The sequence below is a fragment of the Mustelus asterias genome, chromosome 5 (genome assembly GCF_964213995.1).
Source record: "Mustelus asterias chromosome 5, sMusAst1.hap1.1, whole genome shotgun sequence".
Classification (NCBI taxonomy): domain Eukaryota; kingdom Metazoa; phylum Chordata; class Chondrichthyes; order Carcharhiniformes; family Triakidae; genus Mustelus; species Mustelus asterias.
Genome location: NC_135805.1, coordinates 11,443,903 through 11,588,081, shown reverse-complemented (window position 1 = coordinate 11,588,081; position 144,179 = coordinate 11,443,903). Strand labels below are relative to the sequence as shown.

The window sequence follows — 144,179 nt, the reverse complement described above, 5'->3', positions numbered from 1 at the left end:
CTGGATATCTCTTGATGTCCAGGGTTCTCTGGACTTGTGGCTCCCACCATTCACTTTCACAGGAACATGTTGGCTCTGTATTCTCTCTCTATTTCCATTTTGAATTAATCCCACTGCTCTGATGAAGATTTTCCTACAAGTAGGTGTGGGGTTGAATGGTTGATTCTTGTTCCCAGAGATAGAGTCAAGATTATCGCTGTTTGAAAAAGTTATTCACTTATTCATAACTTGGTGGAATAATATTTTGGAATGGTATTTACTGTGTTTTGTTTCTCTTATAGAAAGTTGCAGGAGAGCTGTATGGCCCCTTGATGCTAGTTTTCACACTGGTGGCCATTCTTTTGCATGGGATGAAAACATCTGGAACAGTAATTGTAAGTATTATATTTGATGACATGACCGAGAAATGAATAGTGGGCAGTGGTACTGTTAAATGACTGTTGGTGGTTCCAATATACTTATTGCTATGTAACAGTTACTGCACTACTTATATTCAAAAATTGAAATAAATTTTCTTTAAGATTATGTATAAATTCAATCACATTCATGGCACACAAATGCCAGGCAATGACATCTCCAATGAGAGAGAATCTAACCATCGCTCCTTGACATTACCATCATTGAATCCCTCATTACCAACATTCTGGGGTTACCATTGACCAGAAACTGAACTGGACTAGCCATATAAATACTGTGGCTACAAGAGAAGGTAGAGACTAGGATTTCTGCGGAGAATAACTCACCTCCTGACTTCCCAAAGCCTGTCCATCATCCGCAAGTCAGGAGTGTGCTGGAATACTCTCCATTTGCCTGGATGAGTGCAGCTGCAACAACACTCAAGAAGCTTGACACCATCCAGAAAAAAACAGCCCGCTTGATTGGCACCACATCCATCGATTTCAGCATTCACTCCCTCAACCACTGACACACGATGATGGCAGTGTGTTCCATCTACAAGATGTGCTCCAGTAACTCACCAAAGCGCCTTCCATAGGAGGGAGTGTCAGTATACCTACCCCATACAGACTGCAGCTCACCACCACCTCCTCAAGGGCAACTAGGGATGTGCAATATATGCTGGCCAGCCAGTGACAGCCACAGCCTATGAATTTTTTTTTCTTTTCGTCACAAAAACCTGTAGATGAATGTACTAAACAAATATTATCCAAATGGATGGAAAAAAATTCAAAGTGAAAAGAAGGGGTTAAAAATCTATAATCCCATAGGGAGAATGGTAATGCGAAGTATAATTGTAGGAACTTTTTCATTACTGTAACAAGAGCAACTTGCATTTATCTAGCATCTTTAGCATAGAAAATGTCCCAAATAAGACAAGATTTTAGGGTCATGAGTTCTGAGGCAGTGTTAACAACTTTAAGAGCCCCTCCCAACCACACACATTCACATCAACAACTCTTGCACCCCTGAAAATTTTCTCTAGCTAGGTGCCAGGCTGCTGGGATCAGTTCTCCCAAACTTGCTGGAGATGCAGAGGTAGAGCCAGGGATTGAAGGAGAGGCTGTCATCAGCATTGCAGCAACTGCAAGGCTGTTTGGAGGAGTCCCACAGGAGGATGGGAGGACTGCCTGCAGCAGCACAAGGTATCCGGCAGCTCATTATATGACATGCGGGTCCTGTACACCCGGATCTCCGTCTCCGCCTTCAACTGCAACCCCCCTCAGGTAGATGAGCAGTCGCATAGTGGCCCTGACCAGTGGCCCTCTCTCCTCCTCCTGCGGCTTCTGGCCTGGGCTGGCCTTGCTGTGGGTGGCCATCTCCCTCCTCCGCAACAACAGCCATGAAAATAACCGCCAGCTCTACTGGCTCCAAAGCAAAATCCATCTTTGCTCTGCGGTGGGAGAGGGAAGGAGCTAAAGAGACACCACAGTCAGTAAGGTTATCCATTCCAGGCACCTCCCTCCCAGCAACCTGTGTTCCCATGAGTCTGGATGCTGGCAACCCAACACCATCCCGTGCCATCAATTGGCTGCCAGCCATTGGAACATCCTTGCCACGGGCATAAAGGTCCATTGGGAACCCTTTAAGCATAGATATGAGTGCACCCACCTGGACATCTGGTGCACTGGCATCCAGGAATGGCTAGCAGTTCAGACAGACAGTGGAGATGCACCCTCGTGCCTTTCAGGCGATGGCTGGCCATTGTAGGGAGCACTGCAGAGTTCATGCAGTATGAGGATCATGGTTAAGACCTGCAGAGTTCCTTGACTTTGGCAGGCCTGTTCTTATTAGTGGGACCTGGGATGGAATGTCAGCAATAAACCATGTCGGGGCAACCAGAGCGACATTGGTGGGGCTGGGACTCAACCTCATATCTAACCTGTTGGCGGTCGTTCACAGGGCAGGGGAAATATGTGCAATATGAGCCTCAAGCCAGCAGCGACCCCCTGACCTGAGGACCACCAGACCAACACGAGCAGCCCCAAACCCCTGCAAGCCCAGGTCACATGCTATTTTCCCAGCTCGCCACACTGATCACCGAGCGCAGAGAGATGGTAAGATTGTGCCCCAAGTATCATAACGGCGAGAATACTGGGGTGATCTGTGCCAGTCTCTCAGGCACAGTCTGGACTGCAATTTTCCCACACAGTCATTTTCTGGTGAGTTGCGTGCTGGTTCTGTGGGGGAAGGAGGGTCTATATCCCTTTGGAGGCTCTTTATGTCCTCCTCATAGCAAACCTGGATATGTTACATTGGTCCCCTTACCTAAGCCATTGATATTGATTACAGAAAGCTGATGCGTGAGCACTGATCCTTTCGGTACTCCACTGGTTGCACCCTGCCATTCCTATATTGTTTATTCCCATTGTTTCCTGTCTGTCTGTTAATCAACCCACTATTCATGCTAATACAATCCCATGAGCCCAAGAAAAAAATGGGTAAAATATATCAAAAGTGGGAAGAAGCAAGAATATGAGGAGACCTTTCAGCGGATTAATTTTAAACAAGTGGAGTTGTTGCATTCTTAGAACTTGCTAACTGGTACACTACTGTATGTTCCTGCAGAGAGAGGGCACACTGATGGGCACTGCGATTGGAACCTGCTTTGGTTATTGGCTGGGCGTCTCCTCCTTCATCTACTTCCTGGGCTATTTGTGCAATGCCCAGATTACAATGCTGCAGATGTTGTCACTGCTGGTGAGTGTTGTGGGAGCTGGAATAGGCAGGGACAGGCTACAGTATATAACATTGTGTATTTATCAGTAAAGAATTATGAGTTGTTTTGCCAATAATTTAATCTCTTCTGAAGGAGGTGAAATTTTCTGAAATCTGATTCACTGGGTAGGGTCTTCACTCTGGTATCACATTCAGGTGATTGTTTCTCCATGTCTGAGAATTGACAATAAACATTGCCAGGTTTTTTTGATCATCATGGCAGGTTGGCAAGGCCAGTAATTATTGCCCCCGAAGATGCCCTTGAACCACTTTCTGTTGTAGGTATAGCCACAGTACTGTTCGGAAGGGAGTTCCAGGTTTTTGATCCAGCAACAATGAAGGAATGGTGATCTAGTTCCAAGACAGGATGGTGAGTGACTAGGAGGGGAACTTGCAGGTGGTGACGTTCCTGTCCATTTGTTGTCCTTGTCTTTCTAGGTGGTTGAGGTCACCCGCAGGTTTGGAAGATACTGTTACTGCAGTGTATCTTGTAGGTGGCATACAACAGAGCACAATTTTGAAATATATGGACAAAACTTGGAAGCTTTGTGAACTGTGAGGGTGATGATGTAGAATTTCAAAAGAACATCATAGGGTGGTGGAATGGCAGACGAGTGGCAGATGAAGCTTAATGCAGAGAAGTGTCAAGTGATTCACTTTGGTAGGTAGAACATGAAGAGATAATATAAAATAAAGGGTACAACAGTAAATATGAGGTGCAGGAGCAGAGAGAGAGACCTGTGTGTACATGTGCATAAACCATTGAAGGTGGCAGGATAGAATGAAAGAGCATGATTAATAAAGCACACAGCATCTCAGGCTTTATTTATAGAGGTTTAGAGTATAACGACAAGGAAGTTATGTTAAACCTGTGTAAAACAGTGGTTTAACCTTGGCTGGAAAATTGCATCCAGTTCTGGACACCACAATTTAGGAAGGATGTGAAGGGAGAGGGGATACAGTAAAGATTCATGGGAATGCATCCAGAAATGAGAAACTTTGATTCTGTGGGAAGGTAGGAAAAGTTGGGGCTGTTTTCTTCGGAGAAGAGAAGATTGAGATGAGCTTTGACAGAGATATTCAAAATTAAGAGGGGACAGAAGAGAAGGGAGAAGCTGTTTGCATTGGTGAAAGAATAGAGAAGGTAATTGGCAGAAGAAGCAATGGTAATATGAGGAAAAACCTTTCCATGTAGCAAGTGGTAAGGATCTGCAGTGCACTGCTTGAGAGTGTGGTGGAGCCAGGATCAATCAAGGCATTCAAGAGGGAATTGGATTATTACCTGAAACGGAGGGTTTTGCAGAATTACAGGGAGACGGCAGAGGACTGGCATTAGTGAATTGCTCCTTCAGGGAGCCAGCACAGATACGATGGGCTGGATGGTCTATGGGGATCTCATAGAAACTTATAAAATTCTAACAGGGTTAAACAGGGTAGATTCAGAAAGAATGTTCCCAATGGTGGGGGAGTCCAGAACTAGGGGTCATAGTTTGAGGATAAGAGGTAAACCTTTTAGAACTGAGGTGAGGAGAAATTTCTTCCCAGAGGGTGGTGAATGTGTGGAATTCACTACCACAGAATGTAGCTGAGGCCAAATCGTTGTCTGATTTCAAGAAGAAATTAGACTTCGCTCTTGGGGCTGAAAGGATCAAGGGATATGGGGGGAAGGGGGGATCAGGATATTGAATTTGATGGTCAGCCATGATCAAAATGAATGGCACAGCAGGCTCAAAGGACTGAATGCCCTATTCCTGCTTCTAGTTTCTATGTTTCTGTGCTGTAACCATTCTGTGATTCTATCCCTTGTCGGGAACACAACTCAGTAACTAAATGCCCCACAGCAAAAGTCTGTTTCTAGATACCAGGTGTCAGAAAACAATACAATCAGAATAATGTAACACTTCAAATGATGAATTACATACCCAATGATTCATTACTTTATGTGGAATGACATAGCTTTGGCCTGAATTGATTCAACTGTCTTGTTCACAGGGTTATGGTCTGTTTGGACCCTGCATTGTGTTGCTCGTCACCTACAATGTTCATCTGCATTCTCTTTTCTATCTGTTATGGCTCATCATTGGAGGACTGTCCACGCTCAGGATGGTAGGCCGTCTTTCACTCTGTTTGATAACTGTGCACATGAAAGCACTGAGTTGTAGTCCTGATATTACAAGCGATATTGGAGAAGGTGGAAAAAAAAGGATTGATACCAGAATTAGGAGATTATGCCTGTCAGAAAAGATTGAACAGTCTGGGGCTTTTCTCTGTCACGAAGACTGAAGGGTGACCAAAAAGAATTCTATAAACTTATGAAGGAGTTCAGCAATGTATACGTAGCAAAGATGTTTCCATTTGTAGGGGAATCCAAAACTAGTGGTCATAAATACAAGATAGTAACTAATATATTCAATAAAGATTTTAGAAGAAACTTCTTCAGAGAGTGGTTAGAATGTGGTAAAATGCTAGATCTTTGGTAAAATGAAGTAAGTAAATGTGATAGAAAGGAATAAAAGAACAGGGGTATGAGGTGAGTCATGGGAAGTATGAGTGCCAACAAGGTCCTTTTGCGCTTGGTTAGAGTCACAAAGAGAGGCTGGATAGACTAGGACGTTTTTTTTTCCTTGGAGCGTAGGAGACTTCGGGGTGATCTTACAGAGGTCTATAAAATAATGAGGGGCATAGATAAGGTAGATAGGCAACATCTTTTCCCAAAGGTAGGGGAGTCTAAAACTAGAGGGCATAGGTTTAAGGTGAGAGGGGAGAGATAGAAAAGGATCTAGAGGGGGTGGAGAGTCGAACAAGCTGCCAGAGATAATAATGTACCTCATTTTTCAAAAGAAATCTCTTAATATATTAAACTACACTAGAGTAACAGTGAGGTGAAAAGAGTCATCTTATTTGCTGGAACCTATTGAGTGGGGCGAGGAATCTTTGTTTTGATCAGCAAACGAGTCTGAAGCATTTTTTGTTGCTCATATTGCACCATTTGTTGTACATTTACTGACTGAGTAAATGGGAGCCAGAACCTCATCTTTCTGTGTCAGAATGGATAGGCGCAGAAGGAATGTAATTTTATCTATTTTTATTTTGAATTACCATTTGGAATGAATACTTGCAGTGGATTCTCAATCTCTCTTTCACAGGTCGCAGTGATGCTCTCCCGTACGATTGGACAAACTCAACGGCTCGCTGTCTGTGGGGTTCTTGCTGCCCTGCACATGGTCTTCCTGCTGTACCTGCACTTTGCTTACCACAGGATTGTAGAAGGTACAGGAAAATTCCTCCAACTGCGCAGACAAATAGCTGAACTCTGCTGTGTTATTGCACTTGGTGATCCAGTCTCAGTGAGGCAGAGGTGCAGTGGATATTCATTTAGAGTTCATTTATAATTTCCTCATTTATACCAAATTGGCTGCAGACCAGTTGGGAAGCAGGGAAATAATTAGGCAGGAGAAAACAGAGTGCTCCAGGCCACCGATTTACGCTGAATGAGTAGCAGACTGTGGTTAAGACATGGAGATTCCAGATGTTTTCTCGGGACTGTAGTCTGCTTCTGTCCCCTTGCATGAACAGAACAAACCATTTGTTTTCATTGAGATCATTATTGCCTTACCCCATAGCCTTAAGTGGAAAACGAGAGGATGAATTAACATAGTTTCCAAATTTCTTGGCATCTGCTACTATACTCAACGTCAGAATTGGTTGCCAGTTGACATTCCAGCTGTAATTATGCAGTGGCTTCACAATTAAAAGAAAAAATGTAAACTAAAACAGCGAGAAAGTGTTCATATGCAATTTTCACTCTCACCACTGCTTCCTCATGCCAAACCTTCTGCTTTTCCTCCTTTGCTGTTCTGCCTTGAAGACAGGTTTGTGCTGGGATTTGGTTCCACAGGGCTAGCGATCTCTGTTGGGATTTGGCCCCATGGGTAGCATTGTTATCCATGGGTAGCAGTGTGTTGTAATGGTTGCTGTGCGTGCATGAGTGTGAGCAGGTGCGCGCGGGTGTGAGCGAGTGCGCACGGGTGTGAGCAAGCGAGCGCGGGTGTGAGCGAGCGTGAGCGGGCACGCGCGGGTGTGAGCGGGCGCGAGTGTGAGCGAGTGCGCGCGGGTGTGAGAGTGTGGGCGCGAGTGTGAGCGCGTGCGTGCGTGCTGAACTGAGTGCACAAACTTTACAATTGCAGCACCCAAACTGCTGATTTTCTGAGATGAGCTCATTCAGCACAGTCCAGGGATCAAACTTGGGACTTCAGACTCTGTGGCTTATTTGTGCAAGATACATTTACTGACTAATTCACTGGATAATCTTTAGAAGTAATTTTCCTGCTTTTCTTTCCAATCTGAATGCTGTGCAAGTCGTAATTAAGTTATATATCTTAACTCAAATCCAGATTTAAGATGAATTGTCATTGTGTTTATATTAGATTTGATGACCTTGAAGTGATGTCCAGGTGTAAAGCATTTCAAAATTCTGTGCCTCTTTTTCAACAGGTATCCTAGATACCTTGGAGGGGCCCAATGCTGGGCCAGTGAGATTTCCTCGGGATGTACCGGAACTTTCCGTCACTTTGTTGAACAGCACGGTGAAGTCGATTGGAGCCAGCCTGCAGATGCGTTGACTGAATGATTTTTGATTCTTTCTTCCTTGCCTCAATTCTCCATGGAGATATTGTGCGTGGACCAGGCTGGGTGTAACGTATCGCAAGGAAAGGCTCGTACTCTCTTGTACACTGCTTTAATAGCAGTTTGTAGTCTTTAGATAAACTATTTCATTGTGGTGGTGTGGGCAATGGGGTGGCTTCTGTTCTACCCCAACATCTTAACTGATCAACACAATCTGTACATAATTGAACTGTACTTTTTAAAGTTATATATTATATATATATATATATATCTGTGTGTGTCTATGTTTTAAGACCTGATTGTATTTATTTATGTTTTCTTATTGCTTGCATGGGTTGCTGTACAGTTTATAACTGACTGTAAATCACATTCTGCACCTTTTTATTCAGGCATTCCGTTTTAAAAAACCAAATTCCTCCACCCAAAAAATATAATAAAATGCCCCCATATCCCTGAAACATAATCCTCAGCATTAACTGGTGAAGACTACGTCTCCAAGCTCCATTATTAGTTGATCTCAGCAGCAGTACTATAATTGTGCTCAGCACCCCTGAGACGTGTGTTCAGTTCTCATGCCTGTCTGCTGCCTAGGCACCTGCATTGGACACAAATAAGGCAGAAGCTATGTTGGCATCAGAGTCTGTTAGCTTGCTGACACTCTGTCAAAATTCATGCATGCTGGATAACTGCTTGGTGAAGGAACCATCCCTCGGGAACCTCTTCATTAGGGAGTTAATACCCTGAGGGGAGGTGAGAAAATTGGGAATTAAGTGAATTGGTGCAAATTATCAGTAATTTGCTTAAAGCTAGTTACTGGATATAACAGCACTGTCCTAGGTTGTTGCATGTTTACTAGTTTTTAGTCTGTTCATCTCTTAACTTTGTCTTTAAATGATATAAGAACAAGAAAAGTACAGCACAGGAGCAGGCCCTTTGGCCCTCCAAGCCTGTGCTGATCATGATGCCCAAACTAAACTACAAAAAAGCCTTCTGTCCTTACTCGGTCTGTATCCCTTTATTCCCTCCCTATTCATATGTTAACAGAGGCTCTATTTTCCCTCTTACGGTGGATGTAAAAGGTTCCCGCTGCACTATTTAAAGGCAAGCAAAGGAGTTCACCTGATGTCCTATTTATTCCTCACCCAAAACCACTCATTATATGATCATTTGTTTCTTTACTGTTTTATGAGTCTTTGTGCAAATTGGTCGCTGCATTTCTTACATTACAACAAAAGCACTTCATTCAATGTAAATACTTTTGGGACATGCTGAGATCATGAAAAGTTCTGTATAAATTCAAGTCTTTTTCCTACTTGTGTAACGTTTCTAGTCTAATATACTTATTGTCCCCATTGCTGAGTCCCTCCACCTGTGTGCCCATTGCTGGTTATAGATCACTGTGCCCCTGCTCCTGCATTGCTGCTCTAGTTTTCTACCTGTTTATACTGCTTCCTCGATTGCTGTATAGATCTGATGTAAAAGGGAAGGGAGGAGAGGAGAGATTGGATTATGTTACCTTGAAATAACAATTTAAAATCGTTATAAGAATTGAATTGAAAGGTTGAGAGGTTTGAATTAAGTACCTTGTCCCTTTGAACGAGTGATAAGGGAAAGAGAAGCACTGTTGATTTATTCTTCTTGAGGTGACCATAGAACTAGTCCTCATACAGTAGGTGATTGGATACTGTTGCTTCAGAATTTGTAAAGTTTGTTACAGTTGCAGTAACTAGTGTCATGAATCCCTTTTAACAGATTAACCTGGCAGTAGACGTCCTCCTACAGTAATGGTTTAGTGAATGAAGGTGCTATCTGAACCATCTTTGGGGACCAAATTTAATTCTGTACTGGCCCTCTTAATCTGAATGCTAAAGCCAGTTGTCTTCAGCCTGTCATATGTGAAGGTCGTACAAAATGGGGACAGCAAGCAAAGGAGTTCACAGAAGGTGTAGTTAAAGGCTGATAGCACTATTTACTGGACAGTCAAATTAAATGTAATACTATTGAATATTGAAGTTTTTTTAAAAACAGTTTAAATTTGGCACAAGGTGATTTTGAAAGGGACCTGAATAAACAACAGACTCACCCCTTTCATGATCTCGTGGGTCAGATCTCATAGAAGTCATAGCCTCCCTTCTGCACTGTAGGGATTCTATTTGGACTATCAAGCCTGCACCGACTACAATCCCACCCAGGCCCTATCCCTGTAACCCCAAATAGTTATCTGACTAATCCCCCTGACACCGAGGGTCAATTTAACATGGCCAATCAACCTAACCCGCACATCCTTGGAGTGTCAGAGGAAACTCACGCAGACATGGGGAGAATGTGCAAACTCCACACAAATAGTAACCCGAGGCTGGAATTGAACCCAGGTCCCTGTGAGGCAGCAGTGCTAACCACTGTGCCACCGTGCTGCCCAAACAATGATGAGACAGAGTACAGGAATGAGATAAAGAATCTGGTGAAATAGTGCAATGACAATAATCTCTCTCTCAATGTCAGCAAAATGAAGGAGGGGAGATAGTCATCAACTTCAGGAAGCATAGTGGAGGCCTGCCCCTGTCTATATCAATGGGCATGAAGTGGAAACGGTCAAGAGCTTAAAGTTACTAGGCGTCCAGATCACCAACAACCTGTCCTGGTCCCTCCATACCGACACTATAGTTAAGAAAGCCTACCAATGCCTCTACTTTCTCAGGAGGCTAAGGAAATTTGACATGTCAGCTACGACTCTCACCAATTTTACAGAGGCACCATAGAAAGCATCCTTTCTGGATGTATCACAGCTTGGTATGGCTCCTGCTCCAACCAAGACTGCAAGAAACTACAAAGCGTTGAGAACATAGCTCAATCCATCATGCAAACCAGCCTCCCATCCATTGACTCTGGCTACACTTCCCGCTTCCTCGGAAAAGCAGCCAGCATAATCAAGGACCCCACGCACCCCGGACATTCTCTCTTCCACCTTCTTCCGTCAGGAAAAAGATACAAAAGTCTGAGATCACGTACCAACCTACACAAGAACACCTTCCTTGCTGCCATCAGACTTTTGAACGGACCTACCTTATATTAAGTTGATCGTTCTCTACACCCTAGCTTTGACTGTAACACTATATTCTGCACCTTCTCCCCTATGTACTCTATGAATGGTATACTTTGTATAGTGCGCAAGAAACAATACATTTCACTATTTCCTAATAGATGTAACAATAAATCAAATCTAAACAACACACAAAAAGAATGGCATTCTGGGCTGTGTAAACAGAATTCTAGACGTTGTGCTCAGGTTTGATAATGCACTGGGATTTAGTTTTGGTCACCAATCCTACAAAAAGGATGGACATGCTCTCGGGATGCTGCAGACAATGCTCACAGGTTGCAACATTCCTATATTACAATAATTGCTGCACTTCAAAAGTACTTTTTTATAGTCATTCAAGGACATGGAGATCACTGGTAAGGTCAGCATTTATTGCCCATCCCTATTTGCCCTAGAGAAGGCATGATGTGGAGATGCCGGTGTTTTGTCTGCAGCAAACTACCCAGCCTTCAGGAGAACAGTGACCACGACATCACACAGCCCTGCCACAGCAACCTCTACAAGAGGTGCCGGATCATCGACACGGATGCCATCATCTCATGTGAGAACACCATCCACCAGGTACACGGTACCTACTCTTGCGACTCGGCCAACGTTGTCTACCTGATACACTGCAGGAAAGGATGTCCCGAGGCATGGTACATTGGGGAGACCATGCAGACGCTATGACAACGGATGAATGGACACCGCTCGACAATCACCAGGCAGGAGTGTTCCCTTCCTGTTGGGAAACACTTCAGCAGTCAAGAGCATTCAGCCTCTGATCTTCGGGTAAACATTCTCCAAGGCGGCCTTCAAGACACATGACAACGCAGAATTGCCGAGCAGAAACTGATAGCCAAGTTCCACAGACTTGAGGACGGCCTCAACCGGGATCTTGGGTTCATGCCAACACTATTTAACCCCCACAACTTGCCTGGGCTCACGAACTGTCCTGGCTTGAGACAATTCACACCTCTTTAACCTGTACTTAACCCTCTCTCCACTCGCATTGTCTGTATCTGTAAAGACTTGATTACCTGTTAAGACTCCAATTCCAACCATTATCTTGTAATTGAGTTTGTGTCTATATATGTCCTGTTTGTGAACCAGATCCTGCACTCGCCTGATGAAGGGGCAGCGCCCCAAAAGCTCGTGCTAACAAATAAACCTGTTGGACTTTAATCTGGTGTTGTGAGACTTCTTACTGTGCCTAGAGAAGGTGGTAACCATCTTGGTGATTGAGTGGCAAGATCAGATTGCAGTAGAATTTCATTGGACAGCCTGAAGTTGTGAAAGGCAATTTATAAATGGAAGTTATTTTAAAAAAATTATGAGGAAAGAGCATTTCAATTGCACCAAGACTTTCAGACAAGGAAACATGGATAGAAAAACAGAAAATGCTGTAAATATTGGAGAGAAAAAAAGAGTGAATGGGTGGGATTTTTCAGTTCCACTGAAGGCAACCCCCCGCAACGCATTCCTTGGTGACGCGACTTCGAAGCAACGCGGGTGGCCATTGACTTTGGTGGGACCAATGCCCAAGCCAGTGTAAAACCCCATGTAGGTGGTCCTGCTGAATGTTTCATCAGAACTTCGAAAAGTTAGAAATGTGATACCTTTTACGTGAGTGAAAGGGGTGTCAAGAAGAACAAAAGGAAAGATCTGTGATCAGATGGAAGAAGGTAGAAGGGACAAGTAAAAGTCATGTCAGAAGGAGAGAACTACATTCTTGAAAGAGAAGTGACAGTGAATTAAACACTGATATGAAAACAAAATACTGAGAGTTGCTGGAAATCGGTGACATGGGTATTTTTTGTATTAATTCATGGGAAACTAGTAACAGCAAATTCAGGCCTGATAGTTGGAAGCACTTCTATATAATACTGGGAAAATCTGTCTGATTCGGTTAGATGAAAAACATTGGAAGAGTTAGCTGAACATTGTGTGGAGAATTGTAGATTCTATGTAAGCATGAGTTGCATAGCCTTTCTCGTTTGGTATTGTCCACAGAGTGCCATATCTGCTGATATTACCAAATACGTGTCAGTTTCACTTTCCATGCTATAATGGACTTTGTTTCGCCGTTCCACCACTTGTCCCTCCACTGTGAGGTAAAGATTAACAGGATAATGGCCTATCCAGGGACAACTTTGAGGTTACTAGTACCAGGCTGTAACCAACCAAGCTAACCAGCACAAGGCTACCTATAAAAGAGCCTTATAAACTTCTGCATGGCAGACCACCACATTCCATGTGGCAGCAAGCACTGAATTTTGGTTCAGCATGTTTTGAGGATCATCTATGCTGAATTCACAACTTCTGACATGCCCAGAGGTGGTGCAACTGCAGAAGTTTCCCTAAGCACCAACAATGCCATTTGAACTGCCAGTGCTGCAGTGTTCTATGCTGATCGCTCATCAGACTCTTCAGTTATGAGAGGACCCACAGAAGGCAATGAAATTATTAACAGCTTGGACATTTTTGAACAAGCAACAGCAACTAATATTTATATAACATCTTTCACATGTTAAAATATCCCAAAAGACTGCACAAGAACAATAATTAAAATTCTGACACCAAGCTACAGAAGGAGACCTTGCTGAAAGAGGTAGGTAAACAGGAAAGGTGCAAATACTGTTATAGCATAATAGAAACAGCAGCCAATTTACATAGTACAAGGTTCATCAAACAGCAATGAAGTGAATGATCAGAAAATCATTTTCTCTATGGTAGTTGAATGCTAATATTGTCCAAGACACCAGTAGAATGGTTGAGCGCGTGAATGTTGAAGGTGGTGGATGGGATGCCAATCATAGAATAGAATCAGAATCCCTACAGTGCAAAGGAAGCCATTTGGCCCATCGAGTCTGCACCAACCACATCCTACCCAGGCCCTATGAAGTGGGCTCTTTTACATTTACTTGAGAAGGCAAATGGGGCCTTGATTTAACATCTAAACTGAAAAAGAATGAGGCTTCAAGCAGTATTTACCCTGTTGTGAGCTGGAGAATCAACCTGAATTATTTGCTCTCGTCTATGGAATGTAATATGAACCAATGACGTTCGAAGACAGCCGAGAATGCTTCCATTGAGATATACCTTGGTGGTGATTCTTGTGCCATTAATTCAACAACAGAAAATTGAATTTTCCAGCATGTTTATTGTAGAAAGACATCCCAAGGTGGAATTATAGTCAGTCAAAAATTGACACATTCAAAGAAAGAGACATCAGATAGTATGAAAGAAAGCTGGACAAAGATGGTTTTTAAGGCCAGCAAGGCAATGAGGTTTGCAAATCGAATTCCAGAGTTTAGGGTCCTGATGACTGACGGCATGATGGCAAATGGTGCAGTAAAGAAAAGGTGGATGGATTCACAAGGGACCAGAATCAGAGGAGTACAGAGATCATAGAAATCATAGAAACCCTACAGTGCAGAAGGAGGCCATTCGGCCCATCGAGTCTGCACCGACCACAATCCCACCCAGGCCCTACCCCATCTCAAGAGTCTTGTGGGAAGAGGTTACGGAGATAGAGAGGGGAGGGAACACTTTTTAATTCTCTCACTGAATGTGGACTTGACCAGCATTTGTTGCCCATCCCTAATTGCACTTGAGAAAGTGGTGGTGAGTCTCCTTCCTGAACCTCTGCAATCAGTGTGGTGTAGGTATGTCCATTGTGCTGTTGAGAAGGGAGTTTGAGGATTTTGACTCCGAGATAATACCAAATCTAGGATAGCATGTTCGCTAGTTGGTTCCTCAATATATTGGTCTAAAAAAAAATCTTTTACACACTCCAGGAATTCATTTGCTACAGTATTGTTGCTAATTTGGTTTGCCCAAGCTATATAGATTAAAGTCAACCATGATTACTACATCACCTTTGTTATATGCATCTTTAATTTGCTGTTTAATTCCATCCCCTACCTGACCATCGCAGTTTGGAGGCCTGTAGGCAATTCCCACTAATGTTTTCTGCCCCTTGTTACTTCTTAGCTCCACCCAGTCTGATTCTACGTCTGGATATTCTGAGCCAATATCCTCTCTCACTATTGCTCTGATTTCATCCTCAACTAATAACGCCACCCCATCTTCTTTTCCTTTTTGCCTGTCCTACCTAAATATTGAATCCTTGGATATTCAGTTCCCAGCCTTGGTTACCCTGCAGCCATAGCTCCGTAATCACAATCATATCCTACCTGTGTATACCAATTTGCGCTGTCAATTTATCTACCTTATTGCAAATGCTCCATGCAATCAGATACAGTGCCATTAGACATATTTTTAAAAATATTTTTACACGTTTTTATTGCAGCTAGCCATTGTTTCCTCTGCCTTCCACTTTAGCTTTCTAGTTTTCTATCTTTCATTTCTATCATTGTTTCCCTCTATTGAGTCTCTCTGCTCAGGTTCCCATCCCCTGCCACTAGTTTAAACCCTCCCCAAAAGCACGAGCAAATACCCTGGTGAGGATATTGGTCCCATCCTGCTGGGGTGCAACAGCACATGGCATTGGAAGTAATCCTGACATGACTACCTTTCAGGTCTTGTTTTTAAATCTATTTCCTAGCTCCCTATATTCTGCTTTTAGGACCTCATCCTTCATCTTACTTATGTTGTTGGCACTGATATGGACCACAACCTTCAGTCGTTCACCCTCCTTTTTGATTTGATCTGATTTGATTTATTATTGTCACATGTATTAACATAGTGAAAAGTATTGTTTCTTGTGCACTATACAGACAAACAATACCATTCATAGAGAAGGAAACGAGAGAGTGCAGAATGTAGTGTTACAGTCATAGCTAGGCTGTAGAGAAAGATCAACTAATGCAAGATAAGTCCATTCAAAAGTCTGACTGTAGCAGGGAAGAAGCTGTTCTTGAGTCGGTTGGTACGTGACCTCAAACTTTTGTATCTTTTTCTTGAAGGGAGAAGATGGAAGAGAGAATGTCCAGGGTGCGTGGGGTCCTTAATTATGCTGGCTGCTTTTCCGAGGCAGTGGGAAGTGTAGACAGAGTCAATGGATGGAAGGCTGGTTTGCGTGATGGATTGAGCTACATTCATGACCTTTTGTAGTTCCTAGTTTTGGGCAGAGCAGGAGCCATACCAAGCCGTGATACAACCAGAAAGAATGCTTTCTATGGTGCATCTGTAAAAGATGGTGAGAGTCATAGCTGACATGCCAAATTTCCTAAGTCTTCTGAGAAAGTAGAGGCGTTGGTGGGCTTTTTCTTTCGGGCTTTTCTTGCCAATTTGTATGCTTCTTCTTTGAATCTAATACCATCTCTAGTTTCCCTTGTAAGCCATGGTTTGGCCACAATTCCCTTACCACTCTTGCGCCAAACAGGAACAAACAAATTTCTGGGGTTCACTTTTTTGTTCCTTAAATGCCTGCCATTGCCTGTCCACTTCTTTTCTTTCAGTAATGTTTCCCAGTCCATCATGGCCAATTTATGTCTCATACCATCATAGTTACCTTAATTGAGATTTAGGATCCTGGTCTCAGAATCAACTACATTACTGTCCACCCTATATGGGGATGAGTGACCATATATTCTCTCAACTAGATTGCCAACTAATCCTTTCTCATTGCTCTATACCCAAACCAGGATGACCTGTTCCCTTGTTGGTTCATCAATGTATTGGTCCAGAAAACCATCCCGTATGCACTCCAAAAATTCCTCCTCTATTGTACTGTAACTGATTTGACTCTCCCAATCTATATGTAGATTAAAGTCACCCATAATCACAGATGTTCCTTTAACGCATTCATTTATGATTTCCTGTCTAATGCTTTTCTCAACATTACCACTACAGTTTGGTGGTCTCCACCAATGGTTTTTTGCCCTTTGTTGTTTCTTAATTCCCCCTGGGGAGAGGAGGAGGGGCTCATTGACCTCCTGTGGCACCAGCGAGACCATCACATCTGGTCCCCATTGGTGGGGATCATCTATAATCCTCGTTGGCCAAGGCCTCCACCTGCAAGGTCGGGAAGCTAAGTATGTCCAGACTATTACGTCTCAGGCTCACTAATAATATTTAACCTAAGCCTATAAATATTTAGATCAGCTTCGCGCCTGGGAAGATTGCGAACGGACCAATGCTGGGTGCACTTCACGTATTTATCCTCCCGTTCAAATTTCCCACCCTGCTACACTCATTGATCAGCACAGCGGGGCAGAAAGATTGCACCCATCTTCAATTCTGATGAAAAGTCATCTACACACAGACAGTGACCAGAACCGGGAATTGAACCCGGGTCCCCGGCTCTGTGAGGCAGCACTGCTAACCACTGTGCTGCCCATGGGACCTGGGACTCGCTGCCTTTGAGCGTGGTGCAGTGGAGACAACCAATGATTTCACAAAAACATCGGATGGTCACTTGAAGAAAATAAAAAACTTCCAGGACAATGGAGATAGAGTGGGGGAAATTAGACTGTATGGATTGTTCTACAGAGAGCCAGTATGGACTTGATGAGCTGAATGGCCTCCTACTGTGCCATGTGGGTAAAGGCAACAAGTGATATAACGTGAAGCTGCATAAATGGAGGTGTGGTCAGCTATGTACAATTGAATAAAAACAAAATACTGCGGATGCTGGAATTTGAAACAAAAACGGAAAATGCTGGAAAATCTCAGGAGGTCCGACAGCACCTGTGGGGAGAGAATGGAACCAACCTTTCGAGTCCAGATGACCTTCGTCAGGCTTAAAACATTGGCTTTATTCCCTCCCCACAGATGCTGTCAGACTTATAGAGTCTTAGAGGTTTACAGCAAGGAAACAGGCCCTTCGGCCCAACTTGTCCATGCCGCCCTTTTTTTTAAAAAACCCCTAAGCGAATCCTAATTGCCCACATTTGGCTCATATCCCTCTATACCCATTGTACCCATGTAACTAGCTAAATGCTTTTTTAAAGACAAAATTGTACCCACCTCTACTACTACCTCTGGCAGCTTGTTCCAGACACTCACCACCCTCTGTGTGAAAAAATTGCCCCTCTGGACACTTTTGTATCTCTCCCCTCTCACCTTAAACCTATGCCCTCGAGCTTTAGACTCCCCTACCTTTGGGAAAAGATAATGACTAGCTATCTGACTTATGCCCCTCATTATTTTATAGACCTCTATAAGATCACCCCTCAGCCTCCTACACTCCAGATCTCTCTTTATAACTCAATCCATCAAGTCCTGGTAGCATCCTAGTAAATCTTTTCTGCACTCTTTCTAGTTTAATAATATCTTTTCTGTAATAGGATGACCAGAATTGCACACAGTATTCCAAGTGTAGCCTTACCAATGTCTTGTACAACTTCAACAAGACATTCCAGCTCCTGTATTCAATGTTCTGACCGATGAAACCAAGCATGCCGAATGCCTTCTTCACCACTCTGTCCACCTGTGACTCCACTTTCAAGGAGCTATGAACCTATACCCCTAGATCTCTGTTCTGTAACTCTCCCCAATGCCCTACCATTAACTGAGTAAGTCCTGTCCTGGTTCAATCTACCAAAATGCATCACCTCGCATTTGTCTAACTTAAACTCCATCTGCCATTCGTCAGCCCACTGGCCCAATTGATCAAGATCCCATTGCAATTGGAGATAACTTTCTTCACTGTCCACAATGGCACCAATCTTAGTGTCATCTGCAAACTTACTAACCATGCCTCCTATATTCTCATCCAACTCATTAATATAAATGACAAATAACAGTGGACCCAGCACTGATCCCTGGGGCACACCGCTGGTCACAGGCCTCCAGTTTGAAAAACAATTCTCTACAGCCACCCTCTGGCTTCTGTCAAGAATGATGCTCCACTTCTCCAGCTTCCACCCTAAACACGTTAAAGATGCCATCCCCTATGGACAAGCCCTCCGAATACACAGGATCTGTTCGGATGAGGAGGATCGCAACAGACACCTCCAGACGCTGAAAGATGCCCTCATAAGAACAGGATATGGCGCTCGACTCATCGATCAACAGTTCCGACGCGCCACAGCGAAAAACCGCACCGACCTCCTCAGAAGACAAACACGGGACACGGTGGACAGAGTACCCTTCGTCGTCCAGTACTTCCCCAGAGCGGAGAAGCTACGGCATCTCCTCCGGAGCCTTCAACATGTCATTGATGAAGACGAACATCCCGCCAAGGCCATCCCCACACCCCCACTTCTTGCCTTCAAACAACCACGCAACCACAAACAGACCATTGTCCGCAGCAAACTACCCATCCTTCAGGAGAACAGTGACCATGACACCACACAACCCTGCCACAGCAACCTCTGCAAGACGTGCCAGATCATCGACACGGATGCCATCATCTCACGTGAGAACACCATCTACCAGGTACACGGTACCTACTCTTGCAACTCGGCCAACGTTGTCTACCTGATATGCTGCAGGAAAGGATGTCCCGAGGCATGGTACATTGGGGAAACCATGCAGACGCTACGACAATGGATGAATGAACACTGCTCGACAATTGCCAGGCAAGACTGTTCTCTTCCTGTGGGGGAGCACTTCAGCAGTCACGGGCATTCAGCCTTGGATCTTCAGGTAAGCGTTCTCCAAGGCGGCCTTCACGACACACGACAGCGCAGAGTCGCTGAGCAGAAACTGATAGCCAAGTTCCCCACACATGAGGACGGCAGAATCTCACTAGCTGTTCTGTCTGGAGACAATACACATCTCTTTAACCTGTGTTCAATGCTCCCTCCACCCACATTGTCTGTACCTTTAAGACCTGGCTGGTTGTAGGGATTTGCATTCTAATTAGTATTCTGTAACTTGATTTCTGTGTCTCTGTGCCCTGTTTGAGAGCACATTTCCACTCCATCTAACGAAGGAGCAGCGCTCCGAAAGCTTATGGTATTTGCTACCAAATAAACCTGTTGAACTTTAACCTGGTGTTGTGAGACTTCTTATTCTGTCAAGAAGCCAATTTTGTATCCATTTAGCTACCTCACCCTGGATCCCGTGAGATTTAACTTTATGCAACAACCTACCATGCGGTACCTTGTCAAAGGCCTTGCTAAAGTCCATGTAGACAACATCAACTGCACTGCCCTCATCTACCTTCTTGGTTACCCCTTCAGAAAACTCAATTAAATTTGTGAGACATGATTTTCCACTCACAAAGCCATGCTGACTGTCCTTAATCAGTACTTGCGTCTCTCAATGCCTGTCGATCCTGTCTCAAAATACCTTCCAACAATTTACCCACCACAGATGTGAGGCTCACTGGCCTGTAGTTCCCAGGCTTTTCCCTGCAGCCTTTTTTAAACAAAGGCACAATATTTGCCACTCTCCAATCTTCAGGCACCTCACCCGTGGCTATCGATGATTCAAATATCTCGCTAGAGGACTTGCAATTTCCTCCCTAGCCTCCCACCATGTCCTGGAATACACTTCATCAGGTCCCGGGAATTTATCTACTTTGATGCACTTTAAGACTTCCAGCAGCTCCTTCTCTGTGATATGTACACTCCTCAAGACATCACTATTTATTTCCCCAAGTTCCCTAACATCCATGCTTTTCTCAACAGTAAATACTGATGAGAAATATTCATTTAGGGTCTCACCCATCTCTTGTGGATCCGCATATAGATGACCTTTTTGATCCTCAAGAGGCCCTACTCTCTCCCTTGTTTCTCTTTTGCCCTTTATCTATTTGTAGAAGCTCTTTGGATTCTCCTTTGCCTTATCTGCCAAAACAATCTCGTGTCCCCTTTTTGCCCTCCTGATTTCTCTCTTAACTCGACTCCTATACCCCCTATACTCTTCAAGGGATTCACTTGGTCCCAGCTGCCTATGCATGTCATGTGCCTCTTTCTTCTTCTTGACCAGGGCCTCTATATCCCGAGTCATCCAGGGTTCCCTACTTCTGCCAGCCTTGCCCTTCACTCTAAGAGGAATGTGTTTACCCTGAACCCTGGATAACACACTTTTGAAAGCACGCCACTTACCAGACATCCCTTTGCCTTCCCACAGACTCCCCCAATTAACTTTTGAAAGTTCCTGCCTGATACCATCAAAATTGGCCTTGCCCCAATTTAGAATTTTAACTTTTGGGCCAGACCTATCATTCTCCTTCGCTCTCTTAAAACCAATAGAATTATGGTCACTGGTCCCAAAGTGATCCATCACTAACACTTCTATCACCTGCCCTTCCTTATTTCCCAAGAGGAGGTCAAGTTTTGCCCCCTCTCTAGTCGGGCCATCCACATACTGAATGAGAAATTCCTCCTGAATACACTCAACAAATTTCTCTCCATCCAACCCTCTAATACTATGGCTGAGATTGTCCAGCATTTTCTGTTTATGTACAAGTGAATGACTGGGTCAGGTCAAGGAGGTGGAGAGCTTACTGGATAGTTTCTATTCACAGAGTTTGTTGTGAGGGTTGAAAGTAATGAACCAAACTGCAAGATTTCAGAGCAGAAAATATCTCTGGGAATAATGTGAAAAAAACCTACAATGATGGAAATCTGAAATAAATGCTGGAAATACACAATAGATTTGTGAGTCTTTGAAAATAGAAAGGGTAGGATAATGACTGAGGCATGCACTCTTCATCATTCAGCACTGAAAAGCAAGCCCCAAAATGAGCTGACTGGAATCAATGAGGGGAAAACCTGTGGAGCAGAGAACTAGTTACCAAGGCAGGAATGCTGAAATCCTGTCATTTATTTGGTATTTCCCCTCCCCCACCCTCTTTTGTTCAGTCCCATTGAAGGCTTACTGGTTTTCAAGGAGGATCCATATGTTAACTTGTCTTTTTCAGAAATGCTGACAGACCTTGCTGTGGTGGGGGAGGGTAAGGGTAGACAGAATATGTTCAATTGTTTGGGAGACCTCCCATTGAGATACAGATGCATATTCATGACTATTTAGTGGAGAATGTTGAAACACTGGTCTGTTTACCTCGGACCTGTGTTCAAGTTACAAGAACTGCCACAAAGATCGCACGGAGGAATTTTCTCTGGTGTGAGGACTGAGGGAGTGGAGGGATTCACTCCACTAAATAGTGCCGTTAAATAGCAGTAGATTAGTACTGGTCTTTGTCTTGTATTCCAGTCTAATTAAATGAAGATGAAGGTGACCTATTTTAGTGCTGTAAATGGAAAGAGGTTAAACCTGTCTCAATCCAGCCCAGCACTACACTTGAGTTACGCAATTAAAACCTCTATGGTCCGAGTACCCAGGGGCCCACCCCACTGAGAGCTAAAAACAGAGAGGCACTCATCAAAAACAGAGAGACAGTCAAAGTCCGCTGGAGAGAGCACTTTGAGGACCTCCTCAACCAAGATGCAGCCTTCGACACAAGTGTCCTCAACACCATCCTGCAACACACTAAGAATGTCCAGGTCTGGGCGGCACGGTGGCACAATGGTTAGCACTGCTACCTCACAGCGCCAGGGATTCAGTTTGAATCCCGGCTTGGGTCACTGTCTGTGCAGAGTCTGCACATTCTTCCCGTGTCTACATGGGTTTCCTCCAAATGCTCTGGTTTCCTCCCACAGTCCACATATTTTCCACATATAGATTGGGACTCGCACACTGTTAAAGGTATAGACGGGGTAGAGTTTGTAAAATGTGTTCAGGAGAATTTTCGACATCAGTATATAGAGGTGCCAACTAGAGAGGATGCGATATTGGATCTCCTATTGGGAAATGAGTTAGGGCAGGTGATGGATGTGAGTGTGAGGGAACACTTTGGATCCAGTGATCATAATGCCATTAGTTTCAACCTGATCGTGGATAAGGATAGATCTGGTCCTCGGGTTGAAGTTCTGAACTGGAAAAAGGCCAAATTTGATGAAATGAGAAGGGATCTGGGAAGTGTGGATTGGCACAGGCTGTTCTCTGGTAAGGATGTAAATGGAAAGTGGGAGGCCTTCAAAGGAGAAATTTTGAGAGTGCAGAGTTTGTATGTTCCTGTCAGGATTTAAGGCAAAGTAAATAGGAATAAGGAACCTTGGTTCTCGAGGGAGATTGTAACACTGATTAAGAGGAAGAGAGAGTTGTATGAAATGTACAGGCAGCAAGGAACAGATCAGATGCTCGAGGAGTATAAAAAGTGCAAGAAGCTACTTAAGAGGGAAATCAGGAGGGCTAAAAGAAGACATGAGGTTGCTTTGGCAGACAGAGTGAAGGAAAATCCAAAGAGCTTCTATAGGTATGTTAGGAGCAAAAGGATAGTGAGGGATAAAATTGGTCCTCTTGAAGACCAGAGTGGTAGACTGTGGATGGGACCAAAAGAGATGGGGGAGATACTAAATGGTTTTTTTGCATCCGTATTTACTGAGGAAACGGGCATGGAGTCTACGGAAATAGGGCAAACTGGTAGGGAGGCCATGGAACCTTTACAGATTAAAGGGGAGGAGGTGCTCGCTGTCTTGAGGCAAATCAGAGTGGATAAATCCCCAGGGCCGGACAGGGTATTCCCACGGACCTTGAGGGAAGCTAGTGTTGAACTTGCAGGGGCCCTGGCAGACATATTTAAAATGTCAGTATTCACGGGGGAGGTGCCGGATGATTGGAGGGTGGCTCATGTTGTTCCGTTGTTTAAAAAAGGTTCCAAAAGAAATCCGGGAAATTATAGGCCAGTAAGTTTGACGTCGGTGGTGGGCGAGTTATTGGAAGGTGTGATAAGGGATAGGATCTACAAATATTTGGATAGACAGGGACTTATTAGGGAGAGTCAACATGGCTTTGTGCGTGGTAGGTCATGTTTGACCAATCTATTAGAGTTTTTCGAGGAGGTTACCAGGAAAGTGGATGAAGGGAAGGCGGTGGTAGTTGTCTACCTGGATTTCAGCAAGGCCTTTGACAAGGTCCCTCATGGGAGGTTAGTTAGGAAGGTTCAGTCGCTGGGTATACATGGGGAGGTAGTAAATTGGATAAGACACTGGCTCAATGGAAGAAGCCAGAGAGTGGTTGTGGAGGATTGCTTCTCTGAGTGGAGGCCTGTGACTAGTGGTGTGCCGCAGGGATTGGTGTTGGGTCCATTGTTGTTTGTCATCTATATCAATGATCTGGATGATAATGTGGTAAATTGGATCAGCAAGTTTGCTGATGATACAAAGATTGGAGGTGTAGTGGACAGTGAGGAAGGTTTTCAAAGCTTGCAGAGGGATTTGGACCAACTAGAAAAATGGGCTGAAAAATGGCAAATGGAATTTAACGCAGACAAGTGTGAGATATTGCACTTTGGAAGGACAAACCAAAGAAGAACGTACAGGGTAAATGGTAGGACTCTGAAGAGTGCAGTTGAACAGAGGGATCTGGGAATACAGGTACAGAATTCCCTAAAAGTGACGTCACAGGTGGATAGGGTCGTAAAGAGTGCCTTTGGTACATTGGCCTTTATAAATCGGAGTATCGAGTATAAAAGTTGGAGTGTTATGGTAAGGTTATATAAGGCATTGGTGAGGCCGAGTTTGGAGTATTGTGTACAGTTTTGGTCACCTAGTTACAGGAAGGATGTAAATAAGATTGAAAGAGTGCAGAGAAGGTTCACAAGGATGTTGCCGGGACTTGAGAAGCTGAGTTACAGAGAGAGATTGAATAGGTTGGGACTTTATTCCCTGGAGCGTAGAAGATTGAGGGGAGATTTGATAGAGGTGTATAAGATTTTGATGGGTATAGATAGAGTGAATGCAAGCAGGCTTTTTCCGCTGAGGCTAGGGGAGAAAAAAACCAGAGGGCATGGGTTAAGGGTCACTTTTAACATTTAAGAAAAACTTGGACGTGTTCATGGATGAGAGGGGTGTGGAGGGATATGGTCCAAGTGCAGGTCAGTGGGACTAGGCATAAAATGGTTCGGCACAGACAAGAAGGGCCAAAAGGCCTGTTTCTGAGCTGTAATTTTCTATGGTTCTATGGTTCTAGTCCGAAAGACAAAGAATAAAAGAACAAAGAACAAAGAAAATTACAGCACAGGAACTTCGGCCCTCCAAGCCTGCACCGACCATGCTGCCCGTCTGAGGTAAAACCCCATACCCTTCCGGGGACCGTATCCCTCTATTCCCATCCTATTCATGTATTTGTCCAGAAGCCCCTTAAAACTCACTATCGTATCTGCTTCCACTACCTCCCCCAGCAACGAGTTCCACGCACCCACCACTCTCTGTGTACAAAATCTGCCTCGTAGATCTCCTTTAAACCTGGCCCCTCGCACCTTAAACCTATGCCCCCTAGTAATTGACTCTTCCACCCTGGGAAAAAGCTTCTGACTATCCACTCTGTCCAGGCCCCTCATTATCTGGTAGACCTCTATCAGGTTACCCCTCAACCTCCGTTGTTCCAGTGAGAACAAACCAGGTTTCTCCAACCTCTTCTCATAGCTAATGCCCTCCATACCAGGCAACATCCTGGTAAATCTTTTCTGTACCCTCTCCAAAGCCTCCACATCCTTCTGGTAGTGTGGCGACCAGAATTGATCAATATATTCCAAGTGCGGCCTAACTAAGGTTCTATAAAGCTGCAACATGACTTGCCAATTTTTAAACTCAATGCCCCGGCCGATGAAGGCAAGCATGCCGTATGCCTTCTTGACTACCTTCTCCACCTGCATTGTCACTTTCAGTGACCTGTATACCTGTATATTCAGATCCCCTTGCCTATCAATACTCTTAAGGGTTCTGCCATTTACTGTATATTTCCTATCTGTATTAGACCTTCCAAAATGCATTACCTCACATTTGTCTGGATTAAACTCCATCTGTCATCTGTCCGTCCAAGTCTCCAACTCATCTATATCCTCATTCCATAACTTCATTGCAGTGTTAATGTAAGCTTATTGTGACACTAATAAACTCTAAAAAAACTACCTGCCACTTCTCAGCACAACCCCAGCTTGCTGTGAGGTTGAAAAAGCCATCTCACAGCTGAAAAACAACAAGGCCTCTGATGCTGATGGAATCCTCGCTGAAGTCTTAAAATGCAGCAGAGAGGCAAGAATCCATAACCTCATCACCCTTGCCTGAAAGGAAGAGAGCATGCTGGGAGATCTCAGAGAAGCCTTAATTGTGACCATCTTCAAGAAAGGAGACAGGTCTGACTCTGGAAATTACAGAGGAATCTCCCTACTCTCCGCTACGGGAAAGGTGATTGTGAGAATCGTCTTCAACTGCCTCCTCTGGCTGAAGAGCTCCCTGAGTTTCAGTGCAACTTCCACTCATCAAGAGGCACAATGGGCATGAGCTTCAGTGCACAACAAATCCAGCAAAGCAGCATCAACCTCTTTACATGGCCTTATTCAATCTCGCAAAGGTCTTCAACTCTGTCAACCGTGAGGGCTTATGGAACATCCTCCTCTAATTCAGCTGCCTGCAGAAATCCGTCACCATTCTCCACCTGCTCCACAATGACATGCAAGTCATATTCCTCACCAAGTGAACCACCCTAGCACGAGTGCAATCTGCGGTCTAACAGGGCTACGTCATTGCACCAATGCTCTTCTCCATCATCCTCAAATCAACAATCCACCCCATCACCTTGAAGCTCCCCGCTGGAGTGGAACTAACCTACTGGACAAGTGGGAAACAGTTCAACCTCTGACACCTCCAAGATAGAACCAAGACCACCCCAACTTCTGTCATCAAGCTGCAGTCCGCAGGTGACGCCTGAGTGTGCGCACACTCACAGGCCGAGCTACAAGAGAACAGAGGGACTGCAGTGTGCTCTCTTTCATGGAGACGTGGCTCACTCCTGCTTCATCAGACTGTGCCCTATAACCAGAGGGTTTCTCAATCCATCGAATGGACCGTACAGTGTCCTCAGGCAAGGCTAGGGGAGGTGGGGTCTGCTTCCTAATCCACACTTCGGGTGCCCAGACGTAGCAACACTGGTGAGTTTCTGCTCCCCAGACCTAGAATACCTGACGCTAAAATGCCGCCCCTATTACCTTCCGCGGGAGTTCACTTCAGTTATCCTGATGACAGTTTACATCCACCCCATGCAGACGTGAAGATCGCGCTGAATGAAATACACACCACTACAAATAGCCTTGAGACGAAACATCCCGAGGCCTTGTTCATTGTGGCCGGAGACTTCAATCAGGCCAAGCTCAAGAGCGTACTACCAAGTTACCACCAACACGTCTCCTGTTCCACCTGAGGCCCAAACATCCTAGACACTGCTACACAAATATCAAACATGCCTACCGCTCTATCGTCCGCCCACACTATGGCAAAATGGACCACATGGCTGTGCTCCTACTCCCGGCTTACAAGCAAAAACTGAAGCAGGAGAATCCATCAAAGAGAGTCGTGCAATGTTGGTCTGAGGAATCGGATAATCTCCTATGGGACTGCTTGGAGTCAGTGGACTGGTCAGTATTTAAAAACTCTGTGACCAGCCTGAACGAGTACGCCACCACTGTAACTGACTTCATTAGTAAGTGTGTAGAAGACTGTGCCAAAGAAGCAAATCCACGTGTTCCCCAACCAGAAACCATGGATGAACAGGGATATCCACTGCTTGCTGAAGTCGGGTCTGAGACATTCAAGTCAGGTGACCCTGAGCTATACAAGAAAGCCAGATACGATATAAGGAGATCCACCAAAGATACATTCCACCAAAGATGCCAAAAGACAGTACCGGACCAAGCTGGAGTCCCAGGCTAGCCACACCGACCCCCGCCGACTATGGCAAGGTCTGCAAGACATAAGCTACAAGATGAAGGCATGTAAAATCGCTGGCTCCAACACACCCCTCCCTGATGAGCTCAATGCATTCTACGCCCATTTTAAGCAAGAGGTCAGCGAGAGCATGCCGGCCACCCTGGAAGCCTCAGATGAACCTGTATCTGAGGTCAGCATTACAGATGTCAGAGCAGCTTTCTCAAAGGTCAACCCACAGAAAGCAACTGGCCCGGATGGGGTACCCGGACGAGCACTCAGATCCTGCGCAGATTGGCTGATATTCGCAGATATCTTCAACCTCTCTTTACAACAACCTGAGGTCGCTATCTGCTTCAAGAAGACAACCATCATCCCAGTACCAAAGGAAAGCCAAGCAGCATGGCTTAATGACTATCGTCCGGTGGCTCTGACATCCTTCATTATGAAGTGCTTCGAAAGGTTAGTCATGGTACGCATCAGTTCCAGCCTCCCGGATTGCCTAGATTCACTACAATTCGCCTATCACCACAAAAGGTCCACAGCAGGTGCCATCTCCCTGGCCCTGCACTCAACCCTGGAACACCTAGATAACAAAGACACCTATGCCACACTCCTATTTATTGACTACAGCTCAGCCTTCAACACCATTATTCCTACGAAACTCATCTCCAAACTCCGTGGCCTGGGCCTTGGCTCCTCCCTCTGCGACTGGATCCTGACCTTCCTAACCCACAGACCACAATCAGTAAGGATAGGCAACAACACCTCCTCCACCATAATCCTCAACACCTGTGCCCCACAAGGCTGTGTTTTCAGCCCCCTACTATACTCCTTGTACACCTATGACTGTGTGGCCAAATTCCCTTCCTACTTAACTTTCGAGTTTGCTGACAACACCACCGTAGGGGGTCGGGTCTCAAACAATGACGAGACAGAGTATAGGAATGAGATAGAGAAGCTGGTGAACTGGTACTGATAATAATCTTTCACAGTATGTCAAGAAAACAAAGGAGATTGTCATCGACTTCAGGAACTCCTGTTCTTCAGGAGTGGAGAACATGCCCCCGTCTACATCAACGAGTACAAAGTGGAAAGGTAGTCATGGGGGTTACAGATGGGTTCATGTCACACTATCTGTGACCCCCACGACTTGCCTGAGCTTACAAAATCTCATTAACTGTCCTGGCTGGAGACAATACACATCTCTTTAACCTGTGCTTAACCCTCTCTCTACTCACATTGTCTGTACCTTTAAGACTTGATTACCTGTAAAGACTCGCATTCCAACCATTATTTTGTAAATTGAGTTTGTGTCTTTATATGCCCTGTTTGTGAACAGAACTCCCACTCACCTGGTGAAGGAGCAGCGCTCCGAAAGCTAGTGGCTTGTGCTACCAAATAAACCTGTTGGACTTTAACCTGGTGTTGTGAGACTTCTTACTCAGAATCAACTACATCACTATCCACCTTGACACAGAATTCTACCATATTATGGTCCCCAAGGGTTCATAGAGTCTTAGAGGTTTATAGTATGGAAACAGGCCCTTCGGTCCAACTTGTCCATGCCGCCCTTTTTTTCTAAAAACCCCTAAACTAGTCCCAATTGCCCACGTTTGGCCCATATCCCTCTATACCCATCTTACCCATGTAACTCTCTAAATGCTTTTTAAAAGACAAAATTGTAGCCACCTCTACTACCACCTCTGGCAGCTTGTTCCAGACACTCACCACCTTGTGTGAGAAAATATTGCCCCTCTGGACCCTCTTGTATCTCTCCCTTCTCACCTTAAACCTGCCCCTTATTATTTTATAGACCTCTATAAGATCACCACTCAGCCTCCTTTGCTCCAGAGAAAAAAGTCCCAGTCTAAACAAGCCTCTCCTTATAACTCAAACCATCAAGTCCCGGTAGCATCCTAGTAAATCTTTTCTCCACTCTTTCTAGTTTAATAATATCCTTTCTATAAAAGGGTGACCAGAACTGTACACAGTATTCCAAGTGTGGCCTTACCAATGTCTTGTACAACTTCAACAAGACGTCCCAACTCCTGTATTCAATGTTCTGACCAATGAAACCAAGCATGCTGAATGCCTTCTTCACCACTCTGTCCACCTGTCACTTCACTTTCAAGGACCTATGAACCTGTACCCCTAGATCTCTTTGTTCTGTAACTCTCCCCAATGCCCTACCATTAACTGAGTAAGTCCTGCCCTGGTTCAATCTACCAAAATGCATCACCTCACATTTATCTAAATTAAACTCCATCTGCCATTCGTCAGCCCACTGGCCCAATTGATCAAGATCCCATTGCAATCTGAAATAACCTTCTTCACTGTCCACTGTGCCACCAATCTTGGTGTCATCTGCAAACTTACTAACCATGCCTCCTGTATACTCATCCAAATCATTAATATAAATGACAAATAACAGTGGACCCAGCATCGATCCCTGAGGCACACTGCTGGTCACAGGCCTCCAGTTTGAAAAACAACCCTCTATAACCACCCTCTGTCTTCTGTCATCAAGCCAATTTTGTTTCCATTTAGCTACCTCACCCTGGATCCCATGAGATTTAACCTTATGCAACAACCTACCCTGCGGTACCTTGTCAAAGGTTCTCTCACAACTAGATTGCCAACTAATCCTTTCTCATTGCACAACACCCAGTTCGAGATGGCCTGTTCCCTTGTTGGTTCCTCAATTTATTACTCCAGAAAACCATCCCGCGTGCACTCCAGAAATTCCTTCTCTATTGTACTGTGACTAATTTGACTCTCGCAATCTATATGCAGATTAAAGTCACCCATAATCACAGATGTTCCTTTAACACATGCATCTCTGATTTTGCATCTAATATTTTTCCCAACATTACCACTACAGTTTGGTGGTCTGTACACCACCCCCACCTATGTTTTTCCCCTCGTTGCTTCCTAACTCGACCCATACAGATTCCACATCCTCTATGCTAATATCTCTCCTCAATATCGTATCAATATCATCTTTAAGCAACAAGGCAACTCCACCACCTTTTTCTTTGTCTGTCCTTCCTAAACACTGAATAGCCCTCAATGTTTAGTTCCCATCCTTGGTCACCTTGGCGCCATGTCTCCATAATGCCAACTATATCAAACTCCTTTACATCAATCTGTGCAACTAAATCACCCATTTTGTTTCAAATTCTCCAATACCTGGAAATAGGGCGGCACGGTAGCACAGTGGTTAGCACTGCTGCTTCACAGCTCCAGGGTCCCGGGTTCAATTCCCGGCTCGGGTCACTGTCTGTGTGGAGTTTGCACATTCTCCTCGTGTCTGCGTGGGTTTCCTCCGGGTGCTCCGGTTTCCTCCCACAGTCCAAAGATGTGCGGGTTAGGTTGATTGGCCAGGTTAAAAATTGCCCCTTAGAGTCCTGGGATGTGTAGGTTAGAGGGATTAGCGGGTAAATATGTGGGGGTAGGGCCTGGGTGGGATTGTGGTCAGTGCAGACTCGATGGGCCGAATGGCCTCCTTCTGCACTGTAGGGTTTCTATGATTTCTAGGGTGGCTCCCCACTCCTCCATGGTGACCAACATTCAGTCCATGTTTGTGTGTGTGTGAGGGAACCTAGGGGCAGTTCTTCCTGCAGCTCTGCTGCTGCTGTCTGGAATGCAAGGTGCTGCATGGAGCACTTATATACAATACTTTTCACTGTATGTTAATATATGTAGTAAGAAGTTTAACAACACCAGGTTAAAGTCCAACAGGTTTATTTGGTAGCAAAAGCCACACAACTAGCTGTGGCTTTTGCTACCAAATAAACCTGTTGGACTTTAACCTGGTGTTGTTAAACTTCTTACTGTGTTTACCCCAGTCCAACGCCGGCATCTCCACATCATGTTAATATATGTGACAATAATAAATCAAATGTATGCAGTTCACACTTGTAGAGGGCTAACAGCTGATTCCCGACTCCAGGGAATGAAGCACCGGTGGAGTCAGGAAATCAGTGTGATTCATGGGGGGGGCAGGTGGGAAGGGGAGTGCTGGCTCATTTGAATAGGCTGAATAGGGCCTGTTCAATGTTACTAATGCCAGCAGAAAGCACTCCAGGCTTCCCACTGGTGTCAGCACTTAGAACCGATTAGGGTGAATTGCGCCCTTTTTCTGGTTCTCACTAGAATAGGTCAACTGACATGTGCCATACATCCTCCTTTATTCTTTATCCTCCTCCTCATCATCATCCTAGACCAAACCCTTGGTTATCTTGTTTTTGCCCATGTTGGAATATACCTAACCTGCACCATAACAATCATCCATTGTTCTGTCACAGACTTTTCCTGTCATCTGGACTCGAAATGTCAGCTCTTTTCTCTCCTTACAGATGCTGCCAGACCTGCTGAGATTTTCCAGCATTTTCTCTTTTAGTTTCAGATTCCAGCAGCCGCAGTAATTTGCTTTTATCCCCTTTTCTGATTGGTTATTCTAAAGCAGCCCCTCCTCTCTTTCTGCGCTGACTGAGTTGGATTGGGTGAAAGGTTAAAGGTGGGTGGGATGGTATTGGCAGCAGCGTTGTGACTGAGAGGGTTAGGTTGTGTACGAAGGGCTGCTCGGCATCAGTGCTGTTCTCTGCTCTCTCATACCAGTAGCTGCAATGTCCCAGGAACAGAGTGGACTCACCGACGAACAGGCTTTTAGTGCCTGTTCCGACCCAGTCGCGGAAACCAAGGTTTGGCGGGGTCGGGAGACGAGTTGCGAAGGTTGGGCAGACTCGGGTTAAAGTTCGGTCCGGGCAGGTCCACTGGGAGGCCGAGCCCCCAGAGTGGAGCGGTCCCTGGTAGCTGGAGCGGCTGATAAACACGAATGGCGAGGACTGGGACAATACCGAACGGCTGAGATCAGATTGCTCCGGCCAGGTTTGGTGTCGACTAAATCAATATTGAGCTCTGGTTAACTGTTCAGTTTGGTGGGGTACGGAGCCATTCTGAGCAGGAAGGTCTTGTAACCTAATCCCGTACTCTGCTGTCAACTGGAAACCAATGAGAAGGAAGCTGCTATTGGGCTCAGTGCCACTGGCTTAGGGATGGGAAACACTCCTGAAAGTGCATGTGAGAACAGGATCATGCTCCACTGTGCAATCCTTCCAGTGCAGCGTGAAAATGGCTCTCTCGGATCACCTATGAAGGATAGGGAGTGGAACAGTTATTTAGGTGAAGATGTTGTACACTGAAGTTTGTAAATTACATTATATGATGCACAGTTAATTCTGTAAAATTATCAATTGGGCAGCACTGTGGCACAGTGGTTAGCACTGCTGCCTCACAGTGACAGGGACCCGAGTTCAATTCTGGCCTTGGGTCACTGTGTGGAGTTTGCATGTTCTTCCTACGTCTGTGTGGGTTTGCTCTGGATGCTTTGGTTTCCTCCTGCAGTCCAAAGATGTGTGGGTTAGATGGATTGGTCATGCTAAATTGCTGCTTAGTGTGAGGGGATTAGCAGAGTAAATATGTGGGGTTATGGGGATAGGGCCTGGGTGGGATTGCTGTTGGTGCAGGCTTGATGGGCTGAATGGCCTCCTGTACTGTAAGGATTCTATGACATTTGCCACAATCTGGGATAATCCACTTTGGATCCAGCAAGTAGAAATGAGAATAGGAGCTGTGGAGGAATAAATAGATATGGTTGTCTATGTACATGAATCCATAAAAGTTTGGGTACATGTATAGGTTAGAATGGGTGGCACGGTAGCACAGTGGTTAGCACTGCTGCTTCACTGTTCCAGGGGCTTGGGTTCGATTCCCGGCTTGGGTCACTGTCTGTGGAGTTTGCACATTCTCCTCGTGTCTGCGTGGGTTTCCTCCGGGTGCTCCGGTTTCCTCCCACAGTCCAAAGATGTGCGGATTAGGTTGATTGGCCATGCTAAAATTGCCCCTTAGTGTCCTGGGATGTGTAGATTAGAGGGATTAGTGGGTAAAATATGTAGAGATATGGGGGTTGGGCCTGGGTGGGATTGTGGTCGGTGCAGACTCGATGGGCCGAATGGCCTCTTTCTGTACTGTAGGGTTTCTCTGATTTCTCTGACTTCTCTGAATACAAAAATGAACAAGTTATGCATCAATGTCAGACCCTATGTGAACTCCTGTGTTCTGGGCATGCTTAATAATAGCGTTGGAGGAGAGCGTGCATATTCATCATAATTATACCAGAGTTTAAAAGGTTTAAATATGAGGACAAGTTGCAAAAAGAGGTTGTATTCTTCAAGTTTACAGACTAAATGAAGTTGGGGTTAATACAGGGAAGCTATTTCCTCTGGGAATTCTAGAGCAAATGGGCACAATCAGAGCTAGGACATTTAGGAGGGAAATTTTGACGTACAAAATGTGGTAAGGGTTTCTGGGGAAGAGGAGCAAAAATAAGTTGTGCAGTTGGAGTACAGACCAGCCATGACTGAATAGTGGAAGGTGCTGATTGTACTATGGTTGTTATGTTCTTGAGAGTTTTTTCTACATGGGCTGCTCCCTTCAGATGAAGAGGTGCAATTAATGAATAACTTGCATCTAACTTGTTTTCTTTACTAAATGTTTTATGTTTTATAAATAAATTCTTAAACAAGCACACTTATCTTCCAATGTTCTTAGCCATTTCTCTATTTCAGGATTTTGTGATGCAACAGACAATGTTGAGAGTGAAAGATCCGAAAACATCACTGGATTTTTATACCAGAATCATTGGAATGACGTAAGAAACTTACTTTAAAAAATTATAGGGAGAAAAGCTAGGAATTATTGTTTGTACAAATGAGAAAAGAAGTAAAAAGTAGGGAAAAGCCCACAGACTGAAAAAAGATTACGCAAACCCTCTGATCAGCATATGCAAAACAGGGTTAATCTTGGAATGCAAGTTTTCATTCATCCAATTAAAGATTAGTCATTTAAGGGAGAGCAGGACTGGCAGAGCAATATTGTGTGGTTTTGAATCTTCAGGCAAAAGGGGTGGGGTGTAAAAGGGTGTAAAGTATAGATCAAATAATCAATTATTGAACTGAGGAGGGATGATATTTTAGCAGTCTCCTGACTTGAGGCCATATGGGTGGAAGTTAAAAACAAAAAAGGGGGTAATCACACTGCTGGGAGTACAAACAATTGGGGAGAGCTAGAAGAGCAGATATGTAGACAAATCTCAGGTGTGTGAAAGCAATAATGTAATAATAGTAGGGGATTTCAACTTCCGCAATATTAATTGGGATAGGCAAAGTGTGAAAGGCTTAGGGGGGGCGGAATTATTAAATTACATCCAGGAGAGCTTTTTGAGCCAGCATGTAGAAAGTGCTACAAGATAGGGTGTGGTACTTGACCTAGTTTTAGGTAATGAAGCTGAACAGGTGGTAGAGATGTCAGTGGGGGAGTATTTCAGTGATCGTGACCGTAACTCAGTAAGATTTAAGGTAGTTCTGGAAAACGACGATGATGGACCGGAAATAAGGTTCCTGAATAGGGGAGGCGATGGCCGAGTGGGATTATCGCTAGACTATTAATCCAGAAACTCAGCTGATGTTCTGGGGACCCGGGTTTGAATCCTGATATGGCAGATGGTGGAAATTGAATTCAAAAAAAAAAATTTTGGAATTAGGAATCTACTAATGATCATGAAACGATTGTTGATTGTCGGAAAAACCTATCTGGTTCACTCGTGTCCTTTATGGAAGGAAATCTGCCGTCCTTGCCTGCTGTGGCCTACATGTGACTCCAGAGCCACAAGGGCAACTAGGGATGGGCAATAAATGCTGGCCCAGCCAGCCATGCCCGTGTCCCACGAAAGAATAGAATAGAAACCAAAAGAGAAAATGCTGGAAAATCTCAGCAGGTCTGGCAGCATATGTAAGGAGAGAAAGGAGCTGACGTTTTGAGTCCAGATGACCCTTTGTCAAGGCTAAACGACATGGAAAGTGGGAGATATTTATACGGCAGGGTGAGGGAATGAAAGATGAGTCATAGCCACAGAAACCAGGAGAAAAGACTGCTAATGGCAGTCCACAGAGAGAATAAAAGGTGTGAATGGCCAAACGGCAGAGAAACTAAAATCAGAGGGTAAGCTGTGACAGATGAATGCCGGGGCGGGGGGCGGTGGTTGAGGGGGGGATGGATGGGAGAGAGGTAAAATATAGAAAAGGGGAAGAAAAGGTATGGGAAGAGGGGATAAAGTAGGGGGAAAGAGGGGGGGGGGGAAAGAAAAATGAAGGAAGACAATCAAGAAATAAAGGTAGAGAACAGTAAAATATGAAATGAAAACAAAGGGGTTGAGGTGGGGTAGAGCTAATCATCTGAAGTTGTTGAATTCGATGTTGAGACCCAAAGTGAAAGTGTAAAGTGTCTAGCCAGAAGATGAGATGCTATTCCTCCAGTTTGCATACATTGCAGCAGGCCATGGACAGACATATGGGCATGGGAGCAGGATAGTGAATTAAAATGGCAAGCAACCAGAAGGTCAGGGTCCTGATTGCGCACAGACCGAAGGTGCTCAGCAAAGCGATCACCCAGTCTACGCTTGGTCTCTCTGATATAGAGGAGACCACATTGAGAGCAGCGAATGCAGTACACCAAATTGAAAGAAATGCAAGTGAAACACTGCTTAACCTGGAATGAGTGTTTTGGACCTTGGATGGTGAGCATGAAAGAGCTCTGCGATTGCATGGGAAGGTGCCATGAGTGACGGGAGAGGTATCAGGCATAGTGGAGGAGTGGACTAGGTTATTCCGGAGGGAACGGTCACTGCTGAATGCTGACAGAGTGAAGGGAAGATGTGTTTGGTGTTGGCAAAAATGGCGTAGGATTGTGCTTTGCATGCAAAGGCTGATGGGGTGAAATGTGAGAACAAGGGGAACTTTATCCTTGTTCTGGGAGGGAGGGGTGAGGGTCGTGGCACAGGAGATGAACTGCACGCTGTTGAGGGCCCTGTTGACAACTGTAAATGGGAACCCACCGTTGAAAAAGGAGCACATATTAGAAGCACCACTTTGGAAAGTGGCATCATCGGAACAAATGCAACGGAGGCAAAGGAGCTGAGATTAGAATAGAATTGGGAAGGCTGGTTTTAATTGGTTCAGACAAAATCTGGCTAAAGTGGACTGGGTGCAGCTACTTGTAGGAAGATCCACATCAAAGCAGTGTAAGTCATTCAAAAAGGAAATAAGAGTACAATGCCAACATGTTCCTGTAAAGGTAGAGTGGAACCAGCAAGTCAAGAGAACTCTGGATGTCAAGGGATATACAGCATCGGACAAGGAAAGACTTATGGCAGATTCAGGGGACACAAAACAGTGGATGCCTTAGAGGAGTATAGAAAAGTGCAGTGGGGTACTTAAAAAAGAAATTAGGAGAGCAAAGAGGAGGCATGAAAAAAATACTGGTGGGCAAAATAAAGAAAAATCTCAAGTATATTAAGGGCAAATGGGTAACCACAGAAAGAGTAGGGCCCATTTTAGAAACCAAAGAGGCAACCTGTGTGTGGAGCCAAAGGATGTAGGCGAGGTATTAAATGAATATTTTTCATTTGTTCATTATGCAGAAAGACGATGTAGGTATAGAAAGCAGGGAGGGGGACTGTGATATAAAGTAATAGAGTAGCATTGAGAAAGAAGAGGTGTTAGCAGTTTTAACAGGCTTAAAATTGGATAAATCCCCAAACCCAGATGAGATGTATTCTAGGCTATGTGACACGAGGGAGGAGATTGTGGGGGCTCTAATGCTAATTTTCTAATGCTCTCTGGCCACAGGAGAGGTGATGTGGAGATGCCGGCGTTGGACTGGGATAAACATAGTAAGAAGTCTAACACCAGGTTAAAGTCCAACAGGTTTATTTGGTAGCAAAAGCCACTAGCTTTCGGAACAGGCTGTCCCTTCGTCAGGTGGGTGGGAGTTCTGATCATAAACAGGGCACAAAGACACAAACTCAATTTACATGAATAATGATTGGAATGTGAGTCTTTACAGCTAATCAGGAGAGGTGCCAGAGGATGGCGAATGTGGTACCATTATTCAAGAAGGGAAGTAGGGGAAAAACAGGCAACAACAAGCCAGTGAGTATTAACAATCAGTGGTGGGGAAATTATTGGAAAAAATTCTGAAGGACCAAATTAATCTCCACATGGCTTTGTCAGGTGGAGATAATGTCTAAAAAACTTAATTGAATTTTTCAAGGTGACTAAATGTGTAGGGTAGTATAGTTGATGCAGTCTGCATGGGCTTCAGTAAGGCTTTTGACAAGGACCCACCTGGGAGACTGATCTGTAAGGTAAGAGTCCATGTGATCCAAGGCAATTTGGCAAATTGGATCCGAAATTGGCTTAGCAGCAAGATGTGGAGATGCCGGCGTTGGACTGGGGTCGGCACAGTAAGAAGTCTCACAACACCGGGTTCAAGTCCAACAAGTTTATTTGGTAGCACAAGCTTTCGGAGTGTCACTACTTCTTCGGCTGAGTGAAGAGTTGTATTCACAAACAGGGCATACATAGATACAGACTCAATTTACAAGATAATGGTTGGAATACAAGTCTTTACAGGTAATCAAGTCTTAAAGGTACAGATAATGTAAGTGGAGAGAGGGTTAAGCACAGGTTAGAGAGGTGTGAATTGTCTCCAGCCAGGACAGTTAGTGAGATTTTGCAAGCTCAGGCAAGTCGGGGTCACAGATAGTGTGACATGAACCCAAGATCCTGGTTGAGGCCGTCCTCGTGTGCGGAACTTGGCTATCAGTTTTTGCTCTGCGATTCTGCGTTGTCGTGTGTCGTGAAGGCCGCCTTGGAGAACGCTTACCCGAAGATCTTCAGTTAAGTATTCTCCAAGATCAGGGCTTTAACCTGGTGTTGTGAGACTTCTTGCTGTGCTTAGTAGCAAGAGGCAGAGGGTGATGGTTGAATGTCGTTTTTGTGACTGGAAGCCAGTGGTATACTGCAGGAATCAGTGCTGGGTCCCTTGCTGTTTGTAGTGTACATTAATGATCTAGATTTGAATGTTGGTGGTATGATCAGTAAGTTTGCAGATGCAAATTGGTGGTGTGGTAAATAACGAGGAGGAAAGCTTTAGATTACAGGATGATGTATGCGGGCTGTTTAGATGGGCAGAACAGTGGCAAATGGAATTTGACCCTGAAAAGTGTGAGGTGATACATTTTGGGAGGACTAACGAGGCAAGGGAATACATAATGAACGGTAGGATGCTAGGAGGTACAGTGGACCAGAGGGACCTTGAGGTGAATGACAAAAGATCCCTGAAGGCAGCAGTACAGGTAGATGAGGAGGTTAAGAAGGCATGTGGGATACTTGCTTTTTTTAGCCGAGGTATGGAAGATAAGAGCAGGGAAGTTTTGGTGGAGCTGTACAAAATGCTTGTTAGGCCACAGCTAGAGTATTGTCAGCAATTCTGGTCGCCACACTATAGGAAGGATGCAGAGGCGATTCACCAGGATGTTGCCTGGGCTGGGGAATTTCAGCTTTGAAAAGAGGTTGAATAGGCTGGGATTGTTTTCCTTTAGAGAGAGAAGGGTGAGGGAGGACCCTGATCAAACTGTATAAAATTATGAGGGATAGAGTTAAGGTAGATAGGAAGAAATTTTTCCCTTTAGTAGAGGGGTCAATAACGAGAGAGCAAAGGGTGGCACGGTAGCACAGTGGTTACCACTGCTGCTTCACAGCTCCAGGGACCTGGGTTCGATTCCCAGCTTGGATCACTGTCTGTGTGGAGTTTGCACATTCTCCTCGTGTCTGCATGGGTTTCCTCCGGGGGCTCCGGTTTCCTCCCACAGTCCAAAGATGTGCGGGTTAGGTTGATTGGCTATGCTAAAATTGCCCTTAGTGTCTTGGGGTGCGTAGGTAAGAGGGATTAGTGGGTAAAATATGTAGGGATATGGGGGTAGGGTCTGGGTGGGATTGTGGTCGGTGCAGACTCGATGGGCCGAATGGCCTCTTTCTATGCTGTAGGGTTTCTATGATTCTATGATCTATGATTTAAGGTAAGGATCAGGAGATTGAGAGGGGATTTGAGGAAAAAAGTTTTCACCCAGATGGTGGTAGCAAACTGGAAGTCACTGCCATGGTAGGGGGTGGTAGAGTCGGGAGACCTCACAACATTTAAGAAGCATTTAGATGAGCACTTGAAATGTCATAATATACAAGGGTGTGGACCAAGTACTGGAAAATAGGATTAGAACTAATAGCTGATGATGGTTGGCACAGACACAATGGGCAGAAGGGCCTCTTACTTTCATTGAGTCATAGAATTATCGAGGTTTACAGCATGGAAACAGGTCCTTTGGCCCAACTTGTCCATGCCGCCCAGTTTTTACCATTAAGCCAGTGCCAACTGCCCACATTTGGCCCATATCCCTCTATACCCATCTTACCCATGTAACTGTCTAAATGCTTTTTAAAAGACAAAATTGTACCCGCCTCTACTACTACATCTGGCAGCTTGTTCCAGACACTCACCACCCTCTGTGAAATAATTGCTTCTCTGGATCCTTTTGAATCCCTCTCCTCTCGCCTTAAATCCATGCTCTCTCGTTTCAGGCTGCCCTATCTTTGGGAAAAGATGTTGCCTATCTACCTTATCTATGCCCCTCATTGTTTTATAGACCTCTAAGATCACTCCCAAGCCTCCTATGCTCCAGGGAAGAAAGTCTCAGTCTATCCAGCCTCTCCTTATAACTCAAACCATCAAGTCCCGGTAGCATCCCAGTAAATCTTTTCTGCACTATTTCTAGTTTAGTAATATCCTTTCTATAATAGGGTGACCGGAACTCTACACTGTATTCCAAGTATGGCCTTACCAATGTACTTATACAACTTCAACAAGACGTCCCAACTCCTGTATTCTGACCAATGAAACCAAGCATGCCAAATGCCTTCTTCACCACTCTGCCCACCTTCCACTTTCAAGAAGCAATGAACCTGTACCCCTAGATCTCTTTGTTCTATAACTCTCCTTAACGCCCTATCATTAACTGAGTAGGCCCTGCCCCGATTCAATCGACCAAAATGCATCACCTCACATTTATCTAAATTAAACTCCATCTGCCGCTCATCAGCCCACTGGCCCAATTAATCAAGATCCCGTTGCAATCCTAGATAACCTTCTTCACTGTTCACTATGCCACCAATCTTGGTCATCTGCAAACTTACTAACCATGCCTCCTAAATTTTCATCCAAATCATTAATATAAATGAGAAATAACAGTGGACCCAGCACCGACCCCTGAGGCACACCACTGGTCACAGGCCTCCAGTTTGAAAAGCAATCCTCTACAACCACCTGTCTTCTGTCATCAAGCCAATTTTGTATCCAATTGGCTATCTCACCCTGAATCCCGTGAGATTTAACCTACCATGTAGTACCTTGTCAAAGGTCTTGCTAAAGTCCAATGTAGACAATGTTGACTGCACTGCCCTCATCTACTTTCTTGGTTACCCCTTCAGAAAACTCAATCAAATTTGAGAGACATGATTTTCCACTCACAAAGCCATGCTTACTGTCCCTAATCAGTCCTTGCCTCTCTAAATGCCTGTAGATCCTGTCTCTCAGAATACCTTCTAACAACTTACCCATTCCAGATGTTAGGCTCACTGGCCTGTAGTTCCCAGGCTTTTCCCTGTAGCCCTTCTTAAACAAAAGCACAACATTTCCCACCCTCCAATCTTCAGGCACCTCAGCTGTGGCTATTGATGATTCAAATAGGGGACCCGCAAATTCCTCCCTATACTCCCACAACATCCTGGGATACACTTCATCAGGTCCTGGGGATTTATCTTCCTTGATTCACTTTAAGACTTCCAGCACTACCTCTGTAACATCTGCACTCCTCATATCACTATTTATTTCCCCAAGTTCCCTAACATCCAGGCCTTTCTCAACAGTAAATACTAATGAGAAAAATTCATTTAGAATCTCGCCCTTCTCTTGAAGGAATTATCTTGCTTTCTCCTAAGATGTTGACTGGACTGTTGTATGTTCCCAGTATTTTGTCTTGCTAACTTGGATAATCTTTCCCTATCACTGTAATCTCATCCAGTCCCACAACCCTCCAAGATAATCTGTACTCCTCTAATTTTGGCAGCTGGACTTGCGGATAGCGAAAAGCATTGTCGGGCAATACAGCAGGATATAGATAGGCTGGAAAATTGGGCGGAGAGGTGGCAGATGGAGTTTAATCCGGATAAATGCAAAGTGATGCATTTTGGAAGAAATAATGTAGGGAGGAGTTGTACAATAAATGGCAGAGTCATCAGGAGTATAGAAACACAGAGGGACCTAGGTGTGCAAGTCCACAAATCCTTGAAGGTGGCAACATAGGTGGAGAAGGTGGTGAAGAAGGCATATGGTATGCTTGCCTTTATAGGACGGGGTATAGAGTATAAAAGCTGGAGTCTGATGATGCAGCTGTATAGAACGCTGGTTAGGCCACATTTGGAGTACTGCGTCCAGTTCTGGTCGCCGCACTACCAGAAGGACGTGGAGGCGTTAGAGAGAGTGCAGAGAAGGTTTACCAGGATGTTGCCTGGTATGGAGGGTCTTGGCTATGAGGAGAGATTGGGTAAACTGGGGTTGTTCTCCCTGGAAAGACGGAGAATGAGGGGAGATCTAATAGAGGTGTACAAGATTATGAAGGGGATAGATAGGGTGAACAGTGGGAAGCTTTTTCCCAGGTCGGAGGTGACGATCACGAGGGGTCACGGGCTCAAGGTGAGAGTGGCGAAGTATAACTCCGATATCAGAGGGATGTTTTTTACACAGAGGGTGGTGGGGGCCTGGAATGCGCTGCCAAGTAGGGTGGTGGAGGCAGGCACGCTGACATCGTTTAAGACTTACCTGGATAGTCACATGAGCAGCCTGGGAATGGAGGGATACAAATGATTGGTCTAGTTGGACCAAGGAGCGGCACAGGCTTGGAGGGCCGAAGGGCCTGTTTCCTGTGCTGTACTGTTCTTTGTTCTTGAGCGTTCCAAATTGTAATTGTTCCACCATTGGTGGCCATACTTTCATTGTGTGGGCCATAGAATCCCTACTGTGCAGAAGGAGGCCATTCGGTCCAATGAGTCTGCACCAACTTTCTGAAAGAACAGCTTACCCAGCACTCGGACGAAGCTCACGCAGACACGGAGAGAATGTGCAAATTCCACACAGACCCGAGGCTGGAATTGAGCCTGAATCCCTCGTGCTGTGTCCCTCTGTAACCCTCTTTGCCTTTCCATCTCGCTTTCCTCCTTGAAGACACTCAACTTATTCTTCTCTTTCTGATGGTTCTTCTTCAACTTGTTTACAGACTTCTGCAGAAGTTCGACTTCCCTTCAATGAAATTTACACTATACTTTTTGGGTTACGAGGACAAAAAGGAAATCCCAGCTGATAAGAATGAACACACAGCCTGGACCTTCTCGAGGAGAGCGACAATTGAGCTGACACAGTAAGTATAGTACAGAGTCAGGGAAAGGGAATTCCATTGACAGAGCTTATCCTGCCTGTGCTGAATACTGGAATTTAATTCCATTGTTAATGGCTAGAGGTGTCATATGTGGGTCAACACGGTCACTATAAGCTCCCTGCCTTTGAAGGTACTTGTTCTTTCCTTTCTCCTTTTATATGTGTCCTAATAAATAGGTTTTATAAGATTAAATTCAATAATGTGTACACATTCTACAATTGCTGCATTTTACAAATGTGTAATACATGACAAACAGTGACATACAAAAGCATAAATAATTTTCACAAGTGCCTTTAACATCGCAAAATGTTCAAAGATGAATCACAGGAGTGTTATCAAACAAAATCTGATTGTCTGAACCACGAGTAGATATTAGGAGATCACAAACTTTGCCAAAGGGATAGGTTTTGAGGAGTTTCTGAAATGAGGATGGAATGAGACCAGACGAGACGAGACGAGAACGAGGATTAAGGAATAAATTCCAGAGTTTAGGACTCAGGCAGTTGAAGGTGGTGTGATGATGATTAGGGTCGCTCAAGAGAGCAGAACTGCATGAGAGCAGAGATCATAGAACCAAAGAGGGCTGAAGCCACGGAGGGAGGAATTTAAAAAATTAATGAAAATTTTCAAATTGCTGAGCTGGAAGACTCAGTAAGTTAATGAGAACAGGAATGTTGTGTGAATGGAACGTGATGTGTTAGATACCTTTAGCATCTTGTTGAAAGTATAATATGGGAAACTGAACAAGAGAACATTGGAATAGTGAAATCTATAGCCGACAGATGCATGAAGGAAGGTTTCAGTGCAGACAAGCTGAGATAACATGAGGTGGGTGATATTACAGAGGTGGAAGTAGCTGGAGAAGCCATGTGGTCAGAAGCTCAGCTTGGGGTCAAATAAGACGCTGAGGTTGTGAATGGCATGTTCAGCCTCAGGACAGCGGTCGAGGAAAGAGATTATGTCATTAGGGAAGCAATTTAAGAGGCTGAGATGTCATCGGCTGGGCCATCATTTCTTCCCCATCCCTAATTGACCTTGAACTGAGTGCTAAGCCATTTCAGAGGGCATTTAACAGTCAGCCAAATTGCTGTGGATCTGGAGTCACATGTATGCCAGTAACCAGGTAAGGATTACCTTCCACAAAGGTCATTAATGAACGAGATGGATTTTTATAACAATCGACAATGGCTTATGGTCGTCGGTAGACCTGTAATTCCAGATTTTTATTGAGTTCAGATTTCATCATCTGCCATGGTGGGATTTGAACACAGATCCCCAGAGCATTACCCTGGGTCTTTGGATTACATGTCCAATGAACAGTAGCACTACATTATCGCCTCCCTGGAGTGGTCCATTTTGTGTCTTTGGGAGTTGAGGAAGGTTATTCTCCAAGAAGTGAGCTTCTCCAACGCTACTCATTCTCCTCTGCTCCTTAAAACGCCGGATTAGCTCTGGTTCCCCACACCCTCTGCTCAGGATCATTACTCATCCCCTGTAGCTTTACTCCAATCTTGTGGGTCGTTTCTGTGCCTGCCATTCCTACTGCTTCATTTTATGCAGTCCTTTATTATTATTATTATCACATCAGTACCTTGGAATTCCCAACCTAACACTATTAGAAACATAGAAAAACTACAGCACAAAACAGGCCCTTCGGCCCCACAAGTTGTGCCGAACATTTTAGGCCTACCTATAACCCTCCATCCTATTAAGTCCCATGTACTCATCCAGGAGTCTCTTAAAAGACCCTATTGAGTTTGTCTCCACCACCACTGACGGCAGCCGATTCCACTCACCTACCACCCTCTGTGGAAAAACTTCCCCCTAACATTTCCCTTGTACCTAACCCCCCAGCACCTTAAACCTGTGTCCTCTCGTAGCAGCCATTTCCACCCTGGGAAAAAGTCTCTGAGAGTCCACCTGATCTATGCCTCTCAACATCTTGTATATCTCTATTAGGTCTCCTCTCATCCTTCGTCTCTCCAAGGAGAAAAGACCGAGCTCCCTCAGCCTATCCTCATAAGGCATGCCACTCAATCCAGGCAACATCCTTGTAAATCGCCTCTGCATCCTTTCAATCTTTTCCACATCCTTCCTGTAACGAGGCGACCAGAACTGAGCACAGTACTCCAAGTGGGGTCTGACGAGGGTCTATCGTGGGAGAGCCATCACCAGAACAACTGCAATTCACTTCAGTGTCTGCGAAGGGCAACCAACCTGTTAGTGGATGCCATTAGGATTTCTGAGAGCTAAATTCCATTTCTACTTTTCCCCCCTTTCCGATGTTTCTTAAAACCTAACTCTCTGACCAAGCTTTTGGTCACCACTTATAAAATCTAGTTAATTGGCTCATCAACTTATTTCCTAATTAAACCTCTTGGGGCATTTTTCCATGTTAAAGGTGCAATATAAACATAAGTTGTTAAATGAAAGTTTGGTTTTGAGATGTCCTTTAAAAGGGGCAAGTAGCAACGTGAAGAGATTTAGGGAAGGAGTTCCAGAGGATAGGGTCCAGAGAACACTGCACTACCATGGAGGAGTTCTGGAGTGTATGCATGGGCTGAACCTGGACGTGGTGAAGATTTCACAACTGGGTAGAGTTGGGCCATGAGTGATTTGATGATATAGTGATGTGATGTATATTTGCAGAAAGAAACAATGTGATCTCAAACCTCAATGTTCCTCTTGTGTCTTACAGCAACTGGGGAACTGAGAATGATGAAAACCAAGCCTATCATAATGGGAACTCTGATCCTAGGGGATTTGGTGAGTTTGTCTCTTCATTTTGGTTCAGTTGTTTGAAGTTTTTGTAAGGAGCCACTTGGCAAAGAAGTAACTGTGCTGCACAGAGCAAGAAGGCCCAGCTTCAATTCACACATTGGTGAAGTGACATTTCTTAGTTGGTCCAACAAGACGTATTGCCTACATGCCTTGGCCATGCTAAATTCTCCCTCAGTGTACCCACAAACAAGTGCTGGAGCGTGATGACTGGGGGATTTTCACAGTAACTTCATTGCAGTGTTAATGTAAGCCTACTTGTGACACGAATAAATAAACTTAAAAAATTACTGGTCTCAATTCTCCAGCTGTGAGGAGTGTAAATTTTGGGGGTAGGCAGGTGAGGAAACATACTAGGGTCCTTGCTCCATTTCTTTTGTGTGTTAGAGGAGTGGTTGGCTGTGGTACTTGCCACAGATTCATATTATTACTAAGATTAGATGCTGATCAGTAGTGTTTAATTTTTTTATACTCCTCCACCTATAGGCAAAGAATACTCAGATGAATGCTTGCCACCACTGTCAATTTGACTCAGATTGAGTAACTGGGCAGGCTGTGAACAACTTGACAAATAAAGGAAACTAAGCTTCCAGAACATGGAGGAACATGAAGGAAACTTTCAAAATACAGGACACTGTATCTTATATATTTTTTATATGTAATATTTCTCCCTTAGCTTTCCCACCCTTGTTGAGTTCAGTGATCTTCAATTTCAACCATTGCAAATGACAAAAAGCTTGGAAGTATTGCAAACTGTAAAGATATAGGGGGCGGCACGGTAGCACAGTGGTTAGCACTGCTGCTTCACAGCTCCAGGGGCTTGGGTTCGATTCCCGGCTTGGGTCACTGTCTGTGTGGAGTTTGCACATTCTCCTCGTGTCTGCGTGGATTTCCTCCGGGTGCTCCGGTTTCCTCCCACAGTCCAAAGATGTGTGGGTTAGGTTGATTGGCCAGGTTAAAAATTGCCCCTTAGAGTCCTGGGATGCGTAGGTTAGAGGGATTAGCGGGTAAATATGTGGGGGTAGGGCCTGGGTGGGATTGTGATCGGTGCAGACTCGATGGGCCGAATGGCCTCCTTCTGCACTGTAGGGTTTCTATGATTCTATGATATGGATTGACTTCAAGGGAATAATAATGGACTGGTGGAATGGGCAGATGTGGCACAGGAAATTTAACAGTGAAGTGATAGATTCTGGTAGGAAGAATGAGGAGAGGCAATATAAAATAAAGGTGTAATTCCAAAGGGATGTATAAACCGAGAGACTGGGGGGTGCATGTGCAGAAATCATTTAAAGTGGAAGGACAGGATGTACCTCATGGAGTTGACCAAGGAGAACCAGTGGATGTGGTTTATTTAGACTTTCAAAAGGCTTTCGACAAGGTCTCGCATAACAGACTACAATCCAAAGTAAAGCACATGGGATTGCAGGTAATATCTTGAGATGGATAGAAAGCTGGTTAGCAGATAGGAAGCAAAGAGTTGACATAGATGGGTCTTTTTCTGATTGGCTGTCAGCGACTTACTGGTGTTCCGCAAGGATCTGTGCTAGGACCCCAACTATTCACATTATATATTGATGATTTGGAAGAGGGAACTGAATGTATTATCACCAAGTTTTCAGATATACAAAGTTGGGTGGGAGGATGAGCAGAGATGTTTCAGTGTGATTTGGACAGGTTGAGTGTGTGGGCATGTGCACAGCAGATGCAGTATAATGTGGATAAATGTGAGGTTATCCACTTTGGTATCAATAATAGGAAGACAGATTATTACTTGAATGGGTGTAAATTGAGAGAGGTGGATACTCAATGAGACCTTGAAGTCCTCATGCATCAGTCGCTGAAAGTAAGCGCTCGGGTACAGCAGGCAGTAAAGAAGGCAAATGGTATGTTGGCCTTCATAGCGAGAGGATTTAAGTATAGGGATGTTTTGCTGCATCTGTATAGGGCGTTGGTGAGACCACACCTGGAGTATTGTGTGCAGTTTTGGTGTCCTTATCTGAGGAAGAATGTCATTGCTATAGAGGGAGTACAGCGAAGGTTTATCAGGCTGATTCCTGGGATGGCAGGTCTGTCATATGAGGAGAGACTAAATTGGTTCGCACTATATTCACTGGAGTTTAGAAGAGTGAGATGGGATCTCATAGAAACTTATTAAATTCTAATAGGGTTAGACAGGGTAGATTCAGAAACGGGGGGGGGGGGGGGGAGGGGGAGAGTCCAGAACTAGGGTCATAGTTTGAGGATAAGGGGTAAACCTTTTAGAACTGTGGTGAGGAGAATTTTCTTCACCCAGAGGGTGGTGAATGTGTGGAATTCAAAGAACAAAGAAAATTACAGCACAGGAACAGGCTCTTCGGCCCTCCAAGCCTGCACCGACCATGCTACCCGACTTAATTAAAACCCCCTACCCTTCCGGGGACCATATCCCTCTATTCGCATCCTTTCAAAATACAGGACACTATCTTAAATTTTTTAAATATGTAATATTTCTCCCTTGGCTTTCCCACCCTTGTTGAGTTCAGTGATCTTCAATTTCAACCATTGCAAATGACAAAAAGCTTGGAAGTATTGCAAACTGTAAAGATATGGATTGACTTCAAGGGAATAATAAGTGTTCCCCAACAGGAAGGGAACTCTTGCCTGGTGATTGTCGAGCGGTGTTCATTCATCCATTGTCGTAGCGTCTGCATGGTCTCCCCAATGTACCATGCCTCAGAACATCCTTTCCTGCAGCGTATCAGGTAGACAAAGTTGGCTGAGTTGCAGGTGTATGTACCGTGTACCTGATGGATGGTGTTCTCACGTGAGATGATGGTATCCGTGTCGATGATCCGGCATGTCTTGCAGAGGTTGCTGTGGCAGGGTTGTTCAGTTGTCGGTACACTTCTTTGCAGTAATCCGTTCTGTTCAGTATGACGATGGTCCCTCCTTTGTCTGCTGGTTTGATGACAATGTTGCGGTTGGTCTTGAGAGCGTGGATGGCGTTGCATTGTGCTTGGGTGACGTTTGGGGCTGTCTTGAGTGCGGCTGATGAATCTGGCATTGACGCACCTCCTGACGGCTTGGGCATACATGTCAAGTCGAGGGCAGCGGCCTTCCGGAGGAGTCCAATTCGACTCTTTCCTCTTCAGTTGCTGCACCGCGGATCTCTCTGTCGACTGTTCCGACTCATTGGCTGTCTCATTGTGTTCGCTGTTGGCCTCTTGGGGTTTGTGGAAGAACTCCCGCAGCCTTATTCGCCTGATGAATTCCTCTGTGTCAGCTGCGAGACTGATGGGATCTATTTTGGTGGTGGAGCAGAAATTGAGCCCTTGGCTGAGAGCTTCGATTTCATCTGGTTGAAGTCTTTGACCGAGCCAGTTTTGTATCTACCTTGCCAGCTCACCTCTGATCACATGCGACTTCACCTTCTGCACCAGTCTGCCATGAGGGACCTTGTCAAAGACCTTACTGAAGTCCATGTAGACACCATTCACTGTCCGGCCCTTATCAATTATCTTTGTCACTTCCTCGAAAAGCTCAATCAAGTTAGTGAGACACGACCTCCCCTTCACAAAACCATGTTGCCTCTCGCTAATACATCCATTTATTTCCAAGTGGGAATAAATCCTGTCTCGAAGAATCCTCTCCAATAATTTCCCTACCACTGATGTAAGGCTCACCGGCCTGTAATTACCTGGATTATTCTTGCTACCTTTCTTAAACAAAGGAACAACATTGGCTATTCTCCAATCCTCTGGGATTGCCCCTATAGCTAGTGAGGATACAAAGGTTTCTCTCAAGGCCCCAACAATTTCCTCCGTTGTCCCTCTCAGTATTCGGGGGTATATCCCATCAGGCCCTGGGGACTTGTCTACCTTCATATTTCTCAAGAACCCCAATACCACCTCCTTTTTGATCTCAACATGACTCAAACTATTTATACACCCTTTCCCAGACTCGTCATCCACAAAGTCCTTCCTTTTGGTGAATACTGACGCAAAGTACTCATTTAATATCTCGCCCATTTCCTTTGGCTCCACGCATAGATTCCCTCCTTTACCCTTGAGCGGGCCAACTCTCTCCCTGGCTACCCTCTTGCTCTTTATATATGTCTAAAAAGCATTGATTTTCCTTAATCCTCCTGGCCAATGCTTTTTCGTGACCCCTTTTAGCCCTCCTTATTCCTTGCTTAAGTTTCTTGCTACTTTCCTTGTATTCCACACTTGCTTCACTGCTACAGAATGTAGTTGAGGCCAAAATGTTGTCTGATTTCCAGCTGTTGGGGTGAAAGGGATCAAGGGATATTGGAAGAAGGGGGGGATCAGGTTATTGAATTCATTGATAAAAATGAATGGTGGAGCAGGCTCAAAGGGCCAAATGGTCTATTCCTGCTTCCAGTTTCTACGACAGATTCAGAAAGTGGTTTAAAAAGCCGAAAGGATCTTGGGCTTTGTAAATAGAGGCATAGAGTACAAAAACAAGGAAATTATATGAACCTTTATCAAACATTGGTTCAGCCTCAATTGTGTACAATTCTGAGTACCACACTTTTGGAACAATCTGAAGGCTTTAGAGAGGGTGCAGAAAACATTTACGACAATAGTTCCACGGATGAGACATCAGTTAAAAGATAGACTGGAGAAATGGGTAGAGAAGGTCAAGAGGAAATTTGATGGAGATGCTCAATCTTGAGGGACGTAGAGAGGAACTGTTCCTATTGGCAGAAAGGAGGAGAACCAGAGGACACCAATGTAAGGTGAATTGCAAAAGAACCAAATGTGACATGAGGAAAACCATTTTTACACAACAAGTAATTAGGATCTGGAGCAGAGAGTGGTAGAGGCAGATTTACTTGTGACTATTAAAAAAAGAATTAGATCAGCGACTGAAAAGAGAAAATTGCAAGGCTCCAGGGAACACATGGGGGAGTGGGACTTTTCTGAGTTGCTCTTGCAGAGAGATGGCATATGATGAGCCTCCAGTGCTGTAATTATTCAATGACTCTATGAATATTGCACCAGTTTCATTTCACATGATTATCTCCTGAGTTTGTGCTTTAGTTTAAGTTTATTTATTAATGTCACAAGTAGGCTTACATCAACACTGCAATGAAGTTACTGTGAAAATCCCCCAGTCACCACATTCCGGTGCCTGTCAGGTACATTGAGGCAGAATTTAGCATGGTCAATGCACTTAACCAGCACATCTTTTGGACTGAGAGAAAACAAAACTGGCTTGGTCAAAGAACAATAAGAAGTTTAACAACACCAGGTTAAAGTCCAACAGGTTTATTTGGTAGCAAAAGCCACACAAGCTTTCGGAGCTCCAAGCCCCTTCTTCAGGTGAGTGGGAATTCTGTTCACAAACAGGGCATATAAAGACACAGACTCAATTTACATGAATAATGGTTGGAATGCGAATACTTGCAGCTAATCAAGTCTTTAAGAAACAAACAACGTGAGTGGACAGGCTAAAAAGATGTGTATTGTCTCCAGACAAGACAGCCAGTGAAACTCTGCAGGTCCAGGCAAGCTGTGGGGGTTACAAATAGTGTGACATGAACCCAATATCCCGGTTGAGGCCGTCCTCGTGTGTGCGGAACTTGGCTATCAGTTTCTGCTCAGCGACTCTGCGCCGTCGTGTGTCGTGAAGGCCGCCTTGGAGAACGCTTACCCGAATATCAGAGGCCGAATGCCAGTGACCGCTGAAGTGCTCCCCAACAGGAAGAGAACAGTCTTGCCTGGTGATTGACGAGTGGTGTTCGTTCATCCGTTGTCGCAGCGCCTGCATAGTTTCCCCAATGTACCGTGCCTCGGGACATCCTTTCCTGCAGCGTATCAGGTAGACAATGTTGGCCGAGTTGCAAGAGTATGTACCGTGTACCTGGTGGATGGTGTTCTCACATGAGATGATGGCATCTGTGTCGATGATCCGGCACGTCTTGCAGAGGTTGCTGTGGCAGGGTTGTGTGGTGTCGTGGTCACTGTTCCCCTGAAGGCTGGGTAGTTTGCTGCAGACAATGGTCTGTTTGAGGTTGTGCGGTTGTTTGAAGGCAAGAAGTGGGGGTGTGGGGATGGCCTTGGTGAGATGTTCGTCTTCATCAATGACATGTTGAAGGCTCCGGAGGAGAGAGTCCAACGCCGGCAACTCCACATCTTGGGCAAAGAAGACAGAGGGTAGCAGTGGAAGGGTGCATTTCTGAATGGAGGGCTGTGACAAGTGGTGTTCCTCAGGGATCAGTGCTGGGATCTTTGCTGTTTGTAATATATATAAATGATTTGGAGGAAAATGTAACTGGATTGATTAGTAAGTTTGCGGACGACACAAACGTTGGTGGATTTGCGGATAGCAATGAGGACCATCAGAGGATACAGCAGGATATAGATCAGTTGGAGACTTGGGCAGAGAGATGGCAGATGGAGTTTAATCTGGACAAATGTGAGGTAATGCATTTTCGAAGGTCTAATACAGATAGGAAATATACAGCAAATGGCAGAACCCTTAGGAGTATTGATAGGCAAGGGGATCTGGGTGTACAGGTACACAGGTCACTGAAAGTAGCAATGCAGGTGGAGAAGGTAGTCAAGAAGGCATACGGCATGCTTGCCTTCATCGGCCGGGGTATTGAGTTTAAAAATTGGCAAGTCATGTTACAGCTTTATAGAACCTTTGTTAGGCCACACTTAGAATATAGTGTTCAATTCTGGTCGCCACACTACCAGAAGGATGTGGAGGCTTTGGAGAGGGTACAGAAAAGATTTACCAGGATGTTGCCTGGTATGGAGGGCATTAGCTATGAGGAGAGGTTGGAGAAACTTGGTTTGTTCTCACTGGAGCGACGGAGGTTGAGGGGAGACCTGATAGAAGTCTACAAGATTGAGAGGTATGGACAGAGTGGATAGTCAGAAGCTTTTACCCAGGGTGGAAGAATCAATTACTAGGGGGCATAGGTTTAAGGTGCGAGGGGCAAGGTTTAAAAGAGATGTACGAGGCAGATTTTTTACAGAGTGGTGGGTGCGTGGAACTCGTTGCTGGGGGAGGTAGTGGAAGCGGATACGGTAGTGACTTTTAAGGGGTGTCTTGACAAGTACATGAATGAGATGGGAATAGAGGGATATGTTCCCCGGAAGGGTAGGGGGTTTTAGTTAAGTCGGGCAGCATGGTCGGTGCAGGCTTGGAGGGCCGAAGAGCCTGTTCCTGTCCTGTAATTTTCTTTATTCTTTGAAACCGGAGCACCTGGAGGAAACTCGCGCAGACACAGGGAGAACGTGCAGACTTTGCACAACAGTGACCCAAGCCAGAAATCGAACCTGGGCCCCTGGTACTGTGAGGCAGCAGTGCTAACCACTGTGCCACCTTGCTGTCCTGTTGCTGTTAGCACGTTTGGAGGTGGCTAAGACTGGTTTCTAAATGAAATATGTACTGGATACTGCCCATGGTTGAGAGCCAACTTGAGGACACAGTGGAATGTTCCTCCAAAGAACTGTGCTGTTTGAAGTGAAGAGGATGCTCAGACAATCTAACTAATGGTCAGTGTCTTGAATTTTCATTTGGATCTAATACTTAACCTGCAGGTCACTTGGGTATTGCTGTCCCTGATGTTTATGCTGCCTGTAAACGCTTTGAAGAGCTGGGAGTAAAGTTTATAAAGAGACCAGATGACGGTGAGTAATCACTGCAGTTGGGGATTTGTTTGTTTTGAGCCATCTTCAATTGAGACTTTGCCTTCTCGCAAATTCTTAACAATCACTTGATTATTGTTTCAAATGCATTCTCAATGCTCTTTCACTGAATGTAGACTATTGCTGTTGATGTCACAATTTAAATTTGCTACCCAAAACATTTTTTGCTTTCACTTGTGCTCTTTGTAGTTTTTGAGGTATTTGGAGGACCATCACATTGAATTTAAAGGGTATTAATGCCTTCTGTTTGAACATTATAATATGCTGCATGATGCATTGGCTGTGATTCTGTAATATTTTAATTATTTCCTCTCCCACAGTCTGTTCCCTCCTCTATGATCGAAATTGGAGTTGGGGTAATCCATTTGACCCATTGAACCTGTTCCGCCATTCAGTAATATCACGACTGATCTGATTGAGGCCTGAACTCCACTGGCCTGCTTGTCCCCATGACCCTTAAATTCTTTGTGAATCGAAAATCTGTCTAACTCTATCTTTAATATATTCAATGACCTAACTCCACTGCGTGCTGGGGAGACCCCTTATTTTAAAGTGTGCACTCTAGTTCTTGATTCCCCCATGAGGGGATAATATACTCTTGGCGTCTATTCTGTCTAACCCTCACAGAATCTTGTTTATTTCAATAGGTCATCTCTTATTCTTGTAAACACCAAATTTAGGCCCAACCTGCTCAACCTTTGCTCATTCAACAACCCTATCATCCCAGGAATCAACCGAGTGAACTCTGAGCAGCTTCTGATGCAAGTACATTCTTCCTTGCATAAGGAGACCAAAACAGCACAGAGTACTCGAGGCGCAGTCTCATCAATGCTCTGTACAGCCGGAGCAAGACTTCCCTACTTTTATACTCCATTCCCCTTGCAATAAAGGCCAACAATCCATTTGCCTTCCTAATTACTTACTGTATCTTCATACTAATTTTTTTGTGATTCATGTACCAGTACAGGCCCCCCTGTACGATAGAGATCTGCCATCTCTCTTAATTCAATAATATACTGCCCACTGCTAAAGAACAAAGAACAGTACAGCACAGGAAACAGGCCCTTCGGCCTTCCAAGCCTGTGCCGCTCATTGGTCCAACTAGACCATTCGTTTGTATCCCTTCAGTCCCAGACTGCTCATGTGACTAGCCAGGTAAGTCTTAAATGATGCCAGCATGTCTGCCTCCACCACCCTACTTGGCAGCGCATTCCAGGCCCCCATCACTCTGTGTAAAAAACGTCCCTCTGATATCTGAGTTATACCTCGCCCCTCTCACCTTGAGCCCATGACCCCTCGTGATTGTCATCTCCGACCTGGGAAAAAGCTTCCCACTGTTCACCCTATCTATACCCTTCATAATTATGTACACCTCTATTAGGTCTCCCCTCATTCTCCATCTTTCCAGGGAGAACAAGCCCAGTTTACCCAATCTCTCCTCATAGCTAAGACCCTCCATACCAGGCAACATCCTGGTAAACCTTCTCTGCACTCTCTCTAGCGCCTCCATGTCCTTCTGGTAGTGCGGCGACCAGAACTGGACGCAGTACTCCAAATGTGGCCTAACCAGCGTTTTATACAGCTGCAACATCAGACTCCAGCTTTTATACTCTATACCCCGTCCTATAAAGGCAAGCATACCATATGCCTTCTTCACCACCTTCTCCACCTGTGCTGCCACCTTCAAGGATTTGTGGACTTGCACACCTAGGTCCCTCTGTGTTTCTATACTCTTGATGGCTCTGCCATTCTATAACTCCCCCCTACATTAGTTCTTCCAAAATGCATCACTTCGCATTTATCTGGATTAAATTCCATCTGCCATTTCTCTGCTATCCACAAATCCAGCCAACTTCGTATCATCCGCAAACTTGCTGAATATATATATATATATATATATATATATATATATATCAATATATATATATCAATATATATATCAATATATATATATCAATCACAAATAGCAGAGGTCCCAGTACAGAGCCCTGCAGAACACCACTGGTCACAGACCTCCAGCCGGAAAAAGACCCTTCGACTGCTACCCTCTGTCTCCTGTGGCCAAGCCAGTTCTCTACCCATCTAGCCACCTCTCCTTGTATCCCATGAGCCTTAACCTTCTTAACCAACCTGCCATGAGGGACTTTGTCAAATGCCTTACTGAAATCCATATAGACGACATCCACGGCCCTTCCTTGATCAACCTGGGTATCTAGTTCTGGGTATCTAGTTCACTGTGGCACTTCAGAAAGTGTGCTTGATGGTTTAGTGGTAGAATTCTCACCTGCCATGCGGGGGAGGCCTGTGTTCGATTCCCAGCCAATGCAAAGCCCCTTCTTGTGGGTGGTACAGTGGTTAGCACTGCTGCCTCACAGCACCAGGGACCCAGGTTCGTTTTCTGGCTTGGGTGACTGTGGAGTTTACACGTTCTTCCTGTGTCTGCATGGGTTTCCTCCGGATGCTCCGGTTTCCTCCCACAGTCCAAAGATGTGCGGGTTAGGTGGATTGGCCATGCTAAATTGCCCCTTAGTGTAAGGGGGACTAGCTAGGGTAAATGCATGGGTTATGGGGATGGGGTCTGGGTGGGATTGTGGTCGGTGCAGACTTGTTGGGCCGAATGGCCTCCTGCACTGTAAGGTTCTATGATTCTATTCTATGAGAGGTGTCAGGTAGAAAATATAGTTGAAATCCAGGAGGATTAAAGAACCTCAAATAAGGAGGTGAAAAGGCACATGAAAAATGGAGAGATAATGCGAGAAGATTGACAGCCAACAAAGTTCAGGGAAATGGCATGAAGCCTGGATGCTCATTTGCAGAGCCAGTGCAGACACGATAGATCAAATGGTTGTGTTCAGTGCCATAACAATTCTGTGATAAAGAGGAATTCCAAAGTTTTTTATAGGCATATAAATAGTAAAAGGGGTGGACCGATTAGGGACCTAAGGACATAGATGACAGACGAGGAAAGTCTGTCACTAGAAGGATTCAAAGTTGATAAGGAGGAAGTGTTGGTACTGAAAGTTGACAAGGAGCCAGGACCAGATGAGATGCATCCAAGGATATTGAAGGAAATGAGAGTGGAAATTGCCATAATCTTTCTGTCTTCCCTAGACTCGGGACATGCCAGAGGACTGGGGAATTGCAAATGCTATGCCCTGTTCAAAGCAGGTTGTAAGGATAAGCCCAGTAACTACTAATTGGACAGTTTAATTTCAGTGGTGTGCAAGCTTAGAGAAACAATTATTTGGGATAGAATTAGTAGTCACATGGAAAAATGTGGGTTGATTAGGAGGTACTAGCATGCATTCCTAAAGGGAAATTTGTGTTTAACCAACAGTAATTTTTTTGAAGAAGCAACAGAAAGAGTTGATTCGGGTAAGGCATCCGAGACAATGGTACACAACAGAATTGTGAGAAAAGCTATAACTCATGGAATAAGAAAGGCAGTAACAACATTGATACAAAATTGACTGAGTAATAGGAAAGAGAGAGTAATGGTCCATGGATATTTTTCAGGCTGGAGGAAAAGGAAGATTTGTAGTGGTGTTCCCCAAGGGTCAGTATTGGGACCCTTGCTTTTCCTGAGATGTATTGATGATCTAGACCTTGGTGCAAGGGTCAATTTCAAAGTTTCCAGATGACATGAAACTTGGAGGCATTGTTAACTGTGAGGATGGCAGTGTAGAACTTCAAAAGGACATAGACAAGTTGGTGGAATGGGCAGATAGGTGTCAGATGAGGTTCAATGTGATGTGTGTGATGATGCATTTTGGGAGGAAGAACATGGAGAGAGAATATAAAATCAGGGGTACAATTCTTAGTGGGGTGCAGGAGCAGAGGGACCTGGGTGTTTATGCATTGACCTTTGAAATTGACAGGATGGGTGGTGATAGCAGTTAATAAAGAATCCTGGGGTTTATTAATGGGGGCATAAGAGTACAAGAGCAAGGAGGTATAAGACACTAGTTAGAATTGAGCTGAAATATTGTCTCGAGTTCTGAGTGCAATACTATATGAAAGACGTGAATGCATTGAACGGAGTGTAGAAGAGGTTTAAAAGAATGGATAGATTGGAGAGGTTGGGCACTGCAACAATTTCTTGATTTTGTTACAGTTTGCCAAATGTTAGTTAGCCAGTGCCTCTATCCATTCTAATATTTCACTTCCACTCCACAAGCTTTTATCTTGTGCAATAACCTTTTATGTGGCACTTTATCAAATGCCTTTTGGAAATCCAGATACACTACATACATGGTATTGCTTTTATCCACCCTGCTTGTTATATCCTTAAAAAACTCGAATCAATTTGTCAACAGTTCCCTTTCACAAAATCATAATATCTGTCTGATCATATGATTTTCAAAATGTCCTGCTCTACCACTTTAATATATTTTCCCAATGACAGATGTTAGGCTAACTGGCCAGTAGCTTCCTGCTTTCTGGCGTCTTCCTTTCTTAATTAGTGGTGTTTTACAATTTCCCAGTCTGGGACCTTTCCAAGCTCTGGGAATTTTTGAAGCTTGCAACCAATCCATCCACTATCTCTGCATCCACTTCTTTTTAGGACCCTAGGATGAAGACTATTCAGTCCAAGGGACTTGTCACCTATTACTTCTCTTGATTCTTGTGCTCTTGTGATTGTACTGTTAGCTAGCATCTCCGTTGGATAACTGAATGGCCTTAGCAATACTGGATCTAGCCAACTTTTCTGCTCCTGACTTTTTTTATTTATTTGGGGAACATGGGTGTCACTGGCTGGCTAGCGTTTATTGCCCATCCCTAGTTGCCCTTGGCTAGGCTATTGTATGCAGTTAAGAGTTAATTACACTGCTGTGGCTCTGGAGTCGGATGTAGGCCAGACTAGGTAAGGACAGCAAATTTCCTTTCCTAAAGGACATTAATGAACCAGATGTCTTTTTCCGACAATCGACAATGGTTTTATGGTCATCGGTAGATTCTTAATTCCAGATAGTTTGTTTGGAATTCAAATTCCACGATCTGCTGTGGTGAGATTCGAACCCGGGTCTCCAGAACATTAGCTCAGTTTTTGGATTAATAGTCTAGTGATAATGCCACTAGGCCATCGCTTCCTGACTATCCAGTGAACTCAGCTGATAGTGTTGAGTCAGGACCAGATTTGGTTCAGCTGTGACGCCCATTGTAAAAGAAACATACCAAAATGTTATGCTGTTCATGATAAATAAATAACGCCTAGTGGGGCAAGTTGCAGGCAAGACTTCAACAAGATGGAGAGGGTGGAAAATTGAGAAAAGTATGATACTAATATTTTTTTCTTGCTTCAGGTAAAATGAAGGGGCTCGCTTTCATTCAGGACCCGGATGGTTACTGGATAGAGATTCTCAGCCCAAACCAAATGCTCACCATAGTTCCTTAGGAGTGTGCAATGAAGCTCAATGACAAGTTTCAGACTTAAATACACAGTGCATTCATTGCTCAAACCCGAGTTGTACCAACAGAAGTACCTTCAGTCATTCATTACAGTATTGTTTACCATGAAAGTAACTAGAATTAGAGTGGCATTTAGACATTTAATATGCATTTTCTAGACTGGAAATTTTCCTTCAATATTTGGTTATCTTTGGGAAGTCACGACTAATTTCCTCATGCACCAGAAGTTATATTAATCAATCCCAGGGAAAGGTCGAGGCTGGAATGTTCCATGATTGCTAAAGTCTGGATCTGCAAGAACAGATAGTGTTGGTTAACCAACTGAAGTGCAAAATGCTGAGTGGATTGTGATATTTAATTTGCCAACACACACCCTCCCTTTTACAATCGTTAGAGAGGGGAAGAGAACGTACACATTGCAGAACACCAAACATGATGATGAGAGTTTGTCTGAAGACTTTAAACCCACATTTCAACATTTTTTAAAGAGCTCTTACTGTAATATCTGGCTAAAGTGTGATGCAGAATATCCCACCCATCTCTCCAATTCAATTCTAACCTCTTGGAAAGTAATTTCTGAAGGACTTGTGTTGAGCTCAGCTGATCATAGTTCAATGAAACCGAGCTTGACAAATATCAAAATAAGTGTTCGCTGGAGTTCACCAGTGAACCACTGCTGCCTAAAATTGTCAACCATGAATTTCACTGAAGCTCCTGCAAAGAAAATTCTGTTCTCCTATTAAAATTGGCAAATCCATTCCCAGTGCATTTGCTATGTTGTTGATTATAACCTTCCACTGCTCAGCTAGCTGATGGAAACATTTCTAGTCTGTCCCATTCTAAAATGCTGTTAACGATGTTGGTACTTATCTTATTGAGAAATCTTTTTGTGCTTTGTGATGCAGCACTTTGAGCTACACTTGGGAGTAATCCCCACATGCAAATTTGTAGATTAACTGAATCTTAATTTCCATTAACAGGCATCATGGCTAATTGTTTTCATGTAGAATCTTACCTGTAATAAACTTCAATATACTTTTCAGGGGTCTGAGTTGTCTTTCTGCCTCCCTGTTAATACACCGAATGGAAGCTTCTGGGCTTTTAAGTTCCTTGGGGAGCTGTTAGTACAGTACATGAAAATGCAAGCTATTTTACAATAGTAAACTACCATCAAGTCTACCTCATCTCAATATTCCTCAGTTTCAATTTATACTGTATCTTCAATCCTCTTTTCTAATAGAACCATAAAGTCTGTAGTAGAGAAGGAGATCCATCATGTTTGTTATTGGTCAGCCTCTGGAGAAATCCCCACTGCCTGGTCTCTCCCATTGGCTCTGTATCTTCCCTTGCTTCAAATATCTTGATGTTCCCTTGTTTAAAAAAAGGCAATGATCTTTCTAGCAACGCACTATATTTGAAGAAATTCCTCTTAGTTTTTGCCTCAATGAGAATTTTATATTGTTGACTCTTGTCATTGAGTCTCCAGTGGATGAAAAAATCATTCCTTATTCAGCATATAAAATCCTTTTATAATAAAACAAACACCCATTTGCTTTTAGAATAAACAGTTGCAATATCTCTTGTTGTTGCTCACACTTATAGTTGCTTATCCCAGATGCCATGCCAGTGAAATTACCTATGGTTTTAATCCTCTTTGTATGATGAGCTGCGCAAACTGCATCCAACACTCTAACCATGGCTTAACTAATGTTTTGTACTTATTTGGAATTTATTTAGTTTTAACAATGCTCCATTCATAAAAACTCACAACATTGTATGGCTTTATCTAACCACACACTTTGGGTTATATATATTATTTACATATGTGTGATATGAATAACTAGTTCTCCAATAGATCTGGAAATTTATTCCACAACGCTAACATATAAAAAGAGTTAGAGTCATAGAATCCTACAGTGCAGAAGGAGGCCATTCGGCCCACTGAGTCTGCACTGACCACAATCCCAACCAGGCCCTATCCCCATAACCTCATGCATTTACCCTAGGTAGCCCCCCTGACACTAAGATGCAATTTAGCATAGCCAATCCACGTAACCTGTGGGAGTTAACTGGACTGTGGGAGGAAACCGGAACACCCGGAGGAAACCCACACAGACACGGGGAGAATATGCAAACTCCACACAGACAGTGACCCAAGCTGGGATTCAAACCTGGGACCCTGGCGCAGTGCTAACCACTGTGCTGCCCAAAAATTAGTTGTTTCTAATGAGAATGGATGGACAATTAACTGGTCAAGCAGCACAGAAGGCACCCTCCAACCAGTGGTGGCACCACCTATCCTCTACTGACTGCTGCATGGTGCCTGTAAAGGCTTTGATTTGCAGAGGCACTGTTGTTAAGTTATACTACTTTTTAAAGATAACATTCACAATACGCACTATTATGCCAGAGGCAGAAAGCTGTAATTTCTCTTCTGTGCCATGGAGTTATTTCTGGGCTGCTGCTGGGTACATCAATACATTGTACAGCTGTGCACAGCCTGTTGTTTAAAGCATCTCAAATACATTGTTTGCCACAGTGAGCTAACTCATCCATTTCTTTATGCACAACCAGCAGAATTCCCCAAGGATTGGTAAATCAGACATTGCACTCAGAGTATAGGAGTAGAGTTAAGAGAGAAATCAGGAGGGCAAAAAGGGGACACGAAATTGTTTTGGCAGATGAGACAAAGGAGAATCCAAAGAGCATCTACAAATACATAAAGGGCAAAAGAGTAACAAGGGAGAGAGTAGGGTCTCTTAAAGATCAACAAGGTAATCTATGTGCAGATCCACAAGAGATGGGTGAGATCCTAAATGAATATTTCTCATCAGTATTTACTGTTGAGAAAAGCATGGATGTTCGGGAACTTGGGGAAATAAATAGTGATGTCTTGAGGAGTGTACATATTACAGAGAAGGAGGTGCTGGAAGTCTTAAAGCGTATCAAGGTAGATAAATCTGCAGGACCTGATGAAGTATATCCCAGGACGTTGTGGGAGGCTAGGGAGGAAATTGCGGGTCCGCTAGCCGAGATATTTGAATCATCGATAGTCACGGGTGAAGTGCCTGAAGATTGGAGAGTGGCAAATGTTGTGCCTTTGTTTAAGAAGGGCTGCAGGGAAAAGCCTGGGAACTACAGGCCAGTGAGCCTCACATCTGTGGTGGGTAAATTGTTGGAAGGTATTTTGAGAGACAGGATCTACAGGCATTTAGAGATGCAAGGACTGATTAGGGACAGTCAGCATGGCTTTGTGAGTGGAAAATCATGTCTCACAAATTTGACTGAGTTTTTTGAAGGGGTAACCAAGAAGGTAGATGAGGGCAGTGCAGTTGATGTTGTCTACATGGACTTTAGCAAGGCATTTGACAAGGTACCGCATGGTAGGTTGTTGCATAAAGTTAAATCTCACGGGATCCAGGGTGAGGTATCTAAATGGATACAAAATTGGCTTCTTGACAGAAGCCAGAGGGTGGTTGTAGAGAGTTGTTTTTCAAACTGGAGGCCTGTGACCAACGGTGTGCCTCAGGGATCAGTGCTGGGCCCACTGTTATTTGTCATTTATATTAATGATTTGGATGAGAATATGGTTAGGGGGCATGGTTAGTAAGTTTGCAGATGACACCAAGATTGGTGGCATGGTGGACAGTGAGGAAGATTATCTCCAATTGCAGCGGGATCTTGATCAATTGGGCCAGTGGGCTGACGAATGGCAGATGGAGTTTAATTTAGACAAATGCGAGGTAATGCATTTTGGTAGATTGAACCAGGGCAGGACTTACTCAGTTAATGGTAGGGCGTTGGAGAGAGTTACAGAACAAAGCGATCTAGGGGTATATGTTCATAGCTCCTTGAAAGTGGAGTCACAGGTGGACAGAGTGGTGAAGAAGGCATTCGGCATGCTTGGTTTCATCGGTCAGAACACTGAATACAGGAGTTGGGGCGTCTTTTTGAAGTTGTACAAGACATTGGTAAGGCCACACTTGGAATACTGGTCACGCTATTATAGAAAGGATATTATTAAACTAGAAAGAGTGCAGAAAAGATTTACTAGGATGCTACCGGGACTTGATGGATTGAGTTATAAGGAGAGGCTGAATAGACTGGGACTTTTTTCTCTGGAGCGTAGGAGGCTAAGGGGTGATCTTATAGAGGTCTATAAAATAATGAGGGGCATAGATCAACTAGATAGTCAATATCTTTTCCCAAAGGTAGGGGATTCTAAAACTAGAGGGCATAGGTTTAAGGTGAGAAGGGAGAGATACAAAAGTGTCCAGAGGGGCAATTGTTTCACACAGAGGGTGGTGAGTGTCTGGAACAAGCTGCCAGAGGTAGTAATAGAGGAGGGTACAATTTTGTCTTTTAAAAAGCATTTAGATAGTTACATGGGTACAATGGGTATAGAGGGATATGGGCCAAAAGCGGGAAATTGGGATTAGTTTAGGAGTTTTTAAAAAAAGGGTGGCATGGACAAGTTGGGCCAAAGGGCCTGTTTCCATGCTGTAAACCTCTATGACTCTATAACTGATTGACTGCTGTGTCATGACATGAGCTTCTTGAGATCAGATCATCTGATCTCAATGAAGTTAAATCCTGATGTGGACCTTCTGCAACCTGGAAGATCTGGCTCTATCTCCTTGATGTCACATGTAGATATCTGAAGAGACTGGTGGTAGGATATGTAGAAGTCATGTTTCACATTGGCACGGAATTAGGTAGGAATGGGATGGGTCCCGCAATCAGAAAATTAGCAAGCAGAACCTCACCTGCAGTAACCTCTGGATCACTGCACAACTTGGAGTTTAAAATACTGGTCAAAGGCTTTCAATACCTCACCAAGTGTGATTGAACATTCATGGTTGGCACGGCGGCACAGTAGTTAGCACTGCTGCCTCACAGTGCCAGGGACCCAGGTTCAATTCCAGCTTCGGGTCACTGTTTGTGTGGAGTTTGCACATTCTCCCCGTGTCTGTGTGGGTTTCTTCCGGGTGCTCTAGTTTCCTCCCACAGTCCAAAGATGTGCAGGTTGGTTTGTTTGGCTATGCTAAAATTGCCCCTTAGTGTTAGGGGGATTAGTAGTGTATCTACATGGGGTTACGGGATAGGACCTGGGTGGGATTGTTGTCGCACTCCTTCTGCACTGTAGGGATTCTATGATTCTATCTTTAACGTGCCTTATGATTACATTGTTAGCTATTTTTTAGCCGGTCGGTTTTTTCACCCAGAGGGTGGTAGAAATATGGAACACACTGCCCGAGAGGATTGTGGAGGCAGGTACTCTCGTAGCGTTTAAGAAGCATCGGGACGAGCACTGAAATTTCCAAGGCATGAGAACATAAGAACGAGAAGCAGGAGTAGGCCATTTCGCCCCTCGAACCTGCTCTGCCATTCAATAAGATTATGGCTGATATTTTCATGGACTCAGCTCTGTTTACCCACCCGCTCACCTTAACCCTTAGTTCCTTTACTGTTCAAAAATCCATCTATCCTTGCCTTAAAAACATTCAATGAGGTAACCTAAACTGTTTCACTGGGCAGAGAATTCCACAGATTCATAACCCTTTGGGTGAAGAAGTTCCTCCTCAACTTAGTCCTAAATCTGCTTCCCCTTATTTTGAGGCTATGCCCCCTAGTTCTGGTTTCACCTGCCAGTGGAAACAACTTCCCTGCTTCTATCTTATCTATTCCCTTCATAATCTTATATATTTCTATAAGATCTCCCCTCATTCTTCTAAATTCCAATGAGTAAAGCCCCAGTCTACTCCTCTTAAGCCATCCCTCTCAACTCCGGAATCAACCTCGTGAATCTCCTCTGCACCCCCTCCTGTGCCAATATATCCTTTCTCAAGTAAGGAGACCAAAACTGTACACAGTACATAAGAACATAAGAAATGGGAGCAGGAGTTGGCCATCTAGCCCCTCGAGCCTGCCCCGCCATTCAATAAGCTGATCTGAAGTGAATCAGTTCCACTTACCCGCCTGCTCCCCATAACCCTTAATTCCCTTATCGATCAGAAATCCATCTATCCGTGACTTAAACATATTCAACGAGGTAGCCTCCACCACTTCAGTGGGCAGAGAATTCCAGAGATTCACCACCCTCTGAGAGAAGAAGTTCCTCCTCAACTCTTTCCTAAATTGACCCCCCTTTATTTTGAGGCTGTGCCCTCTAGTTCTGGTTTCCTTTCTAAGTGGAAAAAATCTCTCCACTTCTACCCTATCCAGCCCCTTCATTATCTTATATGCCTCTGTAAGATCACCCCTCAGCCTTCTAAACTCCCAACGAGTACAAACCTAATCTGCTCAATCTCTCCTCATAATCTACACCCCTCATCTCCGGTATCAACCAGGTGAACCTTCTCTGCACTCCCTCCAAGGCCAATATATCCTTTCGCAAGTAAGGGGACCAAAACTGCACACAGTATTCCAGCTGCAGCCTCACCAATGCCTTGTACAGATGCAGCAAGACTTCTCTGTTTTTATATTCTATCCCTCTCGCGATAAATACCAACATCCCATTTGCCTTCTTGATCACCTGTTGTACTTGCAGACTGAGTTTTTGTGACTCATGCACAAGGACCCCCAGGTCCCTTTGCACAGTAGCATGTTGTAATTTTTTTCCATTTAAATAATAATCCAATTTGCTATTATTTCTTCCAAAGTGAATAACCTCGCATTTGCCAACGTTATACTCCATCTGCCAGATCCTCGCCCACTCACTCAGCCTATTCAAATCTCTCTGCAGACCTTCCGCTTCCTCCACGCAATTCACTTTCCCACTTATCTTCGTGTCGTCAGCAAACTTTGTTACCCTACACTCAGTCCCCTCCTCCAGATCATCTATGTAAATAGTAAACAGTTGAGGCCCCAGTACCGATCCCTGCGACACGCCACTAGTCACCATCTGCCAACCAGAAAAGCACCCATTTATTCCAACTCTCTGCTTCCTGTTGGATAGCCAATCCCCAATCCACGCTAACACCCTACCCCCAACTCCGTGTACCCCAATCTTCTGCAGCAACCTTTTGTGAGGCACCTTATCGAATGCCTTTTGGAAATCCAAAAACACCACATCTACCGGTTCCCCTCCGTCAACCGCACTAGTCACATCTTCATAAAAATCCAGTAAGTTCGTCAGACACGACTTTCCTCTCATGAATCCATGCTGCGTCTGCTTGATCGAACCATTCTTATCCAGATGGCCTGCTATTTCTTCTTTAATGATGAATTCCAGCATTTTCCCAACTGCAGACGTTAAGCTAACCGGCCTGTAGTTACCCACCTTTTGTCTACTTCCTTTTACTCCAGGTGTGGCCTCACCAGCACCTTATACAGCTGCAACATAACCTCGCTGTATTTAAACTCCATCCCTCTAGCAATGAAGAATAAAATTCCATTTGCCCTTTTAGTTACCTGCTCACCAGCAAACCAAATTTTTGTGATTCATGCACAAGGACACCCAGGTCCCTCTGCATAGTAGCATGCTGCAATTTTTTAGCATTTAAATAATAACCATGTTATTCTTACCAAAATGGATGACCTCACATTTACCAACATTGTACTTCATCTGCCAGACCCTCGCCCACTCACTTAAATTATCTATATCCCTTTGCAGACGTTCATCATCCTCTGCACACTTTGCTCCACCACTCATCTTAGTGTCATCTGCGAACTTTGACACATTACATTTGGTCCCCAACTCCAAATTATATATATAAATTGTAAGCAATTGCGGCCTCAACACTGATCCCTGAGGCACACAACTAGTCACTGATCGTCAACCAGAAAAACACCCATTTATCCCCACTCTTTGCTTTCTGTTAGTTAACCAATCCTCTATCCATGCTAATACATTACCCGTAACACCGTGCACCTTTATCTTATGTAGCAACCTTTCTGTAGCACCTTGTCAAATGCCTTCTGGAGACCCAGATACACCACATCCATCAGTTCCCCATTGTCCACCACACTCATAATGTCTTCAAAGAATTCCACTAAATTAGTTAAACAGAACCTGCCTTTCACGATGGTACAATTTCCATCCAGATGTCTAGCTATTTCTTCTTCGATGATAGATTCAAGCATTTTCCCCACTACAGAAGTTAAGCTAATGAGCCTATAGTTACCGGTCTTTTGTCTACCTCCTTTTTTAAACAGGGGCGTCACATTTGTTGTTTTCCAATCTGTTGGAACTGCCCCAGAGTCCAGCAAATTTTGGTAAATTACCACGAGTGCATTTGCTATTTCCCCTGCCATCTCTTTTAGCAGGCTATGCACCAAGTGCCAGTAAATGGGATTAGTATAGATGGTTGGCACAGACATGATGGACCGAAGGGACTGCTTCTGTGCTGTATGATTCGATGATTCCCAGTGCCACATGAAAATGAGTACAAAAATAGGAGGCAAAGTCAGATGAATGTGTGGTGGAAAGATGGTGCATGAGGGAGGGCTTTAGATTCCTGGGACACTGGGATGGCTCTGAGGGAGGTGGCACCTGTACAAGCCATATGGGTTGCACCTGAACAGAGCTGGGACTGAGTTCCTTCTTTGCGTTTTGTTAGAACTGTCAGGAGAGCTTTAAACTAACTCGGCAGGGGCGTGGAAACCCAGAAAAAATATTAGCGAGGAATATCAGGATGCGCAAAATACTGAGCGAAACAGAAGGCACTAGTGTAGAGAATAGTAAATTAATAAGTGAAGTTGGAGTAAGGGAGAAAGTAATGATGTCTAAATCGGGGTTACTGTGCACATATGTTAATGCACTGCGTATAGTAAATAAGATTGGGGAGTTACAGGTGCAGATTGTGTTGTGGAAATATGATGTTATGACAATAACAGAGACCTGGCTCAAGGAAGGGCAGGACTGGATGTTAAATATTCCTGAGTACAGGGTGTACAGAAAAGATAGATATTGGTTAAGGAAAACATTGTAGTGCTGGAGAATGATGATGTCCCAGAGGATTAAAGGACAGAATCAATTTGCCAGAGGAAAGGAACAAAAAGGGTGCAATTACATTGCTCGGTGTAGTCTATAGACTGCTGACTGAAGTAGGAGAATCCGATAAAGAAAGCTGTGCAATGTTGATCTGAGGAATCGTATAATCTCCTACGGGACTGCATCGAGTCAGTGGACTGGCCAATATTTAAGAACTCAGTACACTACAGTAACAGACTTCATTAGTAAGTGCATAGAAGACTGCTTCTGAAGTCCAGGTCTGAGGCATTCAAGTCAGGTGACCCTGACCTATACAAGAAATCCAGGTATGATCTACAGAGAACCATCAAAGATACCAAGAGAGAGTACCAGACCAAGCTAGAGTCCCAGGCTAGCCACACGACACCCACCGATTATGGCAAGGTCTACACAGTATAACAGGCTACAAGATGAAGGCACATAGAAACACTGGCACCAATGTACCCCTCCAATGAGCTCAACACATTCTTTGCCCGTTTTGAGCAAGAGGTCAGCGAGAGGATGTCTTCTGCCCCATAACCTCGGCTGAACCGTATGCGAGGTCACCATCGCAAATGTCAGGTCAGCCTTCTTGAAAGTTAACCCATGGAAAGTGGCTGGTCCAGATGGGGTACCTGGACGAGCACTCAGATCCTGTGCAGACCAGCTGGTGGGGGTATTCGCAGACATCTTTAAACTCTCCTTACACCAATCTGAGATCCCTATCTGCTTCAAAATGACCACCATCTCTGTGCCAAAAAAAAGCCAGGTAGCGTGCCTTAATGACTAACGCAGGATGGCTCTGACATCCACCATTATGAAGTGCTTCGAAAGGTTAGTCATGGCACGCATCAGTTCCAGTCTCCCAGATTGCCTGGATCCACTACAGTTCGCCTATCACCACAACAGGTCCCCAGCAGGTGCCATCACCCTGGCCCTACACTCAACCCTGGAATACCCAGACAACAAAGACACTTATATCAGACTCTTATCTATTGATTACAGCTCAGCCTATAACACCATTATTCCTACAAAACTCATCTCCAATCTCCATGACCTAAGGCTCAGCTCCTCTCTCTGCGACTGGATTCTAGGCTTCCTAACCTACAGACCGCAAACAGTAAGGATAAGCAACACACCTCCTCCACGATCATCCTCAACATCTTTGCCCCACAAGGCTGTGTTCTCAGCCCCCTACTATACTCCTTATACACCTGACTGTGTGGCCAAATTCCCCTCCAACTCAATTGTCAAGTTTGCTGATGACACCACCGTCATGGGTCGATCTCAAACAATGATGAGATGGAGTACAGGAAAGAGAATCTGATGAAATGCTGCGACAACAATAATCTCTCCCTCAATGTCCGTAAAACGAAGAAGATAGTTATCAGGAAGCATAATGGAGGACATGCCCCTGTCTATATCAATGGTAATGAAGTGGAAATGGTTGACAGCTTCAATTTTTAGGTGTCCAGATCACCAACAGCCTGTCCTGGTTGCTCCATGCTGATGCTATAGTTAAGAAAGCCCACCAATGCCTCTAATTTCTCAGGATGCTAAGGAAATTGGCATATCTGCTACGACTCTCACCAATTTTTACAGAGGCACCATAAAGGAATCCTTTCCGGACGTATCACAGCTTCGTCTGGCTCCTGCTCTGACGAGGACTGCAAGAAACTACAAAAGGTTGTGAATGTAGCCAAGTCCATCATGCAAACCAGCCTCCCATCCATTGACTCTGTCTACATTTCCCGTTGCTTCGGAAAAGCAGCCAGTATAATCAAGGACCCCATGCACCCCGGACATACTTCCTTGCACCTTCTTCCATCAGCAAAATGATAGAAAAGTCTGAGATCACATACCAACTGGTATGGCATGGTGGCACAGTGGTCAGCACTGCAGCGTCACAGCGCCAGGGACACGGGTTCAATTCCCGGCTTGGGTCATTGTCTGCGGATTCTGCATGTTCTCCCCGTGTCTGCTTGGGTTTTCTCCAGTGCTCTGGTTTCCTCCCACAGTCTGTAACACGTGCCAGTTAGGTGCATTAGCCATGCTAGATTCTCCCTCATTGTACCCAAACAGGCACCGGAATGTGGTGACTAGGGGATTTTCACAGTAATTTCATTGCAGTGTTAATGTAAGCCTACTTGTGTTGCTAATAAATAAATAACCAGTTCAAGAACAGCTTCTTCCCTGCTGCTGAATGGACCTACCTTATATTAAGTTGATCTGTCTCTATACCCTAGCTATGACTGTAACACTATATTCTGCAGCCTCTCCGTTCCTTCTCCCTTATGTACTCTATGTACTGTATGTTTTGTCTGTACAGTTTGCAAGAAACAATACTTTTCACTGTATCCCAATATATGACAGTAATAAATCAAATCAAATCAAAATGTGGCAATAATAAATCAAATCAAAATCAAATCAAATAGTGAGAAGGATGTAGAAGAGCAGATTTGCAGGAAAATTACTGAGAGGTGCAAACATTATAGAATAATTGTAATGGGGGACTTTAATTAGCCAAATGTAGACTGGGAAAGGGGTAGTGTAAAGGGTGGAGAGAGGTAAAAGTTCCTAGATTGTGTCCAGGAAAGTTTCCTAAGGCAGTTTGTATCCAGTCCAACTAGAAACAATGTAATATTGGACCTGGTTCTGAGAAATGAGGTAGGCCAAATAGATCAAATGTGAGTGGAGGGATATGTCGGCAACAGTGATCATTATATTGTTGTGAGGTTTAGGATGGGATAGAAAATAATAATTGGCAATCTGGAGTAAAAATAAACTGTGGGAATGCCGACTTCAATGGGGCAAGAAAGGAGCTCAGCCAGTTAGGCTGGGATGAAAGGTTAGCGGGAAAAACTGTAACTGAACAATGGGCTACCTTCAAAACAGAAATGGTCAGGACACAGTCAAGGTATATGCCTTTAAAAGGGAAAGGTAGGGCAAACAAATCCAGAGCTCCCTGGATGAAAAAGGAGATAGAAATTAAGGTTTCTATGACAGGTGTCAAGTAGAAAATATAGTTGAGAACCAAGAGAAATACAGAAGATTCAGAGGGGAGGTGAAAAACCACATTAATAGAAGCGAAGAGGGATTATGAGAAGACTGGCAGCCAATATAAAGGGGAATCCCAAAGTCTTCTATCGGCATATAAATAGTAAAAGGGTGGTAAAAGGAGGGCTAGTGCCAATTAGAGATCTAAAAGGGATTTACACATGGAGACAGGGAGCATGCTGCAGTATGAAATGAATACTTTGCATCTGTCACTACCAAGGAGGTAAATACTACCCAGGACATGGTGACAGACGAGGAAACTCTGTCACGAGAAGGGTTCAAAATCGATAAGGAGGAAGTGTTGAATAGACTGTCGTTACTGAAAGTTCAGTAAGAAGTCTCACAACACCAGGTTAAAGTCCATGTAGAAACTTGATGTCTATGTTGATATGCGCAATCTTCTTGGAGATCCTCTCCACTTGGAGCCGGCAGTTTGCGGTGTCAATGGTAGCCACGATGTGGAGATGTACTGAAAGTTCCCAAGGTACCAGGACCTGATGAGATGCATCAAAGAATATTGAAGGAAATTGCAGGGGTGATAGCCATAATCTTTCTGTCTTCCCTAGACTCGGGACATGCCAGAGGACTGGGGAATTGCAAATGCTATGCCCTGTTCAAAGAAGGTTGTAAGGATAAGCCCAGTAACTACAAATCAGTCAGTTTAATTTCAGTGGTGTGCAAGCTTAGAGAAACAATTATTTGGGATAGAATTAGTAGTCACATGGAAAAATGTGGGTTGTTTAGGAGTGCTATCATGCATTTCAAGAGGAGAAATTGTGTTTAACCAACAGTAGTTTTTTGAAAAAGCAACAGAAAGGGTTGATTAGGGTAATGCATCTAACACAGTGCTACACAACAGACTTGTGAGAAAAGCTATAACTCATGGAATACAAGAGGCAATAGCAACAAATTTGGCCGAGTATTAAGAAAGAGAGAGTAATTGTCAGCTGATATTTTTCAGGCTGAAAGAAGAGGAATGTTTGTCGTGGTGTTCCCCAAGGGTCAGTATTGGGACCCTTGCTTTTCCTGAGATATACTAATGATCTAGATCTTGGTGTGCAAAGGACAATTTCAAAGTTTCCGGATGACATGAAACTTGGAAGCATTGTAAACTGTGAGGTTAGTGTAGAACTTCAAAAGGACATAGATAAGTTGGGGGAGGGGACAGATAGGTGGCAGATGAGGTTCAATGTGGATAAGTGTGTGGTAGTGCATTTTTGTAGGAAGAACATGGAGAGACAATATAAAATCAGGGGTACAATTCTTAGTGGGGTGCAGGAGCAGAAGGACCTGGGTGTATATGTGCATAGATCATTGAAGGAGGCCGGACGAGTGATGAGAGCAGTTAATAAGGCCGCCTGGGCCTTATTAACAGGAGCATATAGTACAAGAGTAAGGAGGTTATGCTAAAATTGTACAAGACACTAGTCAGGCCTTAGCTGGAATACTGTGTACAGTTCTGGGTGCCACACTATACAAAGGATGTGAACGCATTGGAGAGTGTGCAGAAAAAGGTCACAAGAATGGTTCTAGGGATGAGAAACTTCATTATGAGGCCTGGGTAAGATGCTCTTTCAGAGAGTTGGTGCAAACTTGATGGGCTGAATAGCCTCTTTCTGCACTGTAGGGATTCGATGGTTTTAGTTGGTAGGAATGAGAGATGTGATGAGACGGAGGGCTGGGTGATAACTTTATTAGAGAGGCCTAACCTGTCACGCAGCATATAGATGATGTGTGTGGGGAACAGGAGGTACGTTTTGGGAACTTGAACTAATTCACTGAACAGAAGCAAAGAATCATTGCAGTAAGTGCCCCAGCACACCATCATTGTAGGGCGGCACGGTAGCACAGTGGTTAGCACTGCTGCTTCAAAGTGCCAGGGACCCGGGTTTGATTCCTGGCTTGGGCTACTGTCTCTGTGGAGTTTGCACGTTCTCCCCGTGTCTGCGTGGGTTTCCTTTGGCTGCTCCAGTTTCCTCCCACATTCTGAAAGACATGCTGGTTAGGTGCATTGATCCGAACAGGCGCTGGACTGTGGCGACTCAGGGAATTTCACAGTAACTTCATTGTAGTGTTAATGTAAGCCTTACTTGTGATTAATAAATAAACTTTAATTAAATAAATAGATTTAATTAAGTTGTTTATTAAACGGACAGAAAAAAACAAGAAATAACTTCAATAGTTAAATTATGGTTTATTATATTTTGTATTATGGTCAGTGGCTAGGAGACCAATTACACCTTGTGGTGTCCACTGGTCATGGAAGGAGTGAAGCAGAAAACAAGTTCAGACAGTGGAGCAGGATTTCACTCCCAAAAACATGAAATGAACAGCTGAAGGGATGGAAGAGGACAAGGTGCTCAAATGAGATAAAGATTCCTGAGGAGCAAGGGGAAGTGCACATGGTGAAAACCTTTGCTGGTGTCACTATTTCGGTTATGCACATTGTGAAATATATAGTTGATGGAAAGGCTGCAAATGAAGGAGGAACAGATCGCTGCCTATAAGCTGACTTTTAAGGAAAGTTCACAGACCTGAAATGGTAACTTTGTTTCTCTCTCTGTGGATAGTACAGGATCTGCTGAGTATATTTATCCACAGTGGAATTGTGAATGACAGAATCATTGTTTGTCAGATTGTAAATTTGTGTACGGTGGAATGAATTGTTAAGAAGCTTTGCTGTAAGTGACTTCAGGAAAAAATGGTAAATTTAAGTGCAATGATTATGGAGAAATATGAAAGGATATTTAGGGAGAATAAGAGAGGAAATACACATTGATGTAAAAGAGCAGAGATACTTAAGAGTTTCAGATGTTTAATCTTTATAATCTTATTTTTATTTATTCATGGGATGTGAGGGTCGCTGACAAGTTTAGCACTCATTACCTCTGCTAGTTGCCCTTGAGAAGGTGAAGGTGGGCCTCCTTCTCATTATTATTTAAATGGACTATTATTTAAATGGTAAAAAATTGCAGCATGCTGCTGTGCAGAGGGACCTGGGTGTCCTTGTGCAAGAATTACAAGGAGTTGGTTTGCAAGTGCAGCAGGTAATTAAGAAGGCAAATGGAATTTTGTCCTTCATTGCTAGAGGGATGGAGTTTAAAAACAGCGAGGTTATGTTGCAGCTGTATAAGGTGCTGGCGAGGCCACACCTGGAGTACTGTGTACAGTTTTGGTCTCCTTACTTGAGAAAGGATAAACTGGCACTGGAGGGGGTGCAGAGGAGATTCACCAGGTTGAATCCGGAGTTGAGAGAGTTGGTTTATGAGGAGAGACTGAGTAGACTGGGGCTATACTCATTGGAATTCAGAAGAATGAGGGGAGATCTTATAGAAACATATAAGATTATGAAGGGAAGTGATAAGATAGAAGCAGGGAAGTTGTTTCCACTGGCGGGTGAAACTAGAACTAGGGGACAAGGCCTCAAAATAAGGGGGAGCAGATTTCGGACTGTGTTCAGGAGGAACTTCTTCACCCAAAGGGTTGTGAATCTGTGGAATTCCCTGTCCAGTGAAGCAGTTGAGGCTACCTCATTGAATGTTTTTAAGGCAAGGATAGATAAATTTTTGAACAGTGAAGGGATTAAGGGCTATGGTGAGTCGGCGGGTAAGTGGAGCTGAGTCCACGAAAAGATCAGCCATGATCTTATTGAATGGCAGAGCAGGCTCGAGGGGCCAGATGGCCTACTCCTGCTCCTAGTTCTTATGTTCTTGAACTATTATAGTTTATTTGGTGAAGCTGCTCCCATTATGCTGTTAGATAGGCAGTTCCAGAATTCTGATACAGTGACGATAAAGGAATGACAATTTATATCCAAGTCAGGATAATGTAACTGGAGAGGGGAAACTTTAAAGTTGATAGTGTTTCCATGTGCCTGCTCCCATAGTTTTTTGTATGGTAGCAGTTAGAGGTTTCATAGATGTTGCTGAAGGAGCCTTGATGAACAAATTACATACCTTGTTCCCTGGCAATGGAATATTTATTGAAAATCCCTGCAATGGATTCTCCAAGAACAAATACTTGCAATGGGTTAACCACTTATAGCATGGTGACAGATATAAGCTAGACCAGGTATAGTTGGTGGGTTCCCTGCCTTAAAGGGTGTCAGTGAAATCAGCTGATACTTTCTACAACAAATCAGTAGCTTTTATGGATATTTCATAAATGACCAGATTTTGCTGACTTCAATTTCATAATGTCCCATTTGGGGTTTGACTTCATGACCTGTAGGTTCCCAGCAGCACGGTGGCACAGTGGTTAGCACTGCTGCCTCACATTGCCAGGGACCCAGGTTCGATTCCCGGCTTGGGTCACTGTCTGTGTGGAGTCTGCATGTTCTCCCTGTGCCTGCGTGGGTTTCCTCCGGGTGCTCCGGTTTCCTCCCACAGTCCACAAGACATGCTGGGTAGTTGCACTGGCCATGCTAAATTCTTCCTCAGTGTACCCGAACATGCGTCAGAATGTGACGACTAGGGGATTTTCACAGTAACTTCACTGCAGTGTTAATGTAAGCCTACTTGTGACACTAATAAATAAATTAAAAAACTTTAGAAAGCAGAATTCTGTGGATGCCAGAAGTCTGAAACCAAGGCAGAAAATGCCAGAAACACTCAGCAGGTCAGACAGCATCTGTGGAGTGGGAAAGAGAACTTAAAAGAACAATACCCAGACAGGTTACGGCAATTGTTTTTTAGACAAAAGGCTTTTGGGTGCAATGACCTACCTACCTATGGTGGGTATAGAATCAAAAATAGTTTTTAAAGAGTATATGGGGAAAGGGAATGGAAATTAGACTATGAGCAGCTTTCAGAGAATTAGCCAAGCTTTAATGGGCTGAATGATCTCATAGAGTCATAGAGGTTTACAGCATGGAAACCAGGCCCTTCGGCCCAACTTGTCCATGCTGCCCTTTTTTTTAAACCCCAATTGCCCACATTTGGCCCATATCCCTCTATACCCATCTTACCCATGTAACTGTCTAAATGTTTTTTAAAAGACAAAATTGTACCCGCCTCTACTACTACCTCTGGCAGTTTGTTCCAGACACTCACCACCCTCTGTGTGAAAGAATTGCCCCGCTGGACCCTTTTATATCTCTCCCTTCTCACCTTAAACCTATGCTATCTAGTTTTAGACTCCCCTACCTTTGGGAAAAGATATTGACTATCTAGCTTCTCCATGCTGCTTTTATAGACCTCTATAAGATCACCCCTCAACCTCCTACGCTCCAGAGAAAAAAGTCCTCGTCTATCCAGCCTCTCCTTATAACCCAAACCATCAAGTCCTGGTAGCATCCTAGTAAATCTCTCTGCACTCTTTCTAGTTTAATAATATACTTCCTATAATAGGGTGACCAGAACTGTACACAGTATTCCAAGTGGACTCTGTCCACCTGTGATTCCACTTTCAAGGAGCTATGAACATGTACCCCTAGATCTCTTTGTTCTGTAACTCTCCTCAACGCCCTACCATTAACTGAGTAAGTCCTGCCCTGGTTCAAGCTACCAAAATGCAACACCTCGCATTTGTCTAAATTCAACTCCATCTGCCATTCAGCCCACTGGCCCAACTGGTCAAGATCCCGTTGCAATCCGAGATAACCTTCTTCACTGTCCACTATGCCACTAATCTTGGTGTCATCTGCAAACTTACTAAACATGCCTCCTATATTTTCATCCAAATCATTAATATAAATGACAAATAACAGTGGACCCAGCACCAATCCCTGAAGCACACCGCTGGTTAGAGGCCTCCAGTTTGAAAAACAACCCTCTATAACCACCCTCTGTCTTCTGTCATCAAGCCAATTTTGTATCCATTTAGTTTCCTCACCCTGGATCCCGTGAGATGTAACCTTATGTAACAACCTACCATGTGGTACCTTGTCAAAGGCCTTGCTAAAATCCATGTAGACAACATGGACTCTTTCTGTAAGTACTGCAAAATTCCACAATAATCCAGCAATGGGGCTATGGAGGAAGACTGAGGTTAGAGGGTTAGATTAGTTAATGCCCGGCATATGAGCCATTGTTGGGAGTTAGGGATGGGTTAATTGGTTTTCCACTAGTGACTGGTGCCACAGTGCAGGATATCAAACAGAGGAAGGTGATGGACAAGAGGCTCAGGGCTATCAACAGGATAAAGGGGAAACCGGAGAGTAGGACTGGACAGGGTCACATGTTAAGAAGGTGAAAGGGGTAATGGGATTAAGATGGGGAACTGGGAGGTGCAAAGGAAAATAGCCTTGGGGAAATTCAGCCAGATGGGCCTTAAGAGGCAACTCAGAGAAAACCCTTAAATTACAATGATATAGCCCAAATTTTATCCAGATTTTCATCAGTCTTACTCCCAGGCCTCATACTGGTGACTTGTACTTGATTTCGTCAAGCGCTATTTATCCTTAAGTTGCGACAAAGATATTTTTAATTCTTAAGTTTGCATTTTTCCCTGTCAACTTGTTCAAATAGAAACCCCAGCAGCCACATATACTGGAAATTTCCTATGTAGATTTTTGAAACTGTAATTACAACTGCCCCCTCTCCCTGCCAATTGAGACATTCTGCAGGAATGTAGAAATATAAAAATGACAAAGTGTATTTCTTCTAATTGGGGTCCGAATTAGTTCTGTGCCCTCTAATCCCCATTATGCATGGCCTTGACTCCCATTTGCAACATTTCCAGGCGATCAACTAATATTCTAAATGTCTGAGGTCTGAATAATTGCAGTGAATGTACACTTAAACTTATATTCTTTATCTTTCCTGAAGAAATCTTGTCTTTTGATCACAAGTCACCTTCCAGTTATTTTTTCAAAACATGCCTTCCTTAATCTACTTAGCTGGCTAACGCCATTTTAGATATCTTATCTATTTGAAATGATACAACTACAAGGTATTTTTCTTGGTCACAAAACTGTCATTATTGGCTCATTCTCAATTCAAGGAGTATGTCTACTTGTCAGTGGGTTTCTGCCAAGGGTCTTCATGTAACTGAACAGACCGATCCTCAAACCACAAATCTTTGGGCACGAATGCCAGTAAGCCTAAGAAGGAAGGAAATCTGCCGTCCTTACCTGGTCTGGCCTACATGTGACTCCAGAGCCACAGCAATGTGGTTGATTCTCAACTGCTCTCTGAACAAGGACAACTAGAGATGGGTAATAAAAATGCTGGCCAGTCAGCGATGCCCATGTCCCATGAAAAAAAAGTCCAATTAGACCTGGTATTGCGGAATGTGCCCGGCCAGGAGTTCAAAGTTTCAGGAGAAGACCATAATTCCATACGTATTAAGTTACTTATGGATAAGGATAAGAGGAGTGAGTTTTAAGGGCTGTCTTGACAAATACATGAATAGGATGGGAATGGAGGGATATAGTCCCCGGAAGGGTCGGGGGTTTTAGTTAAGTCGGGCAGCATGGTCGGTGCAGGCTTGGAGGGCCAAAGGGCCTGTTCCTATGCTGCAAATTTCTTTGTTCTTAGTCCTCAGGTGAAAGTGCTAAACTGGGGAAAGCTAACTACAATGATATTAGGCAGGAACTGGGAAATGTTTGAGGATAAATCCATATCCGTCATGTGGGAATCTTTTAAAGGTCAGCTGGTTAGAGTTCAGGACCAGCATGTTCCTGTGAAAATAAAGGATAAGAAGCCAAGATTTGGGAACCTTTGATGACAAGAGAAATTATGAGCTTGATCAAAAAGAAAAAAGAGGCATAAGTAAGGTTTAGGAAACTGAAGACAGGTAGAGCCCTCAAAGAATATAAAGAAAGCAGGAAAGAACTTAAATGTGGATGAATGTAAGCTTATCCACTTTGGTAGCAATAATAGGAAGACAGATTATTACTTGAATGGGTGTAAATTGAGAGAGGTGGATACGCGATGAGACCTTGAAGTCCTCATGCATCACTTGCTGAAAGTAATTGAGCAGATACAGCAAGCAGTAAAGAAGGCAAATGCTATGTTGGCCTTTATAGTAAGAGGATTTGAGTATAGATATAGGGGTGTTTTGCTGCAACTGTATAGGGTGTTGGTGAGGCCACACCTGGAGCTCTGTGTGCAGTTTTGATGTCCTTATCTAAGGAAGAATGCCCTTGCTATAGGAGTACAGCGAGGGTTTACCAGGCTGATTCCTGGGATGGCAGGTCTGTCATATGAGGAGAGACTAAGTAGCATTATATTCACTGGAGTTTAGAAGAGTGAGAGAGGATGGCATAGAAACATATAAAATTCTAACAGGGTTAGACAGGGTAGATTCAAAAGAATGTTCTCAATGGTGGGGGAGTCCAAAACTAGGGGTCATAGTTTGAGGATAAGGGGTAAAACTCTTAGAACTGAGGTAAGGAGAAATTTCTTCACCCAGAGGATGGTGAATGTGTGGAATTCACGACCATAGAATGTAGTTGAGGCCAAAACATTGTCTGATTTCACGAAATCAGATATAGCTCTTGGGGGTAAAGAGATCAAGGGATATGGGGGGGAAGGGGGATCAGGATATTGAATTTGATGATCAGCCATGATCAAAATGAATGGCAGAGCAGGCTCGAAGGGCTGAATGGCCTATTCCTGTTTCTGTTTTCTATAAACAAGGAGTTAGGAGGACTAAAAGGGGCCATAAAATGTCCTTGGCAAACACGATTAAGGAAAATCCCAAGGCATTTTATATATATATTTGTATATAAAATATATATATATATACAAGGATCAAGAGAGTAGCTAGGGAAAGGGTTGATTCACTCAAGGACAAAGGAAGGAATTTATGCGTGGAGCTGGAGGAAGTGTGAGGTCCTTAATGAATATGTTGCATCGATATTCACAAAGGAGAATAACATAGTGGATGGTGAGCCTAGAGGTATAGGGCATATTGATGTAAAAAAGGTGTTGGGTGTTTTGAAAAGCATTAAGGTAGGCAAGTCCCCAGGAACTAATGGAATCTATCCCAGAATACTGAGGGAGGAAATTGCTGAGGCTTTGTACAAAATCTTTGTATCCCCTTTAGTCACAGGAGAGGTCCCAGAGGACTGGAGAATAGCCAAAGTTGTTCCTTTGTTTAAAATGGGCGACAGGGATAATCTGGGAAATTACAGGCCTGTTGAGTCTTATGTCAGCAGTAGGGAAATGATTGGAGAAGATTCTTAGGGACAGGATTTACTCACATTTGGAAAAATATGGACTTATTATCGATAGGCAGCATGGTTTTGTGCAGGGGAGGTCGTGTCTCACAAACGTGAATTTTTTGAGGATGAGGTGGATGTTGTCTACATGGACTTTAGCAAGGCCTTTGACAAGGTCCCTCATGGCAAGCTCATACAGAAGATGAAGTCACATGGGATCTGCGGTGAGCTGGTAAAATGGATACAGAACTAGCTTGGTCATATAAGACGGAGAGTAGTGGTGGAAGGGTGTTTTTCTGACTGGAGATCTGTGGTGAGTGGTGTTCCACAGGATCAGTGCTGGGACACCTGTTTGTAATATATATAAATGATTTGGAGGAGAATGTAGGTAGTCTGATTAGGAAGCTTGCGGTCTCAAAATGTTGGCTCTATTCTCTTTCCACAGATGCCGTCAGACCTGCTGAGTTTCTCCAGCATTTTGTGTTTTTGTTGAAGGTGGTCATGCTTGCCATCATTAGTCAGGGCATAGAGTATAAAAATTGGTAAGTCATGTTACAGCTGCATAGAACTTTTGTTAGGCCACATTTGGACTATTCTGTACAGTTCTGGTTGCCACACTACTAGAAAGATGTGGAGGATTTGAAGAGGGTACATAAAAGGTTTACCAGGATGTTACCTGGTTTGGAGGGTATTAGCTACAGGGAGTGGACAAACTTGGTTTGTTTTCACTTGAACGTTGGAGGCTAAGGGGCGACCAGATAGTTTACAAAATTATGAGACGCATGGATAGAATGGATAGTCCCAGGGTAGAAATTTCAATTACTTGGGGACATAGGTTTAAGGTAAAGGGGGAAAATTTAAAGGAAACGTCTGAGGCATGTTTTTGTTACACACATGGTAAGTATTGGAATGCTCTGCCAAAGAAGCTGGTAGAAGTTGATGCAATGGCAATGTTTAAGAGGCATCTTGACAGATAAATTAATAGGCAGAAAATAGAGTAATATGGACCACGTAGTGGCAAAAGATGTTTAGTTTAGAAAGGCGTCTTGTGTCAGTGCCGCCTTGGTGGGCTGAAGGGCCTGTTCCTGTGCTATTCTTTGAGGCAGTATGTCCCATGAGGTAATAGGATCCAGAGTGCAGGATGTTTCCTTTCCTTTTTTTTTGCTACTCTGCTTCATGTTAATGTTGCTGTGTTTCAAGGAGAGTTTCCGTTTATTTGAAATATTTCTGTTTGCTTTGTCTTCCCTGGAACATCGGCTATTTGAAAGTTGGGGGGAACGGGTGGGGGTGGGGGGGTGGGGGGGGCACCTTTTGACCATCTGGACACTTCATTGAAGTTAATTTAACAGTTTTGCCTGAACACTCAGGGAGCTGACTTCAAGGTCTACTTTGACACTCCCTCCATTGAATCTAGAGGATGTGGTGGAGATATCGATGATTGAATTTCTATAGTGCCGTTATGTACAAAGTACATTTCCAGTCCAGGAGTGTGGTGACATCTGCTCTGTGATACTAATCCTTTGTTGACTTCGAAGTGAAACATAGGCTGCCATGGTTTGCAGAAGGCTGAACAGGCCTAGGGGCTATGGGCCAAGTGCGAGCAAGTGAGATTAGGTGGACAGCCCTTTCATGCGTAGGTGCAGACTCGATGGGCCGAAGGGCCTCTTCTGCACTGTAGTATTCTGTGAACGGGCGCAGCTGATCAGCAAAGATGGGGGTGCGTTGAAATGTGTTTTGTTGTGGCGACTGGCATAGTTTCGTCTATGCAGAATTGAAGCGCTCGAGAATGGCTTGCAAGTCAGATGCAGAGGACAGCGACATAAAATAGATTGATCTAAAATTAAGACACATTTACCGGATCATTCGCAAAGGGGAGCAGAATGGAATTCATCTTCTCCGATGGCATTTGTTATTGTATTAATAAATATAAATGTATATATATATAGAAAGTGAAATTTGAGCAGCACTCAGTGCTGTCAGGCTAATTAACAATTAAAACGCCGCCACTAAAATGGCCGCTAGCGCCAAACAGCGCGGCTTCTTCATGAACAATGGTCACGTGGCCTTTCATCGGCACACCGCGTGCTGAGCGGAACTACATTGCTGGCTGTGGCAACCGGGAGACAGCTTCCAGGTGGTGCACAAGGGCTGGGCTATAAAAGGAGTGTCTTTTCCGGTGCTTGCGTATTATTGCTGCTGGAGAGAAAGGAGAGCGTCAGGCGGGAAGTGTCCAGACGGCGTGTTGAATTGTGTTTAAAGCAAACACCAAAATGAATGACCGAAATGACGACCGAAAGCTCTTTGTTGGCGGCCTAAGCTTCGATACAGACGAGCATGCCCTGGAGGCGGTGTTCTCCAAGTATGGCGAGGTTGTCGATGCTCGAGTGATCAAAGATAAGTGCACCATGGCGTCCCGCGGCTTCGGCTTCGTCACCTTCGAGAACCCAGAAGATGCCAATGGTGCGATGGATGCCTTGAACGGCCAGTCCATCGACGGTCGGCAGATCCGGGTGGACTACGCCGAGAAGAAATCGGGCGATGGCGGTTACGGAGGAGGCCGTGGCGGCGGCTACCGTCGGGGAAGCTATAGCGGCGGCAGCGGCTATAGCAGTGGCGGTGGTTATAGCAGCGGCTATGGCAGCGGCGGTTACGGCAGCGGCGGTTATGGCAGCAGCAGCGGCGGCTACGGTGGTTCCAATTACAGGCAATATGATTACAGGGGAAATAACAACTCCCGTGGTTCTCGTGGCAGTAACTACGATCGATACAGCTCCACCAGATAGGGAGATCGGCCAGCCAGACACTTTCCAGGTCGTCATGATCATCGGCCACTTATTGTTTCTGAAGGGACTTTTTTTGGGGCGAACGCCGTCTAATCTCTTGAATTCAATCTTGCTTATTCGGGACGCTGTCTAACTTCTCCCCACACAAACACATTTATTCTATGTCGCATTAAAGGTTTTTCAATCCAACGGGGGGTTTTGTTCCGGAATTTGAGTGCTATTTTGTTCGGAGTCCCTTGCCAGTGAAATTTTTTTTTTCCGCCACAGTAACTTTGTAGGGTTTATGAAATTGTAGTTTAAACATCTTTTTATTTGGATAAGTTGCACTTGATGTATGCAGTTTTATCCTTCCAGTTTTGTGTCTCCCTAGTATTGGGGGTCGATGTTGTTGCCCCCTCACATTCCTTGTTTTTTTAGCTCTCGGGTGGCGTTGGTTTAAAATGGCGCATTCACCTTGCGCAGAGACTCGAGTCTCGACAATGTGCTCCAAGCTGCCCGCAGTTATCTTTTGAGCCACCAGGGTGCCTGATCGAGTTGCTTCCTGCATTTTTCATCAGATCTTCGATTCGTGCCTATCTTCGACCAATTTTAGGAGTGGGATCATTTTTATTTTTGCTAGTTTGTAATTTGAGTGGGGGACCTATGTCTTAGATTTTTTTCTTTTCAGAGTAATCTGGGATATCCGAGTGTTTCTGCCGATTGGGAAAACACTACCATTTTCGAGATTCTCGTTCGTGAACAAATGTTTATAACTGCTGTTACAGGAAAGACCATGCTTTAACGATTGTAGAGTTTAAAAATCTGCAATCATTTGGGGGAGGGGGTTTGTGACACGATCCATCGATTGCGATTTTTACTTGCCTAGCATTTTGAGGGTCGTATTTAAAATCTGACAAACTGCTTTCCATGTAACCCTTAAGACTGGTGCCAACCCTGCTGGGACACCACTATACTCACTGTTCTTGGTTTGGCCTCTGTGAAATATTATGCCATCTTAATCTAGACAATACAATATTCTTTAAACTATTGAGTTTTTTAAATTGCATACTGCTAGGAAGTTGAAAGCTGTTTCTATTGAATTTTCATGAGTTAGCATGGACCGTTTTTGTACAAAAACTTGCCGCTTTGGAGACTGATGTCAAATGGAAAAATAAAGTGTTGAAATGTTCAGTTGATGTCTTGAATAAACTTTCTTTTTGGAACGCAAGATATACTAGTAGTTACAAAGTTTTCCAGTTGGAGTATTCCACTGGCGATGTTTTCTGTTCTCTCCTCAGATTCTGCTTGGACTGCTGATGTGTCTGCAGTATTTTGCTCCTATGTATAAATTAATGCCCAGATAACAGGTGAATAAGGTTGAGTGCCAGCATGCTGCTGGTCCAACTGGGAGCAGGAATTTTGTACATCACAGCCAACCATAACACTGGTTATTGGGACATTGGAGAGTCAGGAGAACAAGCAATCCACCAGGACATTCACTGAAGCAGGCTGCACTGAATCAATTGTAGGTATACAAAATTGATGGCTAGTACATTATGAATTAGTGGTAACTATTTAAGCAGTAAATTATGTTTACCTGAAAGAGCTACCTAATTTCCAAAACCATTACAGGGAGAATTTCATGATTTAAGCAAATAAACTAGTTTAGATTCTTGACATAATGGCCCAGTGAAGGAAGATGTGAATTTGCTGATTTCCTAGGAAGAAAGGCCCTGGTCTCCTGCCTTTTGATGAGATGGAAAATCTGTTACCAAAGCAAAATACTGCAGGTATTGGAATCCAATACAATGTTGGAAAATCTCAGCCAGTCTGACAGCATCTGGGGAGAGAATAGTCAACGTTTGAGTCTAGATGTTCCTTAGCCAGCTGAGAGCAAATAATTGGGAAACGTTTATACTGAGTGGGCAGTGCAATGGGACAAAGAATGTAAATATAGATGGCTGAGGGTGCTAAGTGTGATCAGAATGTGAATGGCAGGGCAGGTACAGATTGTTAAAGGACTGCCTGAGGAATGGCAGGTGCCCTGAAGGGGGGGGGAGCAGAGTGGAGAAAATGGAAGTGAGAAAGAAGGATGATAAAATGGAGAAGTGAAGGTGGAGGAGAGTTCAGGCTCTAGTTGTTGAACTCTGGGCACTTGACAGCCTTCTGGATTGAACAATCAGAAGATGAGGTGCTGTTCCTGCCGTTTGCATCATTTTTCAGGGCAACTGCCACATTCCTCAGTAGTCCTTGAACAATCTGTACCTCCGTTCTGCTATTCACACATTCTGATCACTTAATGGACACTTAGCACCCACTCAGCCTTCTGTATCCTCATTTACATTCCCTTTGACCAATTCCACCTGGCCCCCCCCAACCTTCATATATTTGATTCTCTTGGCTCTGATATCTCCACTCTGACAAAGGTAATCTAGACTCAACATTGGCTCTATTCTCTCCCACAGATGCTGTCAAGACCTGAGATTTTACAGCATTTTCTGTTTGTACGGAAAATCTTGTCTTGAGTCCTCCTTGCACCTACCAAAAATCCATCCAGCTCCACCTTTAATAAATTCAATGACCCAGCTTCCACTGCTAACAGGAGAATTCAAGTTCTAGTCTCCCATAAGAGAAACGTCCTTGTATCCCATCAAATTGCCTTAGGAAATTACCAAAATATTGAGGTGCTGCTAATTGGTATGTGGGCTTTGGTGAGATTCTGTTTATCTTGGTGTAAAGGGGCAGAGACGGCAGTTAAATCGGTGGTTTGCTCCTGCCAGATGTGGAGGTAAGGGAGCAATTTGGTATCCTGACAAGTCTGCAGGAAGTGTGCCTGGCTGCAGCTCTTCAAAAGGAATGGGATCCAAGGTTATGGGGAGAAAGCGGGATTAGGCTACTGAGTTGGACAATTGGCCATCATGAATGGCAGAGCAGGCTTGAAGGGCCAAATGGCCTATCTTCTATGTTAAACTGTGGTGCAGTTGCACACTGAGGAACATACAGGAGGCAGTGATAGAATGCCTTAGTTTTAAAATTATACTCAATTCATTTGTAAGCATAGGAATGTTGTAACCTGAAACACAATGGCTCCCTTAATGAAGCACATGGTTTCAACTGATAGTGGGTAATAGGAAAAGTACACTATACTTTGCAGATGCTAATGCATAACACTTATGATAACAAAGCCTGCCCTGAGTTGCTCAGGGAGGTGGTCACACTGCAGGTTCAGGCAGGTAGATGGGTGACTGCCGGGAGTGGCAGTGCAGGAGTCTCCTGTCGCTAGTCCCTCAACAGGTACAGCATTTTGGATACAGTTGGGGGTGATAGCCTCTTGGGAGCATAACAGCAGCAGCCAGGCCTGTGGCACCACAACTGGCTGTGTAGAGCATAGTTGGGCAAAGTCCAAGTGAGTGGTAGGAGACTTGCTAGTTTGTTGGCAGATGTTTCTATGGCTCCATAGCCACAAACTTCAGATCATACCTGATCGGTAAGGGAATTGGGGGTTATAGGGATCAGGTGGGTAAGTGGAACTGATCCACTTCAGATCAGCCATGATCTTATTGAATGGCAGGGCAGGCTCGAGGGGCTAGATGGCCTACTCCTGCTCCTATTTCTTAAGTTCTTATGTTATAGAATCCCTACAGTGCAGAAGGAAGCCATTTGGCCCATCGAGTCTGTACCGATCGCAATCCCACCCAGGCTCTATTCCCATTACCCCACATATTTGCCCTGTAAATCCCACTGACACTAGGATCAATTTAGCATAGCCAATCAATGTAACCTGCACATCTTTGGACTGTGGGAGGAAACCCATGCAGACACAATGCAAACTCCAGACAGTGACCCAAGCCAGGAATCAAACCCAGGTCGCTGATGCTGTGAGGCAGCAGTGCTAGCCACTGTGTTGCCTCTCTGGTGCCAGGGTCAAGGATGTCTGATTGCAGGAAATTCTTAAGGGGTGGGTGAGCAGTCTTGAGTTGTTTACATTGGTGCCAGTGACATAGGTAGAGGAATTAGGAAAGGGGCTGAAAAGTAGGACCCCAAGTATTACTACCAGTGCCATGTGTTAGTGAGGCAAGGAACAGTACAGTAGGGCTGATGAATGCACAGTAAGGAGCTAGTGTTAGACACAGGGTTTCAGGTCCTTGGACCGTTGGGACATTCTTCTAGGGCAGGGGTGACCTGTTGCACCTAAATGGGAGGGGAACCAATATCCTTGTAGAGAGGTTCTCCAGTGTTACTCAAGAGGGTTAAACTATGGAGGGCGCTGTGATTCAGAACAGCAGGTCAGCAAGTGGAAGGAGGGAAAAGAGCTGATGTTTCAAGTCCAGATGATCCTTTTGTCAAAGCTTTGACAGGGTCATTTGGACTCCACCTCAGCTCTTCTCTCAAACTTGAGTTGTGATTACCGTTTCCAAAGAGCTGTCCCACTGAGAGTCACCTGGCCAGGCTCATTTGCCAATGCAAGGTCCAGTATGGCCTCAGATGCTACCAGAGCTGGAGATTTTCCAGCATTTTCTTCTTTGGTTTCAGATTCCAGCATATGCAGTAATTTGCTCTTATTCAGCAAGTGATGTTAGGACCATTAAATCTGAAAGAAGGGACAGGTTAATTAATATGATGGGCATAAGTGTTTATTTCAACATAAGTAGCATTATTGGTAAGGAAGATGAGTTTAGAGCCTGGATCTGTACCTGGGACTATTGTGTTGTGGCCATTGGAGACTTATTGGAGGGACAGGACTGCTGCTCAATGTTCCAAGCTTTTGATGTTTTAGATGACATAAAAGGAGGTAAAAGTGGTGGAGAGTTTGCATTACTAATCGGAAAATTTCACATCTGTCCTCAGGACATACTGGAAGGCTTGTCCATAGAGGCAATATGGGTAGAGCTCAAATCTGGGTGCAATCACTGGAATAATACTGTAGGCCCCCCTTTCCCCCATAGCCAATGGGACATTGAGGAGCAAAATGTAGGCAGATTATGAAAATATACAATAACAGAGTTGGCATAGTGGGTAACTTTTAACTTCCCCAATATTGTTTGGGGCTACCTTTAGAGCAAGAGGCTTAGTTGGGGCAGAATTTGTTGTGTGCATCCAAGAGGCTTTCTTGAGTGTGCATAGCCCAACTTGAGAAGGGGCCATACTGGACCTTGTATTGGCAAATGAGCCTGGCTCTTTGGAAACAGTGATCACAACTCAAGTTTTAAGATAGCTGAATAAAGTCAGGACCTTGGGGGAGGGCAAATTACAATAGTATTAGACAGGAGCTAAGGAGAGTGAATTGGGAGCAGCTGATATTGGGTAAGTCCACATTTGACGTGGGAGTTATTTAAAGATCTGATCAGAATTCAGGGCTGGCATGTTCCAGTAAGGAGGAAGGACAAGGATAGTAAGGTAACGAGTGAGGTTGTGAATTTAGTCAAAAAAGCAAATGTAAGATTTAGGAAGCTAAAATCAGACAGGGCCCATGAATATAAAAAAAAGCAAAGAATAGATCGAGCAGGGTATTGGGAGAGTAAGGAAGGGCCATGCAATGACTTTGGCAAGTAGGGTTAAAGAGCATTTTATGCATAGAACAGATTTATTTGGAGTATTGTGTACAATTCTGGTCGCCACACTACCGGAAGGATGTTGATGCGTTGGAAAGGGTGCAGAAGAGATTTATCAGGATGTTGCCTGGTTTGGAGGATGTGGATTATGAAGAAAGATTGAACAAACTTGGATTGTTTTGACTGGAGCATAAGAATGAGGGGGAACCTCAAAGCTTGGAAAGAGTGAATAGTCAAGTTTTTTTCCCTAGGGTCGAAGGGTCACTTACTTGGGCATAGTTGAGGGAGAAAGGGGTAAGTTTTTCAGAGGGTGGTGAATGCCTGGAATGTGCTGTTGGAGGGGGTCCCTTACCTTACTATCCTTGTCCTTCCTCCTTACTTTAACAACGTTCAAGAGGCATCCGTATAGATACATAAAGAGGCAGGGAATAGAGGGATAGGACCATATGGAAAATATTTGATATATATGAGATCCTAAATGAGTACTTTGTCAGTATTCACCAAAGTGAAAGATAGTGAGATTAATGTGGAGCATGCGAATATGCTAGGGCATTTTGAGATCGAGAAAGAAGTGGTGTTGGGTCTCTTGAAGAGCATTTATGGTGAATAAGTCCCCAGGGCCTGATGGGGGAAGATTGCTGGGGCCCTGACAAGGATCTTTGTACCCTTGCTAGCCATTGGAGAGGTCCTGGAGGATTAGTGGGTAGCTAATATCCTTCTGTTCAAGAAAGGAAAAAAAGATAATCCAGGAAATTGTTGACCGGTGAGTCTCACATGGGTGATTTTTAGGCTATTTCTTCAAAGCAATATTCTAGTGAAATGAAAAAAGGTTGGAAATTTTCAGGTCAGGCAGCAGGTGAAGAGAGGAAAGTTTAATGTTGGCAGTTGATGGCCATTTACTAGACTTCTGCATTGAATCTGCACAATCTTCTAAAGCCTCCCTGATCTGAGTGACATTTATACAGCATTCGTTAACTCCAAATATCTCCTTGCATCCATGCCCCCCAACCATTTAGTTTAAAGCCTTCTTTGCCAGGAGAGTACTAGCGTCTCATCAATCAAACCTCATTTCTCATACATCAGCCTTTCAGCCACACATTTGACTCTTTAATCTTATGTATCTTGGCCAGATCTTTACACCCTTTTTTTGCTGTTAAGCCAGGTCCCTTTTATAGCCACATCTTTCCACATGGCAATCTGCACCTGCAACTCAAATCCTATTTACTCTGGCCCCTCCTATTAACTTTGTATTCCTTACTCTAGTGCTTTCTATCCCTCCCTATTCTGTGCACCCTGGTACACCAAATATCTTTCTGGTTCCCAAACCCATGCTGACCTTAAAATCTTCCCAATAACAGCAGCAAAACACACCACAAGGAACTCTGTCCTGGCTCTGTTTAGGTGCAATCCATCTGACTTGTACAAAGTCCTATCTTAGTGCCTCAAGAACTTAAAACTTTCCCTCCTGTATCATCTTTACATCTATGCATTAACCATTAGTCTATTTCTGTATTGTTTGTGGCACTGGGGTTAATCTGGAAATTGACTTTTGAGGTCCTGCTTGCAAATTTTCTCCCTAAATTTGGACTGCAGGACCACGTCCCACTTTCTATCCATGTCATTGGTACCAATGTGGACCATGACTGCTGGCTACTCACCCTAGGATTTGGTTCTCTTAACTCACCACATTTTGTATTCATTTATCTCCATAGGTTCCCAGTACAGCAAAAAAGGAGATCTTCTCAAGGGTTCTCCTTGAAGTGCGAGTGAAAGGATCTGTTGTAATTGGTACCAATGTGGACCACATGGGTAGGGCTAAAAAAGTTTCTGTTGAAATGTGAGCATCGAGATTACTGCCTGAGTCATGAGAAAAATGGCATAAGGTAATTAAGTGAATGTGTGGCTGAAAGTGATGTAGGAGAAATGGATTTGGATTAATGGGGCACTGGGCCCAGTGTTCTGGTGAAGGGCTGTAGAGCTAAATAGTGGGGTGAGAGTTCACGTGAGGGCAGAGTTGTAAAGTTGGAAGAGAAAGGACAAGGCAATGTAGGATAATAACCAGAGTGAAAAGGAAGGGACAGTATACACCAACAAATAAGGCCAGTGGGCAAAAGCAATATGTAGAATCAAAGACTCTTGGAATGCTTACAGTATTCATTAAGAGATGAATGAATTGTTGCACAAATTGGAATATGAAATACTATCCATTAAATGGAGGAAGACTCAAGTAGGTATGTCAAGCTGCAACTGTGTAGGGCATTGGTGATACCACACCTGGAGTACTGTGTACTCCTTTGGCTAGGAAGAACATACTTCTCTTCCAAGAACATACTTCTCTTCCAAGAACATACTTGCATTGGAGGACGTTCAGAAGGTTCACTAGGCTGATTATTGGGATGAGGGGTTTGCCTTTAGGAAAGATGGGGCCTATACTTGATGTTTAGAAGAATGAAAGGTGATCTTATCAGGTCATAATATTTTGAGGGGGCTTGACTGGATAGGTGCTGAGATAATGTTTCCTCTTCTGGAGAAATTTAGAACTGGGGCACAGTTTTTTAAAAAAGGAATCTCCCAAGAGTTGGGGATGAGGAATTTCTTCTGTTGGAGGGTCATTGTCTTTGGAATGCTTTCCCAGCAAACGCTGGAGGCTGTCATTAGAATTTATTCAAGGCTGATTAAGTGGAATTTTGATTGACAAGGGATTGCAGGGTAATGGGGTGCTGGCAGGAAAGTAGAGATAGGGCCACAATCAGATCAGTCATGATCACCTTGAATGATGGAACAGGCTCCAGGGGCTGCTGTTTCCTATTCTTGATCAAAGTTTTATTATAAATGCTCTCTTTATAAAACCATTTGTTTTTTGAACAACTTGTCAACTTCTGTATGTGGTAACTTTAGATTGAAACTGAATTCTGTTGACTTTCTTGAACCTGTGATTTGATACTCAAACCACTTCGGACAGAATTTTATGTGGGTTTGGAGGTAGGGATGTCTAAAATTTCTTGGGTGGCTTTCCCATGGGTTCCTGCTCTCCCTGACCTCTCCACAATGTTACACTGGGTTGGCTGAGACCTAGGCTGGCCTACTGTTGCCACAATCAAGGCCCTTAAATTGCCAATTATTGACCAGGGCTGTTTCTCACCCAACCTCAATTTTCAGGCTGGCAGGAGTAATTTGGGGACAATGGGGGAAGCCTGAAAATTCATTTATCACCCCTATGCTCACTGACCTATATTGGCTCCCAGTCAAACAATGTCATGGTGTTAAAGTTCTTGGATTCTGTGGCATGACCCCTCTCCAGCCCCACAAATTTCTTCCCACGTAATTTTGGCCTCTTAAGTATCTCTGAATTTAATTGCTGTGCTGTTGGTGGCCATGTCTCGAGTTAGCTCAGCTCTAAACGTTTCTGCGCCGCCTCATCCTTTAAGGTGCTCCTTTAAAACATTCCTCTTCGACTAAGCTTTTTAAGACTTGCCCAAATATTGTCTTGTGTCCAGTGTCTAATTTTGCTTAAGTTCCCTTGTAAAACATCTTGGAGTGTTTTATGTTAAAGATGCCAGATTAATAAGACCATAAGATGTATGAACAGAAGTAGGCCATTTGGCCCATCTGCTCTGCCATTCAATAAGATTATGGCTGATCTGATATAATCCTCAACTTCACTTTCCTGCCTTATCCCCATAAATCCTTGATTCCCTTATTGATTAAAAATCTGTCTCAACCTTGAATGGCCTAGACTCCATAGTTCTCTGCAGTAAAGATTTCCACGGATTCACTACCTTTTGAGATGAGGGGAATTTCTTCACTCAGTTTAGTTATATTGTACCCTCTATCAGGCCACCGGTGCAATTACCCTTGAACACTACCCAATTGCACAAAACTGCCACAGTGTAAGCTTGCCAGCAAAGTTGAAGCCCATGGAATGAAGGGTCAATGGCAGCAGAGCCTGAGTGGAGAGGCAGGAGACAGTGGTGGTGAATGGCTGCTGGAGGGAGGTATAAAGTGGTATACTAGGATGATTACTCATCTTGATCTGTATTAATGACTTGGACTTGTGTAAGCAGGGTGCAATTTCAACATTTTGCAGACAATGTAAACTGAATGTGAATGCAGAGAAATGTGAAATGATTACAGTTTGGTACAGAGCATAAAAGGCTTTATAAAACACTGGTTCAGCCTGAACTGGAACAGTGTCTAATTTTGGGCACCACGTTTTGAAAGGGACGTGAAAGCTTTGAGTGCAGAAGAGATTTGAGAATAGTTGCAAGGATGAGGAGCTTCAGATAAGAACTGAGGTCAGAAAAGCTGGGCTTGTTCTTGGGAGAAATTTGCAAAGCAATTTGTTAGAAATGATCAAAATCTAGACCAAGCAGATGGAGTTCCATAGGGAGAAGTATCAAGAAAGAGGACAGATTTAAGGTAAACAGTTCTTTTGCCAATGGCAACATGAGGGAAAACCTTTTTTACACAGAGTGGTTATAATCTGGAATACACTGTCTGGGAGTAAGGGAATTGGATAAGCACATCAGTAAATTTGCAGATCGACAAGGAAAAGGTGAGAGGAGTGAGTAGCTATATTTAAGTATGCCATTACAACTACAACACTGGCATCTACCGGCAATGTGGAAAATTGACCAGGCATACGTCCTGTAGACAAGAAACAGGACAAATTCAACCCAGCCAATTATGGCCCCATCAGTAAAGTGATGGAAGGGGTCATCAACAATGACAATCAGCAAAAACCTGCTCACTGATGCTCTTGGGGTTCTGCCAGGGTCACTGTTCCTCATCTCATTACAGCCTTGGTTCAAACAAAAGAGCTGAATGCCAGAAGTGAGGTGTGAGTGACTGCCCTTGACATCAAGGCAGCATTTGACTGAGTGTGGCATCAAGGAGCCCTAGCAAAACTGGAGCCAATGGGATTTGGGGGGAACCCTCTACTGGTTGGAGTCATACCTGGCACAAAGATTGTGATGGTTGGAGGTTCATCATCTCTGTTCAGGACATCACTGCAGGAGTTCCTTAGGGTGGTGTTCTAAGCCCAATATTCATTGACTACTTCATCAATGACCTTCCTTCTATCCATAAAGTCAGAAGTGGGGCTGTTCACTGATGACTGCATAATATTGTGCACTATTCATGACAACTGAAGATACTGAAGCATTCCATGTCAAATGCAGCAAGACTTGGGCAATATCCAGGCTTGAGCTGGATAGTGACAAGTGCCAGACAATGGCCATATCCAAGAGAGGATCTAACCATCACCTCTTGAGAGTCAATGGCATTACCATCGCTGAATTCCCCACTATCAACATCCAGGGAGTTACAATTGACCAGAAACTGAACTGGACCAACCATAGAAATACCGTGGCGACAACAGGGTGGCATGATGGCATACAGTCATAGAGGTTGACAGCATGGAAACAGGCCCTTCAGCCCAACTTGTCCATGCTGCCTTTTTTAAAAACTGAAGCTAGTCCCAATTGCCCGCATTTGGCCCGTATCCCTCTATACCCATCTTACCCATGTAACTGTCTAAATGCTTTTTAAAAGAGAAAATTGTACCCACCTCTACTACTACCTCTGGCAGCTTGTTCCAGACACTCACCACCCTCTGTGAAAAAATTTGCCCCTCTGGACACTTTTGTATCTCTCCCCTCACCTTAAACCTATGCCCTCTAGTTTAAGACTCCCCTACCTTTGGGAAAAGATATTGACTATCTATCTGATCTATGCCCATCATCATTTTATAGATCTCTATAAGATCACCCCTCAGCCTTCTACGCTCCAGAGAAAAACAGTGGTTAGCACCCAAGCTGGGAATTGAACTCAAGTCCCTGGCGCTGTGAGGCAGTTTTTGTGCAGTGTGTGCAGGAGGGTTTCCTGACACAATATGTGGATAGGCCGACAAGAGGTGAGGCCACATTGGATTTGGTACTGGGAAATGAACCGGGCCAAGTGTTAGATTTGGTTGTGGAACAGCACTTTGGAGATAGTGACCACAATTCGGTGTCTTTTGTTATTGCAATGGAGAGGGATAGGGCCGTACGGCAGGGCAAGGTTTACAATTGGGGGAGAGGTAATTATGATGCGATTAGGCAAGAATTAGGGGGCATAAGTTGGGAACAGAAACTCAGGGAAAGGCACTAATGAAAAGTGGAACTTTTTCAAGGAACAAATACTGGGTGTCCTTGATAGGTATGTCCCTGTCAGGCAGGGAGGAAATGGCCGAGTGAGGGAACCATGGTTCACGAAAGAGGTGGAATGTCTTGTGAAAAGGAAGAGGGAAGCTTATGTAGGGATGAGGAAACAAGGTTCAGATTGGTCGATTGAGGGTTACAAGTTAGCAAGGAATGAGCTGAAAAAGGGGCTTAGGAGAGCTAGGAGGGGACATGAGAAGTCCTTGGCGGGTCGGATCAAGGAAAACCCCAAGGCTTTTTACTCATGTGAGGAATAAAAGAATGACCAGGGTGAGGTTAGGGCCAATCAAGGACAGTAGTGGGAACTTGTGTATGGAGTCAGTAGAGATAGGCGAGGTGATGAATGAATACTTTTCTTCGGTGTTCACCAAGGAGAGGGGCCATGTTTTTGAGGAAGAGAAGGTGTTACAGGCTAATAGGCTGGAGGAAATAGTTGTTCGGAGGGAGGATGTACTGGCAGTTTTGAATAAACTGAAGGTCGATAAGTCCCCTGGGCCTGATGAAATGTATCCTAGGATTCTTTGGGAGGCAAGGGATGAGATTGCAGAGCCTTTGGCTTTGATCTTTGAGTCCTCACTGTCCACGGGGATGGTGCCAGAGGACTGGAGAGTGGCGAATGTTGTTCCTCTGTTTAAGAAAGGGAACAGAAATGACCCTGGTAATTATAGACCGGTTAGTCTTACTTCGGTGGTTGGTAAATTGATGGAAAAGGTCCTTAGAGATGGGATTTACGACCATTTAGAAAGATGCGGATTAATCCGGGATAGTCAGCACGGATTCGTGAAGGGCAAGTCGTGCCTCACAAATTTGATAGAATTTTTTGAGGAGGTAACTAAGTGTGTTGATGAAGGTAGGGCAGTTGATGTCATATACATGGATTTTAGTAATGCGTTTGATAAGGTCCCCCATGGTCGGCTTATGATGAAAGTGAGGAGGTGTGGGATAGAGGGAAAGTTGGCCGATTGGATAGGTAACTGGCTATCTGATCAAAATGTGGAGATGCTGGCGTTGGACTGGGGTAAGCACAGTAAGAAGTCTCACAACACCAGGTAAAAGTCCAACAGGTTTATTTGGTCGCAAATACCATAAGCTTTTGGAGCGCTGCCCCTTCGTCAGATGGAGTGGATATCTGTTCTCCAACAGTGCACAGAGACACAGAAATCAAGTTACAGAATATTAATTAGAATGCAAATCTCTACAGCCAGCCAGGTCTTAAAGGCACAGATAATGTGGATGGAGGGAACATTAAACACAGGTTAAAGAGATGTGTATTGTCTCCAGACAGAACAGCTAGTAAGATTCTGCAAGATCGGGGGAAAGCTGTGGGGGTTACTGATAATGTGACATAAATCCAACATCCCGGTTTAGGCCGTCCTCATGTGTGCGGAACTTGGCTATCAGTTTCTGCTCAGCGACTCTGCGCTGTCGTGTGTCGTGAAGGCCGCCTTGGAGAACGCTTACCTGAAGATCCAAGGCTGAATGCCCATGACTGCTGAAGTGCTCCCCCACAGGAAGAGAACAGTCTTGCCTGGTGATTGTCGAGCGGTGTTCATTCATCCGTTGTCGTAGCATCTGCATGGTTTCCCCAATGTACCATGCCTCGGGACATCCTTTCTCCGGAATCAGTTGCATTCTTGGACACACGCATCTCCATTAAGGACGATCACCTCAGCACCTCACTGTACCGCAAACCCACGGATAACCTCATGATGCTCCACTTCTCCAGCTTCCACCCTAAACATGTAAAAGAAGCCATCCCCTATGGACAAGCCCTCCGAATACACAGGATCTGCTCGGATGAGGAGGATCGCAACAGACACTTCCAGACGCTGAAAGATGCCCTCATAAGAACAGGATATGGTGCTCGACTCATCGATCAACAGTTCCGACGCGCCACAGTGAAAAACCGCACCGACCTCCTCAGAAGACAAACACGGGACACGGTGGACAGAGTACCCTTCGTCCAGTACTTCCCCGGAGCGGAGAAGCTACGGCATCTCCTCCGGAGCCTTCAACATGTCATTGATGACGACGAACATCTCGCCAAGGCCATCCCCACACCCCCACTTCTTGCCTTCAAACAACCACGCAACCTCAAACAGACCATTGTCTGCAGCAAACTACCCAGCCTTCAGGAGAACACAGTGACCATGACACCACACAACCCTGCCACAGCAACCTCTGCAAGACGTGCCGGATCATCGACACGGATGCCATCATCTCACGTGAGAACACCATCTACCAGGTACACGGTACATACTCTTGCAACTCAGCCAACGTTGTCTACCTGATACGCTGCAGGAAAGGATGTCCCGAGGCATGGTACATTGGGGAAACCATGCAGACGCTACGACAACGGATGAGTGAACACCGCTCGACAATCACCAGGCAAGACTGTTCTCTTTCTGTGGGGGAGCACTTCAGCAGTCACGGGCATTCAGCCTTGGATCTTCAGGTAAGCATTCTCCAAGGCGGCCTTCACGACACACGACAGCGCAGAGTCGCTGAGCAGAAACTGATAGCCAAGTTCCGCATACATGAGGACGGCCTAAACCGGGATGTTGGATTTATGTCACATTATCAGTAACCCCCACAGCTTTCCCCCGATCTTGCAGAATCTTACTAGCTGTTCTGTCTGGAGACAATACACATCTCTTTAACCTGTGTTTAATGTTCCCTCCACCCACATTATCTGTACCTTTAAGACCTGGCTGGCTGTAGAGATTTGCATTCTAATTAGTATTCTGTAACTTGATTTCTGTGTCTCTGTGTACTGTTGGAGAACAGATATCCACTCCATCTGACGAAGGGGCAGCGCTCCGAAAGCTTATGGTATTTGCTACCAAATAAACCTGTTGGACTTTAACCTGGTGTTGTGAGACTTCTTACTATCTGATCAAAGACAGAGGGTGGTGGTGGATGGAAAATTTTCGGACTGGAGGCAGGTTGCTGGCGGAGTGCCACAGGGATCAGTGCTTGGTCCTCTGCTATTTATGATTTTTATTAATGACTTCGAGGAGGGGCTGAAGGGTGGATCAGTAAATTTGCTGATGACACCAAGATTGGTGGAGTAGTGGATGAGGTGGAGGGCTGTTGTAGGCTGCAAAGAGACATAGATAGGATGCAAAGCTGGGCTGAAAAATGGCAAATGGAGTTTAACCCTGATAAATGTGAGGTGATTCATTTTGGTAGGACAAATTTAAATGTGGATTACAGGGTCAAAGGTAGGGTTCTGAAGACTGTGGAGGAACAGAGAGATCTTGGGGTCCATATCCACAGATCTCTAAAGGTTGCCACTCAAGTGGATAGAGCTGTGAAGAAGGCCTATAGTGTGTTAGCTTTTATTAACAGGGGGTTGGAGTTTAAGAGCCGTGGGGTTATGCTGCAACTGTACAGGACCTTGGTGAGACCACATTTGGAATATTGTGTGCAGTTCTGGTCACCTCACTATAAGAAGGATGTGGAAGCGCTGGAAAGAGTGCAGAGGAGATTTACCAGGATGCTGCCTGGTTTGGAGGGTAGGTCTTATGAGGAAAGGTTGAGGGAGCTAGGGCTGTTGTCTTCTGGAGCGGAGGAGGCTGAGGGGAGACTTAATAGAGGTTTATAAAATGATGAAGGGGATAGATAGAGTGAACGTTCAAAGACTATTTCCTCGGGTGGATGGAGCTATTACAAGGGGGCATAACTATAGGGTTCATGGTGGGAGATATAGGAAGGATATCAGAGGTAGGTTCTTTACGCAGAGAGTGGTTGGGGTGTGGAATGGACTGCCTGCAGTGATAGTGGAGTCAGACACTTTAGGAACATTTAAGCGGTTATTGGATAGGCACATGGAGCACACCAGGATGATAGGGAGTGGGATAGCTTGATCTTGGTTTCAGGTAAAGCTCGGCACAACATCGTGGGCCGAAGGGCCTGTTCTGTGCTGTACTGTTCTATGTTCTATAACCACCATGCTATCGTGCCACCCAAAGCACTATGGGGATTCTCTGACTCCATGAACAGCAGGTATGTGTAACTTGCCTCCTGACTTTCCAAAGCCTGCCTACTACTTACAAGGCACAAGTCAGGAATGTGATGGAATATTTTCCATTTATCTAAATGAGTGCAGTTTCAACACAAGACCCTCCATCCAGACAAAGCTTGATTGCAAACCTTCCACAAACATTCAATCCCTTGACCACTTATGAACAATGGCAGTGGTGTGTACGTCCAGTCAGCTACCCTGTTTGAGAAAACTGTCCAACAGGGAATTCTTTCTGTGGAATGTTTAAGAGCAAAAATTACACAGAACACAAAATTACAGCATAGGAGGTCCATCGCATCTGTGTCAGGTTAAAAGGAAATTGAGCCTGATTCTGTTTCGTAGCTCGGTAGGTTACAGCATTCCAAGTGTTTTCAAAATAGGATGAAGGTTTGTGCCTTTACCAACCTTTTTAGCCAGTGAGTTCCAGGCTCCCTCCACCCATTGGGTGAAACCAGTTCTCCTCAACTCTCCTTTAATCTTTCTTTCAATTAATTTAAACCTATGTCTCCCTGCTGGGGGGAATAGTTCCTTCCTATCCACTCAATATAGGTATTTCAATTCTGCACATCACAATTGAATCCACTTCAATAGCCTCCTCTATTCCAAAGAAAATAAATCCAGCCTATCCACACTCCCCCCCCCCCCCCCCCCCCCCATAGCTAGAACTCACCATTCCTGGTAACATTATCATTAATCTCTGTACCATTTTAAAGTGATCACAATCTTCCTGAGTTTGGTTGTGGCCAAATTGGGGTTCCTGAGAAACTTGAGTAAGGAGGGCTAAAAGGGGTTGCGAAAAGTCATTGGCCAGCAGGATTAAGGAAAATCCAAAGGCTTTTTATACATATATAAAGAGCGAGAGGGTTGGCCCACTCAAGGAAAGGGGAGGGAATCTATGCGTGGAGCCAGAGGAAATGGGCGAGGTATTAAATGAGTACTTTGCGTCAGTATTCACCAAAGAGAAGGACTTGGTGGATGATGAGTCTGGGAAAGGGTGTATAGATAGTTTGGGTCATGTTGAGATCAAAAAGGAGGAGGTATTGGGGTTCTTGAGAAAATTAAAGTAGACAAATCCCCAAGGCCTGATGGGATATACCCCAGAATACTGAGGTAAGGGAGGAAATTGCTGGGGCGTTGAGAAAAATCTTTGTATTCTCACTGGTGAAGGGGAGGTCATGATGTGGAGATGTCAGCGTTGGACTGGGGTAAGCACAGTAAGAAGTCTCACAACACCAGGTTAAAGTCCAACAGGTTTATTTGGTAGTACAAGCTTTCGGAGCATTGCTCCTTCTTCAGGTGAGTGAAGAGTTGTGTTCACAAACAGGGCATACATAGACACAGACTCAATTTACAAGATAATGGTTGTAATGCAAGTCTTTACAGGTAATCAATTCTTTACAGGTACAGACAATGTGAGTGGAGAGAGGGTTAAGCACAGGTTAAAGAGGTGTGAATTGTTTCAAGCCAGGACAGTTAGTGAGATTTTGCAAGTCGTGGGGGTTACAGATAGTGTGACATGAACCCAAGATCCTGGTTGAGGGCGCCCTCATGTGCGGAACTTGGCTATCAGTTTCTGCTCAGCGACTCTGCGTGGTGTGTCATGAAGGCCGCCTTGGAGAGCGCTTACCCGAAGATCAGAGGCTGAATGCCCTTGACTGCTGAAATGTTCCCCGACAGGAGGAGAACATTTCTGCTTGGTGATTGTCGAGCGGTGTTCATTCATCCGTTGTCATAGCGTCTGCATAGTCTCGCCAATGTACCATGTACAGGGGAGGTCCCAGAGAATTGGAGAATAGCCAATGTTATTCCTTTGTTTAAGAAGGATAGCAAGGATAATCCAGGTAATTACAGGCTGGTGAGCCTTACATCAGTGGTAGGGAAATTATTGGAAAGGGATTCTTCAAGACAGGATTTACTCCCATTTGGACATAAGTGGATGTATTCGTGAGAGGCAACATGGTTTTGTGAAGGGGAGGTCGTATCTCACTAACTTGATCAAGTTTTTCGGGGAAGTGACGAAGATGATTGATAGAACATAGAACATTACAGCACAGTGATGAGGGTAGGGCAATGGCTGTTGTCTACATGGACTTCAGTAAGGCCTTTGACAAGATCTCTCATGACAGACTGGTACAGAAGGTGAAGTTGCATGGGATCAGAGGTGAGCTGGCAAGATGGATACAGAACTGGCATGGTCATAGAAGTGGAGATGCCGGCGTTGGACTGGGGTAAGCACAGTAAGCAGTCTCACAACACCAGGTTAAAGTCCAGGTTTATTTGGTAACACAAGCCACAAGCTTTCGGAGCGTTGCTCCTTCATCCCACTCAGCTGTTGAATCTCAGGAGGAAGGGATCTCCACTCAGAGGGATCTGAGTGTACAGGTCACTGAAAGTGGCAACACAGGTCGATATAGTCAAGAGGGCATATGGCATACTTGCCTTCATCGGCTGGGGCATTGAGTTTAAAAATTGGCAAATCATGTTGCAGCTTTATCGAACCTTAGGCCGCACTTGGAATATAGTGTTCAATTCTGGTTGCCACACTACCAGAAGGATGTGGAGGCTTTGGAGAGGGCACAGAAAAGATTTACCAAGATGTTGCCTGGTATGGAGGGTATTAGCTATGAGTTGAGGTTGGAGAAACTTGGTTTGTTCTCACTGGAACGATGGAGGTTGTGGGGTGACCTGATAGAAGGCTATAAGATTATGAGGGGCATGGACAGAGTGAATAATCAGAAGCTTTCCCAGGGTGGAGGAGTCAATTACTAGGGGGCATTAGTTTGAAGTGCGAGGGGCAAGGTTTAAAGGAGATGTACGAGGCAAGTTTTTTACACAGAGGGCGGTGGGTGCCTGGAATTTGCTGCCGGGGGAGGTAGTGGAAGCAGATACAATAGTGACTTTTAACGGGTGTCTTGACAAATACATGAATACGATGGGAATAGAAGGATATTGAAGGGTAGGGGGTTTTAGTTAAGTCGGGCAGCATGGTCGGTGCAGGCTTGGAGGGCTGAAGGGCTTGTTCCTGTGCTGTAATTTTCTTTGTTCTTTGTTCAAACCATGGTTTACAAAGGAAATTGGAGATAGTATCAGATTCAAGGAAGAAGCTTACAAATTGGCAAGAAAAAGCAATGGGCCTGAGAATTAGGAGCAGTATAAAGTTCAGCAAAGGAGGACCAAGGGATTGATTAAGAAGGGAAAAATGGAGTATGAAAGTAAGTTAGCAGGGGACATAAAAACTGACTGTAAAAGTTTCTATCAATATGTAAAGAGAAAAGGATTGAACAAAACTAATGTCGGCCCCTTACAATCATGACAGGAGAATTCATAACGGGGAATAAACAAATGGCTGAGGAATTAAAATTGTAATTTGCTTTAGTCTTCACAAAGGAAGACATGAATAATGTACCAGAAGTGCTGAGAGAAACATGTTTTAGTGAGGAGCATTAGTAGAGAAATGGTTCTGGGGAAATTGATGGGATTGAAGGTGGAAAGATCTCCAGGACCTGATAATCTTCATCCCAGAGTATTTAAGGAAGTGGCCCTGGAAATTGTAGGTCCATCGGTGGTTATTTTCCAAAATTCTTTGGACTCTGGAATAGTTCCTACAGATTGGAGTGTATCTAATGAAAGCCCGCTATTCAAAAAGGGAGGTAGAGAAAAAACAAAGAACAATAGACCAGTGAGCCTAACAACGATACTGGGGAAGTTGCTAGAGTCTATTATCAAGGATTTCATAACTCGGCATTTGGAAGGTAGTGGTATAATCAGACAAAGTCAGCATGGATTTACAAAAGGGAAATCATGCTTGATGAATATATTGGAATTTTTGAGGACATAATTAGTAAAGTTGACCGAGGAGAACCAGCGAATGTGGTTTATTTAGACTTTCAGAAGGCTTTTGACAACTGTAGTGAATCCCACACATTCACCACCCTCTGGGTGAAGAAATCTCTCCTCACCACAGTTCTAAAAGGTTTACTCGCATAACAGACTACTATGTGAAGTTAAAGCACACGGGATTGCAGGTAATGTCTTGAGATGGATAGAAAGCTGGTTAGCAGATAGGAAGCAAAGAGTTGTCATAAATGTCTTTTTCTGATGGGCAGTCAATGACTAGTGGGGTACCGCAGGGATCCCAACTGTTCACATTATATATTAATGGTTTGGAAGAGGGAACCGAATGTATTATCTCCAAATTTGCAAGTGATACAAAGTTGTGTGGGAGGGTGAGCTGTGACGAGGATGCAGAGATGCTTCAGCATGATTTGGACAGGCTGAGTGTGTGGTCATCTGCATGGCAGATGCAGTATAATGTGGATAAATGTGAGGTTATCCACTTTGGTAGCAATAATAGGAAGATGATTATTACGTGAATGGGTGTAAATTGGGAGAGGTGGATACTCAACGAAACCTTGGAGTCTTTGTGCATCAGTTGCTGTAAGTAAGCACGCAGGTACAGCAGGCAGCAAAGAAGGCAAATGATATGTTGGCCTTCATAGTGAGAGTATTGAGTTTAGGGATAGGGATGTTTTGCTGCAATTGTATAAGGCAGTGGTGAGGCCACACCTGGAGTATTGTGTGCCGTTTTGGTGTCCTTATCTGAGAAACGATGTCCTTGCTATAGAGGGAGTACAGCGAGGGTTTACCAGGCTGATTCCTGGGATGGCAGGTCTGTCATATGAGGAGAGACTAAATCGGTTAGGATTATATTCACTGGAGTTTAGAAGAGTGAGAGGGGATCTCATTGAAACTCATAAAATTCTAACAGGGTTTGACAGCGTAGATTCAGAAAGAATGTTCCCAGTGGTGGGGGAGGCCAGAACTAGGGTCATAGTTTGAGGATAAGGGGTAAACCTTTTAGAACTGAGGTGAGGAGATATTTCTTCACCCAGAGGGTGGTGAATGTGTGGGATTCACTACCACAGAAAGTAGTTAAGGCCAAAGCTTTGTCTGATTTCAAGAAGAAATTAGATATTGGGGCTAAAGGGATCAAGGGATATGGGGGAAGGGGATATCAGGAAATTGAACTTGATGATCAGCCATGATCAAAATGAATGGCGGAGCAGGCTCGAAGGGCCGAATGGCCTACTCCTGCTTCTAGTTTCTATGTTTCCTGTAATGCAGTGAATAGAACTATATGCACCACTCTCGCTCTGGCTCTAAACAGTTCATGCTTATCTCTGTTCGGCTAATAAATGAAAGTACCCCATCGTCGCTGCATTTCCCGCCTTATCTTACTTGCTCTGCCAATTTCTGAGGCCTGTGGACGTGCATTCCAAGTCCCCTTATTCCTCAGCTTCTCACAATCCTACCACTTATTGTGTATTCCATTGCCTTGTTTGCTTTCCCCAAATGCAGTATGTCACACTTCTCCGGTTGTAATCCATTTATCCATCTGACCAGTCCATTGATATCTCCCTGCATTGAGTCTTAAGTGCAAACAGGTCATTTGGCCCTATGAGTCTAACCTGGCATTTATGCTTCATCAAAGATTCCTTCCACCATCTTCATCTAAATTCAGCATTTTCTTCTTTTTCCCTTGTCTGGCATCCCTTAACTCCTTGTTGTGAGTTTTGCATTCTCACCACTGTTTAGGCAAAGCAGCTTATTCTCAATTTCCTATTGGGTTCATTAGTGACAAGCCCCTAGCTTTCGTCCCATTGGTGGAAATATTTTTCTCCACATCTACTTTAACAGGCCTCTTTGTAATTTTAATTATCTCTGTTAGGTTGCTTCTCGAAAAAAAAATTTGAAAAAGAAAATTTGGAATTACAGCCAGTCTAATATTTAGTGCAGCCTAAGCTGGCCGGGGAAGCTGGCTGCAGACCGCACAGGGTGTCATTGTACATGCGCCCTGATCTCCCAGTGCACTAGGAGATCTCCTGCTGCCACCCCCACCCCCCCAACGGATATCGCCCACCTGCCCCCCACATCATCGGCGGCTGTGTAACAACCCCATGGCAACATGGATCACCAGCACGAGGGCATCGGGGCCCTCCCGATGAGTTCCCTGCGCGGCCCACCCCTCTGCAGAAAACCCCCTTTGCCGATCACCCCTCCCTACACACACCCTCGTTGTCAATCATCTCTCTTGCTTCCCTCCCTAGTGTTGTAAGGTCTCCCCCCTGCAGAGCTCGCTCTTGTCTCCCTCCTGTTGTAGCCCCACCCCCTCTCAGGCCCCACCCCATTTGGCACTGTTCCAGTACAGTTAGGGCACTGCCTGGCTATGCCCCCGACCACCCGGGGGCTTCAATGGTCCCCGATCCCTCTGGCATGGTCATCACGTCTGGTCCTCACCAATGAGGGGGGAAACATCCAGGAGGCTGGAAATGGCTGTGCCAGTATTTGAATCGGCTTTGCGCCCAAAAATGTTGTGTAGCCAATTGTGCCAGCAAAACAGGACCGGGAAGATGGCTTTCAGCATGAAAGCCTGGCATGCTATCTTCCAAGCCTGCTGGGTTTCTGCTCAGATACCTGTTAACCAATAGCCCTCAGCAGCCCAAGGTGCTGAAGACTCGACATAGGTCATGTTTCTGTGGGGATTTTCACAGTAACTTCATTGCATGTTAATGTAAGCCTACTTGTGACAATAATAAATAAACTTTAAACCTTAAATGAAATATTTATAGAATCGTAGAATCCCTACACTGCAGAAGAAGGCCATTCGGCCAATCAAGCCTACACTGACAACAATCTCACCCAGGTCTTATCCCTGTAACCCCTGCTAGTCCCCCTGACATGTAGGGGCAATTTACCATGACCAATCAACCTAAGCTGCACATATTTGGACTGTGGAAGGAAACCGGAGCACCCAGAGGAAACCCAAGCAGACACGGGGAGAACATGCAAATTCCAAACAGACAGTGACTCAAGGCAGGAATTGAACCCGGGTCCCTGACGCTGTGAGGCAGCAGTGCTAATCACTGTGCCACTGTGCTGCCCAGTACCGGGGCCAATTGCTGCTGAAATTCCTAGTTTTTTTTAAGGAACAAATAAAGTACAATACAATTCAACAGCCCCAACAAATACAGAAAATGCTGGAAAATCTCAGCAGGTCTTGACAGCATCTGTGGAGGGAGAATAGAGTCAACATTTTGAGTCTGGATTACCCTTCGTCAGAGCTGAAGACGATAGAAAATAGGATGAGATTATACTGTGTATGGGAGGGGGGAATTGACAAAAATGTCATAGACAAAAAGACAAAGGGAATATAATGGTGGTGATCATGGCAAAGGAGGGTGCTAATAGCGGACATGAAGAGATCAGAATTTGTAAATGACAGAGCAAAGGTAAGCAGAGTGTCAAAGGACACCCTGAGACATCTAACAGGTGGTCCGAGTGGAGTGGAGGGAGGGGAAGATGGGAAGTGAGATTTTTTAAAAAAGTGGAAAGGTGAAATGAAAATAAAAAATAAATTAATGAAATAAAATAAATGGAAATGGGATGAAGTTGCAGGAGAGAGTTCATGCTCTGAGGTTGTGTTGACCTCAATGTTAAGTCCAGAAGGCTGCAAAGTGCCTAATCCGAAGATCAGGTGCTGTTCCTCCAGTTCCTCTGGCTTCACTGGGCCAAGAACAGACCTGTGGACATGAGAGCAGGATGCTGTGTTGAAAGTAATCGACAAGAAGGTCTGGGTCCTGCTTGCGGACAGACCAAAGGTGTTCTGAAGTTCATAGTTCACAGTATTAAATAGCAATATGCCTTATTAATTAAAACATGCAGTTAAAAAACTAACTATACAATGATTAATGTCAAGTCAAATCCAATCTGCGTTTGGTCTCTCCAATTAGAGTAGATCACATTGGCAGCAGCGAATGGCCCTGGCAATCATAGTGGGTGGGAATCCATGATTAAGGAAGATATATCAGGAGCACCATTTTTGAATGTGGCATCATCAGGACAGATGCGACAGAGGTAAAGGAATTGAGAGATTGGGACAGAATCCTTATAGGATGTGGGAAGTAGCTGTGGGAGGCGATGGGCTTGTAATGGATATTAGTGGGCAGTTTATTGCCAGAAATGGAGAGAAAGGTGAAGGAAGGGAAGGGAAGTGTCAGAGATGGATCATGTGAAGGCGATAAAGGTTTGGAAATCGGAAGCAAAATTGATAAATCTTTCCAGGTCTAGATGTGAGCATGAAATAGTTGTCAATGTACTGGGAAAAGAGTTGTGGGAGGTGGCCAAAAAGAGACAGGCGTAACTAAGACCCACGCGGTTACCCATACCCACACCTTTTATTTGGAGGAAGTGAGACAAGTTAAAGGATAAATTGTTGAGTGAGAGAACAAGTTCAGCCAGATGGGGGAGGGTGGTGGTGGATGGAAATTGTTCAGGCTTCTGTTCGAGGAAAAGTGGAGAGCTCTCAGGCCATTCTGGTGGGGAATGGAGATGTGCAGGGATTAGACAGCGATGGTAAAGAGGAGGCCGTTTGGGCCAGGGAACTGGAAGCTGTTGATATGATGTAGGGCATCAGAAGAATTGCAGATTATAGATGGGAAGGGACTGGACAAGAGGAGAGAGAATGGTGTCAAGATTGGAAGAAATTAGTTCAGCAGAGATGGGACAGGCTGACATTATGGGCCTACCAGGATTGACCTGTTTGTGGATTTTGGGAAGGAGGTAAAGTGGACTATCTGGGGTTAGGAGACTATGAGGTTGGAAGCTGTGGAAGGAAAACCTCTGGAGGAGATGATGAGGTCAATGACAGTCCTGGAAACAATGGCCTCTGGGGGAGGTAAGAAACATAGAAAAGTTACAGCACAGAAGGAGTCCATTTGTCCCATCTTGTCTATGCCAGCCTGAGGACACCCAGGTGCCCTTCCTAATCCCATCTTCCTGCACCCAGCCCATAGCCCTGTAGTTTACAGCACTTATGTCAGAGACTGTCATAAACTTATACAGCGCAGAAAAGGCCCATCGAGTCTGCACCAACAATGACTACCACTAAATACATGCTAATCCCATTTTCCTGTACTTGTCCCATATCCTTGAATGTTATGATATTTGAAGTGCTCATCCAAATATTTTTAAAGGTTGTAAGGTTTCTGGCCTCTTCCACGTTATGGTGTGGAGATGCCGGCGTTGGACTTGGGTAAACACAGTAAGAAGTCTAACAACACCAGGTTAAAGTCCAACAGGTTTCTTTGGTAGCAAAAGCCACTAGCTTTCGGAACAGGCTGTCCCTTCGTCAGGTAGGTGGGAGTTCGAAAGCTAGTCACTTTTGCTACCAAATAAACCTGTTGGACTTTAACCTGGTGTTGTTAGACTTCTTACTCTTCCACGTTCCCAGGCAGTGCATTCCAGGTTCCCACCAACCTCTGAGTGAATTATTTTTTCTCAAATCCCCTCTGGATTTCCTGCCCCTTACCCTAAAACTATGTGTTCTGGTGATTGACCCCTCAACCTGCTGCTCCCTACTCACCTGTCCAACCCCCTTATAATCCTACACCCCTCAATCATGTCTCCCCTCAGCCGTCTCTGCTCTAAAGAAAACAATCAAAGCCTATCTAGTCTCTCCTTATAGCTCAAATGCTGCATCCCAGGCAACATCCTGGTGAAACTGCTCTGCACCCCCTCCAGTGCTACCAATGCTCCGTACAACTCCAACATTGCCTCCTTACTCTTAAACTCTATGCACGACCAATAAAAGCAAGTGTCTCATATACCTTCTTAACCAACTTATTCATTTGTGCTGGTGACTTCAGAAATCTTTGAATAAGTATCCCAAGATCCATCTGTTCCTCTGAGCTTCCCAGTGTCCTGCCATTCATTAAATACTCCCTCATCTTGTTTCTTCTTCCAAAGTGCATCACCTCGCAATTATCAGTGTTAAATACCATCTGCCACTGCTCTGCCCATCTGACCAACCCATCTATATCTTCCTGTAACCTATGACCATCTCCTTCACTATTAGCCACTCTACCAATCTTGGTGTTGTCTGCAAAATTGCATAACATTTTCCCCAAATTTTCATCTATATTGTTAATATATATGATAAACAACAAGGGTACTGATTCTGGTGGTACACCACTGGACTCCAGTCACTCAAACAGCCTTCTACGACTACCTTTGTGTCCAATTACGAAGCCACTTTCAGACCTGTCACGCCGAGTTTCCCTGAATTCCTTGTACTTTAACTATCTCAATTAGTCTCCCATGTGGGACATTGTCAAAAGCTTTGCTAAAATCCATATAAGCTACATCAACTGAACTTCTCTCATCCAAACACTTGGTCACATTTTCAAAAAATTCTAACACATTTGTTGGCATGACCTCCCTCTGTCAAAGTCATACTGTCTATCCTTAATTAACACATGCGTTTCCAAGTGGATATTAATTCTCTCCTTCAGAATTTTCTCCGATAGTTCCCCTGCCAGTGACATGAGACTCACTGGTCTGTATTTTCCTGGTTCATCTCTACCACCCTTCTTGAAAGTGGAACCATATTAGCTGTCCTGTGGCCAGAGAGGAATTAAGAATTTGTGTCAGAGCCCCTGCAATTTCCTGCCTCACCTTTCACAGCAGCCTGGGATGCAATTCATTCAGGTTTGGAGATTTGTCAATTTTTAAGCCCATCAGGGCCTCCACTACCTCCCCATTTCCAATGTCAAACTGTGCAAGTTCCCCAGTCCCTTTTCTTGAATTTTGTTCCTACGTTCTCTTTTCCTAAGTGAAGACCGAAGAGAAGTATTCATTTAACACCCTTCCAAAGTCCTGTGGCTTCACACACACATCGTCCCCATGGTCTCTAATGGGGCCTACTCTTTCCCCAGTTAACCTCTTCCCTTTAATGTATTGATAAAATATCTTGGGATTCTCCCTAATCTTGTTTGCAAGTCCTTTTTCATGCTCCCTTTCTCCTCTTGTAACTTTTTTCTTAAGTTCCCACTTGCACTTCCTATATTCGTCTAGGGCCGCAGTTGCTCCCTTGTCACATGTATTGTGATACAGTGAAAAATATTGTTCCTTGCGTGCTATACAGACAAAACATACCGTTCATAGATTACATAGGGGAGAAGGAAAGGAAAGGGTGCAGAATATTGTGTTACAGCCGTACCTAGGGTGTAGAAAAAGATCAACTTGACATATGGTAGGTCCATTCAAAAGTCTGATGGCAGCAGGGAAGAAGCTGTTCTTGGGTCGGGTGGTACGTGATTTCAGACTTTTGTATCTTTATCCCGGCGGAAGAAGGTGGAAGAGAGAATGTTCGGGGTGCGTGGGGTCCTTGATTATGCTGGCTGCTTTTCTGAAGCAGCGGGAAATGTAGATGGAGGCTGGTTTGTGTGATGGCCTGGGCTATGTTCATAACCCTTTGTAGTTTCTTGCGGTCTTGATCGGAGCAGGACCCATACCAAGCTGTGATACATCCAGAAAGGGTGCTTTCTATGGTGCTTCTGTAAAAATTGGTGAGAGTTGTAGCTGACATGCCAAATTTCCTTAGGTTCCTGAGAAATTAGAGGTGTCAGTGGGCTTTCTTAACTATAGTGACAGCATGGAAGGGCCAGGACAGATTTTTGGTGATCTGGACACCTAGAAACTTGAAGCTCTCGACCATTTCCACTTAATCACTATTTATATAGACAGGGTCATGTCCTCCACTATGCTTCCTGAAGTCGGTGACAATTACCTTCGTTTAACTGACATTGATGGAGAGATTATTGTCATCGCACCATTTCACCAGATTGCCCACCACTTTCCTGTCCTCCATCTTGTCACTGTTTGAGATCCGACCCACTACAGTGGTATCATCAGCAAACTTAAAATGGAGTTGGAGCAGAATTTGGCAATAAATTCATAAATGTACAAGGAGTATAGTAAGGGGCTGAGGACACAGCCTTGCGGGGCACTGGCGTTGAGGATGATTGTGGAGGAGGTGTTGTTGCCTATCCTTACTGATTGTGGTCTGTGGGTTAGGAAGTCTAGGATCCACTTGCAGAGGGAGGACTGAAGCCCTAGGCCATGGGGTTTGGAGATGAGCTTTGATGCGATAATGGCGTTCAAGGCTGAGCTGTATTAGGAGTCCAACATAAGTGTCCTTGTTATCCAGGTGTTCCAGGGTTGAGTGTAGGGCCAGGGAGATGGCGTCTATTGTGGACCTGTTGTGGCGGTAGGCAAGCATAGTGGACCCAGGCAATCTGGGATACTGGAGTTGATGCGCGCCATGACTAACCTTTCGAAGCACTTCATAATGATGGATGTCAGAGCTACACGGCGATAGTCATTAATGCACGCTGCCTGGCTTTTCCTTGGTACAGGGCTAGAACAAAGAACAAAGAAAATTACTGCACAGGAACAGGCCATTCGGCCCTCCAAGCCTGCACCGACCATGCTGCCTGACTTAACTAAAACCCCCTACCCTTCCGGGGACCATATCCCTCTATTCCCATCTCATTCATGTACTTGTCAAGACGCCCCTTAAAAGTCACTACCGTATCTGCTTCCACTACCTCCCCAGGCTACGAGTTCCAGGCACCCACCACTCTCTGTGTAAAAAATCTGCCTCGTACATCTCTTTTAAACCTTGCCCCTCGCATCTTAAACCTATGCCCCCTAGTAATTGACTCTTCCACCCTGGGAAAAAGCTTCTGACTATCCGCTCTGTCCATACCTCTCATAATCTTGTAGACTTCTATCAGGTCTTCCCCTCAACCTCCATCGCTCCAGTGAGAACAAACCGAGTTTCTCCAACCTCTCCTCATAGCTAATGCCCTCCATACCAAGCAACATCCTGGTAAATCTTTTCTGTACCCTCTCCAAAGCCTCCACACCCTTCTGGTAGTGTGGCGACCAGAATTGAACACTATATTCCAAGTGCGGCCTAACGAAGGTTCTATAAAGCTGCAACATGACTTGCCAATTTTTAAACTCAATGCCCCGGCCGATGAAGGCAAGCATGCCATATGTCTTCTTGACTACTTTCTCCACCTGCATTGCCACTTTCAGTGACCTGTGTACCTGTACACCCAGATCCCTTTGCCTATCAGTACTCTTAAGGGTTCTGCCTTAACGGTCATCTTCTTGAAGCAGGTAGGGACCTCAGATTGGTGTAAGGAGAGGTTCAAGATATCTGCAAATACCTTCACCAGGTGGTCCACGCGGGATCTGAGTGCTCGTCTGGACCAGTCACTTTCCGTGGGTTAACTTTCAAGAAGGCCAATCTGACGTCTGTGATGTCCCTTTGGACATGCTAAAAGTGTTTCTGTTCTTCCTTATCCAGTCCTGAATTGTCCTAACCAACTTTGGACAGATCCGGCCTCATTTTAATAAAATTTGCCTTTCCCCAATCCGAAACCATCTTTTGCAGGCCATCTTTCTCCTTGTCTGTAACAAATTTATGTTGTAACTTGTTGTGCTCATTATCCCTAAAATGCTCCCCCACTGCCTCATTGAACACTTGTCCTGCTTCCTTCCCCAGAACCAGATCCAGCACTGCGCCATCCTTTGTTGAGCCTTCTACATATTGATACATAGAACTCCCCTGGATACATTGAGAAATCCACCCACTCTGAGCCCTTAACACTATGACTCTCCCAATTTATGTTGGGAAAGTTGAAATCCCCTTGTATAATTACCTGATTATTACTCTTACACACCTCTGTGAACTGTCTACATATTTGCTCCTCTATTTCCTGCTGACTCTTTGAGGGCCCATCATACACCCCAGTAATGTGGCTACCAACTCTTGGGCCATGCATTCATCTGTCCTATTTTTCTATTTCAATACTCGGTAGCACGTTTGCAGCAGGAGTAATCCAGGGATTACAACCATTGAGATCCTGCTTTATAATCTACTGCCTAGCTCCCTGAATTCTTGATGCAAGATCTTGGACATGATTTTCCTGGCCCACTGTGCTGTTTCAGTAGCAAAGCAGGCTGGGAAATGTCAGCAGGGAGTTGTAGTGGGATTCGCGACTGGCATCCAGCCAATCGTGACTTTCCACGGCCATGTTTTTATGGTGTAATCAGCCTCGCGAGGGAAATAGCATGAGGCTGATTACAATATTGAAATTCCAATTTCTATGTCATTAACGAACCCAGGATGGTATTGTCTGGACTCGCTAATGTTTCTGTCCGAGCTGGGAGAGGTTTCCACCAGAGAATCCACCAGTGGGGATTAAAGTTGGTCCCCATCAATGGTGACCAGGTGTGATGACCTTGTTGGTGGGGGCAGAGGCCATTGAGGCCCCCCCAACCCCCAAAGGGGAGGGGAGGGGGTGCCTCAGTTCCCTGCTGCCGCCAGTCTTTTGAATGGACCTTCTGTGCATTAAGTTGATCTTTCTCTACACCCTAGCTATGACTGTAACACTACATTCTGAATTCTCTCGTTTCCTTCTCTCTGAACAATATGCTCTGTCTGTATAGCATGCAAGAAACAATACTTTTCACTGTATGCTAATACATGTGACAATAATATATTAAATCAGAGCTTTCTGCACCTGTAGCCAAGCTGGTCTAATACAGCTACAACACTGGTATCTACCCAGAAATGTGGAAAATTGCCCAGCTATGTCATACACACAAGAAACAGGAGAAATCCAACCTGGCCATTTACTGCCCCAACAGTCTACTCTTGACCATCAGTAAAGTGATGAAAGGGTTCATCAACAGTGCTATCGAGTGGCACTTACTCATCAATAACCTGCTCACAAACGCTCAGTTTAGGTTCTGCAAGAGTCACTCAGCTCCTGACCTCATTGTAGCTTTGGTTCCAACATGGTCAAAAGAGCTGAATGCTAGATGTGAGGTGAGAATGACTGCCCTTGACATTGAGGCAGCATTTCACTAAGTATGGCATCAAGGAGCCCTAGCAAACTGTCAATGGGAATCAAGGGAAAAAACCCCTGCTGGTTGGAGTCATACCTGGCACAAAGGAAGATGGTTATTGTGCTTGGAGGCCAATCATCTCAGCTCCAGGGTATCACTGCAGGAGTTCCTCAGGGTCGTGTCCTAGGCCCAACCATCTTCAGGTGCTTCATCAATGACCTCCCTTCCATCATAAGGTCAGAAGTGGTAATATTCGCTGATAACTGCACAATGTTCAGTATAATTCACGACTCCTCAAATACTGAAGTACTTCATGTCCAACTGCAGCAAGACCTGGACAATATCCAGGCTTGGGCTGACAAGTAGCAAGTAATATTTGCACCACACAAGTGCCAGGCGATGACCAACTCCAACAAGAGAGGATCTAACTATCGCCCCCTGACATTCAATGGCATTACCATCGCTGAATCTCCCACTATCAATATCCTGAGGGTTACCATTGTTATGAAGGGGAGGTTGATCTCCTCCATGAGAACTAACACTCAACCACTCAAAGAGAAGTACCTCCCTTCATAATCTGTTAAAAAGGGTGTGAGAAGGGGATTATCTGCCCTTCAACAGCTTTTAGTGGTCAAATCAAAATAACTACCTGAGACTCTCTCTGTAAAATCAACAAGTAACACCTTATTCTTCTAACTAACAGTAAACAGGTTAACTAAACTATTAACAAATTGAATATAACACTATTCCAATGGAATGTTGTTTAGATAATTACAATTACAATTGATTAACAAAAAAAAAGCATTTTTAGTCATACTCAAAATGCAATCAGGTTTGTCATCTTCCGGGACCTTCTTTCTTCTTTGCTCATTTCTTCTGCCTTTGCTATCTTCTTTTGGTACCCTTACGATTGAGATTAGGCTTTCTTTTAAGATATAAATGTGGCTGTTACACTGACAGAGAGTTGCTGTCTATGTGTGTGTGTCTCTCTCTCTATGATCTGTGCCAGTCGCTGGCAGGTGGTCTTCTGGCAGTTTTCTGGAGCTGGGAGCTGGTTTTAGATCCCTGATGACATACCACAATTTGCATAATAGGCTTGGTTTACAGGTTATCAAAACATCAAATTCAAATCTGATAGGCTGCTGCTATTCAAATGCCTATTTTAAGTTGATCGGTTAAAATTCAAAAACATGTTCTGATTCAAATGCCTAAAGCCTGTTAACAAAGCAACCCTGTTGTTTTTGCCTCTGATACATTGTTTCAGTCTGTACCGGATGCACCTGCAGCTCTTTAGTGCAGATAAAATAAAACCACCTTTTAAACAGTAAATTTTACAACTCTTAGCACTTTTACATTTTAAAAATAATTTTAGAAACACTAACTTCACAACACCATTGACCAGAAACTGAACTGGACTAGGCATATAAATACTGTGGCTACCAGAACAGGTCAAAGGCTAGGAATTCTGCATTGAGTAACCCACCTCCTGACTCACCAAGTCACCTGTCCACCATCTACAAGGCACAAATCAGGACTATAATGGAATACTCTCCGCTTGCCTGGATGGGTGCAGCTCCAACAACACTATATAAGCTTGTGAAGTAGGCCATTTTCCAAAGCCATATTTTTGTTATTATCTCATCAATATTCACCTCATTAAACATATTCATTTATTGGACTGATGGCACCATTCATAACGTGCCCACAATGCAGAGGGGAACACCCGAATGGACATTCGTTTAAATCCCCCTCTGCACAGCTGAGAGACCTTTAATTCAAAGCCAATGGAAGATCCTTATTCTGCCCAGCAACAGCACGAAGCCGCATTTTAAAACGGCCCTTGGCCAGAAGATCGGGATATCTGCGAGTCAAGACCTGGCAGTGGGATATATGGCACAACTGTACTGTAAATAAAATAGTATGGGAATAAAATGGCCAAGGCAGGCAAAGAAACTTAATAAACCAAGATAAAAAGAGTAAAAGATTAGATTAAATCCCCCTACACACAGCAGGACAAAATGACATTAACACCTAATCTCGCAAGCATAGAATACAGACACAAAACATCAGAGGTCGATTTAAATAAGGGGACACAACGAGAGGATAATGGGAAACTCATTAAAACACCGGGGCAAGAACAGACAGTCCCATTAACACGGACACACACCATACAGATGCAAATTGACAAAGTCTACCAGGGAACTTCCTGACCGGATAGGATACATATTCTTAGTGTTAATCTGTTCCAATCGAAACTGCCCGCCAAATCTTCAGGGCAGCAATTAAAGAATCCCGCCACTTTTTAGGTATTGTAAAATGTATGAGCAAATGTTCCCGCTCGAATTTGGATTCCTATAAATATCGAGAGTGAATGTGTAACTATTGAGATCAACGTGGCCAAGCCACTGTTTCTAAGCTGGCTACGGGGGTCTCCCTGGGATCACAGTAATTGTACAATAAAGAGAAACGCTTTGAACCTTGCCTTGCGACTCGACCTCCTTGAATGCACTGGTACAAGGGATTTTTCCCTACAACACTTGACACCATCCAGGATGAAGCAACCCACTTGATTGCTACCCTTTCCGCAAACATTCAATCCCTCCACCACAAACAAGCAGCTGTGTGTACCATTTACAAGGTGCCCTGTAGAAACTCACTAAGGTTCCATCAGAGCACTTTCCTTACCCACAACCACTATCAGCTACCACTATTCCTTCACTGTCAAAATCCTGGAATTCCCTCCCTAACAGCACTGTGGGTGTACCTACACTTAAGAACATAAGAACATAAGAAATAGGAGCAGGAGTAGGCCATCTAGCCCCTCGGGCCTGCCCCGCCATTCAATGAGATCATGGTTGATCTGATAGTGGTTTAGTTCCACTTACCCGCCCGCTCCCCATAACCCTTAATTCCCTTATTGATCAGAAATCTATCTACCTGTGACTTAAACATATTTAACGAGGTAGCCTCCACTGCTTCAATGGGCAGAGAATTCCAGAGATTCACTACCCTCTGAGAGAAGAAGTTCCTCCTTCTGTCCTAAATTGACTCCCCCTTATTTTGAGGCTGTGTCCTCTAGTTCTTGTTTCCTTTCTAAGTGGAAAGAATCTCTCTGCCTCTACCCTGTCGAGCTCCTTCATTATCTTATATGTCTCTATAAGATCTCCCCTCAGCCTTCTAAACTCCAACGAGTACAGGCCCAATCTACTCAATCTCTCCTCATAAGCTAACCCCCTCATCTCTGGTATCAACCTGGTGAACCTTCTCTGTACTCCCTCCAAGGCCAATGCATCCTTCCTCAAATAAGGGGACCAAAATTGCACACAGTACTCCAGTTGCGGCCTCACCAGTACCTTGTACAATTGCAGCAAGACCTCCCTGCTTTTATACTCCATCCCCTTCGCGATAAAGGCCAACATTCCATTTGCCTTCTTGATCACCTGCTGCACCTGCAAACTGAGTTTTTGCGATTCATGCACAAGGACCCCCAGTAGCATGCTGTAATTTTTCACCATTTAAATAATAGTCCATTTTACTATTATTCCTTCCAAAGCGGATAACCTCACACTTGTCAACGTTATACTCCATCTGCCAGATCCTCGCCCACTCACTTAGCCTATCCAAATCTCTCTGCAGACTTTCCGCATCCTCCACGCAATTCGCTTTCCCACTCATCTTTGTGTAATCCGCAAACTTTGTTACCCTACACTCGGTCCCCTCCTCCAGATCGTCTATGTATATGGCAAACAGTTGAGGCCCCAGCACCGATCACGCCACTAGTCACCAACTGCCAACCAGAAAAGCATCCATTTATTCCAACTCTCTGCTTCCTGTTAGATACAGTAAGAAGTTTAACAACACCAGGTTAAAGTCCAACAGGTTTATTTGGTAGCAAAAGCCACACAAGCTTTCGGAGCTCCAAGCCCCTTCTTCAGGTGAGTGGGAATTCACCTGAAGAAGGGGCTTGGAGCTCCGAAAGCTTGTGTGGCTTTTGCTACCAAATAAACCTGTTGGACTTTAACCTGGTGTTGTTAAACTTCTTACTGTGTTTACCCCAGTCCAACGCCGGCATCTCCACATCCTGTTAGATAGCCAATCCTCAATCCACGTTAACACTTTACCCCCAACTCCATGTGCCCCAATCTTCTGCAGCAACCTTTTGTGAGGCACCTTATTGAATGCCTTCTGGAAATCCAAAAACACCACATCCACCGGTTCCCCTCTGTCAACCGCACTAGTCACATCTTCATAAAAATCCAGTAAATTCGTCAAACTCGACTTTCCCTTCATGAATCCATGCTGCGTCTGCTTGATCAAATCATTTTTTTCCAGGTGTCCTGCTATTTCTTCTTTAATGATGGATTCCAGCAATTTCCCAACTACGGATGTTAAGCTAACCGGCCTGTAGTTACCCGCCTTCTGTCTACCTCCTTTTTTAAACAGTGGCGTCACATGAGCTGGTTTCCAATCAGCCGGCACTTCCCCAGAGTCCAGCGAATTTTGATAAATTACAACCAACGCATCCGCAATTACTTCTGCCATTTCTTTCAGTACCCTGGGATGCATTCCATCCGGGCCCGGGGACTTGTCTACCTTTAGTCCCATTAGCCTACCAAGCACTACCTCTTTAGTAATAGTAATCATTTTAAGGACCTCATCCCCTACAGTCCCACGACCATCAATTTTCGGTAAGCTATTTGTGTCCTCCACTGTGAAGACTGACACAAAAAACTTGTTTAAGGCCTCAGCCATTTCCTCGTTTCCCATTATTAAATCCCCCTTCTCATCTTCTAATTTACTTTAGCTACTCTTTTCCTTTTTATATATTTGTAAAACCTTCTACTATCAGTTTTTATATTTTGTGCTAGTTTAGTTTCATAATCTATCTTTCCTTTCTTTATCGCTTTCTTAGTAGTTCTTTGTTGTTCTTCAGGGACTGCGGCAGTTCAGGAAGACAGCTCACCACCACCTTCTGAAGAGCAACTAAGGATGGGCAATAAATGCTGCCCTAGCCAGCGATGCCCACATCCCGTAAAATGAATTTTTAAAATGGCCCAATGATGACCATGAAATGATTGTTGTAAAAACCATCTGGTTCACTCGTGGCTTTTAGGGAAGGTAATCTGTTACCCTTACCTGGTCTGGTTTACATTAGACGCAAGATCCACAGAAATGTGGTTGACTCTTAAATGTCCTATGGTGGGCATCGGGATGGGTAATAAATGCTGGCCCAGCCAGTGACGCCCACATTCTGTGAATTAATTTTTTTAAAATCCTGCTCCCTGATCTCTCCCCGCCTTGCCAACCCTCCTGCTTCCTGACCCTCCATCTGGACACACAACCTGCTCCCTGACACCGCACCCTGACCCCTCCAACTGGACACACAGCCTGCCCCCTGACCCCGCACCCTGACCACTCCAACTGGACACACAGCCTGCCCCCTGACCCCGCACCCTGACCACTCCAATTGGACACACAGCCTGCCCCCTGACCCCGCACCCTGACCACTCCAACTGGACACACAGCCTGCCCCCTGACCCCGCACCCTGACCACTCCAATTGGACACACAGCCTGCCCCCTGACCCCGCACCCTGACCACTCCAATTGGACACACAGCCTTCCCCCTGACCCCCCACCCTGACCCCCCCAATTCGACAAACTGCCTGCTCCATGATTTCCCACTCCCGCTTGCCAACCCCCACCCCAGCCCCTCTGGTCTCTGACCCCTTGACTTGGCACACAACCAGCTCCCTGATCTGCCTGCCAACTCTTCCTCCTTCTTGCCAGGCCAACCACTTGCTGCCTCCCTCACTCCTTTTGGGCTTCAGAGATGAGCAGCAAGAGGCAAGAAAAGTCACTTCAGGAGTAAGCCGTAAGCTGGGAAGACAGCGAGAGGGATGAACGTCAAGACGTCTTGTTAAAGTTGTACAAGACATTGGTAAGGCCACACTTGGAATACTGTGTGTAATTCTGGTCACCCTATTATAAAAAGGATATTATTAAACTAGAAAGAGTGCAGAAAAGATTTACTAGGATGCTACCGGGACTTGATGGATTGAGTTATAAGGAGAGGCTGAATAGACTGGGACTTTTTTCTCTGGAGCGTAGGAGGCTGAGGGGTGACCTTATAGAGTTCTATAAAATAATGAGGGGCATAGACAAGGTAGATAGTCAATATCTTTTCCCAAGGGTAGGGGAGTCTAAAACTAGAGGGCATAGGTTTAAGGTGAGAAGGGAGAGATACAAAAGTGTCCAGAGGGGCAATTTTTTCACACAGAGGGTGGTGAGTGTCTGGAACAAGTTGTCAGACGTAGTAATAGAGGCGGGTACAATTTTATCTTTTAAAAAGCATTTAGATAGTTACATGAGTACGATGGGTATAGAGGGATATGGGACAAATGTGGGCAATTGGGATTAGCTTCGGGGTTTTTAAAAAAAAAGGCAGCATGGACAAGTTGGGCCGAAGGGCCTGTTTCCATGCTGTAAACCTCTATGACACTGAGAGGAATGGTCAGCAACAACCGGAACGTCAGGGAGTTGGAGTGCCTCTGATCCTGTAGCTTGTCAGCAACCCAGAGGACTGGCACAATGGGTCAGGAAATGGCCACGATGCAGAGAGTGGGAAGGTCAAGATATGGGACGGACCATGAATCAGAGGGTTGGCACTGACCCATAAGGTTAGTGAGAGGGAGGGTCAGAGAGTGAGAGAGGCTGCTCCAAAATGATGCCGACTGGCTCATGCAGCCTAGCATCAGATCCAGCCCAAAATGTTTTAACACAAAACTCCTGACACTAAATGCGAATATGGCCCCATTAACTGACCTTTGTTGAAATGGAATGACATGCAATGTTTATTCTGTACGTAGACGTTTGCACAGCAGCTCTGGTTTCTAGTGCATCCTACACTGCTCCTTAATTTGGGGTGCACCTTATGGATATCCTGAAACAGCTTCATTGAATTGTTATGAATATCTAGTTCATGACAGAAAATGTTTAGTTCTGGGAAGATTATTGTTGTATGGGTAATTGAAATGCTGGGCTCTAGCTTCCAGAACACTGAAAGAAATGGCAGTTTAGAAGGTTACCCATATTTGCTTCATAGTTAGAATAGAAAAGGCAGAGGTATAAAACATAGTTAGCTGGAGAATTCATAAGTGAGGGATAATTTGCTTAAAGGCTTGTTTGAGGATAGCCCAGAGCAAGGCTACATCATCATGGAGATGAGTGTATCTTAGGAAGGCTCTCTGCTTTCAAATTAACCTGCTATTTGATAGGAGAGGTCTTTAGTTGCAGTTTGGACCTGCACTGAGAATAGTTAGCCAAAATAAACGATTCAGATAGACCTGCATCAGAAGCAGAGTGAAATGCTAACTTGAGGCTTTATCTCAGTTTGAATTTTGTGAGGTGTGGCCAAATGGGCTACCTAAGATGGTGGTTTGCAAGGGCATGCTGGGATAATTGGACAAGCACTGAAACAGACAGGCTGCGGCCTCAAAAGAACTTGGACAGAGAGAAACAGGCTGCAGCTGCGAGAGCTGGAATACACAGGATATAGACCATCTCCAGGACAATGGACACTCTCTAGTCAAACATACTTGTTTACCAGACAAAGGAGAGCCTTAACCCCTTATTTGGGAGGGAGGTTTGTGACCTACGTGCCTCCAGCATCTACAGGCATGGCCGTTGGGTACACAGCCAGAGATCGGAGTGGCAGGACCTGATTGGACCCTATCGATCAGGGTGATCAAGATCTGATCGATTGATTGGCAATGGCCAAAAGGGCACAAAAACCAATGAGGTATTAAGCGTGCTGCGCAATGGAAGAAGCTCTCGCTCTCTCTTTCCCAATGAACGACAACAACAGTGACCAGTACCAGCAACGACCAGCATGAGGAGAGCCACCCCACCCAAGAAGGAAGGAAGACCAGAGCCAGAGTATCAGACCAGAGCAAAGGACCAGTCTATGCAGAGGACTACAGAGACCAGCACACAGATAAAGGCCAATATCTGCCGGAGTACTCGCCAGTCACGCAAAAGTTAGGCCAAGGTTTAGTATTGGACTTGAACTTTGATATTCTATATAAGATAACTTATTGTTGATTGGGTGGGTGATTATTAATTGTTTGTAAATAAATATTGTTGCATTAACACAAGGTCTACTTGCAATTCTTTGTCCACCGTATAAAGGTTAAAACAGACTTTGTGACAGGCACAGCAACAGAGGGAACAGATGCTGGAAGATTGCCTAGCTCGAAGCTAGTGGGAGAATCTACAGTGGGCCCCAGTGTCTTATTGCAAAAGAAAAAAAGCAGCTGATTAGTTTGGAAGTATTGAAAAAGTATCCAGAACAAGAGACTGAGGCTTCCACAGTTTTACCTCTTACAATAGCTGGAGCTGGGGAATATTCTCCAGAGGACTTTGGCATACTTATTTATAGGTGATCCGTACAAAATTAAGCAACTGCAAGATTGATGTGTCTTAGAAGAGAATTCCTGGGGAGGGGGAGAAGTAGGAAATAAACCTGAGAGTATTTTTTTTATTCACTCATGGGACATGGGCGTTGCTGGCTGGCCATCCCTAGTTGCCCGTGAGAAGGTGGTGCTGAGCTGCCTTTTTGAATCGCTGCCATCCATGTTCTGTGGGTTGACGCACAATGCCATTAGGGAGGGAATTCCAGGATTTTCATCAAGCGACTGCGAAGGAACGGCGATATATTTCCAAGTCAGGATGGTGAGTGACTTGGAGGGGAACTTGCAGGTGGTGGTGTTCCCATGTATCTGCTGCCCTTGTCTTTCTAGATGGAAGTGGTCATGGTTTGGAAGATGTTGTCTAAGGGTCTTTGGTGAATTGCTGTAGATAGTATCCACTGCTGCTATTGAGCGTCGGTGGTAGAGGGTTTGAATGTTTGTAGATGTGTCATAGAGTCATAGAGGTTTACAGCATGAAAACAGGCCCTTTGGCCCAACTTGTCCATGCTGCCCTTTTCTTAAAAAAACCCCCAAAGCTAATCCCAATTGCCCACATTTGGCCCATATCCCTCTATACCCATCGTACCCATGTAACTCTCTAAATGCTTTTTAAAAGATAAAATTGTACCCGCCTCTACTACTACCTCTGGCAGCTTGTTCCAGACACTCACCACCCTCTGTGTGAAAAAATTGCCCCTCTGGACACTTTTGTATCTCTCCCCTCTCACCTTAAACCTCTGCCCTCTAGTTTTAGACTCCCCTACCTTTGGGAAAAGATATTGACTATCTACCTTGTCTATTCCCCTCATTATTTTATAGACCTCTATAAGGTCACCCCTCAGCCTCCTACGCTCCAGAGAAAAAAGTCCCAGTCTATTCAGCCTCTCCTTATAACTCAATCCATCAAATCCCGGTAGCATCCTAGTAAATCTTTTCTGCACTCTTTTGAGTTTAATAATATCCTTTCCATATTAGGGTGACCAGAATTGCACACAGTATTCCAAGTGTGGCCTTACCAATGTCTTGTACAGCTTCAACAAGACGTCCCAACTCCTGTATTCAGTGTTCTGACCAATGAAACCAAGCATGCCGAATGCCTTCTTCACCACTCTGTCCACCTGTGACTCCACTTTCAAGGAGCTATGAACATGTACCCCTAGATCCCTTCTGTAATTCTCCCCAACGCCCTACCATTAACAGAGTAAGTCCTGCCCTGGTTCAATCTACCAAAATGCATCACCTCGCATTTGTCTAAATTAAACCCCATCTGCCATTCGTCAGCCCACAGGCCCAATTGATCAAGATCCCGTTGCAATTGGAGATAACTTTCTTCACTGTCCACTATGCCACCAATCTTGGTGTCATCTGCAAACTTACTAACCATGCCGCCTATATTCTCATCCAAATCATTAATATAAATGACAAATAACAGTGGGCCCAGCACCGATCCCTGAGGCACACCACTGGTCACAGGCCTCCAGTTTGAAAAACAACTCTCTACAACCACCCTCTGGCTTCTGTCAAGAAATGGAAATGCCAGCGTTGGACTGGGGTCAACACAGTAAGGAGTCTAACAACACCAGGTTAAAGTCCAACAGGTTTATTTGGTAGCAAACGCCACTAGCTTTCGGAGCACTGCTCCTTCATCAGATGGAGTGGAAATCTGCTCTCAAACCGTTTGAGAGCAGATTTCCACTCCATCTGACGAAGGAGCAGCGCTCCGAAAGCTAGTGGCATTTGCTACCAAATAAACCTGTTGGAGTTTAACCTGGTGTTGTTAGACTCCTTATTCTGTCAAGAAGCCAATTTTGTATCCATTTAGATACCTCACCCTGGATCCCGTGAGATTTAACTTTATGCAACAACCTACCATGCGGTACCTTGTCAAAGGCCTTGCTAAAGTCCATGTAGACAACATCAACTGCACTGCCTTCATCTACCTTCTTGGTTACCCCTTCAAAAAACTCAATTAAATATGTGAGACATGATTTTCCACTCACAAAGCCATGCTGACTGTCCCTAATCAGTCCTTGCATCTCTAAATGCCTGTAGATCCTATCTCTCAAAATACCTTCCAACAATTTACCCACCACAGATGTGAGGCTCACTGGCCTGTAGTTCCCAGGCTTTTCCCTGCAGCCCTTTTTAAACAAAGGCACAACATTTGCCACTCTCCAATCTTCAGGCACCTCACCCGTGACTATCAATGATTGAAATATCTCGGCTAGGGGACCCGCAATTTCCTCCCTAGCCTCCCACAACGTCCTGGGATATACTTCATCAGGTCCCGGGGATTTATCTACCTTGATGCGCTTTAAGACTTCCAGCACCTCCTCTCTGTAATATGTACATTCCTCAAGACATCACTATTTATTTCCCCAAGTTCCCTAATACCCATGCTTTTCTCGACAGTAAATACTGATGAGAAATATTCATTTAGGATCTCACCCATCTCTTGTGGATCCGCACATAGATGACCTTATTAATTCTTAAGAGGCCCTACTCTCTCCCTTGTTACTCTTTTGCCCTTTATGTATTTGTAGAAGCTCTTTGGATTCTCCTTTGCCTTATCTGTCAAAACAATTTCGTGTCCCCTTTTTGCCCTCCTGATTTCTCTCTTAACTCTACTCCTACACCCCCTCTTCAAGAGATTCACTTGATCCCAGCTGCCTATGCACGTCATGTGCCTCTTTCTTCTTCTTGACCAGGGCCTCAATATCCCGAGTCATCCAGGGTTCTTGACTTCTACCAGCCTTGCCCTTCACACTAAGAGGAATGTGTTTACCCTGAACCCTGGTTAACACACTTTTGAAAGCACGCCACTTACCAGACATCCCTTTGCCTTCCCACAGACTCCCCCAATTAACTTTTGAAAGTTCCTGCTTGATTCCAGCATAATTGGCCTTGCTTCAATTTAGAATTTTAACTTTTGGGACAGACCTATCATTCTCCATAGCTATCTTAAAACTAATAGAATTATGGTCACTAGTCCCAAAGTGATCCCTCACTAACACGTCTGTCACCTGCCCTTCCTTATTTCCCAAGAGGAGCTCAAGTTTTGCCCCCTCTCTAGTCGGGCCATCCACATACTGAATGAGAAATTCCTCCTGAATACACTCAACAAATTTCTCTCCATCCAACCCTCTAATACTATGGCTGTCCCAGTCAATGTTGGGAAAATTAAAATCTCCGACTATTACCACCCTATTTTTCTTGGAGCTATCTGTAATCTCCTTATATATTTGCTCCTCAATTTCCCAGTGACTATTTGGGGGCCTATAGTACAACCCTATCAAAGTGATTTCCCCCTTCTTATTTCTCAGTTCTACCCATATAGACTCAGTGGCCAAACCCTCGGATATATCCCCTCTCAGTACGGCCGTAATGCTTTCCCTAATCAAAAGTGCAATTCCCTCTCCTCTCTTACCTCCTGTGCTATCTTTCCTATAGCATCTGTACCCTGGAACATTAAGTTGCCAGTCCTGTCCCTCCATAGGACCAAGAACCATAGAACCATAGAAAATTACAGCTCAGAAACAGGCCTTTTGGCCCTTCTTGTCTGTGCCGAACCATTTTTTGCCTAGACCCACTGACCTGCACTTGGACCATATCCCTCCACACCCCTCTCATCCATGAACCCGTCCAAGTTTTTCTAAATGTTAAAAGCATTTACCACTTTACCACTTTATCCGGCAGCGCATTCCACACTCCCACCACTCTCTGCGTGAAGAAGCCCCCCCTAATATTCCCTTTAAACTTTTCTCCTTTCACCCTTAACCCATGCCCTCTGGTTTTTTTCTCCCCTAGCCTCAGCGGAAAAAGCCTGCTTGCATTCACTCTATCTATACCCATCAAAATCCTATACACCTCTATCAAATCTCCCCTCAATCTTCTACGCTCCAGGGAATAAAGTCCCAACCTATTCAATCTCTCTCTGTAACTCAGCTTCTCAAGTCCCGGCAATATCCTTGTGAACCTTCCCTGCACTCTTTCAACCTTATTTACATCTTCCTGTAACTAGGTGACCAAAACTGTACACAATACTCCAAATTCGGCCTCACCAATGCCTTATATAACCTTACCATAACACTCCAACGTTTATACTTGATACTCCGATTTATAAAGGCCAATGTACCAAATGCACTCTTTACGAACCTATCCACCTGTGACGTCACTTTTAGGGAATATTCCCAGATCCCTCTGTTCAACTGCACTCTTCAGAGTCCTACCATTTACCCTGTACGTTCTACTTTGGTTGGTCCTTCCAATGTGCAATATCTCACACTTGTCTGCGTTAAATTCCATTTGCCATTTTTCAGCCCATTTTTCTAGTTGGTCCAAATCCCTCTGCAAGCTTTGAAAACCTTCCTCACTGTCCACTACACCTCCAATCTTTGTATCATCAGCAAATTTGCTGATCCAATTTACCACATTATCATCCAGATCATTGATATAGATGACAAACAACAATGGACCCAACACCGATCCCTGCGGCACACCACTAGTCACAGGCCTCCACTCAGAGAAGCAATCCTCCACAACCACTCTCTGGCTTCTTCCATTGAGCCAGTGTCTAATCCAATTTACTACCTCCCCATGTATACCTAGCGACTGAACCTTCCTAACTAACCTCCCATCAGGGACCTTGTCAAAGGCCTTGCTGAAATCCAGGTAGACAACATCCACCGCCTTCCCTTCATCCACTTTCCTGGTAACCTCCTCGAAAAACTCTAATAGATTGGTCAAACATGACCTACCACGCACAAAGCCATGTTGACTCTCCCTAATAAGTCCCTGTCTATCCAAATATTTGTAGATCCTATCCCTTATCACACCTTCCAATAACTTGCCCACCACCGGCGTCAAACTTACTGGCCTATAATTACCTGGATTTCTTTTGGAACCTTTTTTAAACAACGGAACAACATGAGCCACCCTCCAATCATCCGGCACCTCCCCCGTGAAAACTGATATTTTAAATATGTCTGCCAGGGCCCCTGCAAGTTCAACACTAGCTTCCCTCAAGGTCCGTGGGAATACCCTGTCTGGTCCTGGGGATTTATCCACTCTGATTTGCCTCAAGACAGCGAGCACCTCCTCCCCATTAATCTGTAAAGGTTCCATGACCTCCCTACCTGTTTTCCCTATTTCCGTAGACTCCATGCCCGTTTCCTCAGTAAATACGGATGCAAAAAAAAACATTTAGTATCTCCCCCATCTCTTTTGGTTCCATACACAGTCTACCACTCTGGTCCCTCACTATCCTTTTGCTCCTAACATACCTATAGAAGCTCTTTGGATTTTCGTTCACTCTGTCTGCCAAAGCAACCTCATGTCTTCATTTAGCCCTCCTGATTTCCCTCTTAAGTAGCTTCTTGCACTTTTTATACTCCTCGAGCATCTGATCTGTTCCTTGCTGCCTGTACATTTCATACAACTCTCTCTTCCTCTTAATCAGTGTTACAATCTCCCTCGAGAACCAAGGTTCCTTATTCCTATTTACTTTGCCTTTAGCCATGTTTCAGTAATTGCTATAATATCCCAGTCCCATGTACACATCCATGCCCTGAGTTCATCTGCCTTGCCCGTCAGGCCTCTTGCATTGAAATAAATGCAGTTTAATCAGGACTTCCCTTGCTCTCTGTCTTGCTTTTGCCTGATCTGTCTGGTACTAGGATTACTGGCACTGCCTTTACTACTTAATGTGCTCTCTTTAACTTCTGTGCTGTCCTCAACCTTCTCTTCTGTCTCCCTACTGCTTTGGATCCCACCCCCCTGCCAAACTAGTTTAAACCCTCCTGAGTGGCTCTAGCAAATCTCCCCACCAGGATGTTAGTCCCCCTCCAGTTCAGATGTAACCCATCCCTCTTGAACAGGTCAGCCCTTCCCCAGAAAAGATCCCAATGATCCAAAAATCTAAATCCCTGCCCCCTGCACCAGCTCTCAAGCCAGACATTCATCGGCCTAATCTTCCTATTCCTACTCTCACTAGCACGTGGCACCGGCCGTAGTCCAGAAATTACTACCTTTGAGGTCCTGCACTTTAGCCTTCTGCCTAACTCTCTATATTCACACTTCAGGACCTCATCCCTTTTCCTACCTATGTCGTTGGTACCAATATGTACAATGATCTCTGGCTGCTCACCCTCCCCCTTAAGATTGTCCTGCAATCGCTCAGAGACATCCTTGACCCTGGCACCAGGGAGGCAACACACCATCCTGGAATCTCGATTGGGGCCACAGAAACGCCTGTCTGTGCTTCTAACTAGCGAGTTCCCTATTACTACTGCTCGCTTGCTCTTTGCCCGACCCTGTCCCACAGCAGAACCAGCTGTGGTGTCACAGGCCTGGCTGCTGCTGGTATCTCCCCCTAACAGGCTATCCCCTTCAACAGCATCCAAAATGATATGCCTGTTTGAAAGGGGAATAGACACAGGAGACTCCTGCACCACCTGCCTGCCTCTCCTGGCAATCACCCATCTACCTGTCTGAACCTGTGGTGTGACAACCTCCCTGTAACTAGTGTCTATCACACTCTCTGCCTCCTGTATGCTCCGCAGTGCATCCACCTGCCGCTCCAACCGAACAATGCGGTTTGTGAGGAGCTGCAACTGGACACACTTCCTGCAGACAAAGTTGTCAGGGAGACTAGATTGCTCCCTAATTGCCCACATCTGGTAGGAGGAGCATGCCACTGCCCTAGCTGCCATATTGCCCTTATACAGGTAAAAGGATAAAAGAATTGCAACTCACTGTGGTGCCATAAAAGTGGGCTGCTTTGTCCTGGATGGTGTCAAGCTTCTTGAGTGTTGTTGGAGCCGCACCCATCCAGGCAAGTGGGGAGTATTCCATCACACTCTTGACTTATGATTTGTAGATGGTGGATAGGCTTTGGGGAGTCAGGAGGTGAGTTACTCGCTGCAGTATTCCCAGCCTCTGACCTGCTCTTGTAGCCACTGTGTTTATGTACTGAGTCCAGTTGAGTTTCTGGTCAATGGTAACCCCAAGGATGTTGACAGTGGGAGATTCAGTGATGATTACACCGTTAGAGGCGATGGTTAGAGTGTTTCTTATTGGTGATGGTCATTGCCTGACATTTGTGTGGCGCGATTGTTACCTGCCACTTGTCAGCCCAAGCCTGGATATTGTCCAGATCTTGTTGCATTTGAACATGGACTGCTTCAGTATTTGAGGAGTCGCAAATGATGCTGAACATTGAGCAGTCATCAGCGATCATCCCCACTTCTAACCTTATGATGGAGGGAAGGTCATTGATGAAGCAGCTGAAGATTGTTAGGCCTAGGACTCTACCCTGAGGGACTCCTGCAGAGATGTCCTGGAGCTGAGATGACTGACCCTCCACAACCACAACCATCTTCTTATGTGCCAGGTATGACTCCAACCAGTGGAGAGTTTGCCCCCTGATACCCATTGATTCCAGTTTCCCTAAGGCTCCTTGATGCCACTCGGTCGAATGCAACCTTAATGGCAAGGGCTGTCACTCTCACCTCATCTCTGGAATTCAGCTCTTTTGTCCATGTTTGAACCAAGGCTGTAATGAGGTCAGGAGCGGAGTGGCCCTGGCGAAACCCAAACTGGGAATCACTGAGCAGGCTAATGCTGAGCAGGTGCTGCTTGATAGCACTGTTGATGACCCCTTCCATCACTTTACTGATGATCGAGAGTAGACTGATTGGGCGGTAATTGGCTGGGTTGGATTTGTCCTGCTTTTTGTGTACAGGACATACCTGGGCAATTTTCCATATTGTCATGGATGCCAATGATGTAACTGCACTGGAAGAGCTTGGCTAGGAGAGCAGCAAGTTTTGGAACACAAGTCTTCTGTATTATTGCCGGAATGTTATCAGGGCCTTTGCAGTATCCAGTGCCCCCCACCGTTTCTTGATATCATGGGGAGTGAATTGAATTGGCTGGAGATGGGCATCTAAGATGCTGGGGACCACTGGAGGAGGCCGAGATGGATCATTCACTCGGCACTTCTGGCTGAAGATTGCTGCGAATACTTCAGCCTTATCTTTTGTGCTGATGTGCTGGGCTCCTCCAGCATTGAGGATGGGGATATTTGTGGAGTCACCTCCTCCAGTGAGTTATTTAATTGTCCACCATCATTCACGACTGGATGTGGAAGGACTACAGAGCTGTCGTGGAATAGCTTCGCTAGTCCTCAATCACAAGCCTTCAGTACCATAGCCAGGATGTTGTCAAGACGCATAACCTTTGTTAAATCATGTACCTTTAGCCTTTTCTTTATATTATGTAGAGTGAATTAATTTGTCTGAGGACTACCATCTGTGATGCTGTACACTTGAGGGGGCTGAGATGGATCATCCGCTCTACACTCTGGCTGAAGATGGTTGTAAATGCTTCAGCCTTGTCTTTTGCAGACATGGTGAGGTCAAAAATAAGGTGCGGAGAATAGTAAAAAAGATTTAAAATAAAAAACCTGAATGCAACCTAGATGAGCAAAACAGTTGCACAAACAGGTTTGTTCTAATAGGTTTTATGAAGATACCAAAGTTGGAAATATTTCCGGGTACTTGTTATTTTATAAAGACAGAAATATTTTTAAACATTTAATGTGGGTGTTACTGGCAAGACTAGCAGTCATTACCCATTCCTAAAGTATCTTGATAAGGCATTTAAAGCTTTACGCACCTGAACGAGGAGAGAGCGTGAGTGAGGCAGCCAGAGTGGGATTGAAATTTGGTCGATGGGGCAGTGTGGGAGGAGGTGCTTTTTCCCTTTTTGTTTTGTTTTCTTTCTTCTTGCTTTGTAATTGTTAATCTGCAGGGAGAGATCCAGAGAGCATCCTGAGAAGGTAAGTGACATAAAGATCTATCTTGGGTATCTGCAGTGATGAGTGAAGGTAAGAGTTTAATAAATTTTTCTTAAATAATTTAATTGGTGATAGAAATGTTGGTCAGTGGGGTTAAGTGCTGCACTTGGGAGATCTGTGATGCTTCCAGCGTCTCGGGTGACTACATCTGCAGGACATGGAGCCAAATGCAGCTCCTCACAGACCGCATGGATAGGTTGGAGCAGCAGCTGGATGCACTTAGGAACATGAATATGGCGGAAAACGTCATAGAAAGGAGTTTTAGAGATGTGACCACACCCAAGGTGCAGGCAGATAGATGGGTGACTGCTAGAAAGGGCAGGCAGTCGGTGCAGGAATCCCCTGTGGTCGTTCCCCCTCTTTAACAAGTATACCATTTTGGATACTGTTGGGGGGGATGACTTATCAAGGGATAAGAGCAGCAGCAGCCAGAGCAGTGGCACCACGGCTGGTTCTGTTGTTAAGCAGGGAGGGACAAAGAGCACTAGAGCAATAGTGATAGGGGACTCTATAGTTAGGGGTATAGATAGGCGTTTCTGTGGACGTGAGAGAGACTCCAGGATGGTATGTTGCCTCCCTGGTGCCAGGTTCCAAGATGTCTCTGAACGGACAGAAAGCATTCTGAAGGGAGAGGGTGAACAGCCAGAGGTCGTGGTACATATTGGTACTAACGGCACAGGTAGGAAGAGTGATGAGGTCCTGCAGCAGCAGTTTAGGGAGTTAGGTAGAGAGTTAAAAAGCAGGACCTCGAGGGTTGTAATCTCAGGATTACTCCCTGTGCCACGTGCCAGTGAGGCTAGGAATAGGAAGATAGTGCAGCTCAACACGTGGCTAAACAGCTGGTGTAGGAAGGAGGGTTTCAGATATCTGGACCATTGGGATCTCTTCCAGGGCAGGTGGGACCTGTACAAGAAGGATGGGTTGCATCTAAACTGGAAGGGCATAATTATTCTGGCTGGGAGGTTTGCTAGTGTCACACAGGAGGATTTAAACTAATTTGGCAGGGGGGTGGGAACCAAAGAAAAGGTGAATCAACTGAAGGGGAACCAGAGAGTAGGGCCAGTAAGACTCAGAGAAAGAGCAGGCAGGGATTGCTAATCAGAGAGGGTCTGGTGGACTGAAGTGCATTTGTTTCAATGCAAGAAGTGTAAGAGATAAGGCAGATGAACCTCGAGCTTGGATTAGTACTTGGAACTATGATGTTGTTGCCATTACAGAGACTTGTTTGAGGGAAGGACAGGATTGGCAGCTTAACGTTCCAGGAAATCAGGGAGCAATCTAGTCTCCCTGACAACTTTGTCTGCAGGAAGTGTGTCCAGCTGCAGCTCCTCACAGACTGCATTGTTTAGTTGGAGCGGCAGGTGGATGCACTGCGGAGCATACAGGAGGCAGAGAGTGTGATAGACACTAGTTACAGGGAGGTTGTCACACCACAGATTCAGTCAGGTAGATGGATGATTACCAAGAGAGGCAGGCAGGTAGTGCAGGAGTCTCCTGTGTCTACTCCCCTTTCAAACAGGTATACCATTTTGGATGCTGTTGAGTGGGATAGCCTGTCAGGGGGAGATACCAGCAGCATTCAGGACTGTGGCACCACACCTGGTTCTGCTGTTGAGCAGGGTCGGGCAAAGAGCAAGCGAGTATTAGTAATAGGGGACTCACTAGTTAGAGGCACAGACAGGCGTTTCTGTGGCCGCGATCGAGATAGGAAAAGCGATGAGTTCCTGGAGAATGAATATAGAGAGTTAAGCAGGACTTTGAAGGTAGTAATTTCTGGACTACGGCCGGTGCCACGTACTAGTGAGAGTAGGAATAGGAAGATTAGGCAGATGAATGTGTGGCTTGAGAACTGGTGCAGGGGGCAGGGATTTAGATTTGTGGATCATTGGGATCTTTTCTGGGGAAGGGGTGACCTGTTCAAGAGGGACGGGTTGCACCTGAACTGGAGGGGGACTAATATCCTCGTGGAGAGATTTGCTAAAGCCACTCGGGAGGATTTAAACTAGTTTGGCGGAAGGGGTGGGACCCAAAGCAATAGGGAGACAGAAAAGAAGGTTGAGGACAGCATGGAAGTTAAAGAGGCGCATTGAATAGTAAAGGCAGTGTCAGTAATCCTAGTACCAGACAGATCAGGCAAAAGTAGGACAGAGGGCAAGGGAAGTCCAGATTAAACTGCATTTATTTCAATGCAAGAGGCCTGTCGGGCAAGGCAGATGAACTCAGGGCATGGATGGGTACGTGGGACTGGGATATTATAGCAATTATTGTAACATGGCTAAGGGAGGGATAGGACTGGCAGCTCAATGTTCCAGGGTACAGATGCTATAGGAAAGATAGAACAGGAGGTAAGACAGGAGGGGGAGTTGCACTTTTGATAAAGGGAAACATCACGGCAGTACTGAGAGGGGATATATCCGAGGGTTCGCCCACTGAGTCTATATGTGTAGAACTGAAAAATAAGAAGGGAGAAATCACTTTGATAGGATTGTACTATAATTCCCGAAATAGTCAGTGGGAAATTGAGGAGCAAATATGTAAGGAGATTACAGATAGCTCTAAGAAAAATAGGGTGGTAATAGTCGGAGATTTTAATTTTCGCAACAATGACTGGGACGACCATTATATTAGACGGTTGGATGGAGAGAAATTTGTTGAATGTATTCAGGATGGATTTCCAATTCAGTCTGTGGATGGCCCGACTAAAGAGAGGGCAAAACTTGACTTCCTCTTGGGAAATAAGGAAGGGAAGGTGACAGAAGTGTTAGTGAGGGATCACTTTGGGACCAGTGACCATAATTCCATTAGTTTTAAGGTAGCTATGGAGAATGATAGATCTGGCCCAAAAGTTAAAATTCTAAATTGGGGCAAGGCCAATTTTGATGGTGTCAGACAGGAACTTTCAAAAGTTAATTGGGGAAGTCTGTGGGAAGACAAAGGGACATTTGGGAAGTGGGAGACTTTCAAAAGTATGTTAACCAGGTTCAGGGTAAGCACATTCCTCTTAGAGTGAAGGGCAAGGTTGGTAGAAATAGCGAACCCTAGATGACTTGGGATATTGAGGCCCTGGTCAAGAAGAAGGAGGAGGCACATGACATGCATAGGCAGCTGGGATCAAGTGGATCCCTTGAAGAGTATAGAGGGTGTAGAAATAGAGTTAAGAGAGAAATCAGGAGGGCAAAAAGGGGACACGAAATTGCTTTGGCAGATAAGGCAAAGGAGAATCCAAAGAGATTCTACAAATTCATAAAGGGCAAAAGAGTAACTAGGGAGAGAATAGGGCCTCTTAAGGATCAATAAGGTCATCTATGTGCGGATCCACAAGAGATGGATGAGATCCTGAATGAATATTTCTCATCAGTATTTACTGTTGAGAAAGGCATGGATGTTAGGGAACTTGGAGAAATAAATAGTGATGTCTTGAGGAGTGGACATATTACAGAGAAGGAGGTGCTGGAAGTCTTAAAAGTACATCAAGGTAGATAAATCCCCAGGACCTGATGAAGTGTATCCCAGGATGTTGTGGGAGGCTAGGGAAGAAATTGCAGGTCTCCTAGCAGAGATATTTGAATCATCGACAGCCACAGGTGAGGTGCCTGAAGATTGGAGAGTGGCAAATGTTGTGCCTTTGTTTAAAAAGGTCTGCAGAGAAAAGCCTGGGAACTACAGGCCAGTGAGCCTCACATCTGTAGTGGGTAAGTTGTTAGAAGGTGTTCTGAGAGACAGGATCTACAGCATTTTGAGAGGCAAGGATGATTAGGGACAGTCAGCATGGCTTTGTGAGTGGAAAATCATGTCTCACAAATTTGACTGAGTTTTTTGAAGGGGTAATCAAGAAAGTAGATGAGGGCAGTGCAGTTGATGTTGTCTACATGGACTTTAGCAAGGCCTTTGACAAGGTACTGCATGGTAGGTTGTTGCATAAGATTAAATCTCATGGGATCCAGGGTTAGATAGCCAAATGGATACAAAATTGGCTTGATGACAGAAGATAGAGGGTGGTTGTCGAGGGTTATTTTTCAAACTGGAGGCCTGTGACCAGCGGTGTTTCTCAGGGATCGGTGTTGGGTCCACTGTTATTTGTCACTTATATTAATGATTTGGATGAGCATTTAGAAGGCATGGTTAGTAAGTTTGCAGATGACACCAAGATTGGTGGCATAGTGGATAGTGAAGAAGGTTATCTTGGATTGCAGCGGGATCTTGATCAATTGGGCCAGTGGGCTGACGAATGGCAGATGGAGTTTAATTTAGACAAATGCGAGGTGATGCATTTTTGTAGATCGAACCTGGGCAGGACTTAGTCAGTTAATGGTAGAGATTTGGGGAGAGTTATAGAACAAAGAGATCTAGGGGTACAGGTTCATAGCTCCTTGAAGGTGGAGTCACAGGTGCACGGAGTGGTGAAGAAGACATTCGGCATGCTTGGTTTCATTGGTCAGAACGTTGAATACAGGAGTTGGGACGTCTTGTTGAAGTTGTACAAGACATTGGTAAGGCCACACTTGGAATACTGTGTACAGTTCTGGTCACCCTATTATAGAAAGGATATTATTAAACTAGAGAGAATGTAGAAAAGATTTACAAGGATGCTACCAGGACTTGATGGTTTGACTAATAGAGGCTGGATAGACTGGGACTTTTTTCTCTGAAGCGTAGAAGGCTGAGGGGTGTCCTTATAGAGGTCTATAAAATAATGAGGGGCATAGATCAGCGAGATAGTCAAATTATTTTCCCAAAAGTAGGGGAATTTAAAACTAGAGGGCATAGGTTTAAGATGAGAGGGGAGAGACACAAAAGGGTCTAAAGGGGCAATTTTTTCACACAGATGGTGGTGAGTATCTGGAAGAAGCTGCCAGAAGTAATAGTAGAGATGGATACAATTTTGTTGTTTAAAAAGTGTTTAGACAGTTACATGAGTAAGATGGCTATCGAAGGATATGGGCCAAGCACGGGCAATTAGGACTAGCTTAGTCGTTTAAAAAAAAGGGTAGCATGGACAAGTTGGGCCGAAGGGCCTGTTTCCATGCTGTAAACCTCTATGACTCTAGGATACAGATGTTTCAGGCGGGATAGAGGGGGGATGTAAAAGGGGTGGGGAGTTGCACTACTGGTTAAGGAAAATATCACAGCTGTACTGCAGGAGAACACCTCGGAGGGCTCATACAGCGAGGCAACCTGGATTGAGCTCAGGATTAGGAAGAGTGTAGTCACAATGTTGGGGATTTACTATAGGCCACCCAGTTGCCAGCGAGAGATAGAGGAACAGATATGTAGGCAGATTTTGGCAAGGTGTAAAAGTAACAGGGTTGTTGTGGTGAGTGATTTTAACTTCCCCTATATTGTCTGGGACTCACTTAGTGCTAGGGGTGTGAATGGAGCAGAGTTTGTAAGGAGCATCCAGGAGGTCTTCTTGAAAAAGTATGATGGATAAAGAAAAGTGTAGTCCTCAGGTGAAGGTGCTAAATTGGAGGAGGTCTGATTATAACAATATTTTGATGTGGAGATGTCGGCGTTGGACTGGGGTGAACACAGTAAGAGTTTTAACAACACCAGGTTAAAGTCCAACAGGTTTATTTGGTAGCAAACGCCACTAGCTTTCGGAGCGCTGCTCCTTCATCAGATGGAGTGGAAATGTGCTCTCAAACAGGGCACAGAGACACAAAATCAAGTTACAGAATACTGATTAGAATGTGAATCCCTACAACCAACCAGATCTTAAAGATACAGACAATGTGGGTGGAGGGAGCATTAAGCACAGGTTAAAGAGATGTGTATTGTCTCCAGACAGGATAGCCCGCAAGGATACAGATCCACCCTCCACCCACATTGTCTGTATCTTTAAGATCTGGCTGGTTGTAGGGATTTGCATTCTAATCAGTATTCTGTAACTTGATTTTGTGTCTCTGTGCCCTGTTTGAGAGCACATTTCCACTCCATCTGATGAAGGAGCAGCGCTCCGAAAGCTCGTGGCGTTTGCTACCAAATAAACCTGTTGGACTTTAACCTGGTGTTGTTAAAACTCTTACTGTATAACAATATTAGGTAGGAGGCGATGGCCTAGTGGTATTATCGCTCGACTACTAATCCAGAAACCCCGATAATGTTCTGGGGACCCGGGTTCAAATCCTGCCACGGCAGATGGTAGAATTTGAATTCAATAAAAAATATCTGGAATTAAGAGGCTATTGATGACCACGAAACCATTGTCGATTGTCAGAGAAGCCCATCTGGCTCACTAATGTCCTTTAGGGAAGGAAATCTGCCGTCCTTACCTGGTCTGGCCTACATGTGACTTCAGAGCCACAGCAATGTGGTTGACTCTTAACTGCCCTCTGAAAAGCCACTCAGTTGTATCAATCTCTACAAAGTCTCAAAGAAATGAAACTGGACGGACCACCTGGCATCGACCTAGGCACTGGAAAACACTCAGCCTTGTCGACCCTGCAAAGGTCCTCCTTACTAACATCTGGGGGCTAGAACCAAAATTGGGAGAGCTGTCTCACAGACTAGTCAAGCGACAGCCTGACATAGTCATTCTCACGGAATCATACCTTACAGATAACACCCCAGACACCACCATTACCATCCCTGGATATATCCTGTCCCACTGGCAGGACAGACCCAGCAGAGGTGGCAGCACAGTGGTATACCATTGGAAGGGAGTTGCCCTGGGAGTCCTTAACATTGACTCCAGACCCCTTAAGGTCTCATGGCTTCAGATTAAACTTGGGCAAGGAAACCTCTTACTGGTTACCACATACTGTCCTCCTTCGGCTGATGAACCAGTATTCCTCCATGTTGAACAACATTTGGAGGAAACACTGAGGGCGGCAAGGGCGCAAAATGTACTCTGGGTGGGGGATTTCAATGTCCACCACCAAGAGTGGCTCAGCAGCAGCATTACTGATCGGGCTGGTCGGGTCCTAAAGGATATAACTGCTAGACTGGGTCTGCAGCAGGTGGTGAAGGAACCAACAAGAGGGAATAACATACTTGACCTCATCCTTACCAACCTGCCGGCTGCAGATGCATCTGTCCATGGCAGTATCGGTAAGAGCGACCACCGCACAGTCCCTATGGAGATGAAGTCCCGCCTTCACATTGAAAATAACCTCCATTGTATTGTGTGGCACTATCACCATGCTAAATGGGACAGACTTCGAACCGATCTAGCAACTCAAGACTGGCCATCCATGAGGTGCTGTGGGCCATCAACAGCAGCGGAATTGTACTCCAGCACATGGCCTGGCATATTCCCCACTCAACCATTACCATCAAGCCAAGGGATCAACCTTGGTTCAATGGACAGTGCAGGAGGGCATGCCAGAAGCAGCACTAAGCTTACCTAAAAATGAGGTGTCATCCTGGTGAAGCTACAAAACAGGACTACTTGCATACCAAATGGCAAAAACAGCAAGTGATAGACAGAGCTAAGCGATCCACAACCAACGGATCAGATCTAAGCTCTGCAGTCCTTCCACAACCAGTCGAGAATGATGGTGGACAATTACTGGAGGAGGAGGCTCTACAATATCCCATCCTCAAAGATTGAGTAGCCCAGCACATCAGTGCAAAAGATAAGGCTAAAGGATTCGCAGCAATCTTCAGCCAGAAGTGCCAAGTGGATGATCCTCCTCCAGTGATCCCCAGCATCTCAGATGCCAGTCTCCAGCCAATTCGATTCCCTTCCCGTGATATCAAGAAATAGTTGGAGGCACTGGATACTGCAAAGGCAATGGGCCCTGATAACATTCTGGCAATAGTGCTGAAGACTTGTGCTCCAGAACTTGCTGCTCCCCTAGCCAAGCTCTTCCAGGACAGTTACATCACTGGCATCTTTCCAACAATGCGGAAAATTGCCCAGGTATGTCCTGTACTCAAAAAGCAGGACAAATCCAACCCGGCCAATCAGTCTACTCTCGATCATCAGTGAAGTGATGGAAGGGATCATCAACACTGCTATCAAGCAGCACCTGCTCAGCATTAGCCTGCTCAGTGATGCCCAGTTTGAGTTTCGCCGGTCACTCAGCTCCTGACCTCATTACAGCCTTGGTTCAAACATGGACAAAAGAGCTGAATTCCAGAGGTGAAGTGAGAGTGACAACCTTTGACATTAAGGCCGCATTCGACCGAGTGTGGCATCAAGGAGCCCTAGCGAAACTGGAATCAATGGGTATCATGGGGCAAACTCTCCACTGGTTGGTGTCGTACCTGGCACATAGGAAGATGGTTGTGGTTGTGGAGAGTCAGTCATATCAACTCCAGGATATCTCTGCAGGAGTCCCTCAGGGTCCAAGGCCCAACAATCCTCAGTTGCTTCATCAATAACCTTCCCTCCATCATGAGATCAGAAGTGGGGCTGTTCGCTGATGATTGCACAATATTCAGCACCATTCGTGACTCCTCAGATACTGAAGCAGTCCATGTTCAAATGCAACAAGATCTGGACAATATCCAGGCTTGGGCTGACAAGTGGCAAATAACATTCACGTCACACAAATGCCAGGCAATGACCATCACCAATAAGAGACATTCTAATCACCGCCCCTTGACATTCAATGATGTTACCATCACTGAATCCCCCGCTGTCAACATCCTTGGGGTTACCATTGACCAGAAACTCAACTGGACTCAGCACATAAACACAGTGGCTACAAGAGCAGGTCAGAGGCTAGGAATACTGCAGCGAGTAACTCACCTCCTGACTCTCCAGAGCCTATCCACCATCTACAAGGCACAAGTCACTGGAAACAAATTAAAACATGCTACCGTGCAAAGGGACCTGGGGGTCCTTGTGCATGAGACGCAAAAGCCCAGTCTGCAGGTACAACAGGTGATCAAGAAGGCAAATGGGATGTTGGCCTATATTGCGAGGGGGATAGAATATAAAAGCAGGGATGTCTTGATGCACCTGTACAGGGCATTGGTGAGGCCGCAGCTGGAATACTGTGTGCAGTATTGGTCCCCTTATATGAGGAAGGATATATTGGCATTGGAGGGAGTGCAGAGAAGGTTCACCAGGTTGATACCGGAGATGAGGGGTTTGGATTATGAGGAGAGGCTGAGGAGATTGGGTTTGTACTCGTTGGAGTTTAGAAGGATGAGGGGGGATCTTATGGAGACTTATAAGATAATGCGGGGGCTGGATAGGGTGGAGGCGGAGAGATTCTTTCCACTTAGTAAGGAAGTTAAAACTAGAGGACACAGCCTCAAAATAAAGGGGGGTCGGTTTAAGACAGAGTTGAGGAGGAACTTCTTCTCCCAGAGGGTGGTGAATCTCTGGAATTCTCTGCCCACTGAGGTGGTGGAGGCTACCTCGCTGAATATGTTTAAAGCGCGGATGGATGGATTCCTGAGCGGTAAGGGAATTAAGGGTTATGGGGATCAGGCGGGTAAGTGGTACTGATCCACGTCAGATCAGCCATGATCTTATTGAATGGCGGGGCAGGCTCGAGGGGCTAGATGGCCTACTCCTGCTCCTATTTCTTATGTTCTTATGTTCTTATGTGTGATGGAATACTCCCCACTTGCCTGGATGGGTGCAGCTCCAACAACACTCAAGAAGCTTGACACCATCCAGGACAAAGCAGCCCACTTGATAGGCACCACATCTGCAAACATTCAATCCCTCCACCACCGACACTCAGTAGCAGCAGTGTGTACGATCTACAAGATGCACTGCAGCAATTCACCAAAGGTTCTTATACAGCACCTTCCAAACCCACGACTACTTCCATTTAGAAGGACAAGGGCAGCAGATACACGGGAACACCACCACCAGCAAGTTCCCCTCCAAGCTACTTACCATCCTGACTTGGAAATATATCGCCGTTCCTTCACAGTCGCTGGGTCAAAATCCTGGAATTCCCTCCCTAACGGCATTGTGGGTCAACCCACAGCACATGGACTGCAGCGATTCAAGAAGGCAGCTCACCACCACCTTCTCCAGGGCAACTAGGGATGGGCAATAAATGCTGGTCAGCCAGCAACGCATGTGTCCCATGAATGAATGAAAAAAAGGAACTGGAGTGTAGGTTGGGGGCAGATGTTTGAGAAGGCAAATCAACATCTGGCATGTGGGAGGCTTTCAAGTGTAAGTTGATAGGAATTCAGGACCAGCACGTTCCTGTAAGGATTAAGGATAAGTGAAGCAAATTTTGGGAACCTTGGATAACGAGAGATATTGTGAGCCTAGTCAAAAATAAGAAGGAAGCATTTGTCAAGGCTAGGAGGGTAGTAACACACAAAGCAAGTGTGGAGTACAAGGAAAGTTGATGTCATATACATGGATTTTAGTAAGGCCTTTGATAAGGTCCCCCGTGGTCGGCTTGGGATAGAGGGAAAGTTGGCCGATTGGATAGGTAACTGGCTGTCTGATCGAAGACAGAGGGTGGTGGTGGATGGAAAATTTTCGGATTGGAGGCAGGTTGCTAGCGGAGTGCCACAGGGATCAGTGCTTGGTCCTCTGCTCTTTGTGATTTTTATTAATGACTTAGAGGAGGGGGCTGAAGGGTGGATCAGTAAATTTGCTGATGACACCAAGATTGGTGGAGTAGTGGATGAGGTGGAGGGCTGTTGTAGGCTGCAAAGAGACATAGATAGGATGCAAAGCTGGGCTGAAAAATGGCAAATGGAGTTTAACCCTGATAAATGTGAGGTGATTCATTTTGGTAGGACAAATTTAAATGTGGATTACAGGGTCAAAGGTAGGGTTCTGAAGACTGTGGAGGAACAGAGAGATCTTGGGGTCCATATCCACAGATTTCTAAAGGTTGCCACTCAAGTGGATAGAGCTGTGAAGAAGGCCTATAGTGTGTTAGCTTTTATTGATGTGGAGATGCCGGCAGTTTCACTGGCTGTCCTGTCTGGAGACAATACACATCTTTTTAGCCTGTCTTGATGCTCTCTCCACTCACATTGTTTCGTTTCTTAAAGACTTGATTAGTTGTAAGTATTCGCATTCCAACCATTATTCATGTAAATTGAGTCTGTGTCTTTATAAGCTCTGTTTGTGAACAGAATTCCCACTCACCTGAAGAAGGGGCTTAGAGCTCCGAAAGCTTGTGTGGCTTTTGCTACCAAATAAACCTGTTGGACTTTAACCTGGTGTTGTTAAACTTCTTACTTAGCTTTTATTAACAGGGGGTTGGAATTTAAGAGCCGTGGGGTTATGCTGCAACTGTACAGGACCTTGGTGAGACCACATTTGGAATATTGTGTGCAGTTCTGGTCACCTCACTATAGGAAGTATGTGGAAGCGCTGGAGAGAGTGCAGAGGAGATTTACCAGGATGCTGCCTGGTTTGGAGGGTAGGCCTTATGAGGAAAGGTTGAGGGAGCTAGGGCTGTTCTCTCTGGAGCGGAGGAGGCTGAGGAGAGACTTAATAGAGGTTTATAAAATGATGAAGGGGATAGATAGAGTGAATGTTCAAAGACTATTTCCTCGGGTGGATGGAGCTATTACAAGGGGGCATAACTATAGGGTTCGTGGTGGGAGATATAGGAAGGATATCAGAGGTAGGTTCTTTACGCAGGGAGTGGTTGGGGTGTGGAATGGACTGCCTGCAGTGATAGTGGAGTCAGACACTTTAGGAACATTTAAGCGGTTATTGGATAGGCACATAGAGCACACCAGGATGATAGGGAGTGGGATAGCTTGATCTTGGTTTCAGATAAAGCTCGGCACAACATCGTGGGCCGAAGGGCCTGTTCTGTGCTGTACTGTTCTATGTTCTATGAAAGTAGAAAGAAACTTAAGCAGGGAGTCAGGAGGGCTAAAAGAGGTCACTAAAAATCATTGGCCAGCAGGATTAAGGAAAATCCCAAGGCTTTTTATACATATATAAAGAGCAAGCGGATAGCCAGGGAGAGGGTTGGCCCACTCAAGACCAGGGGAGGGAATCTATGCGTGGAGCAGAGGAAATGGGCGAGGTATTAAATGAGTACTTTGCGTCAGTATTCACCAAAGAGAAGAACTTTGTGGATGATGAGTCTGGGGAAGGGTGTGTAGATAGTTTGAATCATGTTGAGATCAAAAAGGAGGAGGTATTGGGGGTCTTGAGAAACATTAAGGTAGACAAGTCCCCAGGGCCTGATGGGATATACCCCAGAATACTGAAAGAGACAAGGGAGGAAATTGCTGGGGTCTTGAGAGAAATCTTTGTATCCTCACTGGCTACAGGGGAGGTCCCAGAGGATTGGAGAATAGCCAATGTTGTTCCTTTGTTTAAGAAAGGTAGCAAGGATAAAGTTTATTTATTAGTCATAAGTAAGGTTTACATTAACACTGCAATGAAATTACTGTGAAATTCCCCTTAATCCAGGTAATTACAGGCCAGTGAGCCTTACGTCAGTGGTAGGGAAATTATTGGAGAGGATTCTTCAATACAGGATTTACTCCCACTTGGAAATAAGTGGATGTACCCGTGAGAGGCAACATAGTTTTGCGAAGGAGAGGTCGTGTCTCACTAACTTGATCGAGTTTTTCGAGGAAGTGACGAAGGTTTACCAGGATGTTGCCTGGTATGGAGGGCATTAGCTATGAGGAGAGATTGGAGAAACTTGGTTTGTTCTCACTGGAACAACAGAGGTTGAGGGGCAACCTGATAGAAGTCTAAAAGATTATGAGGGGCATGGACAGAGTGTATAGTCAAAAGCTTTTTTCCCAGGATTGATGAGGGTAGGGCAGTGGATGTTGTCTACATGGACTTCAGTAAGGCCTTTGACAAGGTCCCTCATGGCAGACTGGTACAGAAGTTGAAGTCGCACGCAATCAGAGGTAAGCTGGCAGATGGATACAGAATTGGCTTGGTCATAGAACACAGAGGGTAGCAGTGGAAGGGTGCGGTGCATTTCTGAATGGAGGGCTGTGACTAATGGCATTCCTCAGGGATCAGTGCTGGGACCTTTGCTGTTTGTAATATATATAAATGATTTGGCGGAAAGTGTAACTGATTTGATTAGTACATTTGCAGACGACACAAAGTTGGTGGAATTGCGGATAGTGATGAGGACCGTCAGAGGATATGGCAGGATAGAGATCGGTTGGAGACTTGGGCAGAGAGATGGCAGATGGAGTTTAATCCAGACAAATGTGAGGTAATGCATTTTGGAAGGTCTAATATAGATGGGAAAGATACAATAAATGGCAGAACTCTTAAGAGTATTGATAGCAGAGAGATCTGGGTGTACAGGTACACAGGTCATTGAAAGTGGTAACGCAGGTGGAGAAGGTAGTCAGGAAGGCATACGGCAAGCTTGCCTTCATCGGCCGGGGTATTGAGTTTAAAAATTGGCGAGTCATGTTGCAGCTTTATAGAACCTTAGTTAGGCCGCACTTGGAATATAGTAAAAAAAAGCAAATTACTGTGGATGCAGGAATCTGAAACCAAAAGAGAAAATGCTGGAAAATCTCAGCAGGTCTGGCAGCATCTGTAAGGAGAGAAAAGAGCTGATGTTTCAATTCCAAATGTCCAGTTTTGACAAAGGGTCATCTGGACTCAAAACATCAGCTCTTTTCTCTCCTTACAGATGTTGCACCTGCTGATGCAGCAGTAGTGGACTCGCCAACATTAAGGGCATTTAAGTGGTTATTGGATAAACATATGGATGATATTGGAATAGTG

At 44.7% G+C, this 144,179-nt stretch overlaps 2 protein-coding genes and 1 pseudogene across 4 annotated transcripts in view; all 3 read left to right on the top strand.

Annotated features, from left to right (window-relative positions):
• The window catches only part of yipf3 (Yip1 domain family, member 3), a 37,797-nt gene extending 29,729 nt beyond the window's left edge, over positions 1-8,068 (top strand). Inside the window, exons 4-8 of the mRNA XM_078212168.1 lie at positions 282-374; positions 3,025-3,156; positions 5,167-5,280; positions 6,321-6,444; positions 7,669-8,068. Coding sequence (XP_078068294.1) covers positions 282-374; positions 3,025-3,156; positions 5,167-5,280; positions 6,321-6,444; positions 7,669-7,796 — 591 coding nt within the window. The 3' untranslated portion in view covers positions 7,797-8,068. The remainder of the gene's footprint in view (positions 1-281; positions 375-3,024; positions 3,157-5,166; positions 5,281-6,320; positions 6,445-7,668) is intronic.
• A 23,931-nt stretch (positions 8,069-31,999) lies between these two features.
• glo1 (glyoxalase 1) lies at positions 32,000-118,475 on the top strand. Of its 2 annotated transcripts, none has more exons than XM_078212170.1 (6): positions 32,000-32,213; positions 34,140-34,222; positions 42,797-42,937; positions 45,654-45,721; positions 53,293-53,382; positions 58,704-59,849. In XM_078212170.1, the coding sequence occupies exons 1-6, from the start codon at positions 32,139-32,141 to the stop codon at positions 58,793-58,795; spliced, it is 549 nt and encodes a 182-aa protein (XP_078068296.1). In that variant the 5' UTR covers positions 32,000-32,138; the 3' UTR covers positions 58,796-59,849. The 2 variants fall into 2 exon arrangements, with proteins under 2 accessions (XP_078068296.1, XP_078068295.1); XM_078212169.1 differs by lacking the exon at positions 58,704-59,849 and adding an exon at positions 118,163-118,475 and having other exon boundaries at positions 32,004-32,213.
• LOC144493354 (cold-inducible RNA-binding protein B pseudogene) lies at positions 81,891-83,878 on the top strand (annotated as a pseudogene). The gene has a single exon (XR_013497732.1). The product of XR_013497732.1 is annotated as a cold-inducible RNA-binding protein B pseudogene (transcript).
• Positions 118,476-144,179: the final 25,704 nt, after the last annotated feature.

Coding starts and splice junctions, on each gene's coding strand:
- glo1 (XM_078212169.1), top strand. CDS start 32,139: ATGTCCCAGGAACAGAGTGGACTCACCGACGAACAGGCTTTTAGTGCC. Junction 32,214..34,139: donor ACCCAGTCGCGGAAACCAAG/GTTTGGCGGGGT, acceptor TCTCTATTTCAG/GATTTTGTGATGCAACAGAC. Junction 42,938..45,653: donor GCGACAATTGAGCTGACACA/GTAAGTATAGTA, acceptor TGTGTCTTACAG/CAACTGGGGAACTGAGAATG.